At 31.2% G+C, this 128,399-nt stretch overlaps 14 protein-coding genes, 1 long non-coding RNA gene and 1 pseudogene across 30 annotated transcripts; 8 read left to right on the top strand and 8 right to left on the bottom strand.

Moving 5' to 3' along the window:
* Positions 1 to 4,882: 4,882 nt before the first annotated feature.
* On the top strand, positions 4,883 to 8,830 carry LOC107917800 (uncharacterized). 3 transcript variants are annotated; one of them, XM_016847119.2, is made up of 7 exons: positions 4,883 to 5,898; positions 6,219 to 6,314; positions 6,811 to 6,936; positions 7,016 to 7,105; positions 7,499 to 8,179; positions 8,260 to 8,352; positions 8,500 to 8,830. In XM_016847119.2, exons 1-7 carry the CDS (start codon positions 5,128 to 5,130, stop codon positions 8,542 to 8,544), a joined length of 1,902 nt encoding a protein of 633 aa, XP_016702608.1. In that variant the 5' UTR covers positions 4,883 to 5,127; the 3' UTR covers positions 8,545 to 8,830. The 3 variants fall into 3 exon arrangements, with proteins under 3 accessions (XP_016702608.1, XP_040930861.1, XP_016702609.1); XM_016847120.2 differs by lacking the exon at positions 6,811 to 6,936 and having other exon boundaries at positions 4,919 to 5,898; XM_041074927.1 differs by lacking the exons at positions 6,811 to 6,936; positions 7,016 to 7,105 and having other exon boundaries at positions 4,917 to 5,898.
* Positions 8,831 to 13,361: 4,531 nt separating this feature from the next.
* On the top strand, positions 13,362 to 15,563 carry LOC107918084 (multiprotein-bridging factor 1a). Its single transcript, XM_016847590.2, has 4 exons — positions 13,362 to 13,654; positions 13,832 to 13,915; positions 15,067 to 15,149; positions 15,254 to 15,563. Exons 1-4 carry the CDS (start codon positions 13,513 to 13,515, stop codon positions 15,371 to 15,373), a joined length of 429 nt encoding a protein of 142 aa, XP_016703079.1. The 5' UTR covers positions 13,362 to 13,512; the 3' UTR covers positions 15,374 to 15,563.
* A 6,881-nt stretch (positions 15,564 to 22,444) lies between these two features.
* LOC107917927 (tubby-like F-box protein 7) lies at positions 22,445 to 25,341 on the bottom strand. Its single transcript, XM_016847343.2, has 4 exons — positions 24,817 to 25,341; positions 23,951 to 24,038; positions 23,489 to 23,618; positions 22,445 to 23,215 (listed from the first exon to the last, which is right to left on the bottom strand). Exons 1-4 carry the CDS (start codon positions 25,192 to 25,194, stop codon positions 22,642 to 22,644), a joined length of 1,170 nt encoding a protein of 389 aa, XP_016702832.1. The 5' UTR covers positions 25,195 to 25,341; the 3' UTR covers positions 22,445 to 22,641.
* A 931-nt stretch (positions 25,342 to 26,272) lies between these two features.
* On the bottom strand, positions 26,273 to 30,920 carry LOC107917100 (axial regulator YABBY 5). 6 transcript variants are annotated; one of them, XM_016846483.2, is made up of 9 exons: positions 30,720 to 30,920; positions 30,423 to 30,510; positions 29,879 to 29,967; positions 28,707 to 28,826; positions 27,375 to 27,498; positions 27,241 to 27,289; positions 27,074 to 27,149; positions 26,886 to 26,954; positions 26,273 to 26,459 (listed from the first exon to the last, which is right to left on the bottom strand). In XM_016846483.2, exons 3-9 carry the CDS (start codon positions 29,951 to 29,953, stop codon positions 26,424 to 26,426), a joined length of 549 nt encoding a protein of 182 aa, XP_016701972.1. In that variant the 5' UTR covers positions 29,954 to 29,967; positions 30,423 to 30,510; positions 30,720 to 30,920; the 3' UTR covers positions 26,273 to 26,423. The 6 variants fall into 6 exon arrangements, with proteins under 6 accessions (XP_016701972.1, XP_016701970.1, XP_040930832.1 ...); XM_016846481.2 differs by having other exon boundaries at positions 29,879 to 30,003; positions 30,720 to 30,916; XM_041074898.1 differs by lacking the exon at positions 30,720 to 30,920 and having other exon boundaries at positions 30,423 to 30,639.
* A 17,644-nt stretch (positions 30,921 to 48,564) lies between these two features.
* Positions 48,565 to 50,920, bottom strand: LOC107916924 (uncharacterized). 5 transcript variants are annotated; one of them, XR_001689640.2, is made up of 4 exons: positions 50,704 to 50,920; positions 50,496 to 50,629; positions 49,026 to 49,247; positions 48,565 to 48,937 (listed from the first exon to the last, which is right to left on the bottom strand). It is a non-coding gene; the product is annotated as an uncharacterized lncRNA (long non-coding RNA). The 5 variants fall into 5 exon arrangements; XR_005899842.1 differs by having other exon boundaries at positions 49,026 to 49,135; positions 50,704 to 50,919; XR_005899846.1 differs by having other exon boundaries at positions 48,565 to 49,247; positions 50,704 to 50,917.
* A 329-nt stretch (positions 50,921 to 51,249) lies between these two features.
* LOC107917782 (alpha-1,3/1,6-mannosyltransferase ALG2) lies at positions 51,250 to 53,988 on the top strand. 2 transcript variants are annotated; one of them, XM_041074880.1, is made up of 9 exons: positions 51,250 to 51,351; positions 51,428 to 51,526; positions 51,840 to 51,956; positions 52,244 to 52,437; positions 52,519 to 52,624; positions 52,726 to 52,873; positions 53,021 to 53,160; positions 53,265 to 53,431; positions 53,511 to 53,988. In XM_041074880.1, the coding sequence occupies exons 2-9, from the start codon at positions 51,448 to 51,450 to the stop codon at positions 53,802 to 53,804; spliced, it is 1,245 nt and encodes a 414-aa protein (XP_040930814.1). In that variant the 5' UTR covers positions 51,250 to 51,351; positions 51,428 to 51,447; the 3' UTR covers positions 53,805 to 53,988. The 2 variants fall into 2 exon arrangements, with proteins under 2 accessions (XP_040930814.1, XP_040930810.1); XM_041074876.1 differs by having other exon boundaries at positions 51,337 to 51,351; positions 51,419 to 51,526.
* Positions 53,989 to 58,670: 4,682 nt separating this feature from the next.
* Positions 58,671 to 60,366, top strand: LOC107917784 (pathogen-related protein). Of its 2 annotated transcripts, none has more exons than XM_041074884.1 (4): positions 58,671 to 58,856; positions 58,996 to 59,128; positions 59,231 to 59,529; positions 60,080 to 60,234. In XM_041074884.1, exons 1-4 carry the CDS (start codon positions 58,722 to 58,724, stop codon positions 60,083 to 60,085), a joined length of 573 nt encoding a protein of 190 aa, XP_040930818.1. In that variant the 5' UTR covers positions 58,671 to 58,721; the 3' UTR covers positions 60,086 to 60,234. The 2 variants fall into 2 exon arrangements, with proteins under 2 accessions (XP_040930818.1, XP_016702588.1); XM_016847099.2 differs by having other exon boundaries at positions 58,673 to 58,856; positions 60,095 to 60,366.
* A 7,797-nt stretch (positions 60,367 to 68,163) lies between these two features.
* Positions 68,164 to 70,122, top strand: LOC107917783 (pathogen-related protein). Its single transcript, XM_016847096.2, has 4 exons — positions 68,164 to 68,372; positions 68,511 to 68,643; positions 68,746 to 69,044; positions 69,802 to 70,122. Exons 1-4 carry the CDS (start codon positions 68,238 to 68,240, stop codon positions 69,946 to 69,948), a joined length of 714 nt encoding a protein of 237 aa, XP_016702585.2. The 5' UTR covers positions 68,164 to 68,237; the 3' UTR covers positions 69,949 to 70,122.
* A 756-nt stretch (positions 70,123 to 70,878) lies between these two features.
* LOC107917781 (anaphase-promoting complex subunit 6) lies at positions 70,879 to 79,086 on the bottom strand. Its single transcript, XM_016847094.2, has 16 exons — positions 78,731 to 79,086; positions 78,305 to 78,439; positions 78,002 to 78,075; positions 77,180 to 77,219; positions 77,049 to 77,094; positions 76,758 to 76,837; positions 76,464 to 76,645; positions 75,201 to 75,326; positions 75,024 to 75,098; positions 74,183 to 74,308; positions 73,658 to 73,727; positions 72,718 to 72,800; positions 72,182 to 72,295; positions 71,853 to 71,952; positions 71,319 to 71,354; positions 70,879 to 71,110 (listed from the first exon to the last, which is right to left on the bottom strand). The coding sequence occupies exons 1-16, from the start codon at positions 78,974 to 78,976 to the stop codon at positions 71,006 to 71,008; spliced, it is 1,638 nt and encodes a 545-aa protein (XP_016702583.1). The 5' UTR covers positions 78,977 to 79,086; the 3' UTR covers positions 70,879 to 71,005.
* A 1,117-nt stretch (positions 79,087 to 80,203) lies between these two features.
* Positions 80,204 to 82,098, bottom strand: LOC107916781 (thioredoxin-like protein 4B). Its single transcript, XM_016846152.2, has 3 exons — positions 81,710 to 82,098; positions 81,331 to 81,397; positions 80,204 to 80,574 (listed from the first exon to the last, which is right to left on the bottom strand). The coding sequence occupies exons 1-3, from the start codon at positions 81,997 to 81,999 to the stop codon at positions 80,476 to 80,478; spliced, it is 456 nt and encodes a 151-aa protein (XP_016701641.1). The 5' UTR covers positions 82,000 to 82,098; the 3' UTR covers positions 80,204 to 80,475.
* Positions 82,099 to 85,868: 3,770 nt separating this feature from the next.
* LOC121204637 (uncharacterized) lies at positions 85,869 to 87,558 on the top strand. The gene is made up of 2 exons (XM_041074869.1): positions 85,869 to 86,280; positions 87,332 to 87,558. The coding sequence occupies exons 1-2, from the start codon at positions 85,972 to 85,974 to the stop codon at positions 87,350 to 87,352; spliced, it is 330 nt and encodes a 109-aa protein (XP_040930803.1). The 5' UTR covers positions 85,869 to 85,971; the 3' UTR covers positions 87,353 to 87,558.
* Positions 87,559 to 92,466: 4,908 nt separating this feature from the next.
* On the top strand, positions 92,467 to 95,109 carry LOC121203317 (tubulin alpha-1 chain-like; annotated as a pseudogene).
* A 9,164-nt stretch (positions 95,110 to 104,273) lies between these two features.
* Positions 104,274 to 105,421, bottom strand: LOC107917628 (cytochrome b561 and DOMON domain-containing protein At5g48750). The gene is made up of 3 exons (XM_041077712.1): positions 104,767 to 105,421; positions 104,546 to 104,672; positions 104,274 to 104,451 (listed from the first exon to the last, which is right to left on the bottom strand). Exons 1-3 carry the CDS (start codon positions 105,419 to 105,421, stop codon positions 104,274 to 104,276), a joined length of 960 nt encoding a protein of 319 aa, XP_040933646.1.
* Positions 105,422 to 105,881: 460 nt separating this feature from the next.
* Positions 105,882 to 109,180, bottom strand: LOC107916587 (APO protein 1, chloroplastic). Its single transcript, XM_041074861.1, has 5 exons — positions 109,003 to 109,180; positions 108,038 to 108,093; positions 107,791 to 107,864; positions 107,073 to 107,440; positions 105,882 to 106,961 (listed from the first exon to the last, which is right to left on the bottom strand). Exons 2-5 carry the CDS (start codon positions 108,087 to 108,089, stop codon positions 106,121 to 106,123), a joined length of 1,335 nt encoding a protein of 444 aa, XP_040930795.1. The 5' UTR covers positions 108,090 to 108,093; positions 109,003 to 109,180; the 3' UTR covers positions 105,882 to 106,120.
* Positions 109,181 to 111,165: 1,985 nt separating this feature from the next.
* LOC107917910 (uncharacterized) lies at positions 111,166 to 115,123 on the bottom strand. Of its 2 annotated transcripts, none has more exons than XM_016847321.2 (7): positions 113,920 to 115,123; positions 113,173 to 113,412; positions 112,892 to 112,981; positions 112,389 to 112,538; positions 112,117 to 112,241; positions 111,777 to 111,906; positions 111,166 to 111,601 (listed from the first exon to the last, which is right to left on the bottom strand). In XM_016847321.2, exons 1-7 carry the CDS (start codon positions 114,469 to 114,471, stop codon positions 111,476 to 111,478), a joined length of 1,413 nt encoding a protein of 470 aa, XP_016702810.1. In that variant the 5' UTR covers positions 114,472 to 115,123; the 3' UTR covers positions 111,166 to 111,475. The 2 variants fall into 2 exon arrangements, with proteins under 2 accessions (XP_016702810.1, XP_016702811.1); XM_016847322.2 differs by having other exon boundaries at positions 113,173 to 113,409.
* Positions 115,124 to 122,715: 7,592 nt separating this feature from the next.
* Positions 122,716 to 126,767, top strand: LOC107917889 (probable 2,3-bisphosphoglycerate-independent phosphoglycerate mutase). 2 transcript variants are annotated; one of them, XM_016847275.2, is made up of 6 exons: positions 122,716 to 122,940; positions 123,394 to 123,818; positions 124,366 to 124,511; positions 124,916 to 125,192; positions 125,350 to 125,622; positions 125,983 to 126,767. In XM_016847275.2, the coding sequence occupies exons 2-6, from the start codon at positions 123,510 to 123,512 to the stop codon at positions 126,463 to 126,465; spliced, it is 1,488 nt and encodes a 495-aa protein (XP_016702764.1). In that variant the 5' UTR covers positions 122,716 to 122,940; positions 123,394 to 123,509; the 3' UTR covers positions 126,466 to 126,767. The 2 variants fall into 2 exon arrangements, with proteins under 2 accessions (XP_016702764.1, XP_016702766.1); XM_016847277.2 differs by having other exon boundaries at positions 122,728 to 122,940; positions 123,467 to 123,818.
* Positions 126,768 to 128,399: the final 1,632 nt, after the last annotated feature.

Raw genomic sequence — 128,399 nt, 5'->3', positions numbered from 1 at the left:
AACTATGATCGAAAACCAGACTGGCAAGAAAATCAAGCGGCTTAGGACGGACAATGGAGGGGAATATAAAAGTGATCCGTTCTTCGATGTGTGCCAAGAGTATGGTATTGTTCGACACTTCACAGTTAGGGATACACCACAACATAATGGAGTGGCAGAGCGTATGAATCGAACATTGCTGGAGAAAGTTCGATGTATGTTGTCCAATGCTGGGTTGGGCAAGCAATTTTGGGCTGAGGCTGTGACATACGCTGGCCATCTTGTTAATCGTTTGCCATCATCTGCATTAGAAAGAAAAACTCCTATGGAGGTCTGGTCTGGAAAACCGACTACAGATTATGATTCCTTACATGTGTTTGGAACCACTGCATATTACCATGTGAAGGAGTCAAAGTTAGATCCGAGGGCAAAGAAAGCTCTCTTTATGGGAATCACTTCTGGAGTGAAGGGATTTCGTCTTTGGTGCTTAAGCACAAAGAAAATGATCTGTAGCAGAGATGTTACCTTTGATGAATCTGCCACATTGAAAAAGGTAGCAGATAAAGATATTCAGACGAGCAATACTCCACAGCAGGTGGAGTGTACTCCAAAACAGGTGGAGTTTGAGCAGATGGGGATTTGCCCAGTTAATAAGTCTAATTCTCCAGCCACAATGGAGGAATTAGAGGTTGAAGAGGTTCTGACCCAAGAACCACTAAGTACACCAGAACCAGTTGCAGTTGCAAGGCCACGGAGAGAAATTCGTAAACCTGCTCGATTTACTGATATGGTGGCCTACGCCCTTCCCGTTGTTGATGATATTCCTATCACTTATCAAGAAGCAATGCAAAGCTTAGAAAGTGATAAATGGAAAAGCGCCATGGATGAAGAAATGCAGTCTCTCCGGAAGAACAATACTTGGGAGTTGGCGCAATTACCGAAAGGTAAAAGGGCAATGGGATGCAAGTGGGTATTCGCAAAGAAAGATGGATCTCCTAGCAAGAAGGATATTCGCTACAAGGCAAGATTGGTAGCTAAAGGCTACGCTCAGAAGGAGGGAATTGACTACAATGATGTATTTTCCCCTGTTGTGAAGCATTCCTCCATTAGAATTTTGTTGGCCTTGGTAGCACAGTTGAATTTGGAGCTAGCTCAACTTGATGTTAAGACGGCTTTCTTGCATGGTGAGTTAGAAGAGGAGATCTATATGACTCAGCCAGAAGGATACACAGATGCTGGTGGTAGAAATTGGGTTTGTAAGCTTAACAAATCGCTATATGGATTGAAGCAATCCCCTAGGTAGTGGTACAAGCGATTTGATAGCTTTATGAGAAGGCAGAAGTACACAAGAAGCAAATATGACAATTGTGTATATTTGCAGAAGCTGCATGACGGATCTTTCATTTATCTACTCTTGTATGTTGATGATATGTTAATCGCTTCGAAGAGCCAAAATGAGATAGATAAGCTGAAGGCTCAGTTGAATCAAGAGTTCGAGATGAAAGATCTAGGTGATGCCAAGAAGATTCTCGGCATGGAGATAAGTAGAGATAGACCGAGAGACAAGCTCTGTTTAAATCAGAAGCAATATCTGAAAAAGGTATTACAATGTTTTGGTGTAAATGAAAACACAAAACATGTAAGTACCCCACTTGCTTCTCATTTGAAACTTAGTGCTCAATTATCTCCGAAGACTGAAGATGAAAGAGAATATATGGCGAAAGTCCCATATGCTAATGCAGTTGGGAGTTTGATGTATGCGATGGTGTGTACGAGGCCTGACATTTCACAAGCTGTTGGAGTTGTGAGCAGGTATATGCATGATCCTGGAAAAGGACATTGGCAAGCTGTGAAATGGATTCTACGGTATCTTCGAAAAACCGTAGATGTTGGTTTAATTTTTGAACAGGATGAAGCACTTGGTCAGTTTGTAGTTGGATATGTTAATTCCGACTTTGATGGTGATTTAGATAAACGTCGTTCAACTACGGGGTATCTGTTTACTCTTGCGAAAGCCCCAGTGAGTTGGAAGTCTACCTTACAGTCTACAGTAGCTGTGTCTACTACAGAGGCAGAATATATGGCAGTTACAGAAGCTGTTAAGGAGGCTATTTGGCTTAATGGATTGTTGAAAGACTTAGGAGTTGTTCAAAGTCACATAAGTTTATATTGTGACAGTCAGAGCGCTATTCATTTAGCGAAAAATCAAGTCTATCATTCAAAAACGAAGCATATCGACGTAAGATATCACTTTGTGCGGGAAGTCTTTGAAAAAGGAAAAATTCTACTTCAGAAGATTCCGACAGCAGATAATCCCGCAGATATGATGACCAAGGTGGTAACAACAATCAAGTTTAATCATTGTTTGAACTTGATTAACATCCTGAGAATTTGAGCACCTTCAGGTGTATGGCGCTCGAGAGTGCATTTGTAGGCACTACAAAAGATAGCTTTATCGAATTTGGGGAGTTGAAGGAAGTGTGTGAAGATGTGATTATCCTAATCAAATCTTCAAGGTGGAGATTGTTAACATTAATGGGAGACAACATTAATGGCAAACAATACAAAGTGGTGCAAGTTTAGCACCCTAAAGTTGACTTTGAAAAAGTGGCATGGGATAATTTTTTTTTGGTCCTTGAGATAATGGGCTATTTATTGTTTGGTCCTTAAACCTCAACTATAAATAGGCCTTCTCATTTCTCATTTCAATTCATCCCAACCAATCTTTCTCTCTTAGTTTTCTCTCTTCTCCCATTTGAGAATTCTTAAGGAATTCTATTTGTTTGTAATACTTTGGAGATAGTAAAGTTATCATCTGGTGTTAGTGCCCGAGGACGTAGGTATAATTTACCGAACCTCGTTAAATCTCTTGTGTTCTTTCTTGTCCTATTTTTCTTTCAATATTTGAGGGTATAATAGTAGTATTTAATTGTGCTATTAAATTACTATAGAAGGGATATTCTGTCTAAGGAAAGACTTGGTATTTAAGAGATCCATGTGATCCACCTCTCTTCCCTGGGAATTGAACTTTGTGTGATTTTTTAGTACAATAATTTACACGCTTCCGACCCTATTGGAACAACAGGTCGAGCGAGGGTGAACCTGGTTTTTAACTTTTTTTATACAAGTTGGACTTATGCAAAATTTTAGGCTTATTTTTTGGACCAAACCTATCAAACGGTTTTAAAATTTATCAAGGCCGGACCTATTAACTGTTCTAAACACAACCTGTTAAATTACAACAGTTTTTTTATGTTACTAAATTATGCCAGTTAAGTACAAATTATATCGAATAAAAATACAAAAATTACATTTAAAATCACTTGTTGTAAGCTTATAATAATTGCATATCATGATTGTCATAAAGTCAAAAGAAAGAAAGATATACAAAATAAGAATCGTTTACTTGGTGGTATCAGAAAATTACTTGAAATGCATTCGACAATAATAACATCCTAACGCTACTATCATCACACTGCACCAACAATTAACTTTGGTCAGTAATAACAATACTAAAATTCGAAAAAAATCATTAAACATTGGTGATTTACAAAACTAGTCTCCAACACTAAGGCCTAGTTTATGAATGTTTCTCCAAAAATCGATATATGTTGGATTGGCCCAACATTCTCTAAAACTTCCTAAAAACACTAAGGCCTAGTTAAGTATGTGTGCATTTAACATATAGCGTAAACTACAAAAATAGTCGTCCAGTTATGTATTTCGTTCTACTTTAGTTACCGACTATTAATTTTTATGATTTAGTTATCAAAACTTTTCAAAATATAAACCTTACAAGGGTTTTCTATTGGTCTAATAACAAATTTAATTATCTAATATTTACACATTCTATCAATTTGATCACAAATATAAAAAAATTCAACAAATTTAGCCTTCAATGTATATAAAATTTAACATTTTTGTTTGAATTCTAAAAAATTCAATAAATAGTCCTCAACATTTACACAATTTCAATTTAGTACTAATTCTAAATTTAAAACAATAATTAGGTGACCATAATAGAATGAAAGATATAATCGGGTGATAAATTTTATACTTTACCCTAACATAGATTAAGAATGAATTCTTTTTAATAAAAATAATCCACATTTTAATAAACTAGATCATGACAAGTGACAAATAGCAAATGTATTTTTAAAAAATTGATATAAATAATAAACTAGGTTTTGATTGAATAGAAAAGTACAAATATTTAAAAAAAAATAGAAGATTTAATTCAAATCTTATTATGCGTGCACATTTTTTTATATAAAATATATAAAATGATAAAAATATCTTCAAAATTATACTATTTATTTTTTAAAATAAAAGCATTTTTGTCGATATCAAGTTGAATTGTGATTAGTTAATTATTGTCAGATATCCAATATTATAAAAAAAAGTAGAAAGATTTCTCCAGTCCCTCTCAATTTTAAAATTGAGCAAACTGGTTCTTCTAAAAAAAATCAAAGTAAATTGATCATTGTCAATTTTGAAAATAAGTAACTAAGGACAATTAATCATGACATTAATGTTTTTCATCAATTGTATATGGTTTTGATTAGTATAATAATAAATTTAGCCTTAAAGTTTACACATTCTGTCAATTTGGTATTAATTTAACAAATTTATCTCGCAATATTTGAGTAAATTTATAAGGTTGAATTTATTTAAATTTTAAAATTAAGACCAAAACGATAAAAGTATGTAAATATCGAAGTTTAAATTTGTTATTATACTAATTAAAATTATGTATAATTGATAGAAGACATTAATATCTTAATTAATTATATTTAATTACTCACTTTAAAAATTAACAAAGATTAGATTAGTTCAATATTTTTTTTTTGAGAGAAATCAATTTCCTTAAATTTGAAATTGAGAGAAGCTGGATAAGTGATTTTAGCAAAGGAAACCCTATATTCCAATTATTTTTCTAAGGGAAAAGGAAAAGGGAAACTATGTGTCTTTTAAAGCTTACTTCACGTTGGGCGTTCAGCGTTCTCCTCTTCCCCATGTTTTCCCCTTCTCTGGCATCACTTTCTCGCCCTCCAACTAAAATTATTTAATAAGTCATTCAAGTTGAAGAATCTTCTCCCATAAGATTCCATAAACAAAGGAAAACCCGAAAGAATCCTTGTCCTAATAATGAACCCGTATGATGAGAAAAGGCTAAGAGACGAAGTCATCTACTTACACTATCTCTGGGAACAAGGTCCCCCTCAGACCACTAATCAAACCCTTCAGAAAAGACCCAGACCTTCAACCCAAAACCCCATCAACAGAAGAAAGTTTGCTCATTCTGGATCCCACCCTCCACCCAAACCTGACCCTGGGCTCGACTGGTCAGTCCTTCTGAAATCCACATCACCTTCCTCTCCTGGATGGCCAGAACCCAAGTCTAAACCAGACCCCACGGTCAGACCTGTTTCAATTGAAGACCAAGCTAGGGTTGCCAACATGCAAATGCAAAACAAGGTTCTTGACGGTTGCAAAGAGTTTTTCAAGAAAAGGGTTCGTGATGAAGAAAACGATGATGGTGATGATGATGATGGTGATGATGATGATGGTGATGTTGATGAAGAAGAAGAAGAAAATAATGAAGTAGACATGTTTTTTATGAGAATTTTTGTGAATAACAGTGAGTTGAGGGGCTACTATGAGGAGAATCATGAGAAAGGTGAGTTCTTTTGCTTGGTTTGTGGTGGCATTGGTGAAAATTTAGGTAAGAAATTCCAGGGATGTGTTGGACTTGTACAGCATTGTATGTCGATTTCGAAAACAAAGTGTAAGACAGGCCATAGAGCTTTTGGATTGGTTGTTTGTAAAGTTCTTGGTTGGGACATTGATAGGTTGCCTGTGATTTTGTTGAAAGGAGAGCCTTTGAGTCGTATTTTGGCTAATTCAAGGGAATCACAGGTAAACTTCTTATGTTTATTTGCATTTTAATTGCCTAATAATTGTATCAATCATGAAGCTGTATGAGTGTTGGATACATGGTATAGATTGTTTGAATTGAGCAATTTGTAGAATTTACATTGATGATTATTGGTTATAAGAACTGCTATGAATGGTAAGGTTTGGAGTGTTAAGGATTTATGTTGAATTGATGGTCGGTGAGGTGAGTGAGTTTTTTCCCTTATTATTTGCTTAATTAATGAGGAATTTTGTGTAATATGAGTTTAGGAATTGGATGTATAGTGAAATAAGAACTTGTATCTTAATGGTGTTGAGTGCAGAACACTTTGCAAGGAGAAGGTTCCGATAAAAATGTAAAAAATCTTGAAACTGGAAATTCAAGTGGCGAAGTCCGGAAAGATGGCTCTGATTATCTGGTGAGGGTTCATCTCTTTACTTTTTCTGTTAGAGTTTTTATGGACCATTATGTATGTCAGATATGCAAACTTTTGATATTTCAAAAATCAGTTAACAAATTACTTAAATACAAAAGGTACCACTTACTGATATTCCCTTGCCGGTATACTTAGTACCATTGTCTTTATTTCATTCCTAAGAGCACTATAATTCTTGTTCTTAATGTTTTATAAGTATTCAATCTCATGATGTATTTAGAGGAAGGACAATAGATGATTTGAGGATATGCCAATGGTTGTCAAAAAGCCTAGAGTTTCTCCTAGAATATTTTGAAACTAAGCCTTTTCTGTGAAGTACTAAAGCCAACCTCGTTTATTCAATTCGGTCAGAGCCTGCTTTTGTTTGATTTTATCCATGTTGTGGCTTTTTCAAATGTTCCTTATCCTGACATTGTTCGTGCATTAGTTAATTTTGGTTTTGTCAAGCTCAAGGGTTTGCTTACGTTCAATGCTGCAGGATAAGGAGGATGATTTAACAGGTGATGTAGAGTTCATGAATGCTGATGGCAATGGGTCAGTTAAAAAAGAGGTTTTTAGTAATGATCAGAGTAATGGTGAATTGATGGCCTGTAACATGAGTAATGTGAGTGTAGGACTATTTGTTTTATCATTTTTGGAATCTTTAGTAAACATGGATATCTTGTTGTTCTTGTGAGTTGTAGAATTTCTTAGAGGAGGAGGATGCCAATGAAAATGTTGAAAGTCTCGAGATTTCAGATGGTGAACCAAACAAAGGATCGGTTAATGATCTGGTGAGATAATGGTTTTCTAGCAGTGTTTGTATGTCATATAAATCACCTGAAATTACTTTACCAGAACCTCAGCCTTGTTCTTTATATCATACCACAAGGAGCTCTAAAAAGCTTTTCCATGATCCACAAGTTTTTAGAAACTCGTTATTTGGTGAAAGAAAGGCAAATTTGAAAGTATTAAGGTGTTTTCCGGAGAAAAGCGTGAGGAAGTTTACGAGACTAAGTTACCTAATCTTCCCTCAGCTACACATCAATTCTTACAAAGCATTACCTAAGTTTTGCCTTCTGCAAGTTGTTATTTTAGATTCCCTCACTTGCACCCTTGCTTTTGAATGTTAAACTGATGAAAGTCGATAAATGATTTTGGTACCATCAAAATCTAAAATAATGCAGGGATTAGGCTCGTCTCAGGTCACAACCACCGGGTGGTCCTGCATAGAATCCATTGATGTGTCCACTTCAACAACTCCGGAATGGCCCAGCTTTGAGCCTTGTACTGCTTCTATCACTCATGTGATTTCTGCCGAAGAACAGATTAGAATAAACATGGTGCAGTGGCAGCTGAATGTCTTTGATGCTTGCAAACAATTCTTATCTAAAACAGCCGGATCAGACAGCGATGAAGATGATAATGAATTTAATGAAGATGATTTAATGGATGATGATGGGTCTAATGACAGTAATGAGTTCAATTTCTTTCTGAGGCTTTTCACAGAGAACGATGAACTCCGAAGTTATTTCGAGACTTACTGCAGAGATGGGGATTTCTGGTGTTTGGTCTGTCGCGGGATTGGGAAGAAAGATTGGAGGATTTTTAAAGACTGTGTGGGGCTAATTCAGCATTCCACTGCAATATCAAAGACAAAAAGGAAGCAAGCTCATAGAGCTTTCGGGCAGGTTATTTGTAAGGTTCTTAATTGGGATTTTGACCGTCTTCCATCGATCATGTTGAAGAACAAACCTTATAGCCATTCCATCAATCATGCTCTTACATATAAGTCAAAGTCCGAGTCAGCAGGTTCAAAGGAGGATGTTGATGCACATCAAAATAATAGCCTGTTGATGAATAGTGAGGTCAGTAATGCACCCATATTGACCTAAATACTTTCTGGTACCCTCAACTCTTTGCCCTCCGTAAATAGCTTCCATTGCAGAATACCATGAACGAAGTACCCGACAAAGATGCTAATTTAGAAAACAGAGCTTTGAATATTGGAGCAAATGAAGATAAACCAGAAAATCCCATGGTGAGTTGGTATTTTTCGAATGTTTTATGTTATTCTCTTGCTTTACGCCTTTCGGGAAGCAATATGGTTTAACCATGTTGAAATTTTAGAATATTGAAGCTGGCATGGCAGTTGCTTTGTTCTTTGCTAACCATTCATTGTGAACAGAATTCTTCAGGAGAAAATAACACAAATTCTGAAGCAGACCAATGATGACATGGAGAATTCTAGTTTTGAAGATCAGAGTGAAGAAGATGCTCACCATCTCAAGTAGAAGAAATGAATTTATCAAGAAAACATGGTAGGTAGTGAAAGTTTGTGTTAAATTATTGCGCAAGTACCATTAGGATCAACAACTCCATTTAGCATTGCTCTCTCTATGTGATAAGTGGTAGTAGTTGTTTAGGAATCGAATATTAACGAATGGACTTAAAAACGAACTTATTTGGGATCGGTGTTAATTGAAGACTTATAATATAAATCTTTTGAGTTGGCTTTATCTTTTAAAATAAATAATTAAATTTAAATAATTTATTTAATTATGGTATAATGATAAATTTAATCTCTAGTGTTTATCTTATTTGTCACTTTCGTCTTATTTTTTCACTTTGGTTCTCTTTCTTTGAACGGAAAAATTACTTCATAGTTGTTGTTGATAATTATTTTTATTTTTTTTAATGAAAGTTTTTGAAATTTTTGAAAATTTTTATTAATCATTATGTGCTTTTCTAAAACCAGTTTCCAATGGCGTTGTACGTGCTTATTTTTATTACATTAAATAATGTATTTTTAATTTTTCAAAAGATATATTTTTAATAATTAAATGATTAATTAATTTTGAAAAATAATTTAGAGAAAAAAATAACATTTTTAAAGTAATACAAATAAAAACAATCGATAGGATAAAATAAAGAAAGTATAAAATGAATTTATAAAATTATTTACCATATAATTGATCATTTCCTTTTTTTTTTATATTGCATTTTCATTTTTTATATTGAGAAATGGTTTAATATTAATAACCAAACTAATAATTTTTAACAAAAGGGAAAATAATATAAAATAAAAAAGATAAGATATTTAATTAACACCAAGTAAAAAATAAATTATATTATTAAATTTATAATAATATAATTATACTTAATATTGATATTATATTATTTGTTTGTTCATGTGCTCTTTGAAACAATCAATTGAAATACATTGGCGGAGTTATGATGTTTAACTTTGTGGTACGCAAGGGAAGGATATGAGGAAAGTAATGAGAGTGCTAAGAGTAGGCATGGCTCTTTTTATATTCCAATTTTTACTTCTCAAATTTAGCTTGTCCAAGAAGATTTTTTATTTGTTTTTATCAAGAAAGATATTTTTAATATTATTTGTAATATTATAAAAATATTGGAGGGGTTTTCTTTTATATTTAGGAGGGCCTAGAAAGTGGGAAATTGAAAAATATTAGACCTTGACGGCTATAGCTCGCTGAATCTCTTAGTGGAAAATCATAAAAGAAAATAATGTTGTAAAGTGAAAAAATATAATATTAATTTTTTTCTAATGATAATCTCACTTATTATTTTATATATCATAATTTTTGTATATGATTTCGTTTTTTTTTTTATCATATAACTCGTCTTCTAATAAAATATTGTAACACCTTTAGATAATACGGTAATAAATACCTTAGCCCATAGTTTATTCACAATATTTTACAAATAAATTATTTATAATAATAAGATATCACTCACTGAAAAAAATAAATTGTGTAAATTATAATAAAAGTGTAATTGAAGATGAATATAAAATGTTATTTGATATTTCTTGGGTTTTATCCATTTTTATTTTTTTATTTTTTTAATATAATAATATTTAATTTCTCATAAAAATATTTAATGTATATGGGACCACCACATATGTTGCAAATTATTGTTGGTTTAAATAAGAAACATTTAAATTGCTAAAATTAAATAGTTTAAATTATAATTAAAATGTAATTGAAGATGGATATAAATATATATTAATTAAAAAAAGTGTCCTAATAAAATACTTATTTTAAGTTTGAATAAGGGGTAAAAGAATAATTCTATTTTTGTCAAATTTCGTTATAGTCCTTATATTATGCTTAAGTTATGAATTTAGCTCACATACTATAATTTGGTCAATTTTAGTTATTGTACTTTTTGAATTGATAAATTTTAATTTTGAACTTTTCGAATTTTAAATTTTTTATCCTAACCCGATGAATAATAGTTGAATCCATTTAATTTTGGTTTACTATTAATCTTTTATAAATTAACTAATTGAGGGGAAAACAAAGTATAAGATAATTAACCATACTAATAATCTTTCATAAAAAACTATATTAAAATGATAATTATTTGGTACATTTAATTTTGAATAATAATTGGAAACTATATCTTAAGAATTCATTTTGAATATATTTAAAAAAAATATTTCTAAAACAAAAAAAAAAGAATTGAAATTAGAATTCAATTTAATTTGTATGTACACATTAATAATAAATAAAATTAATTATAATTTTAATATATTGTTCAAATTTTAAATTTAATGTCAAAACATTAATTTTAATTTTATTAGTTTTAATATTAAAAATGATTATTTTAATAATTAAAAAATAAATTATAATTAGATCAAATATAATCAATATCAAAATTTATGAACTTAATGCAAAATCAATTTACATAGTAAGTTATTATAATAGTTTTCCAAGTTTATAATATTGAAAAGGGGTGAAGAAATATGGGAACACATCAAATTTTGTCAAAGCCCAATACCAAAGCTCGATTAAATCGGTTCGTATGATCTTTCACATGCTATTATTTGATACATTTCATATATATACACATATTATACCATTTCATATCATGATTCAATTGAAATATCATTAATCAAGTTCATGTTTTATAATTCCCATTAATTGAACTCAGACTCAAGATGGATACATGGATTGTCCAACCAACACATCAATCTGGCACCTCAAAGTATCATCAGAAAGTCCGAAATAATTTGCGCTCAGTGCTATCATATCATACTTGCACTTAATGCATCATCGGAAAGCCTGAAGTAATTAACGCTCAGCACTATTTATATCATACTGGCACCTAGTGCATCATCGAAAAGATCGAAGTTTAAACTCGTACACAATCTAATCCTATGGCATGCCAATTATATTTGACTTTTCCCGAACAATTAATAAGGTAACCAATGTTCAATAACATATCATTACATATTTAATATCATAATTTCATATAATTTCCATCATCAATTCATATTACGAATCATTTAACATGTTCATATCATTCTTATTTTTACTATGTTCCAAATCAAGTCAATCTCCGACATTCAATTTCATCAAACACAATCAATTCATGAGACAAGTAATGATCTTATCTTAATAACTAATATGCAACAATCATGTATATATATGTTGAAATTAAATCATAAAAGTACAAATTGAATTTGTCACTTGTCTACGACTCTCATATTTCCCTCGCGAGGCTCCTCGTCGTCTTTACTCTTTAGCTACGTTCAATAATGCAATTATAAAATAATGTCAGTTCACATCCCAATCACATTAAAATACATAGGCAACATATTTTGTAATTTAATCAATTTAGTCTTTATACTCGCTATACACATATTTTTTCATATTTAACATCGGATCAAAATCCGATTTCACAACCTTTCATTAGAGATCCTATACTTTTCATTTACAACATAATTTCATGAGTTTTCAATTTAGTCTCTAATATTTCAAAGTTATCTAACAAGTTTAACTTAATTTCTAACTTAATTCTTATCATAAGTTAAGTTTATTAGCTACCAATTTCTTCAAAACGATCAATTTTATTTTAATGGCAACTTGATAAACATCTAACAATTGATCAAATTAACATATGAAATAGCTAGATTAAACTCCCATGATCAAGAATTTATAAAAATCAAAGAAAAAGGCTTGGTTACCTTTGAAAATTAATGGTTCAAGGTATCTATCGGAGCAAGCACAGTAACTAATTATTCGTATTATGGAGGCCCATTAAGGGGGTAGATGTTGGCCACAAGTTTTAAAGTTGTTCCATACCCAGGGCGAAGATCAAATCCTCGACCACTAGTTAAGACAAGAAAAACTCTTACCATCTCACTTACTTCTCGTATTTAGTTGAAACTTCATCTTTCATTCCACTAAGTTGCCATATATACTTAGTTTAGTATTTAATTAAACTAGTTAATGATAATTACTTAGTTAATCTTATTTTATATTTTATATTTTTTAATTGTAATTTCATTAAATAAACCATCATTTCCCACTAACTTATAAAACAACAACGATTTAGTAACTATTTTGGTCCTCTAAATTATTGCTAACTAGGTCCCCAAGTATTTTTTAAATTAAAATTTAATACGGGTTAAATTTTTACAATTTAGTCTCTGAGCTTTAATTAATAATTTTCTCGGTTAAATTATTTAACCAATCTTTAATATATTTTCATATTATCTCCATAAATCTTTCTATTTTACTTTTACGAACTCGATTTATGAAGATGAGATTTTAAAAATGCATTTTTCGACACTGGAAAAAGTCGGTTAATTACAAAGTACATAATATGTGTCTTTAATTATTCATATTAATCTATAATGAATAATTTTTTATTATGATTTTGTCTAAAAAATGATTATTTAAATGTCAATTTAGTTTGCTTAATTATTATGATTTTATATAAATATTATCGGTAGATGTTAATTCTATAATATAGTATAAAATAAAGAGAAAATAATTTAACTAACATTTAAAGAGTAAAGATTAAAGCGTTCTAAAAAAAGAAATAGGGTAAAATATTAAATTAAAATTTTCATTATGACTTCAATTATTCAAATAAATATTTTTTTTTTAAAAATCTTACCTATAAAACAAATCTATCTGAATTTTTGGACATAAGCCCAAATCAGAACTCAAGCCCAACAATGTTTTTAACTTTAGTGATTATCTGCCACGTCATCTAATAATAGTTAATAGTAAATGGGGATAATACCTCGTATAAATAGACAAAGCCCCTTTGCTTTTTTGCTGCATTTCTGACCAAGGAAGAAAAATTCTCTTCCTTTTTTTATTCCTTCCTTTTTCCTTTCATCCAATCGACCAAATTCAGAGCTTACAAAAGAAAAATGGCCGGAATCGGACCTTTAACGCAAGACTGGGAGCCCGTCGTTATTCGGAAAAAACCCCCAAACGCCGCCACCAAGAAGGATGAGAAAGTCGTTAACGCCGCCCGTCGAGCCGGTGCCGAGATCGAATCCGTCAAGAAATGTAATTTTTTCCTTTTCAGTTTTTTAACTCTTTTTTCTTTTGGGAAAACTGCGTTTAGTCAGATCATCGGACTAAATACCTAACTTAGATGACAATTTATTATATCGATTAGGGTTTTTGTTTTTAGTGAAAATAGAGAATAATAAAAATCTAATTTTGTTGATGGGAATTTTGCAGCGAATGCTGGGGCGAACAAGGCAGCATCGAGTAGCACTACTTTGAATACAAGGAAACTTGATGAGGAAACTGAAAATCTTGCTCGTAAGAAATATTTTATTCCCTTTCATTTAAATTTCTATTTACCCTATTATAACTAAGTTATATCTGAATTATAAATGAATTTTTTTATGTATGATATTCCCAATTTATTTCTCAAAAGAGAATGATAATTTTAAATTTGAATGTATTGTTTTTTTAAATAAATGATAATTTTAAATTTGAATGTATTGTTTTTTTAAATAACGATAATAAAATCATTTGTCTATAAATCTGTGTGTTCTGATGGATTTTAATATTTGTATGCTACTAAAGTAATTGTTGATATAAATTTTAAAGTATGTTTCAGAATATGTAATCCTCTTTAACTAGTAGTTTTGTCTTACTAGTCTAAGCTATTAAAAAATAAGAAAAAACTTTGCATATCATTGGGGATAGAGAGGTTTTATGAATTTATTTTTATTAATAAGTATACTTGTGTGCCCTTTGATTTTTGCTTTTTGCTTTCTTTCGTGTGTTTAGGAACCGATATGAGCTTTTAATGCATCTATGCATGCTTTGTAAATTGTCTTGATTAGCTTCTCTTTCTTTTGTGAATTTATTTTTATTAATAAGTATACTTATGTGTCTTTTGATTTCCGTTTTCTTTGGTAAGTTTAGGAACGGATATGAGTTTCTAATGCATCTATGTGTACCTTGTTAAGGTGTCTCGACTAGCCTTTCTTTGTCTTGTGAATTTAATTTTATTAATGAGTATACTTGTGTATCATTTGGTTTCCTCTTTCTTTCGAGTTTAGGAACTGATGCAAGTTTTTAATGCATCTATGTATGCATTGTTAAGATGTTTCGATTGCTTTGGAAGATCAATTATGCTTTTATGATTTTATCTACAATTGTTTTTCGTGATTTTCAATTTTACAACAACCTTGGTGAATTACCTGATTACATGTTTTTGTAGTTTCCTTCAATCTCTTATATAACAAGTGAGATGCTTTTTTATTTACATAATTGGCTATTATGATATGATCCTAATCCTGGCCTCCGATCAATTTGTTTAGCTTATATGATTACTGTATGTGTTCCTCTCCGCCCTACTTGCTCCATATGTTTTCATCAGTTTTAAACTTTTGTACACCTTTGGTTTTTAATCAGTGTTTCTATTATGATTTTTGATCTGTGCTTGAATTGATGAACAGATGAAAGAGTGCCAACTGAACTGAAGAAAGCCATCATGCATGCTCGAATGGAGAAGAAACTCACCCAGTCTCAACTTGCTCAGGTCTCTCTCATGTATCTATGTATATGCATGATGTGCACTCCCCGAGAGTGTTATGAGTCTCTATTGTTAAGTTCTTTCGTTAAATCTTTCTTGTCATCTTACAGATGATCAATGAAAAGCCCCAGATTATACAAGAGTACGAATCCGGAAAAGCTATTCCTAACCAACAGATTATAGGTAAACTCGAGAGGGCACTCGGTGCAAAGCTGCGAGGGAAGAAGTGAGGAGGGTCTTATCGTTAATCAAACAGAAGTTGAATATGGGGTCCAGTTCTTGAGTCCTAAAAAATGGTGATGTAAATAAATGCACTCTACAGTTACTATGGCTCGCATGTAATAACAGCGTCTTCGATGTTATCTGAAGACTATGACTATGACTGATGAAATGAAGTGTGTTCTTGACTGTTGCAAGGGATTCTCTGTGCTATTTATATTTTGCTTTTGTGAATTTAGAGTAAGACACACTCCTTTGATGAACAGATGATGGTTTCTACAATTAGAAACACCAATAAATTTGTTTTGGCGTAAACTTGTTGCAATTGGAATTTTGTGCTCGGAATCTAGGGATCATGTCTTAAAAACCAACAAAATGTTGTAGAGAACTTCATGAAACTTGCTTCGTGCTTCATACTTTAAAGTGTGAAGGTTTACTTTGGAATTCCAACACTTCATTTCTTTTAAAAAAAAAGAAGAAGTTATTTGGACTCTTTATTTGTATTCAACACACTTTTGGGTTGTTTGTATGTGATATTCTTCTCAAACTTAGATTCTAAATGGATCTTTAAGTTATTAAGTTATGCAAATCGAGTCTTTAAAGTATTACTCTCGTATTAATTAAGTCTTTCTATTAGTCTTATCAGCTTTAGTATTAAATTTTAATTTGAGTATGATGTGAAACAAATTTAAAATATATATGTAGTGTTTAGTACTTTTTTATGCATGATGTCACTAGAATATGCTTTTCTCGAAACTTTTTTTTTTTGAAAAAAAATGGGGATCAACTTTTAAAACGAATTATGGAGTCGCCATCAATCTTTTTTTGAGGTGTAATCAAATCACCTCAAGATTGATCATTTTAATAAAATATTTGATTTATTAAAATAAAAATTTTAGGCTTACGAAAATTGAGAAAAAAGAGCTCGAGAGTCAGTTACGCATGAGAAAGGGTTAGCACTCTCGCAACGCCCAAAATTGATACCGTATTGATCAATTATCGTCCTAATGTTGAAAATTTGAAAAAGATTTTGAAATACAATTCCTTCGAAAACGTTTAGATATCTTGAATTGGACATTGAGATTCTCTCGTTCAGTATAAAATATCATATCCAGTACAGCAAGATACAACACTTCGAACCCTCGATACAAGATCATCCTCTGATTTCCAAAACTCATGCATTTGAAATTTTAAAAGGATATTTAGCTATTTGGTCATACGGTAAATCAAAACCCAATACGATTGGGCACGATTTATCGAATTTTCAAATACGAAATATTGGCTTATTTTCGAAATTTTTTGAATAATAATATCAAGTGCAAGAGGTGTATTTTTTACTTCGAAACCATGATATGCGAATGCAATTGCCACGTAAATAAGATCGAATGCACTAATAACACAATTTGTGATGGTCACCTAATAAACATTATTTACAAACTAACATGAGAATCAAAGACAAATGAATTAAAAGACATATATAACAAATTTAAAACAAAGCAAATCGAAATAGAGGGTAAAAACAATTTGAAAACGATAATAAATGAGTTCAAAATAATAATGTGAGGAAAGAATCTGAAAATCAATAATATACAAAATGATTTTTTTTCAAAAAAAATATATGACAAAATCTAAAATAAGTAATGTATATACATATATAAAAAAGCGAAATAAATCACATTACGCCCTGCAATTTGTATTTGAATTCCTTTTGTATCCGCTTGCTCAGTTAATTCAATAGCCTTTTTCATTGCCTTTCGAAATGAAACTCGATTCTTTAATTGTCCGGCTATAAATTCGGCAAGAATATTAGGGTGCCCATAAGGATTTCCAATTCTTGTAATGGCAATGTTGAGTTTTCGGTTCATACAATTAAGTTCTTTTTGCACATTCATCTGTAGTTCTTCGAGTTTTCGTGGCTTATCTTCAATTAATAATTTAGGAAATCCCATATAGATTATCACCTAAATTAGATCCAGTCTTTTTTGAATCTCTATACGTGCAATTCCCTCGACATGAAGAAAAGTTCAAAATAAACAATAAATACATTTAAAATAAATAATTTGTATAAGAGTTGGAAATAGATATTATGTAAAAATCTGAAATAAATAAATAAAATAGAAATTTGTAAAAAAATGGAAATAAAATAAATGAATAAATACAAAAAGGAAAAAATATAATAATAATAATAATAATAATAATAATAATAATAATAATAATAATAATAATAATAATAATAATAATAATAATAATAATAATAATACAAGTTTTAAAATCATATAAGAGCACATAAATAAATGAATAACAACACGATATAAATAAATAAATAAAATGTTAATAACAAGAGTAAAAAAAACATATATAAGAAAAATAACAATAAAAATAATATTAATATATAAATAGAAATAGAAATATAATAATAGTAGAAATATAAATTGATAAATAAAAATTAGATAAATAATAATAATATTAGAATAAAAAATGAATATAAATAGAAACATAATAATAATAGCAATAATATATTAAATTAGTTAGTTTGATAATAAAATAGCGAAAATAAAAAAAGATTAAATTGAACCTTGAAGCAAAATTTTGGGGTAAATAAAAAATAAATAAAAGGAAATGGACCAATTTGAACGTGCGAATAACAAGGAGGGACCAAAAGGGAAATAATCTCCACCCTCCAAAACGCACAGCTTCAAGGAAGACTAAAATGTAGTCAAAACAAATTTTAGGGCCAAAATTAAGAATAACGAAAACTTAATCGCAAAACAATAAAAAAATGGAAGGACTAAAAGCAATTAGACGAATTTAGAAAAAACAAAAAAATTGAAATGAAATTGACAAAATTCCCACGTAATTGAAAGAGAAAAGAAAATAATTCAATTCCAATTGAAATGGAAAAAGAGAGAATAATCCAATTCCAAATTAAAGTGGGAATCCAAAAGTAATCCATCCCCTTTCAAAGAACAAATAATCCAATTCCAAATTAAAGTGAGAATCTAAAAGTAATCCATCCCCTTTCAAAGAACAAAATACCCCTATTTATATACATGGGGTTTACTAAAAATAGCCTAAATAATTTAATAATAAAATAAAAATCATATTTTCCTATTTTTAGCCTTTTACCAAGTCAACAAATTTTGATAACTCCTTGACTTTCTCTGTAAAGGCCTAATTTTCAGTGGTGTCGGAAATGGTGATTTGAGATCACTAAATCCGACAAATAAGATTGAACAATATAGTAATTTAATATTTATGAGTCAAGTAAGAATTTAGAAGAATTTGTGAAATGGTGAAATTAGTGAATTAAAAGAATTTATTAGGTCAAACGGGTCAAAAACGAGGTATCGAGACATCGAATTTGAAAATCAAGCTATAAATATTTTTATAAATATTTATGAAGTTTCATTTAGCTAGTATTAAAGTTTGGTTAATAAATTTTAACGATTAGGTAGTCAATTAAATAAAAAAGACTAAATTGTAATAAAAATAAATTTTGCTAAAATGATTAAATAGCTCAAGTGTTAAAAGAAGGAAGATTTAAAGGGAAATTAAGCCTAAAAGTGAATAAGCTGGATGGCAAAGGCAAGAAAATCAGCAGAAAAATAAGGGAAATAAGGGCAAAATTGGAAATTTTACAACTTTAACATATAAAATAAGAACAAAATTGAAGAATCTAGAGATCTCTTCATATTTTATCAGCCAAAACGCCATAGAAGGTCTGGAGAAAGCTGGTTTTTCATATTTTTACATCATATCAAGAAAACGAACTAAATCGTGGAAAGGAGAAAATTCAAGAATAGTCCCTGAATTTCTACGACTTTTGCAAATTAGTCCAGGTAAGTTCATATGGCAAAGTTCAATGTTTTGTTATGAAAATCTTATAATTGTTAAAGTATTTTATTGTTGATGAATACTATCAATTTGCATTAACTAATAAATAATGTGTAACTAAAAGTACAAATTAGTAGGAACAATGGATTTGAGTGCTTCTATTCTGTGACCCTGATGAATTGACGAAAACTATGTGATAAGTGCGCCCGTTTAAGACCATAGCTGGGCTATGGCATCGGTGCAATGTGATAATGTGACTCCGTATAAGACCATAGCTGGGCTATGACATCGGTATAATGTGATAATGTAATTTCGTATAAGACCATGTCTGGGATATGGCTTCGGTATGATATGTGAACCGTGTAAGACCATGGCAAGGCTATGGCTTCGGTGTGTGATGCGTAACAATGTGAAAGTCCATAGTTTACTATGGCAATGTGATAATGAAGCACTCAATTCTCTTATTGTTCCCTAATTTGACAATGAAGTAAATGAGAAATGGACCTAAGGGAGTTAAATTGTGAGTAGCCATATGGAAATTATTCCAATGAGTTATTAATGAAATTGTGATTTGGAGGATGAAATAGTTAAACTAATAGATATATGATTGTGTACAATATTTGATAAGATTTGTGTTTTTATGCCTATGAGCTTAATAAGCTTCAATAAGCTTACTTGTGCGTGTTTGATAATTTCTTTTGTAGATTGAATTAAAGAGAAGTTGGTAGATCGGATCAACACAACAAGGCACACTATTCAGATCAATTCCGGTAGTTTTTGTTTTATGTTTAAAGATTTATATGGCATGTATAGAGTTTGAATGAATTGAAGTAAAGATGTTATAAACTAGTTAACAATATTTGTACTAAAACAGTTTTTGGTAAGTAGCAGTAGTTTGACTTTAAAAATTCACCATAAATTGTAGAAATTGAGTTAAGGGCTGAGAAAAAAATGAGATTAAAACCTAATGAGTCTAGTTTCATATAGAGGAAACGGTGCATGCAATTGGATTTTATGTTATGAGATATTTAAATTGTTGTGAGACAGAGTCTGAATGACTTTGAGCTCCCTTGTTCTAATTTGTAAATATCATTAAAAATTGCAAAAATATAATTATGAGTCATACTGTATATGTATGAATTCCTCATTGGGTATATTTTTAAGAGAAACAAACGGTATGGTTATTTGAATTCTGTACAGGGAAAAATTTGGTTTGTAGTGCATAGGGGTCAAAGTAGCCAAACCCTGAAACATGGGAGAATTTAACTAATAAACTGTACTAATTGGACCAACCAAAAATGATATAAAAAAATTGGTAAGTAGATATATGAGTCTAAATTCGGGGAAAATTTACGGATTTTGATTTCGAGTTTTATAACTCGAGATATGATTTTTTTAGCAACTATGACGCAGTTGGACAGCTTGTCTGAAAAGTATGATATAAATTATCTGAATTTGGTTAAGTGCTCAAATAAGTTTAGTAGTGCCTTATGCTCGACTCCGGTGACGGCCTCGGGTACGGGGCGTTACATTCTCCATCTTTTTGATTTGGCCACAATTTAATGATTGTCTTTCAATTTGGCCCTTTTTTAACTTGTTTCCGACCGATTGCACCATTTGGCTTAAGTTATTATTTTTTTGGGGCCCAGGCCAAAATTTACCTATTACAGCTTTGAAATGTGATAATTATTCTTCGAAGGTATTGATTAAAATTTCATGGAAGTTGTATTCTCACATTTAGTTCACCAATTGTTTTCCTAGAAATATAATAATAATTAATGAATTTATCCTTATTAAATAAAGATAATATTCATAAATTTAATTTATAATAAATTTTAATCTTAAATATTTGAATTAAATATTTAATAATAAAATTTAAATTAATAATCTATAAATTATTTTTAAATTTATAATTTTAATTGAAAACAAAATTATTTAAAATTTGTCTTGCATATATTTTCTAAACAATAATAATGCATATAATTTTAATAAAAGCTAACCCATAAAAATATAAAACTTGTGAAAAATTCGTTGAAGTAATAGAAAAAATCAAGAGAAAGAATGTAATAGTTTTTTTTTCTTTTACTATTATTAAACCCTAAATCAATATAAAATAGGGTTACTTTTGTCTTAATATTTTTTTTAACTTTCCAATTTACTATGTTTATGGAAAAGTAATTTTTAAGAGAAAGTTAAAAGTTCAAGTAAAGTAAATAAAACTTCACAAACCAACGTATATTTTACAAAATGATAACATCCGCACTCAAATCAATAGGAAAAATTTTCATTTTCACAACCCGATCTTCAGGTCGTCTTTCAGAACCTAATGCCCTTTACGATAGGTGCTAACAGCTTTCTACTAGTTAAAGTAGCTTAGCTCGAACCCTTCTCATGGGATTGGCTTACCTCACTTTCAAGCATCCATTGGATCAAAGATCATCCATTGGATCAAAGATCTTTCTTCCTTCCCTCACCCGTCCCTCGTCTCACGTGCTCTAATCCTCTGAGCTATAAGCCACCTCGTCTATCATATGAAACCTCACTATAAATCAAATTTTGAACACATTCATATGGATTACAAGAATAACTTTTTTGGTTAAGAATAGAGACCATGTCATTAAAATTTAATAGGGTTATTTTTTCATTTTCCTAACATGTTAGATTCAAGTTGTCCAAGCAATTTAAGTACAAATGTTTAGATTCAAGTTGTCCAAGCAATTTAGGTACAAATGTTTAAATGGCTAGACTAATAAATTAACCAAATAACCTGATTGATATGATATTGATACTTTAAAAACCTAAATAGAATGCTTTAAAATTTGAGAATATTTGAGAATCGAGAACTAGTTAGTTGTAATTAATAATAATTTTGAAGTACTATGATATATTTCTGTCACTAAATTTCTTTTAAAGAAAATTCGGTTCTCATATCCAGCCTTTTCCTCAGAAGATTTCAACAGAAACCCATCAATTTTGGAAACCTAAAGCTTCTAACTTGTCAACAAACATGGCGGCCCGAATGCAATGTTCCAACCATTCGAGTGTAAATAAAATACCAAAAGGAAGAGTTAACAATACCAAACAAGAAGTACTAATCACATGCTTTTGTCGATACTTTCCCTATGAACACCATTCCCAAAGAAATGCTTTTTTCCAATTCAATTCCCAAACCCTGCCCTCAAATTTGAAGGCATGAGAAACCACACAAGGTACTCGCATGTTGATGCAACTAAAAATCCAAAGACATGTTTAAACCAATAATTTCAGCAAATGTTATTAGATACAAAGAGAAAACATGTACATGATTTTGATTTTGTCTCACCAAGCCAAGGCTCTCCAAACGTTTTTCAAGTGACATTTAAGTAGAAAAAAAATATTATATTAAAACATGTAGCACAACTTGTTACTATATATATGTATATGATAGTACATAAACATAGTAAAATCATTCACAAGCCAATTTTGTACCAAAGCTTGTAAGGCAGATGGCAAAAGCAAGAAAAGCCGATAAGGGCTGCCTATAATCCATGGTGAATGTATCATCCCCTACTTTACCAAACTGGAGAACGGTTTCCTCCTCTTCTTTCCCTCCCAGTTGGCTCTCTTCAACAGTTGCAGCCAGCTGAAAGTTTTTCACGGATGCTACAGTTACCCGACCGTGGAAATTTAAGCACCAGCACTGTAAATGTTCGTGCCATCTTGGAGCTTTGTTTCTCAAAATTGTATGACCGGATGAGGCATGCTCGGGCATTTTCATCTTGATGTCATCTAAATACTTCTCATCAGCCATATCTTCCTGCATACGGCACTGTATTGAGCAAACCATCCTCCTAGGACCTCTCGATTTCAACAGATTGAACTTGTAAGACACTTGTCCAACCTCAAAATTGCCAGCAGGAACTTGGGGGCAGATTTGCTTACTTGCAAATCTGCGACTTGCTCTGCTGCTCGAGGGCTTAGCACCACTGTGCGGTGGCTGACTATCATAGATTTTAAAGTTGGTACCTAGAAAATCCGAACTGCAAAGATTTTAAATTTGTGCGTCAGCTTAACTTTTTAATCTGAACCATAAAGCATTCTATTTTTGTTGCATCAAGACAAGTAATAGCATCATAAATATTGTTCCACAAAGATCCTTGAAAAATTTTCACTGCCACTAACCGTATGCAATATATTCAAAGAGGAGATCCTGTAATCAGAGTTCTAGAAAGAGACATCACAAAATACCTCTACTAAACTTCATGAATGCCATTTGGCCAAAAAAAAAAAAAAAGGAATCATGAGTGCCGTACCTTAACTTCCCGACATAGGCATTACTGCCTTGAGATAGTTCATTTGGATCAAGGGATATAATATACTCAATATGAGCACCATGTCGATATCTTCGTGCTGCCAATAGAAACTTCCCCTTCTCGGTGAATGCTGACAAACATCAGGAAAAGATTAAAATAAGGTAGATTTCAACCACTAACAACTAGCATCATCCAGTTGCACGTTGACTACAAAAAGGGAGAACTACTAATAAGATTAGCTAACATGGGCATGCTCTCAATTACTAAAATTGAATAACAAAGAGGTCTTAGTATATAAACAAAAGGTAACAAGAGAAAAAAATATATTGCATGTAAATTAAGGAGCTTTGACAAAGTGAATTATGTCCCTTTTAACCCATTTTTCAGCATGTATTACAGCATATCAGACTAATTTACACGTCTTATCATGTTTTGCTTGTGAAAAGAGAAAAAAGTACTTACATGGTGAAAGAGCAAGATAAAGGAAGAATGTTGAGTTTTTTTTGTTTCGCTTTATAATACACTGGTTAGGAAACTCCCGTGGACCAGGCTGCATTAGCGAAAGGGAACAAAACCATCAGCCCCAAAACTTACGAACTTGTTCATCAATTGACAACTGTAAATCCTAAATGCATTTCATATTCATAACCAGTAACCATAAAGCAGCTCAAATTCTGAAAACTCCACTTCAAACCAATAGCAATAAGCTAATACATTTAAATATCGCAAAAGGCAAAAATTCAACACTCATTTCTTTTTTTCTCCAATTTGCGAGACTTTTGAATAAGCTATTTTCTGATTATTGCAAGTGCCCAGAAAACAATTCTAACCCTCAAATGATAATTTCCTTATATATCACAAGAAAAAAAAAAGTGTCATTTCTATTAGAAGTAAACCATGCTATGCTAAAAATTGACCATGCATGAAGTTTAACTTCCAATCACCAATAAATGTTCAAAAAATGTCATTTGATTCAACTTTTGAAACTCTATACCCAGCACATTTCCCCCCCAAATAACCCAATATACAGATAAGAAGCACAAAATAATTTCCTAAATTACATACCAAGATCAAAATGCATCGAACAATAGCAATAATCAGTAAAGGACATTACCATAACTAGAACCCAAACAAATGAACAAAAATAAAGACTAATTCTACATCAATTCCCCACAAATCATTCCAATTCGCAGACATTTAAAGTCTAAAAAAGTTAAAGTACCCTAAATTACGAATATTTGAAACCTTAATGATACTTACATACACTATCAGATTACGGAATTATATCTCAATTTCAATTTCAATAAAAATAAAAATAAATAAATTACCTGCTTAAGACAAGAAGGAAAAGTGATTTTGCCGCTATTTTGAGAAGAAGCCTTAACGATCTCTCTCGTAACTTCTCTCCACTTCTTACATACGCAAGCGCTCGAAACCACGTTTTTCCTGTCAGGCCACATTTCTTCACTCGCTTCCACACGCTCCATGATCTCAACTAACAATTCCGGCAGCAACGTCGACCATGAATCCCCTCCATCCTCCGCCGACGGCGGCGGCGAAGACGGTGATGGCGTAGAAGAAGACTCCAGCTGATTCTCCCTGGTTGAGACTGTTGTTAACGCCGCCGTTCTGGCAGACAGTCTCAATGATCTCGAGAACCTACGTGAAAGGCACGAGGTTTTCCTCATCGGAGACGAACACGACATCGTTTCAAAGACTCTGTTGTTTGTATATTTTTCTTTTTACACTTTTGAGAGAAGAGACTCAGAAAGGGGGATTTTATGTGAAAAAAAAAGGGTACAAAAAACGGAAAAAATAAATGGAGGATAAATAAGATGACGGTTGCAAGAATAACAGCGCGGTGAGCGAAACCGAAGAGGGACAAATAAGATAGGGAGACAATGTGACTTGGCAAAATATGATTGGCATTGATCAGGTTGGTGAGATTTGGGATTTGTTTTAATTTTTGACTCGGTCCCTTTGAATCGATAATCCTAAAATGTTTGTTTTATGCCCTGTCAGTGTTTTGAATTTTGAGTATGTTGAGTTGTCATTTGTTTTTTTTGTTTGATTTTTTTAATTTCATCCATAAATAAAATTTCTTTTCAAAATTTAAAATTTAAAAAATTACTGTATTAATCAATTTGTTAATAAATTTTATTTTCAAAAAAAAGAAAAAAAACAATATTTTTGTTAAAACAGTGGTACATTTGTTTCAATTGTAAATTTAATCTGATTCTCCCAATTTCACTTTAGAATTTAAATGTCAACTTCTATAGTTTTTTTATTAAAATAATATGCAAATTTTTTAAAATTTAAAAGTTAGAAATTTTATTAGGAGGACCGAAATTAAATTATAAATTTTACTGTAATAAAAAGTAATTTCATCATTTTAATAATTTATATATTTATAATTTTTAAAAGATTAAATTAAATTTTATCATTTGTAAGGAATCAAAGTGTAATTTTATTTTTACTAATTTAAAATTTTAAAAGTTTTAAAGTATCTAAATAAAATTTTTTCCATTTTAAGAGGGCCAGGGCTTTGCAAACCACCCTAGTTACACCCCTGAATTGAGTCTTTACTCGATGTGGATGAACACTATTGTCAATACAGGAAGACATAGATTCAAGTGCGTTAAAGTATATTATCTCCTATTTATAAGTTAAAGAAAGGATATGATATAAACCTAGAATTTAGATTACGTATAATTTTTATGAGAGAAAAATGAAATGTATGCATCAAAACTCTTATACATATAATAACATCAATCATGACATAGATTAATAAAGCAAAGTGCATTTAAACAAACAAATTATGAGTTGATACAGCTCTCATAACGAAAGCCTTTTATTTCAACAACATACATATTTATAGGTATAATATATATATATATATATTATAACATTTTAGTAATTATCAATAGCCATTTATTCACTTAAGCAGCTGATGGAATGGCTCAGTTGAGTCCTGCATTATAAAATTCAAAGGAAAACAAAAATAGTGAATCAACACAAAAATTGCAGTAGCCCATGCATGTTCAACAAAATTTAATGATGTTGGTTTTAGCTATGGCTTATTTAATGGATCTAATTGAATTCCAAATAAATGTGCATGTAGAATTATGGTTTTGGTCCCTCCACCATCCTTATATTTAAGTCATGCAAATTAATAGTAGTTACGGAGTCGAAAAACGGATATAACTAATGAATCAAATCGTGAGATACATTTTAAAAAAACTCGTTTCAACATGATGAGTTGGAGATAATGTTTTTAAGAAAAGATTTATATTGGTGTCCATTAATTTCTCCTTCCCATAATTTTCCCCAATAAGTGAAACAAAAGAAAAGATAATTATATAGTTTGCATTGCTTCTAAATGGAAGTTAGTACTTACATCATTCAGCTTAGGTTGATTGTCAGTCTCCAGCATCAGTCCAAAATGAATGTGAGGGAAGCGAGCCCACTGTAGTTGACAACCCCAAATCACACAAACACAAAACTCTCTGTCAGTGATATCAGGATTGTTCAAATTAGATTATGCTTTTTTATTTTTTTTATGATGAAAGCTAATGTTGAGCTTACATTCTTAGCAGCAGTGCTAAATGCCTCCCTGTGAGTGATATCAGGATTGTTCAGCTTGATCCTTTGTATCTCCTCTCTATAAACATACCCCCATTTTCACAGGTTATTAGTATAGAGCAAAAAAATAAAATCAACATAACTAATGATCAAATTACGGTCACTATTACTTGATGAACTGATTGTACAATGAAGGAGCCCTATGCCTCTTGTCAGGAGCTGGGAAAAAAGTCCATGAAATGTACATTTTAAAATTAAAATGAAACACAAATTAAACACAAAATAATAATGCAAGGATACTCACGTCGATTAACAATCCTTTCTTGAGTGGTAGTGTTTATAGTTGTTGCTCGCTTTGGTAACTTGTTCTTGCACCTGGAGGAAGACCCTAAGTCAATTCTGTACTCCGATGATGTGTAATTAGGCACCTAAAAACCATTAATAAACTAACATCAATTAACTATGTTCTGGATTTAAATTGCAGTCACAACGCATTTTCGATTATCTCGTCTAAATGCGGTTATTAAATAACGAACGCTATCAACATTAATCAAAAGTATGGATGGGAAAATTAAAAATGATAAAATAATATCATAACATACAAAGTATATAATCACTATAGTTAATCATATTAAGATGCCTTTTATATTTGTTTTATGATAAAAGGAAGATTAATTCTTTTAAAATTTATGCGACCCGAACTAAATCAATGTATGGAGTATCCTATGGCACTAATGAAGCAATTTTCTCTATTAATCAATGCAAAAAGTATATTATTATAATGTTGATTAATAGCTTTGAATGACCTTAATCACATTTCAAAGTTTTTATTAGGTTCCACTTAAAGCATTAGATTGGGATCTATCTCTTTGATTGGATAAGCATGATCAATGGTTTTGTAAAGTTTTCTGTCTGCAAAAACTTAGCATTATCCATTTGCTTTTTCTCAAATACATATTCTTCAGAAACCTTTTTTAGATTTTAGTTTCCCCATAAAATGAGCTAAAAAGAAAGAAAGAACAAAGGAAAAAACAACACTGAAGTGACTAAATCAATAAAAAATAGTTTCATTGTGCTGAATTAAATAACTTTCACCCGCATCCCAGAAGCAACCAAGATTCATGTTAAACAGAATATTTATATATACAGATATATGACATTATATATATATATATAATAGCATCCTTGGGATCTAAAAACTGAGGTGTTTCTATTTGGTACAATAGAAGACAAAACCAAAGAAAAAGGAAAATTTTGTGTAGTGACCAAAGCCTACAAACCCTAAAATTCTTGCCAATCAAAATCGAAGTGAAATTTTTTGAAATTGAGGCTCAATGAAAGAATGGGAAATCCTGAAACTTTGATTTGCCCTAATTAGCTAACTATATCCTGACCTATGAAAAAGAAAATTTAGGAATTGGTTTTAATCATGGGTCCTTAGAGCAGCTCCTAGGGTTTTTTTGAGTGATCTGAGAAAATATGCTTTGTAAATAAACTATTCTTTGGGGCTTTGCAACCCTAGATTTCAAGGCCCCATGGGAAATTACAGAGATTTTCCTTGGAAAGAGATAAAATCCCAGAAACCCTAACTGGATCTACAAGAAAAAATAATGAAGAAAAAGATGATGATCATAACCTGTACATCTTTTCCAGCCCTTGATTGAAAGGAAGCTGCCAGGTTTACTGAACAGAGATTGGTGCACTGCCCACATCTGACTGTTACTGTTTCAAACAAGCTGTTGCATGGAACATTGACCTGCAAAAATCATGTAAAAAATTTTAGCTTATAAAACCCTTTCACATACAAATCATTTGCTTATTAAAACTTGTGGGTGTTTGAAGAACAAGACCTCATATAAAGTTCTAAGATCTTCCAAAGCAAAAAGAAAAAAAATGTTTTTGGAAGTATATAGAGCTTTCCTTTAACTTCGAACTAGTACAATATCTAGGGCTTTGTTTTATTTATATTTTTTCATTTTTTTAGGGTAGTCAATACTCAACACTGCCTGCCCCCTGGACTTTCTCATTGTTCAAAAAACCTCTTTCCTACATGAAAATGGGGGTTTTGAGGAAGACAACTGAGATGGTCCCTTTCATTTTCCATGATCAGTTAAATAAAAACAAAAAAAAGGAGAAGCTTTTGGTCATTACAAAAGAAAAAAAAAACACCCCAAGGCAGGTAGTGTAGTGTATTCTTATAAGGAAAAGGTTAAGATAATCTCAGAGGAAAAAAATATGAAGGAAATGTCATCTTCATTCTATATATCAGCAAATCTATCATCACATGCTTGTTTTCACTACATCTTTCTTTTAAAAAAAATGATTTTAAGATCCATATTTTTTTTAAATAACTTCTCTCAGATCACAGGGTAAGATCTGCAAAAGAAAAGAAAAAAAAATGGAGAATTTATCACTTTTTCTGCAAAAGAATGAGAAAAGAAGTCTTAGGATAGTGACTTGACTTCATTGCATGAAAACCCTAAAATAATTACATATAAGAAAACTCATCAAATAAGATTCTCCTATTAAGCTTATTAACATAGAGAAGAAGAAGATAAAAGGAAAAAAAGACAGTTTTGAAAGTTAGGGTCTTTAATGTAAAATAAAAACTAGAAACTAGGACATTGCTTTTTCATTTAGATATTGAACAATTGAAGACCTAAGCATTCACCTGCAACTATACAAAGCCATTATGCTTGCAGTAAAAGAAACTGACATCATGATGATGATATGAAGTCAGATTAATATATATATATAAACATTAAATAAGAAGGAAAAAAAAACAAGTGCAGGATCAGAATTAAATACCGCAAGAATGATGTTGCAAAGGTTGCAAGGGATGTAGCAGAGTTGTTCTGGTGCAGAATTGTGGGAGCTTGACATTTTTTTTATTTTCCCTGATACCAAACAGGTTTTTACTTTTTTTCTTTTTCCTTTTGAATTAAGTTTAAGACGAAGACAAAGAAAAAGAACAAAAAAAAAAAACTTGAGTAAGAATTACCCGAAGTACATGTATAATTATATTATCAAACAACACAAACAATTATATTGAACAAGAAAAGAAGAAAAAAAAGGGAAATTAATTGAAGAAACTATGATGAACAAAGAAGGTAAAGGCAGACTGAGGAAAACGTGGGATTTGTAGTGCCATGACAAGCAGCACAAAAAAAGAGTACACTCTCTCTCTCTTTCACTAATATTTTCAAACACATCACAGTCACTCACTCACAAACACTCACTCTGAAGAAAAAGAAATGGAGAATGGGGCCATGGGCGAGAAAGCAGACAAAACAATATGGGGTTGAGGTTGGGGTTAGGGTTAGAAAATAAGGAAAGGGTAGAATCAACTTACAATTCAAAGCTGTTCCCTGGTTTTTTTTAAACTAAAAACAAACAATAAACCCTTCACTTTTCTTCTTCTTCTTCTTCTTCTTCTGAAACTACAATGGAAATATAACATATTATATATAATGAATGAAAGGATATAAATTTCTTGGATTAAAAATTATGGGGTTTCTTTTGGGGGGGTTGAATTCAAAGACATATTCACAAACACATGCAAATGTTGTAATATTTAGGGGACATGGTTACTTTATTCGAGAATATAAAAGTGTTTCAAAGTGTCCTATACAAGGTATTGATAGAATACCAGATGGACCCTGTTTATAGTTGGCTATGAAATAAACACTAAGCCTGCACCATGGGTTTTAGATCTTTTATTTGTTCTTTTTTTCTTTTCTTTTTTTCTGGGAATCAAAGAAACTATATCTTCTTAGTGTAACTTTGCCAACTCCAAACATCAGTCACCATGGAAACAGCTAGTTCCATATTTATTGGTCTTCACCTAAAGGATTTGTGAGCTCGAATCTTATCAATATATATCTCGTTATTGTAGATTGTTGGTAAAAGTACTGTTTAGGTCCCTATTTTATAGTATTGAATGCATTTTGATCCCTGCATTTTTAAAAAAAGTACTGTATAGGTACGTATCATTCCAAGGTTCATGGTTAGCCCTGCTATGAATATTATTTTCAGGGTTTGAAGGTTTTTTTTATCTAATTAATATAAAAAATAAATAATTAATGAAATGAGATAATAGGGGCATTATTTACAAAATTAGGTAAATTAAACAATAAAAAATGGTGTCGCCGGACTAATCGGCTGTACCAACCTCACCTGCCACCAATCATTACATTGATGATTAGTTTTGAAAAAATAACAATTTTTTTTGGTGCCGCCAAAGCAATCGGCAGCACCAATATGCATCATGTAAACAATATGTCCTTGAAAAGTATGAATATAAGCTGAAAAAAATATTTTTTTAATGATGCCGTCAACATATCAAGCGGTACCGGAATAAATTAATATATAATTTCTTCTTCTTCTTTTTATTTTTTAAAAGATTAAAAAAGCATGAAACGTAAAAAAAAAATCAACCAGGATCTGTGACTGATCGGTCACGTCAGTGTTGTGGCAGCACCTACCTGATGGCCTGCCACCGACGTGACCAGTTAGTCATGGGTTCAGCTTTAAATTTGATTTCCAGCCATTTTAATCTTTTAAAAAAGAAATTATACATTCATTTATTCTGATGCCATATTCGTACTTTTCAAGTGCGTAATTTTTACATGATACATACCACTGCCATCGATTACTCAAGCAGCACCAAAATTAATTTACAAAACTAATCGTGAGTGTAATGATTGGTGGCAGGTGAGGTTGGTGCCACCGATTGGTCAGGCGGCACCATTTTTTACTGTTTAATTTGCCTAATTTTGTAAATAATGTCTCTATTATCCCATTTCAATAATTATTTATTTTTTATTTTTTTAGGTAAAAAATCCAAGTTTGAGTTTGAGATCTATACTTGGATTTTACCATTGCACCTAACACCTATTGGTATTTAAAGGTTCTATATCTTTAAAAAAATGAGCAAAATGATAAAATTTTAAATTAATTGAGAAGGATTATTAATTTTATGACTTGATGAATTTTAACTAAATGACATGGTATTAATTTAAAAAATGACACAACATGTTTATCGACATATTGTTAAATTTATATATATATGTATAAAAGCATTCACCTAAGTTTTTTTTTCTCAATTTGGCATTTAAATTTTATTTTAATGTTCAATTTGATATCTAAACCAAACAATTCAATGAAATTTAAAATGTGTCCTCTAATAAAAAATACAAATACTTAATTAGGCAAAAAAAAATTAAAACTCAGATACTTATCAAATTGAACATTAAAACTAAACTCAGATACTTTTACAAGATAAAAGAGAAACTCAAATATCAAATATAAAAATCTCATATATCAAACTTAGATATAAATAGTACGTTAATCCTTAAATTAATATTTTGGATTGTTACAAAAGAAAATGATCAATTTATTTGTTTTTTACCTACAAAGATTCTTTTCTTTTTTAAAAAGAAAAAACAAGAATCAAAATGCAAGTGTGGGTTTCTATACAATATTTTTACCCTAAATAGTTGGAATCATATCGAAATTTTCCTGACTACTTAATTACTGCAAATCCAAAATGAATTAACTTTTTAAAAATATATATTATTTCTGATAATTATGGATCAGAATTTGACCAAAAGACTCCAAGAATCATTGAACTGCAAATGTAAATGAGCCAAACAACTTTTGTAAAACCAAATTTCAGAAATGTTGGATAGGGTAAATTCCTTAATTTATTTTAAATAAGGGAGAGAGAAATTAATTAATCAATAAAATAATGTGGGATTTGTTGGTTTGAAGGGCGTGGGTCATTTCCGATCCCAATGTTTATACAGTCAGCGATTCACTGTGAACTGTAAACGAAAGAGGGTTTTAATGTCTAAGACTGGGGAATCATGAGAGAGACGAAAGGCAAACGTATGTATATAAATATATAGTTGTACGCACTTTGGGGGTGCCCGACGCTGATACCAACATCATTAATTTTATTTTGACAAAAATGTACTCTGCAAACATGCTTCAAAGCTTAATTACATTTGTGGAGAAAAGTTGGGGTGTTGGGTTGTTTGTATACATATATATATATTCAACTTTTACTTTCATCATGCTAATTGATTATGTAGGTTTTGTTTAGTTTAGTTATATTTCGATTTTTTAATATCTTTGTTTTGTATTATTTTATAATTGTTTAGATATGTATTTATAATTATATTGTATTTGTATTTTTAAATTATAAAAAGAAAAGGCTTAATTATCTTGACTACCTTGCATAAGCTGTGTTGAGCTAATATACTGTATTGATAGTATAACAGGTGAAGTTAGAAAAATAAATCCTTGGAGGTGAGGTGGAATTAAGTTATGCACTTTGTAGATGGTTTTTTTTTTTAAGAAAGAGAGGAAAAGTTACAAATAAGTGAACGACATGTATCAAGAGAAGGTAGAGAGGAAGATTGAAGCAAATTCGGTAACATTGAGCATAGCGGCAAGTGATCATCTATAAAGTGGAGAAAGAGAAATATGATTGATGATAAGGATAAATAAAGGGAAAATTTATGTATATATGCTAAAAAAAACATTTGAGAAACTAGACTGATTTTTTTAAAATTTACTGATCTACTCTGTTCTTGGAGATAGAAACAGGACGCGTTTTCACTTTGGTAAAAAATATTTTTTTCTTTTTTTTTTTCCTTACAGTTGGAAATTGAAAGTTTGTAGATTTATTTTTGTCCGTGTTTGAGATAGACATGATTATAGTTTTAACGAATGTTTGAATTTGCGGTGGTATCATGGAGCTGGGTGACCTACAAATTTCATCTGTTGCGTGACTATGGAGCCATCACTTAGGAAGCCAAATCACATTGCAACTCGAGGTCCAAGTTGACAGTGATTATACTGTCTCGAGTTGAAGTGTAACTAGGGCTTCAAGTTTACAAAGATTATGTTGTCAAAGGATAAAGCATAACTGGACCATAGTTGACGGTAGTTATGCGGGCACGACAATCAGTTTTTTCTCGTCAGAGGAGCATACTTTATAAAACCCACATGGACGTACGAAGAAGAAAAACACAGTGGCCTTCCAATATAATCAAGTAATTCGTGTTGTCCATGTCTACTAAACGCAGTGGCCCTGTTAATAAAACATGTTACACCCCAATTATGTCACAGGCTATAATAACAGGGTCACTTCATTTGGTGAACATGGATAAAATGAAATACTTGATTATACTAAAAGGTCACTGCGTTTTTCTTCTTAGTACGTTTGTTTGGGTTTTATAAAGCATCTTACTCTGACGAGAAAAAATTGGTTGTCATGTCCGCATAACCACCGTCAACTACGACCCCATTTATGCTCCATCCCTTGACAACATAACATTTATAAACTTGAAACCCTAGTTACACTTCAATCCTAAACCGTATAATCACTGCCAACGGGGACCTTAATTTGCAACATGATCCGGCTTCCCAGGTGATGGCTCCATACTCACATGGCAGATGAAATTTGTAAGTCACCCAGCTCCACAACACCACCGTAAATTCAAACATTTCTTAAAACAATAAGCATGTTTATCTTAAACACGAAAAATAAATAAATTTACAAACTTTTAATTTCCAACCGCAGGAAAAAAAAGAAATTTTTTTACCAAACTGAAAACCCATCGTACAGAGCACATTTCTTTTCTCTATCTAAAAACAACATAGATTGATAAATTTTTAGAAAATCAACCTAGTTTCTCAAATATTTTTTTCCACCATATATACATAAATTTCCCCTAAACAAAAAAAAAACAAGTTCAAAGAATGTTAGAGAAAGAGCTTTAAGAATTAGAATATCGAAGTGTCAAAAGTCTCTTCATGGTTGTGCAAAGCTCATGTTTGTAGTGTTTCAAGAATAAAAGTTACAAAACTAATAATTAATGAGAGTACCAATAAATATTTTGAAGTTACAAAGGCATTAATGGTTCTTTTTATTAAGAAATGATTTTGTAGGTGATACTGAATAAATAAATAAGAACTCACTATGTTTCTAAAAAAAAGGGAGAAACACTCAATATTATAGGAAAATGTTAAGAGGAAGACATCTTAACTACCTTCATATCTGATCCACTAAGTCAAGCTCTCCGGAACATTCCAAGACTGAAGATAACCCAAGAACCTTGTCATATTCTGGATTACTTCCACTCCTACTTTGGTGAAATGGTACATATGAAAAATCTTTCGCAACATATCTTGAAATGTAAAACAATGATTGTTCTTTGATGAGAATTGTTCCTAAACCATGGTTATTTTGACTTATTGCAAAATGAGTTGTTATCAACATAGTTGTTCTCAATGTAGAGATTGTTTTGAACAAGAGTTGTTTTGTGATGATGCTTTTCAATGATTATTCCAGAAAATCAAAATTGTTCTAAATGCAAGTTGTTCCAAATAGTGATTGTTTTAAACATAATTATTTTGAACTTTAGCTATTCTCAACAGGAATTATTCTCAAATAACAACTACATTGGATAACAATTGTCCCAACTAAAACTTTGTTCTGAACATAGATATTTTAGACATAACTATTCTCAAACAATTGTTGTTTTGAACAACAACAATTCTAAACAAGAGTTGTTGTTCCGGAAGAGATATTAAGTGAAATAGAAATGCTACTCGTTCCATGCTTGATAACACAATTTCTTAAAATATAATATTATTTATCTCAAGAAATCAAGAGATAAAATGTTAGTGGTCAAAATTGATTATCTACATGCTTTTATGAGAGCTAAGATGTAATTTCATCATTGTATTAACTTAAATTTTTATAATTTTTTAAAGGGTTAATTAAAATTTATCATTTTTAAGGAGTCAATTATTATTTCAAAAAAGACTTTTAAAATTGTTATTATATGAATAAAAAGTATGCATAAAATTAACAGAAATTAAACTTTTTAAGGATAATAAATTTACTTAATTTCAAAATTAAAATTAACTAATTTTTTTATTAAGAAACTACTATCACCCCAATTTTTTTTTTCTTTTTGTTTAACTACCAAGTCAAATAGTAATAAGATATGATGTTTAAACCTAAGAAACATCAAACTAAACAAGTAAAAGCAAGAAAATATTGTGTGGAGGAATGAATAGTTTGTGTTATCTATCTATCAATGTGATTTAAGAATTAGTTCAGACCCCATGAAAAGAAATCACTTCAAAACCTAATAAGTCTAATCAACATAGAAAAAATAATAACTACAAAATATTCTAATGGCGGCTCACCAAAATAAATGTAATAAATCACTTTCAAAACCCTTATTAATTAGTTAGGTCAAAACCCAGAATGAAGGAAAAAAAAAAAAAGAGGCCATATTTTTCAAAAAGAATAATTCTGACAAATGGTCATATAGGAAGAAAAGACAGCCTAAGACTTGAAAGAAATGGTTAAATGCAATATTATGTATGAACAGTTGTTTTCACTAAAAAATGGTTTAAAAGAAGATAAGCTAATAAAGTGCCTGAAAGCTTTCGATAACAGAGGCTAAGGGCTAGAATTAATGCTATGATAAGCTAATAGCCCCCTTCACTTCAGATGTCTTTCACGCAATTTCTTTGACTGCCATATTCTTAAACTTGCTGCATGCTTAACTCACCTACACAATTAGAAACCCACTATTTATTTATTGCTCCACATTTTCTTAACTTCTGCATATCTGATAAATATTTCTACCTTTTGTAAATTTCAAATTTAATTCATTTATTTTTATTTTTAATATTTTAGTAAAATATAATTATGGCATATTACAATGCATAAATTGGAATTTACTTCGATTCTAGTGGAGTGGGCCAAATAAGAAAGGAATAAAGCAAGATTTAATATTTGAAGTTTTCAATTTTTTAACGTGCGAAACATTTAAAATTTTGAATATGTTTGATAATTATTTTAATTTTTTAATTAATATAAAAATTTTAATAAATCACTGTTTAATAAGATAGATAAGTATATAGCTGCTTCTCATTTAATGTAGAAAAATTAAAACAAATTTTATTTTATTAAAAATTGAAATATAAAACTAATGTATTGCAATATTCAAATTATTATATTTATCTTCTACCCAAAATAACATAAAATATGAGATTAATAAGATTAAAATTTTAAAATAAATAATCTTACTTTTATTAAACAATAGAATCATATTATTTATTAATTTATCAAACAATTTTTAACTATAAATTCAGCACTTATAAAATTTAGTATTAAAATTTTAGTTCTTAATTTTTTTTAATTTATCAAATACACCCTTAGTCTCGGATTTTTTTTCCATATTAGCCTTAAAACTTCGTCATTTTTCTCGATTTGGTTCTTAAATTTGGATTCCATTCAGAAGTGATGATGTGAAACTATGAGATTATTCCACATTATCACTTAAAAAAACAAAAAATAATTAAAACTATAAATATGAAGTGGCACAATTTTAACGTACCACATAATCATACTTTAATAAAATCCAAGATCAAAGACCATATTGCGAAAATTATCAAGTTTTAGAAATATTATACACAAAAAATTTAAGGATCAAAATGAAAAAAATTACTAAGTTCATGAACTAAATATTAATTTATCACAATAAATAAAAATTACATTTATAAGGATTCAAAAACTTGCCTCTGTCGTCCAGGTCAAGTCCTTATATAAAATTTAGATTAAAATAATTTTGGATAAAAGAAAAACAATATTAAGCGAATTTTACCCAAATTTAAAAGGATGTTATAATTAAGTGGTATGAGTGGTTTACACTTCACATGTATGGTGAGGGTAATCGAGCTGGGGATGCAATGGGAAGCTTAGCATTGTCTCAGAACATGGGTGTCCATTCCTTCAACAGTCCCCCAGGCCACATACTACAGATTCTGCATAAACATAGCACGGCCTTCACTCTACCTAGAAGGGTGTTAGTGTAGGCTGTCTTTCTTATTTATCTTCTTTATTATGAAAAAGGATGATGGGAAAAAGTTAGGAGTAAGTTTTTACTAAACATCTGATCTCTTTATGAAAGTTTAAAATTTTCTTCTTGTTTTTTCTTTAGATCAAAGGAATATGATTTGAATTCAAGTTAAACAAAGTATTGACATATAAATCAAGACTGAAATAACATTTAAATAATATTTTTTAAAATGATATTTAAACTATTTTAATTAAAAGTTAAGAAATTAAAATCATCAATTAATGAATATTATATATGCTCGTCAATTTTTTATATAAAAATAGCTTAAATGTTAGAAAAAGCCATCATAAAATATTCACCTTGTTATTCTCATTTTTAATTGTAAATATTTGTAGGTCCAATTCGTATTTGTTGTTTCAATTGTTGAGTTATATTTGATAGAGTTGTTTATTTATATATCTACCTTCTAGAGGTGTTTATTCATTTCTATTTTTATTTCTTTATTTGAGAGAGTTTACTTAAGCTTTTAGGAAGAAAACTTTAAGGGGAAGAGTGATTTTATCTTACCTATTAACAAATGGTGAATTGTAAATGTTTACTTAATGTTAAATTCATTTACCCAATATGATCATATTTTATCTCATGATAACTATTATATCTTTCTTTATGACAAAAGTCAATTACTAACAAGTAGTTATTAAATCTTTTGTCTTAGACAAATGACTCGTGCTCGCATTACTTTTCCATCTATAATGTAATGTTAATGAGAGGGTACCATTAACCTTTTATTGGACTATGAATTGCAATATTGTCAATAAAGTTATGTAATGTAGAAGTTGTATATTCAACGTACCAGCTTTTGATTTTTAGTTATTTAAACTCAAGCTCTCAATACATCCAAAGTATACAAGTCACTCACTCAGGATTGAGGTAAGTAACATTATGAATGTCACAAGTAAATTAATTAATAACCAAATATATAATTAATTCAACTTGGGGTCCTATATGATGTATTGCCAATCCAAGAAATCATATCTACGTCTCTATCTTTTGGGAGTCCACTACTCCAATACGCAAGATAAGATATCTCCTCAATTGTATTTGATAGGCGACATAGTAATCCTTTAATCAATTTGCTTAATTTTGATTCATCAAACTATTGACCTTTTAGATTGCCTACTAATATAAGTTGTCTTATTACATTATAACCAACCACATAATATAACTAATTATTAGTTGCATACATTGGAACAAAAAGATATTCCTGCAGCATTGAAACTTTAAACGTAAAGCAATTATGAACTTTAGGTTCAACCTTTATGTATATATTTTTCAAGAGATCATTTCCAATAATATTTCTCTCATTAATTTGTTCTCAATTTTCCTTCTTTTCAAATCAATACACAATTCCCGTCTATTCGGTGCCACTAATAAATTGCTAAATTTCCATTTGAGTCACATACCGATTTATTCACGTCACTTCTGTAGTTAGTGGGTCAAGTTATCAAGGTCATTCAATTCTCTTCTAAGTTCATTTGTACTCATTTGAAGTTACTTTGTATCCCTGCGTCATATTCCTTCTAGCCAATTATCAATTCAATCTTCAAGTTCTTTTCACTTTTTATAACTCTTCAAAATCTCATAATCTGAACCTAATTATCCAAGTCAGACTCACAATTATATAAATTTAAATGTGTGTACCACATTTCCAAGGTCATGGGGAATAATACAATATATTAGATCAAGTGCGACATAGAATCTACAATATTCCCATCATTAGATCAATTGTTTTTACCACAACTTATTCACATTATTTGGTTCTTAATAATTGTCAATTTCTCAATTGTATTTCCTTTTTCCCTATTTGGATTGAAACTGTTCTCAAAATTTATCACAATTACTAACTTGGTCACCTACACATTTTTGTACCATTGTCCCAACGATCTCTTTCAAGGGTAAGGTTGAATTCTTGAAAGTGTTAGGTTCAAAGGATATTTCAAAAGAATTCCTAGATCTCTATTCGATTTGGACTGAAGTGATGTCTCCTAGTCCTTCCTTTGAGGTCTGACTAACTTTACAGTGCCTGTGGAACCTAAGGTAACCGCTAACGATCTAAGTTCATCTTCCTTTAAACATCCACAATCCTAATGTTAGGTCAACCTCACGATGAGTTATTACCTTGCTCTTCTTTCTACATTTAACATTCATAAACTTTACCACATACGCACTACAAATCCGTAGTTTCCATCCAATCGAAACTCTCAAGTATTCACCAATCATTCATGTACAACATCCTATCAAGCTTTTTAATCTCAGAATCTAATATCAAGTTACACCAAAGATACATATTTACAAAACTAATTAATAACCTTTCCAATATTAAGTTCAATGATATTATAAATGCATACTTAAAGAGTTATCATTCTTTCATTTATTCTAGATTTCCAAAACATAGGGAATAGTTCAATATATGTACATACATACCCATAGTACTTGGTAATCCTATCATTGAACTTCTCAGTTCAAACATTAAATAAGGTCTTGCGAGAATGTCTTCTATTATTTACTCGAGTTTTGTTGGCAAAAAGGGTCATATCCTTAGATACATTCTATCTACACATTACCTATTTAGAATATATATATAATGTAAAGTCTCTAATCCCACTTCTCATTTGCTATAAGTCCAGGTAATCCTCAAGATTTCCTCCTATTTAAAGTTTCGGTTCATCTCCTGAATCCTCTTTCAAGTTCCAATTAAGATCCTCTTCTAGGTCGTCTTTTTCCTTTAAAATAGGTATGGAGTTTATTAAACTTCTAGGTAGCTTTCTAGTATGATATTTGCTTAACCATGGTGTTCGAAGAACTTTGTGCTTCTTACCAAGTCTTTGTAACCCTATACTTGAAGTAACAACTTTCGTCGTTCCATAGAAAGACATAATTGCAACGAATCATTTAACTAAATTTCGGTATGTATATGGTGCCAACTTCTTCCAAAGCTTGTCTAATAGTAATTGTTGTTCAGCATCCTCAAAAGTGCCTTTTAGGGTGAGATACTACATTTCATCTTTTCAAATCAGCTTGTGTCCCTTCCAAATAACTTTTTGCATCATATTATTCACTATAATAAGATGTTGGATGATGAAATTTTTAATACCTCTTGCCCGGTTTGGTCATCGGACTTGAGCTATAGGAGGTTACCGCGCGAACTCAAAACGTTTACATACTTTAAACATACGTGGCAGATTATGCTGTGGACTAATAGGTGGCGGATCGCTCTGACGAATCATACAACTATGCATAAAAATTCTAATGAAGAAGTTGTGGATTATTTCGCGGACACAATTATTTAAAAAATAAACAAACATCTAATTTGGGACATTTCCTGTAGATACTAAAAAATGACAGACTATTCCGCAAACACCTCATATAGTAATGGGTTCCACAGAACTTAAAACGCGAAATGTAACGTAACTGAACTTAAATTTATTGTCATACATCATGGAACTTAAAATAATCACCTTCAAAGTTTAACAAGATTATTTACAATTAACCAAACAACTAAATCTTTTCACTTGGACCGACTCAAATAAATCAATAGATCAAATCAATAAGCTCTAAGCGTTCCAAAATCTACAAGACAAAAGCAATTTGGGTGTAAGTATTTAGAATACTTAATAAGCTCATACAAATTCGATGGTTACTTACCTGGCATAATAATATTATGATAATTTAATACACAAATACAACTTTCCTATTCGCCAGCATAATTCGCCAACGAGGTGAGAACATGTATTTCATTAATTATACATAGTATACTAAATAAGAAATACGATACAATGACTTTCTTCTTATCCAAATTCAATCTCAAACCTAGACTTCCATTGTAGAAATTAATTCTTTCATATTCCCTCATTTCTTAATTTGCAAATTTCATATTTCACATGATTTATATTACTCAATAAACATTGTAAAAGAACTCAAAACACATTGTATGCTTCATATCAGAGGCTCATTCGAGCTAATCACATGCAGAGGTGTCAAGTTACCCGTCTGAGCTAAACATTTATTGACACAACGAAAGTGTATCCAGGGCTATATATATACATATAAGGTTACTAGTCTAGGTCAAACATTTAAAACAACATCAGATTACAAGTCCAGGCTAAATCTGTGCCACATGTAACTTCAAATCTGCAACAAATGCTGGATCTTGAAATCATTAGAAAATAACATGTAACTATGTGTATGAGTCTTTTACTAAATTCATCGGGATGTTCTATAATTTCATTCACATTCTCTCAAATACAATTCAATATATTTTTTTCCATATATATATATATATTGCAACCAAACTACTTACCAAATTTTCAATTATACAATTTAAGAAGAAAAAGGGAAAGAAAGTTAAATAGTTTTCGTATTGTATGAACTTACCTAGTAGAATGATCACTCGCCACAATAAAGTCTACTCAACAACTTTTCCTTTCCTGCGATCTTCTTTTGGTATATTCAAATCTCGATTTATAACATAATTTTAATTCAATTTTTATTAACCAACATCATTCATTAGCTTATGAAACACATAAGTCAATTCATTTCCATCACTCCAACTTCCCTTTAAACCTACCACCTAAACAATCAAGCCCTTTATAACAACGTTTTATAGAAATTTTAAGTTGATTTCGAAATGTCTCTATTTTAGTTGTTATTTGGAACTAACATTTTCTAATTATACCAAGTAATCATTTATCATAGCTTTTTATCTAGTCTAAACATTTAATACCACAAATTACAAGTATTCAACAATTGTAATCTTAAGAAATCTTTAATAGTTTTGGAAATAAACAACATCATTAGTTAGATTGAAGCACGACAAATTCAAAAGCATCAAATTCAAGCAAAACAGACTTGAATTAGTTTACCATGCAAGAACACAAAGCTTGATCAAGTTTTCCTAGCTTAACAAGGAATAAAAACGGTGATGGAGAGGATGATAAAGAGAATGATGAACTGTCTCTTTCCATCCACAATGCTACGGTATATATATATGTGTGTGTGTGTGTCTAATCTAATTATTAATTAAGATTAGCATCAATACAGGTAAAGTTAAATCAACACCTGTCCAATGATTAACTATGAAAATAGTTGAATTATCAATTTGGTCCCTAATCGATTATCACATTACCACTAGTAAAAGGAACCCATAATGGTTAACTTTTGCCACCATTACGATTTCGTCACTATACTAAATAAATTATCCAATTACTCAAATTAACAGACCATAATTTCATATAACACTATAATTGGCTCATAGATATTAAATATTAAAATTTATTGACTCCATCACCGATAAAAGGGGTTTCGAAACCACCATTTTTAGTGCCACTAAAAATGGGTTGTTCCAAAATCACTCAATCTCATCCTATAATCTTGGACTTCTCTCATCAATTTATCTATACTTTCACGTTGTTCTTGTGTAGTAATTACCTCAAGTACATGTATCACCAATTCCATAACTGTGTGGTAATGACAGAAACATTCTCAGAGGTTCAGTTCATCACAAACACACTCTCATAATTTCCTTTGCTCATAAGGCAATTCATGAAAATTTTGACACCATATAGTTGAGAATTTGGTAACAACATCCCTTCCTGAGATTACATTATCTTTAAGGATCTCTACTATCATCTTTACTAAAAGCACTAAGAAATGATATTCATAATGCCTATCATCAATCATATCTTGTCCTCGAGGGACCAATCATCGTAATTTTTATACTAGTATTTCAATCTATATGAACAATTACAAACAGACTCAGTATCCAACAACACTTTTATGACATGTACCTCTGAACTTAATACAAGGTTTGGTTTAGTCCAAGAATCGACTAAACTCTAGCAATAATACCACTAAATATAACACTCCACACCCGACTATCGTTGGATCTGAGTGCGAGATGTGACAACACATTACTAGAACAGCTCGAACATTGTTCATCAACAATTAAATTAAGAAAGAAACTTTTAAACATTTTTTTTTAAAATTAGAAAATAATTTATAAATTATTTATAGATCTTTAAATTCGATTTAAATACTTTTGTCTGATATCACATTTAATTAATAATAATCCATACTAAATAATATTTGTACTTGACTTTGTATTTACTCAATCATTAACACAACCCGAATTCCGACCTCAAAATATCGTGGTGTTACACTATATAAATATGTGTTGAACTTAAACTCCAATACTAACTAATTGAGTCCAGTTTGTAACATTTAATATCCTAAATATACATAAATAAGTTTAGGTAGCCATAGCTTTCCTTCAGTTAAGGGTCCCCAAGGATACCTAACCAACAAACCATAAGATCTTAAGTGATAAACCGATGAAAAGTGATGTTTCATACACCCCTCCAACAATTATGTAACTCCCATCTCTCTTCCTCACGGTTCATAATTTAATCATGTCGTTGATGCATCGATTTGTTGTCTTCAGTTTTGAGAAAACAAGACAAAAACCAATGGAATCCCTACATACATACATACATACATACATATACATGCATACATATACTTATATATAAATATATATATAAATATATTTGGGTACTTCTTGTTTGACTTGATATTGCAAATCTTGTTTGGTTTCTGTACCTATTACATGTACGACCAAGTTTATCATGGGGAGCTTTCTTATTACTATTATTGGCCAAAAAGATGAAGTAATTTCATACTCGAAACTAATTAACCACTCATTATTATGACAATCTCTATGTTTCTATCATCTTTTTTTCTGTATTGTTGTTATCAAAACATAGTTTTTAATGAGAATCGATTTGATTTGATTGATTGTTTCGGTTATTCCATCCGATTGATTGTTTATTAGCTTTGGTTTTAGCTTTGTTTTTGAGTCTAGTAGGGTAAAAGTATCATGAAGGCTCCCTGTATTAAAAGTTAGATTGCATTTTATTCCATCTACTAAAAAATGAACAAATTAGTCATTGTAATTAGATTCAAAAGCAAATAGGTCTTTTTATACAAAATTTCATCCAGTTTTATTGTTAAAATGTATATTTAGCATCCCACGTGTTATTTTCTAGTTATTCTGTTAGCCACGTTATTTTTTAATAAGTATAAATTAATGAAATTTTCAAAAAAAATGATCAATTTGTACTTTGATTTAACGGACATGAACTAAATTATCTTTTTTTAATAGTGGGTTTTTTTTAACAGAGGGGACAAAATACAATCTAACTCCTAATATAAGAACTCCATAATAATTTTACAAAATTGACAAATGAAAAACACAATTTTAATGTCAGGAGGCATAAATAAACAAATGAAATGGAGGAAATATTACAGTCTGGACAAAAATCAAACAAATTATTATAAAATTGAAATATTACACTTTGGATAAATGAATATGAACCACAATAGTTGAGTGTTAGCTGGAGAAAAATAGCAAACAAAATATTACAAGATTGAAGGTATAATTGATAGTCGAAAAAAAGCAAAATGTGGGAGTAATGATAGTGATAGAACAGTGGAGATTTCTGGTATTTGAATGGAAGCTAATATCCAGCAGTAAAACCCCAAAGAAGCACAGGGTCTAGTGGCTGTCATTGCTAAAAGTTATAAAAGAGTTTGGTCAGGTTTTGTCGAGGGCTCCGTTATCCCATTGAAATTAGCTTTTGTAAGAAAATGTTTTTCATTAAAGGAAAAAACATGATATTCTTTTAATTAAATGTCTTCTCTTCTAATGAAGATAAGATATTTCAGGAGAAGCAAAATGAAAAAAGAACTGTCCTTTTAAGTAAAGATTGATTTCCTCTCAAGAAAGCTTTTCTCATTAAATCCAAAGCAATGTTAGAAAAAAGTTATTTTCCTTTTTATTTATGGTGAAATACAGAAAAGAAGGTAAAGTTCTAATAGTAATTTCAAACCTAGATCACAATTAGGGTGGTGAACATCTTGATCATCATGTCAACACACAGAGTTCAAAACTTTTGTTTATTTGTTTATAAATGAGAGTGCATTTCGTTACATGGTTATTATAAATGTCATTAGAATAAGAACATAGATAAAATTAAGGTTAATGTAACATTTGGTAATTGAGTTTATTTTCAATGTTTAATTTGGTATCCAGATCAAAACAACATCATGTGGCTCAATAAATGTTTGACATATATACTCTAGTAGAAAAATATAGGTACAAAATTGAACATTGAAACTAAATTCACGTATCAAATTAAGACAAAAAAAAACAAGTGTCAAATTGAAAAAAAAATGTACCAAAGAATACATTGAAGTCAAACTTAAATACCAAATTGGACATTAAAGCCAAATATAAGTATTAAATTAGTAATTCACTTTTATCAAATTCACTTAAAATCCAAATTAAACACTAAAAAATTAATGTCGCTACTCATAAATATCAAAACGTATAATTTTTACCAAGTAAATAAACAACATTGGACCCCCCCAAAAAAAATACATATAGCACATTGAAAAAAAAAAGCTTGAACTCTTGTATATGAAAAAATAAACAAAATGATTACACACTTATAATCCAATCTAAAAGAATATGTTCAGTTAAATGAAGACCCTCATTCCTGTCAAAGTCATCTTAGTAATATAATTGGCTTCAAAATTCATTTCACAAGGAATATACTCGAGCTTCCATTGACCAATGTCTAACAAGTTTTGTTGAATGTGCCGGATAAATGCTGAAGAAGATGTTTTGGAAAATGATGCTTGAATAAGTTGAAAAGCTTCATGACTATCTATTCTGATCAACACTTCATCATACTTTCGGCTTTTTATGATGTACTCTTATATTTTTCTAGTTACAGAAACTGTAAAAAAACAAACTCTACATGTTGACAGTTAGTTGTTAGTATTGTTGTAACAAAACAATGGTGCAATAAGTGTTGACACTAACCATAAAAACGATTCTATTCATGGAAGGTGAAACAAAATAGGAATGTAAATATAAATTTGTTTGAAAAGATTACAAATCTGTAAGTGGGAAAACTAAATGGAGAAACCCAATAGGGAGGTAATGGAAAAGAGCATCGAGATGGAGATGGTTAAGATCATTAAAGGATATGACAATGATTGAGGCAATGTTTCACTAAAGTCTAACAAACACACTCAATTGTAATAAAACGACATTCACTTTTGTCGCTATAAATGGTGAGTGCCACTCCTCTTCCTTTTACATGTAATTTTCAGCTTCAATTATTGATGGTCAATTATTAACCCAATTTCACCCTGCTTTAATTAATTGCTTAATTCACTTTCGAAATTGAATAGTTAATCGGTACAATAAAACTTAAAAAGGATTGAATCAAAGTAAAATTTAAAAATTTAATTGAATTGGATAAAAGATTATTTGAATCAAATTTAATTTTTTTGTTATAATTTATAAAATAAATGTTTATTTTTATATTGTTATTTATTTATAATTATTAAATTTTTTTTATTTCGTAATGATTGAATACATTTAATCAATTGAATTAAAGCGTACAACATTTCTTGCTTTATATATAAGAAGAAATGTTTTATATACGTTGTCAAAGAGATTTACGTGAAATATAAGCGAAAAGGACACTTCATATCTATATTTATACTCATGAATTAGGCTTAACGAATACAAATTTCAAACTAAAGTCTAACTCAAAATATTAATTTATTAATGAAAATTTTTATTTCCACTTTTTTTAAAAGAAATATTAGCATTAATATATTATTCTTTATATCGTTGTATTACTTTTTTTTAAAAGAAAATAGTAGCGTTGGCAATAATATTTGTAATTTGTTCAGATTTTAATTAAGTTAGAGATAATTACGAATAGAATGATAGAGATTTTCATCAATAAATAGTAAATGTAATAATAATATAAGTTACATTCTTAAAGAGAGAATCAAATTTCAAACATTAAAAACAACATTATTAAGAAAAATAATGACGAACTTGACTATAGACTGAAAAACAAACAAACAATAATAATAATAAAGATTTTTTTAAAAATACTTTGAGTTTAACTTTAGTTTATTTTTCACTTGTTACCCAAACAAGTGAATATTATACCGAATTTCATTCAAAGACCAATATCTATATCTATTAAATATCTCAATTTATTGAAGTATGCGAATTTGAGTAGCAGATTTACTATCTAAATTGAATTTAGATGATAAATACCCAAAAAGTTCATATATATATATAATTTAATAAATTATAATATTTATATGATCAAATTTTACTATCCATAAATTATTGATTTAATCCTCATGCTTTAATTTAATTAATTTTAATTTTTTTTTACTTTGATCTAATCTGTAATAGTTCAATTCATTAAATCAAAATTTTTTATATGTTCCAATTTAATCATTTTTTACTCTCTATATTTTTCAAAATTTAAGATTTCAATAATAGATAAAATGATAGCCATTAAATCTATTAACTAAATTGACATATTTTTTATGTGTATTTTGATAAATAGTAAGTTGACATAATATTGCGTGCAATATAATATGTTTATCAAATGAAATTCTAGAAATAGCAAAATTTAACGCAAGGAATTTAAAGATTACCACTTGATAAAGACTAAAATTTCAAAATTCATAAAGGACAAAAACTAAATCTATAAAAATTTGACACAAATAAATTGAAATAATTAAAATATATTTTTGGGCCAGGCAAGACTTGGAAATCATTAACAAAGCCTAGTTTGAAATGATCCAGGTTTGGTGACTAGGGTGGCTACTTGGTCCAGTTATAGGTCTAACCCAAACCCAACATCTCACTGAACAGGCCCGTTATTTGATGGACTGCTCATTATCTCAGTGGCAGTTTGCAACCAAATCCGAAGAATTGACCATCTACAACAAATGTAGTAATTAGTTAATTCTGATGCTTAGAACTTGCCGCTCGGAAACAGAACCCGAAAGGACCCGGCCCCGAAAGAACCTGAATACAAAATAAATCCAATCCAGAAAAATAAAGAACTCTGAAATAGCCTAAATTCAACTTGAACCCAAACGAGCATAATTATCACCTCTAGTTGAAACTTGCTGCTGCTAATTCACAGTTTCCACAAAATGCAAGCTATCTAAAGTCTATACCATTTTTCATGCGTTGCTTTCAGATGTAGACATTTGAAAGAACCTGTTTTGATCAGTGATCACCTAATATAAGTGCAATTTTCCAATTGAACTAAGCAAAATAGTCGTTAAACCGTAAAAGCTTCCTGGCATGCATCTCTGGAGGTTATTGGAGCCTAAGAAAATAATAAGTAGACAAAGAATGAGCCTAAGACAAAGGCAGGTTTGCAACAGATAAAAGAATGAGCCAAAAGCTAGAAGGGAAACTGGAGATAACTGCAAGCATATTAGGCTGAACATGAACCTTCTACATGAAAAATTGGAGAAAGGGAAAAATTAAGAGGGACTTCCAGATAAGCCCACAGGTTAGAGAAAACAATAAAAGTGTCTATAATGAATCTCAAACGCCAGCCATTGCAAAGGGTAGGGAAATGGTGCAAACGAGGATATGTTCACTTGGAGAGGAGCCATGAAAGAGAAATAGCCATGCATCTACCTCTAAGGTGCAGTATTAGAAAAAACATTAATCACATATGTCACTAGTAATTGTAAATTTAGTGTTTAAAAGAGGCCAAATATCAGAGAAAGTAATGGTACTGGATATTTTTATGTTGTTCTTTTATTTACTTCTATGCAGCTTGTTCAAAGTCTAATCTCTTTCAACTTTCAACAAAGGTTGCCATCCAATCAGAGTCGTTAGATTCAGTTAACAATCTATGTCACAATAATGTATGGAACTGAGACAGATGAAAATAGAGAATTAGTATCCAAAAATGGATCTATAAATTATACTTCCTAAAGATATCTGCCATTCCATCTCTTTGCTAGGCTCTATATATAGTACTATAAGTCACTAAATCTCCTGGTTCTCACCCAAAATGATTCGTTGTCTTCATCGACATCCGCAATCAACAGGTACCAATATCCTCTATGAGCATTCCTCATCCCTTAATATAACTTCAATTAGCATTTCTGTTGCAGATCGGCTCTTAATCCTAAGCCAATATCCACCTATATGGATATTTACAAATTACAAGAGAAAATTCCCTTACCTTTGGTCACAAATCCGTTCCAAGACTCAAAATTTCACCAATTTTTGGCTCTTAACACTATTCCTATGCATAAGGGATCGAATATTGCAAGTATATACAGTTTAAATTTTAAAAAATACAATATTTAGGGCAAACCATAGTCAAATTATCCTTAGTATATGCCTAGTCAAATTATCCTTAGTATATGCCAAACCAAAAATTCTTATTACCCAAAAGCACCTATTATCATGAGTACAAAATTTGCCCCTTATTTCTCCATATTATAATTAGAATAAGGGGAAAAAAATCCAGTATTAATGTAATGAAGTGGATAACATTATCATCACCATTTGCTACAGAATTTACTTTTTTTTATATCAAAATAAAAAAAACCTGAGATTATTCGATGGGTTTATTAGCCGCATCGGCGGAGCTTAAAATTTTCGGTTGCTGATGAATTCGTTGTTGTTGTTGAGCCTGTTTTTGCTCTATCTCTCGCCATTTGTTAATTCCGATGGTAAAAAGAACTGTTGCAAAAGCAAATAAATTATATAGTAAATTTAGGTAAAAAATTAAAAAGAGATTGAATGAAGTTATTTACATCCGGCGCCGACGAAAATGAGGAGGCGCAGGACCTTAGGTCCGGGCGGACCCGCCGCTTCTTCTCCCGTCATTTCACTCTCTTTCCTTTGCCGAGGCGCTGAGATTTCAGCTGCTTTGGTAACTGATTCAGTGGTCACTGGTCAGCTTAGCAGAGAACTTCGATATCTGATTGAGAGAAAAAATTGATGGGTTTATGAGCAAATAGTGAAGAGAGGCAAGGGCATAGCGGGAATTACATATAATCATTGCGATTGGTCAAATTCTGTACAAAGTCCTTGTACTATACGTCTTTAACAGATTTAATCCTTCTACTTTAAATTCATTATTTTAAACTGGTATTTTTCTCACTTAGATACTTTGTTTTTTTTTTGTCAAAAGTAGTAGTTAAACTATTAATTTGATCTCATTTTACCCTCAAAATTATATCAATCAATAAGAACATGACACATGGTATGTTCTTATAGGACATCATGCACTTTTTTGGTACAATGAGACAAAATTGATAGTGTAAATACTTCTTTTGACCCCCCAAAAAAACATTTAGGTACTTAAATGAAAAAAAAAAGACATAGTTTGGGGCCAATTTGTAGTTAAGCCTCTGCTAAAAACACAGTTTGAAGGCGTTATATACAAATTGACCCTTGAGGTATGAACCCCCCTCTCTCAGCCCCTTTTTCAATTTTTAAATTTTTATTAAAACGGTATTTCTTAAGGGATTGAAGGAAGGGTAAAGCAAATTGAAATGGAGGGGAAGAAACCCATCGATTACAACTCCAACTCTAAGTTGAACATAGCCATCATACACCCAGATCTTGGCATAGGTAATCCCTTTTTCTATTACTATTTCTTTTTTAATTTTCGGTTGTTTGTTTTAGTTTATTTATTGATTTTCGTGTTTATGAAAAAATAAAACTTTGAATCTAGATATCAAAAGAAAATATAATTCTTTAGTTTTGTTTTGGAGGATGATTAGGTTTTCAAGTTCTAACTTTTGACTGGAAAAGGCTTGATCTTTGTTATTTGAATTTGTGGATTGAGATTATTAGGTTACATAGCAAGTTCTATCTATTTATTTATTTACAAATTAAAAAATGGATTTTTTTTTTTTGCTGTTTATCTGTTATTACCTAAAAGGTGGAGCTGAGAGATTGATTGTTGATGCGGCTGTTGAATTGGCATCCCATGGGCACAATGTTCATATTTTCACAGCTCATCATGATAAAAATCGATGCTTTGAGGAAACCCGTGCCGGTAAATTTCATTTTCCATATGTTATTTTCATTAATTTTAGCTACTTATTTGGTGAATTTAAGAATAATCAGATAGAAAAAGGACTTTTTTTTAGTGCATATAGCTTAGTAAAACTAATGAAAGTGAGTATACTGCTCGATTATAGCAGAGCCAGAATGTTGAATTCTACTCGGTTTTTGTCTCATGTGATGATATGCTGCAAACTGGGAAAATGTTTGAAATTTGTTTGTTCTTAGTAATTCATTGATCTAACTGAAATCAATTTAAACCGCCTCTCAGAAATCCAGGTATCTTTCCAGTTACTGTGTACGGCGACTTCCTGCCTCGACATATTTTCTATCGCCTTCATGCTGTATGTGCATATCTTCGCTGCCTTTTTGTTGCACTTTGTGTGCTGTTCATGTGGCCTTCGTTCGATGTTATACTAGCAGACCAGGTCTCCGTTGTCGTCCCGTTGTTGAAGCTTAAACGATCAACCAAGGTATATAATATCAACTTTAGTCGATTGTTTTCTAGAATATCTGTTGTGTTCTCTCTCACACGGTGTTCGTTTTCTTTTCAGGTTGTATTCTATTGTCATTTTCCGGATCTTTTACTTGCTCAACATACAACTTTGTTGCGGAGGATATATCGAAAACCTATCGATATTATAGAAGAACTCACAACAGGTTGGTTAGTATACTGGTTGTTTCTTTGTACAGATAAGGATATGGAATATAATGTTCATCGTGATTCGGTTTTCTGCTATGTTTTGGAAATTGGAATTCAGGAATGGCAGATATGATACTTGTTAATAGCCGATTTACTGCATCTACCTTTGCAAAAACATTTAAGCATCTCCATGCACGAGGAATTAGGCCAGCCGTTCTTCACCCTGCAGTTAATGTGAACCAGTTCGACAAGCCCCATTCTTTTAAGTAACCAACATGCTTGTACACCCATTGGTCTCCTTTTTTTTTTGTCCCGGGAAATTGTTTAAACCATTATCTAACGTTTCTTTGATTAGGTGAAACTTCCTGCCATAAGCGCGTTTCTGAATGATATATTTTTGTTCCTTTGATTAGGTTGAATTTTCTCTCCATCAATCGGTTTGAAAGGAAAAAGAACATAGAATTAGCAGTTTCTGCTTTTGCAATGCTTCGCACCCTTGACGGAAATGTTGATCGAGGTTCGAACTTTGCTGATGCAGACTTGACAATTGCCGGCAAGTTCCTTCCCGTTTTAACACGAGTATTACCATTATTTTATGCTGACACTGATAAGGATTTTTTATGCGGATGGAATTTCTTCATCGTGTTATTCTTTTAGGTGGATTTGATAAACGCCTACGGGAAAATGTTGAGTACTTGGATGAGCTCAAAAGCTTAGCGGAGAGGAATGGAGTGGCGGGTCAGGTTAATTTTGTCACATCGTGCTCGACAGCTGAAAGGAATTCTCTGCTCTCTGAATGCCTCTGTGTCCTTTATACGCCAACAGTATGTTGCCTTCTACCATTTTCAAGAATCGTTAACATCGATGAAAGAATAACTTACAAAAATTTTCAATTCGATGCAGGATGAACACTTCGGCATCGTTCCGTTAGAGGCGATGGCAGCACATAAACCTGTCATAGCATGCAACAGCGGTGGTCCAGTGGAAACAATTAAGAATGGGGAAACCGGATTTCTTTGTGATCCATCTCCGAAGGACTTTGCTTTGGCTATGACTAAATTCATGCAAGACCCAGAGATGGCAAAGAGAATGGGAGAACAGGCTAGGCAGCATGTCAATGAATCATTCTCAACAACGACATTCGGCCAGCGTTTGAATCAGTTTCTTCTCGATGTTGCTAGAACTAAGCAGGACTAGAAGTCGGGAATCGACATTGACAATGATCTTTTGCAGCATGCTTATGCAGACACACTTAAGATACTATATACACACATACACTTAAGATGCTCGTTATGTTACTCGGATTATTTATTTTTTTCCGAAGAGTATCACGAATCGAATCAAAATTAATGAAGAAAACTATGGGGATTTGTTGATCTAACTTAATAGTCCTTTTCTGGTTGGAATATACTATGATCCAATAGAGTTGTTGCAGGCCTTCTGAGACCATGTAACAGCTTCTGTTTATTACATCAACACCACTGGCCTTACCTCAATATCTATAAAACAGCTTCTGTTTTGTACGAAAATTTTCACATTTTTTGTAACCAAACCATTTTTCAAATGTAAATAAAACTTGGGATGTAGGATATCTATGTATAAGCTTTTATATTAAGAGTTGGATTGTATTTTGCTCCATCTACTTGAAAAATGGGTAAATTAGTTTTTGTACATTAAATCAAAGAATAAATTAGTCTTTCTATTAAAATTTTCATCTATTTTTACTATTAAAATTTGGTCCATGAAAGTTAGAATGAGGCAGACATGGACGTCATGTGTAACTGTTTAGTTATTCAGTCCACAATGCCAGTTTTCAACAGTAACAATGGATGAAATTTTTAATAAAAAATGACGAGTTTGCTCTTTTTTAAATAAAAGAAGTAAAATACAATTTTATCTCAATGTCTCCATGATACTTTTACCACTTTAATATCCTTTAATTAATATCTCCAACCTTGTCTCTCAAACTTGGATGTAGTTAGGAGGAAGCCTCAGCCTCTTAAAATGAAAACCATTTAATCCTTTTAAAAAATTTAAATTAAAAAAATAAAATTACACTTTAATCTTCATAAAAAATGATAAAATTTTAATTTAATTTTTAAAAAAATTATAAAGATATAAACTATTCAAATGATAAAATTATATTTTTATCATCATAAAAATTACAAGCTCAACTACAAGTCATATACATTCAACGACTTATTTTCCCCATGAAAATTGGATCTTAGCTTTTGTTAATGTGATTAAAAAGCCTTAGCCGTCTTAGAATTTGGAATAGGCTTGAAGATGACTTTGCAGAGACATCATATGCATAAACATCCAAATTCAATGTGTAAGTTCATACTCAACTGGATTTTAAAAGTTTACCCTAATAAAAGATTCTGTTGCCAACCATGAAAACCCAATTAAAACACAATAAAATTTGAGCAATTCGATGGTTCATTGATTGTAGCCTTAAATCTCCCTGTAAAAAGGTTAAAATCTATCATAGGTCCCTTTACTCTTCATAAATTTAGTATTTAGTCCATATATTTTTATTTTCAAAATTTAATCCATTTACTTTTCAAATTTCAAAAATCGGATCTAGTTGTTAACATTGTTAATTTTTTTGTTAAATTTTTTAGTTTGACATTATGAAATTAAAAGAATACTCACTTAGTAGCAATGTAACTTAAAAAATAGCGTTGTAATGAGTCTAAATTTAAGAAAATAACTTTAGCATTGTTAATAGTTGGACATGTTTTTTTGAAATTTGAAAAGTTAAAGAAACTATAAATTTCTAAAGTTAAAATACAATATCAAAATTAACTAATAATTTAGCAATCAATTTTCATCAAATAAACCCTAAGACCAAAATTAAATCACATTCATAAGGTTGTATTTGACAAATTAAACGCAACATTAAAAAATTATAATTAACACTAAATTTATTCTATTAAAAAAATTACGAAAAATTCATACCTAATAAAATTAGCAAATAACTTTTATCAAATCAACCTTAAAACTTGAATTAAACACTAAAAAGTTAACATTGTTATCTATAGACATCAAAATATATAATTTTTGTCTAATATAGGTATCAAATTGGTCCCCCTCAAAAAAAAAAACAAATACCGCATTAAAAAAAGTGGCAAACTTGGGTACCAAATGATATATTAAGCCTTCTTATTAATAATTTTCAACTTTTGTACAATTATAAATACAAGTATGAGAAACCACCAAATAGACCAAACTAAAGTCAACAAACTGTGACTAATTGAACTAAAACACCTATATATGATGAGACTCTGAAACCTACATATATGATTACACATGATAAGTCTTGAACTTGGGTACTCAGAATCTAAAGCCTCTGTCTTTATCAATTGAACCAAGGCGTTATTAGCTGAATTAATTTTTTTAATTAACTTTTTCCGCTTAAAAGATATAGTATTATTTTTATGGCTTAATGATAAATTTGGCCACTAATATTTATATATTTTGTCAAAATGGTCCTAATTGTATTTTGTAGTCTTTTTTTTATCATCAACTTTTGATTTTTTTTTGCAAACTCTTTTTCTAATAGATTTGATGAAAATATTGTTAAAAAAATTAATGGGGATGATGTTGAATATTTTTAATAAAATGTGATTTATTACTTAAGTAACCCAATAAGATAATTACATGTGAAAAATAATAAAATAAATAAATCATACATGAAATTAAAATAAACTCTTAATTAAAGAAAATAAACGTAACTATCTAAAAAATATTTCAAAATAAATGCATACATTTGTTTACTGATAGGTTTCAAAAAAATAATTAATAAATCAAATCGAAAATATTGAATGTTTGAAACCTTTTTTTAGATAATTACATTTATTTTTTTAACTTCATGAATTATTTATTTTATTTTTTTCCACGTGTAATTATTTTATTGGGTTATCTAAGTAATGAATTACATCTCATTAAAAATATTGCGCATATGAAATTCCACATCATCCTGTTAACTTTTTTTAACAGTACTTTCATCAAATCTATTAAAAAAACAATTTGAAAAAAAAACAAAGGCTGATAGTAAAAAAAAGTTAAAAAATACAATTAAGACCATTTTGATAATATATGTAAACGTTAGTAACTAAATTTATTATTAAACTTATTTTTATTAATAATTTCTGTATATATAGAACCCAATAGTATTCCAACACGTAAATACCAAAATTTTCAAAGTTTGTCTTGAAAAAGGGTTTGAATACTATTAAAGAGTGGGTCCAATACTCCAAATAATTGATGAGGGGTGAAAGTTTCATTCATCGTTCGACAAGTCCTTAACCTATTTTTGTAGTTAAATAACCCCTTAAATTATAATTTTTACTCATAAAAATCTTTCATTTTAATATTAAAGTAAATATATTTTAAATTTCAAGCTTTTATCTTAATTTTTTATTGATGCAATAAAAATTATATACACTTTAACATCAACATAAAATCTTAAAAAGTAATCAAAGTTTTCGAAAGAGTGGTTAAGAATATCATGTATATAAGCACTCTCAAGAAATTTTAAAATTTTATTTTTTATTTAATAAGCTATTCACATCAACATAAAATGTGAATTAGTTTATATTTTTTTAAATAGCTTTACTTTGAGTAAAATATATTTACTTTAATATTAAAATGAAGGGCTTTATGAGTAAAAACTATAAGTTAAGGGGTTATTTAACTACAAAAATAGGTTAAGAACTTGTTTAAAAATAATATATTGAATTGAAGGGGAATAAAAAGAAAATAATAAATAATGAGGGCTAACAAAGAAATTAGCCATATTTTAAGTTTGGTGCCGACAGTGGCGACACCCTAATCCCTTCCTTTCAGCTGTCATTCTAAATAGAATAATTGCATAACAAGTCCCTAAATACATTATATTATTACATTTCAGTCCTGTGCCGCAATTTAACAGACAGCAACAGTAATTTTTGATTGGACATGGGGTGGTCATGCCTCTGCCATAGGCGGCACCACCTCAAATGTACCATTTTGGTACATAGTTTTTCATTTGTATTATTTTGAAATTTTTTATTTTTTTGTCCTAATTTAGGAAAAAGCCCTTTTTATTGATTCCAAATACAGCCAACCGCATTAATTGAGATTTTTAATTAATTTGCATTATATGCGCTGTAACCTTAAACATTTGTACACATCCGTCCTAGAATATGTCACGTGGCTGCATTATAATCTAAGGCCTTTTTATGATTAATTCTTTTTTCGGAATATCTCTCTGACATACCAAGGCGGCTAATATGATAAAATACGCTCTAAATTTTAATTCTGTATGGTGGGTGAGATGAATGACAAATTTCATTTATGGTGGAATCTTTATTATTTAATTTGATTCATTATTTATTTTTATTGAAATAATTTTTAAATTTAATATTTGATTTATTTTGATTGATATATATATGCAAACGACTATAAGGTTTTTCTGCATGGATGAGCAGTGATGTATGTCATAGGTACGCAAGCAAATCATAAAGGATATTAATGCAAACGACCAACCGTATGGCTTACAATGAATTCCACCGTCTAACTCTTGTTAATTACTTGTTTATCCCTTTGGATTATTGTAATTTCTAAATCTTACAAATTTTAGTATATCCACATAATGAATTATACTTATAAATATAGTTACTCTAATTATATATTTTCTTTGATATTTTAAAATAATTTTTAAGGTTCGATTTTGAGAGTAGGAGTGTAATTGAGTTGAGTTGAATTTAATTAATAGTAAGTTTGAATTCGATTTAAAATTTAAAGTTCAATATTTGATTTAAATTTAATCAACTATGAAACTTTAAGCTTAAACTCAGTTCATAATTGAGTTACGCGAGCTCAATTAAACTTATTCATTTATGTACTTAAACTCTTTTTATAATTATAATTTTGTAATATAAAAAATATTAAAATAAAAAAATAGCTAGCCGTTTGAACTAAGTAACTCAAAAAATTTATAAGACGCACATGTATCTCGCCTTTATTTGGAAGTAATTATTGCCTTATTTTTTTCTATAAAAAGGACCAGTTGGAGCAGTTTTAAATGCAAATCATCAAAACTTGTAAAGCTCTGAAAGAGTGTAGAAAATGGCGACAGTTCCAGCAGGAAGAGATAAGTACAGGTCATTCCTAGATGATGAATCAGATAATGTTCAATGGCGACATGGTGGCCCTCCTACATACGATGTGGTCAATCAGCTCTTCGAACAAGGCCGTACCAAGGTTTTATTATTTTCATCTCTTACATACTTCGATTCCTATTTCTTGATTCTTGAAAAAATGTTCAAGAATCCGAGAAAGAAAATACGCACCAATCATTGAATCAAATGTTCGTATGATAATTAGAAGAGAAAGTTTGCAGGAATGGGAAAAAGGATCACTTGAAGAAATAGTGCAAAATGCTATAAAGACATGGGAGATGGAACTCTCCCACAAGGTTCGATTACAAGATTTCAAGTCCATCAACCATGAAAAATTCAACCTCATCGTTAATGGTATCTAACCTATATACACACTGCATAATATCTTTGATAATTACTGATATGATTAGTGATAGTGAAAGTGAACTAAAGCTTGGGAAACATTGCTGATTGAAGGAAGAGAAGGATTAAAAGGAGAAGAAGCACTAAAGATGGGGAGTTACAATGCATTATTGAAGAATTCACTTCCAAAAGAGTTTCAATATTACAAAGCAGATGAAGAGAGCTTTGAATCGTCACATGAAGCATTTCGTTCAGCTTTTCCACGTGGTTTTGCATGGGAAGTCATCCATGTTTATTCTGGACCTCCTTTGATTTCTTTCAAGTTCAGGCATTGGGGTATTTTTGAGGGTCCGTTTAAAGGACATGCCCCTACTGGTGAAAAGGTTGAATTTTATGGGATAGCAACCGTTAAGGTATGTTTCAAGTCTTTATTTGAGTAGGTCCAAACAAAAAAAAAAAATTGGTCCATAATTGAACATTTTCAAAGATATTTGGTGTTAATTTGAAATGAACATCAATGGGGAAGTTTGATTCTTTAGAATAAATATGATAGTTTTTTTAACTTATTTTTAAATGGAAATTAATGGAAAAGCGAGGTGAAAATTAGAGATTTTTTTTTTCAATTTTAGAAGGCATTGGATTGTGAACAAGGTATGATGAAAAAAGCACATGAATTGAGGTACACATATAGTGCCCCATTTTTTTTATATACATATAAATTGAAAAATTGCCCCATTAAATATTCATTGTAGAGGTTATGATTTAAAATAAGTGGGTTCTGTTGTCACATATGAAATTATTCTAGCTTGGAAGGATTATAGAATTTGTTGCTTTGGTTACCTTTCCTTATCACAAAAAATAAAAAAAAATAAAAAAGCAATATGGGTATAAAAACATGGTTTTTATTGTATATATATATAAGGTAAATTATGTTATGGTAAGGTGTGGTGGTGATGATTTTAGGTATAAAATGAACAGGTTGATGAAGGATTGAAGGTAGAAGAAGTGGAGGTATACTATGACCCAGCTCAGCTATTTGGTGGCCTATTGAAAGGTGCCCCCATCTCCATTTCTTCTTCACCAACTCATCATGCTTCTGCCTGCCCTTTCCATTCCCCTTCTTAATTTATCTATCTCTATTTGCATTTCAGTACCTTAAATCTTGTTTTTTATTGTATTTATTTTATTTTATTTTATTTTATTTGTACGATGAATGAATCTTTTATATAATCCTTCAAAATTTGTGATTATCTCTTTTTCCAAATATAATTTACCTCCCACTATCACTACCCCTTAAATATATACTTTTGCTCCATCTAATGGCCATTTTCTCTTTAATGGATGTCCTCAATTGTCACCTTCATCCCATCTATATTTTCTATAACAATTAAAGCAAATAAATTGCTTAGAACTTTTCTTTTTATTTATTTATTTTGTGGTATGACTAAGAGATCGATTACCATTTACAAAAACACAGAATTAATATAACTTTATAATATATAGTAAAAAAAATAACTTTATACGAATTCAAAGTGCTTATTCAAGTAGAAAATAACTATTGCATAATTCTAGATGCAAGTAAGAAACAAAACAAAAATTAACATTGTTGATACACGATATCAACAAAGCTGAATTAGGAGAAATCTGGTCAAGGAGCAAAGAAGAAGAAGCCGAAAACCCCACAAAATGGAGTCCCCTTTAAAGAGGCTTTTTAGAATTGTATTTTAAGACGGTTTTCAGGTTCTTTTTACTGTCATTGTATAAGAAAACATGCTTTTATCAGTATGGATATAGCATCAATGGTGTATAAATATTACATTTAAATATACAAATAATATTACAAGAAAAACAATTATATGAAACTTTGAAACCTTTTTTCAGTGGAAATCAATTTTGTGATCAATGCCATGTCGACATTCGTTAGCAAGAGCCACATTTAATATTTCAGTGTAAAATGGGTCATCCGGTTTCAGCCATAAAGCCAGCCACGACATAATTTCTATCACCTTAAATGCTCTATGTGCATACCTTCGCTGCATCTTTGTTGCACTTGTGATCCAACTCCAAAGGACTTTGCTTTGGCTATGGCTAAACTCATTCAAGACCCAGAGATGGCAAAGAGAAAGGGGGAACAGGCTAGACAGCATGTCAATGAATCAATCCTACGACGATATTTGGCCAGCGTTTCAATCAGTTTCTTCTCGATGTTGTTAGAACTAAGCGGGACTAAAAGTCGGGAATCGACATAGACGATGATCTTTTGCAGCATAATTCTGCAGACACACTTAAGATACTATATACACATATACACTTAAGATGCTCAGCCGATACAACTAAATCTAATTGAATTTGTTTTCGTTATGTTACTCGGATTATTAATTTCTTTTCTGAAGAGTATGAGATATGACCCTACATGGATCGAATCAAAATTAACGAAGAAAACCATGAGGATTTGTTGATCCAACATTATAGTCCTTTTCAGGTTGATGAATCAACGAGAGAAGAAGAGGGTGGAATTTAGCATGAATCCAATAGAGTTTGCAGGCCTTCTAAGACCATGTAGATCAATTTCAATAAAACAAACCAACACAGTTCCAATTATTACATCAACACCACCTACAGCTTCTTGTTTTATATGAAAATCTTTTAATCTTTAGTAACCAAACCAATTTTCAAATGTATATTTGAACAACACAGTTCCAATTATTACATCAACACCACCGGTTTTACCTCACTGTCTGTCTTTAAGACAGCTTCTTGTTTTATACGAAAATTTTGATATCTTTGGTAACCAAACCAATTTTCAAATGTATATTTGAAGTACTGACAAATTGAAAATGAAACTAAAGCTCTCAGATTAATTTCAATGAGATTGAAAACAAAAACAGCCATGAAATTAATTACTATAGGTTAAATGTTTCTTCTATCATTGCAAAAAAACAATAAAAATCGCGTTTCACCGATGATAAACGAGGATCCATAGAAGCCCTATGAGTCAATATATAACTGTCACTGTAACCTTGATATTATGAAAAAGTTAGTGTTTAGTGTATGATTCATGTGAAGGTAATTTAACTAATTGTTGTTTAAGTCTGAAGATTATTTAATTGATTCGAGTAATTAACTTTAAAAGGCAGTATTTAGAAGGTTTGAAGTTTGAGTAATTAACTTTAAAAGGCAGTATTTAGAAGGTTTGAAGTTTGAACCCAGTAACTGTAACCACTTACATCAGTGTAAAATTTAAGTGATTTTATTTTTTTCCATAATTTTTTATATGATTACTATTTTAACAATTTAATCGTTAAATTTATCGAAATATATGTATGTTCATGTATGTAAATTTTTTAATAGATTCAATATCTTAACCATATCGATGATCTAAAATATTATATATATATTAATATATATTTAACAGTTGAAAGTTTTCTATATAAAACGGATAGTTATAAATTTTTAGTTTATATCAAACTTGATATGCATGATCTACATTAATAAAACATTAAATATGACGGTCAAATTATTAAAATATTAATCATATAAAAAATTATAGAAGGGTGTAAATGCATCTCTTCTCATATATATATTAGTTTTTTTTTTATCGTTTATAATGCATCATATATATATTAGTTTTTTTTTATCGTTTATAATGCATAGATTAAGTTGTAACTTGTATGTATCAAATTTTATATTTTATATTTATTTGTTAGAGATACGGTTACGAAATATGGTAGTTGGAATCTGAATTTATTTCGGCTTTGGTTAGTTGATGACATTGTTAAGAGGATCGTGGGGTCCCTCCTCCAAATCCAGTAGCAAGGGTTGATAAAGTCGTATGGGCCAATTTTTCCACAAGATCTTTCACTCTCAAAAGTGCCCACTGGAAGCTTTATGAGACGACATGGAATTCAAAGGATGGGGTATGGCAAATTCCTTGGAAGTTTCAAGGACCACAAAGAGTGGAATTCTTTATTTGGATGACTCTTACAGATCGTCTACTCACCAATGAAGAAAGCATGAAAAGAGGTCTAGGAGATAACAGTGCATGTGGGATTTGTAGTCATAACATTGAAGACGCTCTACACGTTATCAGAGATTGTTACACAGCTAAAGTAATCTGGACTCAAGTAGTTCCAGTAAAGACAATTCTTTTCCAGAGACTTGAAGGAGTGGTTCGTGGCGAATTTGCATAATTATCTGAAGATCTCGATGGGTGAGGTGAACTGGTCATTTTCTTTGGCTTAATCGCCTGAAACATTTGGAAAAACTGCAATCTTCATGTGTTTCAAGGCATCCTTTGGAGCGCTGATGAAGTGATCAAAGGCTCCTTTTGTCGAGTCAAACAGTTTGCCTCTGCTCGGAAATCCAAAATAGACAAAAGGTATATAACGTTCTCTTCTTTAGTATTGACAGGTAATTGGATCCAGATGTACACGGATGGAGCCATTAAAGCAGATTCATGATTCACATATGCAGGACAAGTTATATGAGATCGAACTGGGAAGCTGACTTTAGGCCTTATTCGGTATCTAGGGACATGTTTAGTCTTGAAAGTTAAGTTATAGGCCATCTTTGATGGATTGACCCTTATCTTAAAACGGGGTCACGACAGAATATTGATTAATATAGATAGTATGGAGGCAGTTTAGACTATTTAAGATAAACACTCAAAAGACTCAAAATTTGCTCTAATCAAACGAATTCACCAACTATTGACAAAGGCACAATCAATGGCAAATACAACAAATTAATCTTGAGAGAGAAAAAATAAAGTTACAGACTATCTAGTGAAAATGACTTGTAACAATAAAAATAATATTAAATTATTTGAACAACCCCCTGCGCAACCCATGACACTAGTGGGGTATTAGATTAGGTTTAGCCCTTCCTTGTTATGATTTTCTTTTTTATATATAATTTTTTTAAAAATAATAGTTTATATTTTTATAATTTTAAAAGATTAAATCAAATTTTTATTATTTTTAAGGGGTTAAAATATAATTTTACCATTTCTAAGTTAAAATTTTATAAATTATAAGTAACTTAAATGAAAAAAATTTTACATCTTATATAGATCAAAAGAAAATCCGAATTAATCTTTGAGACATATTCAAAATCTTAATCATTTATGTATCTTTTTACTTATTTGCGATCAAATGGTTGCGTCCTATTAGTATCCAAGGTTAGAAATTTTATTCTCTTAATTTCTATTAAAAAAGAAAAAAATACAAATAATAATTATAAATATTAAAAAACTGAAAAAAAAGTTACGCCTAAAGAAAAAGAGTTTATAGACATAAATTTAATAATAAATTAAAATAGTGTGACTAGCTAACCTACTATTCTAATTATTTAATTATCCAAACTATTGAAAATATATTTTTATATTCTATTTGTGAGTATATATAATAAAGTCAATAAGTAACCCATAATTAAAAAAAACGTTTTACCAAAAATAATAATTAGGAATTAATGAAAATAGTCATCCTCACCTTCATATCTCCACAAACGCTGGTATGGAAAATTGGAAGGTAAAGATGGTCTTTGGTATACTTTCATCCCTTTGAATCTTTTTGGTCTAAATCCAACGTAACCGACAACTTATTTCACATTATTTTATGTAAATTAACCACAACCATGAAAACCCAATTAAAAGACCAAGAAGGAAATTTTGAGTTGAGCATTGATTGTAGGCTTAAATCTCCCTGTAAACAATTAATTACAAGCTAATAAAAGGTAGGGACAGTTTTAGTTGATAATATTATTATCACTTCCAAAATAATAAAAATATTGTGTAAAAATTTAATTTTTATGGGTATTGTTGTCAATGTAAGAGGATGTGGGTTTAAATATATTGAAGTGTATTATTCTCCTATTTATGAGTTGAGGAGAGACTATGAGTAATTCTATATATTGTGTGAAAAAAAACAGATATAATTAGAATCTATAATAAAATTAATAAAAAATATAATTTTTTTTATAAAAGAATGAACCTCTTTTGATTGGTAACGTGTGCATATCAAAGACATTAGCAAAAGATTTTTACAGCTTCATTGGATTTTGATTAATCTTTTCTTTAGTTGTTATCTAGCACTATAAGTTTGTCTGACTTATCTCCCAATGCATTGAATTTTCAAGATTATAATTTAATACAATATTTGACAATTAGGAATTGGGATTAAGAAACAATTATGTATTTTATTCATTTATTTTTTTTAAATATAAATTAAGAATTCGTGACAATTTTTTTTTGTGCAATTAAAAATTTCTTCCTCAATTCATCAAATAATTCTTTTTTATTTAATTTTTTTCTACTAAATCTTAAATTAAATGTGTCATTGTACTTGAAAAGTTCTGTTGTTAATTCTTGTTTCAACTTTGACATTATTAATTAATGAGTTCATAGTTTATATATTTGAGGATAAAAATGTCAAAGTTTAGGTTGAAAAATGATTTAGAAGCTTACTATTTCAATCAAAGGTAATTTATGATATTGGTTCATGTCGTATACGATTTCGAAAGTCATTAAGGATAGAGATTTGGAATATGTTGGAGATGTTATAAGAGAAGTTACAATAACAGTTACGATTGTACCTATAACTGCTTAGGATTCATAACTTACATTTGAACTAAAACAATTGGATCATGAATTTGTTGATCTTGTGGACGTGTGAGTTGGCTCGTCTATGAATTTCAGACTTGTGGAGAAACAAATCATTAAAGATTGGGTCAATCTAGATCATGCAAATCAAATCCCTCATTTTATAGAATTTTTTTCAAATGATTTGAAGATCTCTGATTTATCTTAGACTTTATTAAGATATCTATAATTATTACACATGCTACTTTTGTGAGGATGATGATTGTAATTGATTTGAATATTAACAAGTTTTTTTCAATTGTATATTTTCTTTGAAATAAAAACTTAAAAAAAATTTCAAATTATTTTAGAAGTATTTTTCCTTTTAACTATATGTGATTTGTAATATATAATTAGAGTATATAGTCAGATATGAATCTCAGTTCTGTGGTCTTAACATTCAAATTTAAGAATTTTATAATAAAATTTGCACATCTTTAACTTTGGGATTTTGTTAACTAATCCTGAGTAAATTATGTGTAATTTAAGTTAATTTATTATTTAATTCAATATTTTTACTAATTAATTTTAATAGTATATAATTATAAATTGTAATTTTTAAATTAAATGAATTTTTATTTTTGACTATTATGCTCTACAAGGTCATAGTTGGGGAGCTGGCATGGATTCCGATCTTCCCTAGTTAAGCTTTTTAAAACTTTCAAAATTTTAAATTAATAAAGGTAAAATTACACTTTGACTCCCCTTAAAATATACAAATTTGATTTAATCTTTTAAAATTCATAAAAATTTAAACTATTAAAAATGATAAAATTGTATTTTTACTATTGTAAAAATTACGATTTAATTTCACTTCTTAAAAAAAAAAATTTGACCTCGCTCATTATACTTTACATTTTAATTTTATGACAAGATGAATGAGAAATTTCAATTATGGAATCTTGATTTCTTAAAGAAATTATTTTATTTGATAAATTAAAATGGTCAAAAATTTGGAAATTTGAATAAGAAATGATTGACACCTAAAGTTTCCCTTTCATCCAAGTCAAGAGATGGGGGAATTGAAAATTTCTTGAATATGTTAACATGAGAAAAAGGATTAATTAGAAAAATCTATATAATTTCTTGGGTTTAAAATATGAATAAAGTAATTTTCATTAGTTTTAGATGACTGATGAGCAGTCATTCTGTATGTCATGGCTACGCAAGAAAATCAGTAATGATACTTTTAATGAAAACGACCAACCATGGACCATGGTACTTACATTCAATCACACCGCCCACCTACTTTATCTTCTCCGATAAATTAAACTATATTCTACAAATAAATTAATAATTAAAATTAATTATATAGAATGTCATTTATTAATGACCAAGTATTCTCTTATATAATTAATAAATTATCAATAATTCATCTTTATCGTGTGTTGACTTGATAATTAGAATGTTCATTACCTCAAAAATGATTTGAGTTCAAATTGTGTTAATCACATTACTACTAACACTTTGCTCTTATTTTATAGTTCACAAAAAAAAAAAGTAATACATATTTTTTAATCAATAAAATGAATTTTTCCTTATTGATTATTAATTATTTTTTTTTATTTTTTATATCTAAAAAAGATGAATTTTTCAATTGATATATGTAAGCTTATTAACTTATTTTTTTAAAAATTTAACGAATAATTATTATTATTATTATTTTTATCTTCTCCTTAACTTTTTATTCTTTATATACAAATATATATATTTAATTAACTTATTTATATTAATTTTAAGATGAATACATTATTTTCTTCTTATCTTATGTTTTTTTCAAATAATTACTTTAATGAAAAATTATTTCATACGCTCTACAAGCATATTTGTATTATAGGGTATAATAAAAAAATTATAAATTTAGATATGTAATCTAATATCACACCATCAACGCACTTGTAAAATTTAAAAACTCTTTCTTTCCTTTTATATATAATTTAGTCAATTTATTTTTCATTGAAATATTCTAAATAATAGTAACTAATTAATTTTTCTAAACATAATATATCAAATTATCTCAATATTAATAATAATTGAATTAAATATAACTTTAAAAGTAATTTAATTTAATTTTATAGCACTTCACTATAATTTTAAAATAATTAAATTTCTTTAACCAAAAAAAATTAAATTTCAATTATTTTGAAATTAAAAATAAAGAAAAGCAAATAAAACAATAAATAAATAATTGTCTCTTTATTTTAAATTTTAGTAAGGGTCTAGTAAAATTTTCTTCAAACTTAAGAGGAGGTTTTACGCCCAAACTCGTTAATTTGTGTAATTAAGATAAGGGCAAAAACTAACCTAATCAAAACGAGTGAACCTTATAATTCCATCTTTTAAAACATTTATTATAGGTTTGGTTTTTGGAAGCAATTAATACCCTGTAATTATTGCCATATTTTGTCCTATAAAAAAGGACCAGTTGTAGCTCTTTGCAACACAAATTATCCAAAATTTGGAAACCTCTGAAAGAGTGTAGAAATGGCGACAGTTCCAGCAGCAAAAGATAAGTACAGGTCATTCCTGGACGATGAAGCAGATAACGTTCAATGGCGACATGGTGGCCCTCCTACATACGATGCTGTCAATCAGCTCTTCGAACAAGGCCGTACGAAGGTTGTTTTGTTTATTTTCATCTCTCACAAACTTCCGTTTCTATTTCTTTATTTTTGAAAAATGTTCTTTCGAGAAAGAAAGCAAGCACCAATCATTGAATCAAATGTTGGTCTGATCCGAAAAAAAAAAACTTTGCAGGAATGGGAAGAAGGATCACTTGAAGAAATAGTGCAAAATGCTATAAAGACATGGGAGATGGAACTCTCCCACAAGGTTCGATTGCAAGACTTCAAGTCCATCAACCATGAAAAATTCAACCTCATCGTTAATGGTATCTAACCTATATACACACTGCATAATATCTTTGATAATTACTGATATGATTAGTGATAGTGAAAGTGAACTAAAACTTGGGAAACATTGGTGATTGAAGGAAGAGAAGGATTAAAAGGAGAAGAAGCACTAAAGATGGGCAGTTACAATGCATTATTGCAGAACTCACTGCCAAAAGAGTTTCAATATTACAAAGCAGATGAAGAGAGCTTTGAATCATCGCATGAAGCATTTCGTTCAGCTTTTCCTCGTGGATTTGCATGGGAAGTCATCCATGTTTACTCTGGACCTCCTTTGATTGCTTTCAAGTTCAGGCATTGGGGTATTTTTGAGGGTCCTTTTAAAGGACATGCCCCTACTGGAGAAACGGTTGAATTCTATGGGATAGCTACTGTTAAGGTATATATATATATTTTTTAAATATTTGTTTCGTCATAAATTATTTATGGTTAAATTTTCAATTGGGGCCTATGAAGCTTTGAGTGAATCTTTTAAAGTGGTCATGAAATATCAAACCTGTTTAAATAAGGACTTTTCAAGCAATTGTACCACCTGCGGAAGTCCTCATTTGTGCAAGTTTGGTTCTTAATTTTTTAATCTTATTTCATTCGGGGACTTCAAAAGTTTATACTCAAATTAAGCACTTAACCTTTCTTTAAAAATAGTCTATATTTAATATAATATGAAATAAGCACTAATGGCAAGGTTTGATTCTCTAAAAATAATGGGAAAAAAATAATTGACAGAGAAAGTAGTGCCCCATTAACTATTAATTGGAGAGGTTATAATTTAAAATAAGTGGGTTCTGTTGTCACATATGAAAAGATTCAAGCTTGGAAGGATTATAGAATTTGTTGCTTTGGTTTTTTCCCTTTCCTTATCACCAAAAAAAACAACCCCCTTTTCTAAAGCATTAAACTTTATGTTAATTACTTGCACCAAAATTACAAACTTGATTTTTAGTTCAAAGCTAATGACCCATTAATATAAAGGTTAAGGATTCTCTAACTTAAAAGCCAGTATCTATTACTCATTATTTTATATATATGTATATGAATATGGGTATGAAAATATGGTTTTTTATTGTTTATATATATAAGATAGATTATGCTATGGTAGGATGTGGTGGTGATGATTTTAGGTATAAAATGAACAGGTTGACGAAGGATTGAAGGTAGAAGAAGTGGAGGTATACTATGACCCAGCTCAGCTATTTGGCGGCCTATTGAAAGGTGCCCCCATCTCCATTTCTTCTTCACCAACTCATCATGCCTCTGCCTGCCCTTTCCATTCCTCTTCTTAATTTTACCTATCTTTATTTCCATTCCAATATTTCAAACTTCATATTACTTATGGTGGTTTTACTGTACATAAATATTAATCTTTTTTAAGTTTATGTTTGTCTCTCCTTACAATTTCAAAGTTCAAACATAAATTATATCTCTAAATGAATAATATACTTTACCATTGCACTCCATATTTATTTATGTATTTACTTCGACACTTTTACTATTTTATTTTTATAACTATTTCGATTGTCATCTTCTATAATAATTAAAGCAAATAAATTGTCACAACTTTTCTTAGTTTTATTTTATTTTATGGTATGACTAAAGGATTACCATTCACGGGAACAAGTAGATAAATTGTCGTATACAAGAGAATATCAAAAGCTTATCGTATACAACAATTATTACAACTATAAAAATATATGATGAATTTAAAAGATTAAATTTAATCCATATTCTATTAAAAAATTAAATAAATTCAAATTTTAACAAAATTAATATTTATTATTTAAAAAATGCTTTTTATTGTTTAACAAAATTAATATCTTTAAAATATTTATAGTTTTGTAAATATAACATTTTGTTTAAAATTAACCTGCAAATAACTCTCATCAGTTTTTAACAATATTAACTCCATTAGTATTTAACCTTATTTGATTATATATAAAAACTAAATTCATCAATTTAATTAATAATAAAACAAAATTGATCCAATCCCTAAACCTATCAAACACTTCTATCTACAAATAGCTTGGACTTTTTAAAAAATTAATGTATGAAATGATTTTGTTATACTTATTGGCCACTTGAAAGTTGGGCAAAAGAAAAAAAAACAATGAATAGTGCTATGAAATCCCTTTTTCTCATTAAGAAAAGAAGCCTAAAAGTAAACACATTCAAGTAGAAAATAACTATTGCATGATTGTAGATGCAAACAAGAAACAAAACAAAAATTAGCATGCTTTTATCAGCATAGATATAGTAATAGTATCAATGTTGTATAAATATTACATTTAACAATACAAACAATATTACAGGAAAAACAATGATATGAAACTTTGCAACCTTTTTTCAGTGAAAATCAATTTTGGGATCAATGCCATGTCGACATTCGTCTGCAAGAGCAATATTTAACATTTCAGTGCAAAACGGATCATCCGGTTTCAGCCATAAAGCCTGTCATGGAAACAATTAAGTACAAATTCAGAGATTTGGGACCAGAATTAAGTTAAATGCATTGAAGCTCTTCTTCAACAATAGTAATTTCTTTGTTCAAATGTTTAAATACCGAACATCATTGAATCAGGCTAAAGGAGATGCAGCATGGAGAAGGTCTTGACACATTTCAAATAAAAGCTATGAAAATAGATCTTTGATTACTGACCTTATGATAGTATGTAATTGCAGAAGTAAAATTATCCTGCAAAAAGGTTAAAAACAAAATCATATACAACGAAAATTCTATCACAAACAGAGACTAAGCAGATACAGTACTGTGAAGTTGACATGCGGTCTGAATTGTTTGTTAATAATCCACGACCCTTTACCACTTGCATCGACATTAATTATCAAGATTCAAAAGAAGGGAGGGGGGGGGATTGCTCGCTTTGACACTCCTTACAGTTCTCCAAGTAGATAGCATATCACAGTAGAGTTCTTCCATGATCATTTCAATTTTGAAAACATAACTTCTCTTGAATTTATATCATGAGCACCATTCACCACCCACACTGATATGTATAGGTAAAGACTTCATTTCCTCCTAGTTTATCAAGTTCCGAAGCAAGTAATCTCGGCTTATTACAAATTTCAAAACAGACTTTTCTTGTACAGTCTAGAAAATCAACCATAAAGCAATATTCGATTATTAATGCATCTGTTATGAAATATAACTTCTATTAAATTTGTATGGACTAACCTGCAAATGGTACGTGTATGCAAGACCTGCATAAGTGCTCAAGCTTTTTGTTGAGAACGTTAGAGCCTTCTCATAGAATGTGATTGCTTCACGAAACATCCTGATACGCCATATTCCCATATTAGTCTCAAAGATTGAGCTCAACACTAGTTTTTTTGCTAACTAATACCACCAAAATTAGACCAGTATCTATAACTCTTTCTTGCAAAAGATTTGAAAACATCAGAATATAGAAATGTTTCGGAAAAAGCATGGACATTACTGTGGAGTTAATAGGGAACAGAAAGTTTTAAGATAGCATGGAGTTCTAAAAAGTTAAAATAACATACTTTAGTTTCCGATAAGCATGGGCAAGATTAACCACAGTAGGTTCCCACATTTCACTTAATGGGTTTGGAATAAGAGCCAATGTTTTCTCAAACCACCAAACAGCTTGATTATACCTGCAAGGTTTTCAAAGAAGGAAAATGCTGTTATAATAATTAAAACTAGATATATAACTTCAAAAGAACTTAACCTTCTGAAAGGAATACAAACACATGATATATTTACATATATGAAATGGAATCTTTACCAAAAAATGGCATACAATGAAATGAGAATTTAAATCATAAAAACATGGTGCATAAGATAACTGCATACCAGGTAAACAAGTAATAGAATATTATGTTTGGAAGAAAAAAAAAAAACTTACTAGTTAGTATTAATCTGTTGACCAAGTTCAATGGAATAATAATAGTAATAATAAATTCTAGATTGTTCCCTGGTTCTCATTTTCAAACATAGAAGTATCAACCTACTAAACTTAAAAACAAGTTTCAACAAGTTTAAAATCCAACTCTAAAATAAGGTGCATTATCCTTACTCTTTCATATGATATGCAACAACTCCAAGCTCATTATGTACAAGTGGATCTGCAGGACAAATTGCCTTTGCCTGCATGATAAACTGAAAAGCAATGCCCTTGTTAAAATTTTTAATCATGCCAGAAAATAATGATTTCTGAAGATACTAGGAAAAGATAATTGAAATGAAACAAAGACAAAAGAGATGATTATAAGCGAAGAAAACTTAGTAAAACAGCACAATCCACGACCAAAAACAAAAAACACAATGATCAATAATTTATAAAGAACTTTTTCTTTAACCTTGTCAATCATTATACTGATCTCTTTTGCAGCCAAACAATTGACCACCAATTTTGCTTGATTTAAGAAATAAAGGAGAGATTATCATTCATATAGAGTCTGCTTCAGTTTCCAAACTTATTCATGAAAATCCAAGTTTTGATGTTTAGGTATTTTATAGTTCTGCAGAATAAGTTATAACAGCAATCTCTCCTAATCTTGGGGAAGATGGCACAATGCACGCTTCCAAGGCAATTTTCAAGTAATAGAAAATAATATCAATATTGATACTAGCTGTTATATACGTACTTGCTTCACTATGAAACATTATAGTCCTCCCCACCACAAGACTATATTTCCTAGAGTTGTCCTTATGCCCACCTCCTTAGTTTGTTAGAAAATATACCCTAACGTATTTCTAACAAACCATGTAATATGCCATTTCTACATATTCTCTTTCCAAAAATAATTTAACAGTAACCACTCTCTAGTGGTTAATTTATTCTGCAAAATAAAATATCTTCAGATGCCTAGAGAGTACCGAAGAGTCCATAAAACAACCCTCATATACAAACTAGGAAGTTTGAAGTCCATAAAACAACTCTCTAGATAATTCTTTAACCCTCACCAAGCTCAGTCAAAATCATAATGTGACAAGTTTAATAAATCACAAATCACCTGCTCAGCAAGCTTGAAGCTGTGAGTCCGCATGTACTCCATTCCAATATACAAAGTTGGTAAATGGCACCTGGAATAAGAGAACATCAAGATTCAACCTGTAAAAGGACAATCCATAAATAATAAGATGACTTCAACTAAGCTTACATGCAATGCAAAATGGGGGAGATTTTGGATAATGACAACCAAGAACGAACAAGAATGCATAACTTTTTTTATTTTAACAGGAGCACTGTGTACAGTGTCAGATAGCTAGTTTTAGAAAAAGGAGAAAAACCATAAAACTTGCAATCTCCAGCCTATCAGGAAAAAGAAACTCTGAAAGCAGTAATATCAATCGAATATAGTGATCAGATACAGGGAGACACCATTTCAAAAGAAAATAGATTTGATGAAAATGGGTGCCAATAAAGTTTCAAGGAAATAAAGCTACAAAAGATAAAGAACTACAGAAAATATATATCCTTTTAGCTTCTCCATAAAGCAACATCTAGATTGAAGAAAAAACATATAATACAAAATTACCCTGGAAACAGGCGAGCACCAGTCCTATAAGCTGACATTGCTTGATCGCCCTCTTCGCGAACAGCATAAGCATTTCCAAAACCTATCCATGCAGGAGCAAATGTTCCATCTAAACTTGTCGACTTGCTGCAGAGTGGAGCAACATCAGTCAATTCAATTGATATGGGAGCCTAATAAGATCAAAATTAAAATATTTTTGACAAGCTGTAGAGATAAATCTCAAAACTAAAGGTGTAATTCATATTGAAACTGAATTATCGAACCACATCAAATCTCCGAGGAAAAAAGTGACAGATAACCCATGAAAATTTGAATGGACAATGGGCAAAGCTAATATTAACAAACAAAATCCTAATAAGATCAAAACTAAACATATTTTACTAGCGGCACAGACAAATGTAGAGATTAAAGGTATATTTTACTAAAATATGAATCATCAAACAACCTAGCATCAAATCTCCAAGAAAACAAAGAATATTACGAACCAGTAAAATTGGAAAAGGAAGGTGGGCAAAGTTCACAGAAATTAACAAACATAATCAATGGCCAACCCATGAGAGTTTTTCTCCTACAATAATTTCCAAATTATCATGCTAGAGATATCTCTAAATTAACTGAACAGGGACACAATGTTTAACCCTTTCAAAGCACACATGAATTCAAGATGCAATACCATCATCAAAACATCTTATGAAGTTTATATCGATAGATGCTTTTCTTTCTATCAAATGCAAGATTTTGTTAGTATCAAACAAGGTGATGTTTCATAACATAAATATAAAAAGTTACTCACTTAGGCATCCATTACATTGGTAAATTAGTAACGCTTTGAAATATTTACCTGAAATAACGGCGTGATTGATCATATTTCTTGATACAATAGTAGTAACAGCCTACCGCAAACCATGACAAAGCCCTATAATAAAGTACAAATCAGGTGAACAATGTAATACACTATAGAAAGTCTTCATAAAGGAGAAGAAAAAGAAATTTATGCTCAACTAAAACTATTTCTCACTTTTGAGGATAATCCTTAACTAAATTGCAAGCCATGAGGTAAAGTTCATTTGAATTCCCAAGCTCCATTGCCGCTGCTAAATGCACCAAGGTACATTTCAGGTGGAAAGGATCCTTTTCAAGCAATCTGCCATGCAAAATGTAAAGCTTACATTATATAAAGCACCCTGGGCAGAGTTTAGAATCACCTTCAATTTGTATGAAAAAGATGTGTACTTATGTCCTGGATTATTATGCCATACACTGGCAGTGGAGTTCTTTAACTCCATAAGCAGGGTTAAAAGGCTACCACATCTCATTTATTTACCTTTTTATTTTTAAATATAACCTAAGGACATATGACAGTTTTTTAAATTATACTTGTTGAGTTCAACAACACCACTGCCAATGTATTTGATAACGACCAGTATATTTTCATGAAACCTAATGAAAATGCCTCATTTTTTAATACATGTCATTGCTTAATTGTGACAAATGTCTTCCATTTATCAAATCATAAAACATTACAATTTAATTACTTTTTTAGCATATTTATATCATTTATAAAAAATAAGAAAAGGTTACATTTAATAAGTTTTTTAGTTACCTATTATATAATTTCCACAAAATTGCCAAAAACATTATCATTCCCCATAAGTATTTGCTTCAACTTTTTGTGTAATTTTGAATAAATACCAAAAATATTACAAATTTTATTTCACTTTTTCTTCTAATTCTCGTTACAAAATATCTAGGTTTATGTATATGCATATTTAACTTTTCACACTATTTTCTTGTAATCTTGACAGATTTTCCTTTTTTAAAGTCCTCTTTTATTTTATCATTTCTCAGGTTTGTAGTTTTAACAAATTATGGAAAAAATTCTACTTTTTAGTAAGTTTTTTATAAAATTTGTATGCTCTATATTCAACTACTAAATTTTTACATTCTTGAAGAAATATGATTCCTTTTTCAATTTTTGACACTTAGAAAATGAAAATAGATAAGAGAGAGCAGCTACAAAGAAAATGAAAATAGATAAGAGAGAGCAGCTACAAGATTTTTTTCTTTCTTTCTTTTAATTGTAAAATTTTAATAATTTGTAATAAATTGAAACATGAAAAAAGAGTAAAAAACTGATCAGATTTTGTTTGTCTCCATAGAACTATAACCCCTGCATAGAATATAATGAAAATATGCATCTATCTTATCATAAAAAGTTCTAAACACGTGGCAGACCAGGGAAATTACTAGTTAAATAAAATTAAGTGTGATTTTGACTTACGTAGAAGTTAGTTCAAAGCATTTTTGATATTCTCCGCATTGATGGTAGTATTCAGCTTTACATGCCAAAAGATCAGTGTTGTCTTTCAAAGTACACATCAAGGATTGGCTAGAAAGGTCAGTTTTAGAACTTTCCTTTTCAAGCTCTTTAAATTTCGCTTCTACAACATTTTCCTTGTCATACTGCATTTAAGAAAAAGAGTTGGCATAAGATAGACCAAAGAAAATGAACAAGTAGCAAACGAAATCTGAAATGCTTATATTCCAAGCAGAGATAATTCAGGCTGCATATTACCTTTTTGATCAAGCAAGAATAGAAAGAAGAGAGCCATCCATCTTCAGGACCAAATTGTAAAGATGAAAGTAGACTGGTTTCTGTAATCCAGAAGCAAAAGAAAAGACAAAAGTTGAAAATTATTGCTTCTTCTAAACCATGACAACATTTATGCTGAACAATGCATAAGAGTCCAACAAAAATGAAAATCAGAAAACCAAAGTTTTGAGAATTGAGAGTAGCAAACTTCAAGCATCTATTCAATGTAATAATGACCGAAAGGGAACCAAAAAAAAGGTTTCTGAACCTTACCTTCCTCACACGTAAGCATGTGATTTTCAACTAGACACTCCAAAGCCTGAAGAGTTACAGAAAATATGATCATGAAATAAATCATCAAGAATGAAACAGCTATAACAGCGAGCATAATATCCCATAAGTACCTCATAACATAAAGGATCAGCTTTGATAGCAGCTTTGTACCTAAAAAAACACAATCAAGTAGATAATCTATAAGCATTTTCAACCAATATAGACATTCTTTTCAACAAAACCAAGAGAAAAAAAAAAAAAAAACAAAGATCCCTATAAAGAAACAAGGGTACTTAGAGAAAGAGAGCAAGAGTTTGGCCAGAAAGAAATTCTAAAAATATAGCTCTGTTTATTACAATAGCAGAAAAAAATTGACGCATAAGAATATGAAAACCACCATTATAACAGTAGAAAAGAGAACTAAACCAAGAAGCTAGAAGCCCAAACTCCAAAATAAGGATTAACTCTTTATTTAGCAGCAAACCTACAAGACATCATTATCTATCTATAAAAAGATTCCAGGTCTAAACATTTTCTTTTACCACCTATTCTTATGCCTTCAAGGGTGCATAAAACCTATCCAAGGAATCTCAAATGCACAAAATCAGGGTGTCTATGTTGCAAACACAGCAATTGCCTCAAAGTTATTAGTTACCAATTCAAATCACAGGCTGTAACTTCAATTTAAAATTTTTGCGGTATGTAATCTAATTAAGATTCTTTACATAGATATAAGAGTTATACCATGTGCTACATACATATCATGCATCCTTTACTCTTTCAATTAATTATCAGGAAAGTGCTATCACAAAATCCATAACTTGTACAGGTAAAAGAAAACAAAACATGAACCTTCAATCCTTTTATTTTCCTCAATGAAATGAGCACTAACTGCTCATGAAAAAAGAAAACAATTTAGCTCAGGATGCTTGAATGCATTTACATGTACATACCATTGTCGAGCCTGAGCACGATTTTCTAAAGCTTCATACGCCTTTCCTCTTAAAAAGCATATTGCTGAAGATATCTGTCAGAAAATGTATGAGTCGTGTTCCTCCAATTAACACTTTATGCAAATAGAAAATTCGCTAACTATTTATAGAGGTTATAATCAATACCATTAAAACTAAAATACTAGAAAGGAATATAACCGATTCCATCACAGCCCAAATGATTTTTCAGGACTCCCGAACAGCCCACTTGAAAGGAAAATAGAATCGAAACAACAAAAAAAGGCAATAAATTAAGATTTTTACATTCATTTCACGATCTTCCCCATCTTTGTCCAGGTACATATCACTATTATCCTTTGTTTCATAAGCGTCCCCGTGTTCATCAAGCTTCTCATCTCCTAACATGAAAAGACACTGGTCCCACTCCTTGAGCTCCTCCTGATCAAATCAATCCAATCCAAAAATATTATTAGAAAAAACACCTTCAACTAAAACCCTACAGTACAACCTAAACCCTCAATCAACCAAAAAATTATTTTTTTCCAGAAATCTCTAAATCGTAAATCAACAAAAGATAACCAAAAGAAGAAAATTGTATTACTGAAATCAGACAGTGATATTCATCATTAAAAAATAATTCAAAGAAAACCTAACATGGCAGAAAATAATGTTAATTAGGGAGAAAAAAAAAAGAACAAGTCTTTTAGGGTAATTGTGAAATGAGTTTACGAGGCACTTGGCTGCGAGGTAGCGGAAACGGAGATCGCGAAAGACAATTTTAGAGGCATTAAGGAGATGATAAGCACGACGGAAATGGCGACCGAGGAAGAGAGCTTGAGCTTGCATGTAGATATCGGCGGGGTCATTGGTAATAGCGGCGACTTTGTCGGCGAAAAAAATGGCGGATGAATAAAGATGCTTGCTAACGCAGTCTCGAACTACGCCGCGAAGTCTCTCTATTTCCTCTTCTCTCATGTCTCCGATGAAAATGGTGGGTTCTTTTCTTTCTCCCAGGAAAATTTTGAAAGGGTTTTCCCAGAGTCAGAGATGGTGTGGAAAAAAAGAGGGAGGAAATGAGCGGGAGTTTGGATTTTGTTGTTGAAACATTTTCACGTTTTTGTTGGCCCAAATGACGGTTGAGCCCGGTTTAGGTGCTGGCTTGGATCAATTAATTATTTTTAGACCAAACGGATCGTATAAATTAATTCAAGGGTAAACTACACTTGTAGTCACCCAACTATTGATAAATTTTCTTTTTGGTCACTCAATTATGAAAAGTACAAAATGGTTACTCAATTATTCCATTTTTTTCTAGTCACCAGCCTGATGAGAGTATGACGCGGTAGCTTTTAAAATTGGTATAATAGTAACTTTAACCCTCAACATTTATATATAATGTCAATCTAGTCTTAATTCTAAAAAATTTAACTCTCAATGTTAACAACATTATGTAATTTAGTCTTCTTTTTTTCAATTTTGTTTTTCTTTATAGCCCTTTCACCTAAAAAGCTAAAAATATTATCTACTAAATTTGATTAGAAATATACCAAAAATAGAAACACTCAAAAATCTAATATAATAATTTTCATTTTTTCTAGTTCTTTTAAAATTAACCCTCAATGTCATGAATAAAAGTAAAACTGTAAAAGAAAGACCAAATTACATGATGTGTAAATATTGAGGGCTAATTTTTTGGAATCAAGTCTAAATATAAATGTTAGGGTTAAAATTACTATTATGTTAATTTTAAAAGTTGCCAAGTTATCTTTTTTTGTTAGTAATTTAATAGTTGGGAACTAAAAAAGAAAATTTCAAATAGTTGGATGACCAAGAAATAAAAAGGTGAATAGTTCTAAATTTTTATAATAAGGTGACCAAAAAAATTACTAATAGTTGAGTGACTACCAATATAGTTTATCCTTAATTTTATTGGGTTAAGTCCACCAAATGTCCTCAAATTATAACTTAGGTTTTATATTTGCTATCTAAATTTTAAAATATTTTAATTAAGTCTTCCAAATATTGATATTGTGTCAAGTCATTTTTTCAACTTAGCCGTTACTTTAGCCGTATATGATGTTGCATTTATAATTTGGATCTAACATGAGTAGATACCTGTTTTAAAAATACTCTGAACTGACATTTAATGTCTAAATTAGCATTGATATAATTCTAATATTTTAGAAACTTGACTGAATATGCTGAATATAAACCAAAATTCTCATTATAAGATGGAGCTTTACAAAATCTTCAATTCGTCATACATCATATAGAAAGAAGTTTAGACACGTAATGGTTTTTGTACATTGATCAAAACTTGAATGCCTAAGACCTTAAGACTTTCTTTCAATTGATACCTCTCTCTCTGGATGGAGCACAATGTTTCATTCCCTCATTTGAACTGAAATCACTCATCAGCCGATCCGAAAATACACTCCAAAGTTTCAAATGATCCAGGTGAAGACCCCCAAAAGTCATACATCCTTGTATAGCAATTGATATTTTGGTATTCGTTCTGGGGGTAGAGGGCAATTAACAATCGATTTGCCTTTCATGGCTCCCCTAAATATTGCCTGCAAGGTCGAAGTCAAAAGATTAGCTCAAAGCTGATATGTCAATATCAATGTAGAAGTCACAAGGGTATGTATCAGAAACACAGAATTTATTACCAACATTATTACTTCTACAGGAAATGCCTGTCCATGAAAACTACCATGAGGGAACAATTGCTTAGCACAAACCACAAAGAAGACAATTTAACAAAGAGAAGATCATACTTGGAACTACTACAGATATGGCAATTCTGTATCTTTGAAAAAAAGTTAGGGAACAACATTGCAGAGATACGGCATGAGAGATCTCTTATTATTACTTTTTCTTAATACCAGCAAGGCATGGGAGGTCTTTTTCTTCCAGCCACCACAGTTTCAACAACGTTTTTATTTTTTTTTTCTTGGCTCTGTTCTGGAAAAAAGTGGTCTTATCACAGTGTCCAACTAAAGAATTAGTGTTTTTTCTGCCATATCCGGCCGAGTCTAGTACATACAAAAGCATGTCCATGTTGGACAATGACACAACACTGGGTCACAAGGGCTTCAACCATGTCCCGTTCTTCCTAGACCAAGATATATCACTTCCAATAGCTATTGTTCATTCCAGCCATTGCCCCGTGAGGGATGAATTACTAGTAGTGTCAGCTCGGATTAGCAATTTCGCAAAATAGAAAGTGAAAACAACAATGTTTACATGAATAAACTACATCACTCACAATGTAACGACTAAGGAGATTGATAGATCAAGAAATTGTGAAGGCACCATATACAGCATACCTCTACAACATCTATGAAGTCTTGCTTTTCATGAAATGCTCCCACCCATTTTGTGTGATCCGCGGTCCTGAATCATAATAAAACAACATTAACCCAATTGCAGAAGAACCATAATACCCAAACTGAAGTCTCTAAATACTTATAATTTATTGCAGAGATCATTTTTTGTTTTTGTTTGAAAACAAGAGATATCAATACAATTCATAAAACCCCAATTCCAAACATAATTAAAGCCCTAAACATATTTGACTAATCATGCTCTGTCGGGTCGGCAACTTAAGAAAAAGCAAATAAGCAGCAAAATAACAACAGAATTCAATTCATTTAACCGAATTAAATTAAAATTGAAAACGAAGAAATAAGGATAAAAATTAGATACCCAGAATCCATCTTCATATGATGAGCATTGAAGAAGAAAATAGTCGAAGGAATCAAGGTGATATCGAAATACTTGACGTAAACCTGAACATCCTCGGAATCAACGTCAACTAAAGCTACCGTGGCGAATTTGGAAACCTCATGCGCTGTCTTGGCAAGGATGTCGTCTAACTGAAGACAGACGGCGTCGTCGGCACGGCCGAATCGGAGGACGAGGACCTTGTCGATGGTGTCTCGGATGATCGTGTCTACTTCTTTCTTCCTCGTCAATGTCGGTAACAGGTAACTCATCTTTGGCTCCTATTCTTTCTTTCAAGAAAAGAGAGGTTTTTATTTATTTATTTTTAGAGGGTCGAAAAAAGTTTTTATTTATTTATCAGGAGTATAACTTGGGTTACAATGTAATTTTCTTTGGAATTTAGAATTTAATTTTTTTTATTTTTAAATTTTAAAATTGAAGAATTATTAATATGATTGTTGGTGTAACATTTCAAATTAAAAAATAATCATTCAATAATAATGTAACTAAAAATAATAATGTTGTAATAAATATGAATTTAACAAAATAATTTTAGTAATATTAACAACTAGACCTGAATTCTAAAATTTAAAAAGTAGAGGGACTGAATTCTTAAAATTATAATGACTAAATTTCAAATTTAAAAAGAGTACAAAGATTTATTGTATATTTATCCTATATTTTTATATTTTATATGTATTTTTTTCCTCTATGACCGCAATTAATTTTGAGGTGTTTTTCATTAAAAATAGCTTTCAAAAAATAATTTCTGAAAAATAGATTGTTTTCTTTGAAAAACTGTTTTTCTTTTTGTGTCAATTTTTTGTGTCAAGATGATTGTGCGAAAATATTTTTTATTGTTTAACAAACTTTCCTAAAATTCTACTTTGGAACTTGTTTTGAATGCAACAAACACAACATAAATTATATTTGCTACAAAATATTATATATAGAAATATTTTTCTTTGACTATCAAATTTTATTTTATAATAAGATAATATTTTCTTTGGTAAAATTTTAGACATATACTTCAGGTTAAACCAGACCTAAACAAATATAAAATTTACCTAAGCCAGCCCAACCAATGAACCCCTCTAATAATATAGATTTAGCAATGATCAATTTCTAATTAAAACTTAATTTGGTTACATATATTATACATGCATGAGAGTGGATAGCGACGCATTAGAGTTGAAATAGTAAATGAAATTAAGCAATATTTAAACAAATACTCTTATTTATATTATTAAAATATTTATATTTTATATTATACAACATTTATTATTAAATATTTATAAATTATAATATATATTTATTGTTGAAATATAATGTGAGAGCCCAATTTTTAGTGGTATCGAAAAATATGGTTTATGGATCTCATTTCTGTAAACTGAGTTCATAAATATTAAACGAAGACAAGATAAAAATATATTGAAGTTTGATCCATGAAGTTTGTTGAATTAATAGTTAATCAAGGATAAAAGACTAAATTGTAAAATCTAATCATTATAGAATTTTAATTAATAAAACATTAGAGAGACTTGAATGGCAATTAATCAAATATCCAAATTTGATTTTAAGCGTTAGTGGATGAGGATGACATGTGTAATAAAACGATTAGTAATTCATTAAATAAAGCTAATTAAATAAATTAAACATAAAACATGTTATAAGCTCATGTGTTTGATACTTGATCTTCATTATTTGCCTTTTTTTTTAGTACAAAAGGAATTTGAAACAAAAGTGTTCTACATAGAGAAATTAAAATTAATTAATTTGCTAAACTTTTATTTTGTAGAATAGCATCATACGTCGTCGGAGGTAATTGAGCAAAAACAACCAACTCCATTTTGCAACTTCTAACCTCCTTAGCTACAACATTAACATCCATCCAATTACATATCTCTGATCTATTCAATGGCTTCCCCCTCTTCCATTTCTTACTATTAAATCCACCGCCATTATACTATCACTTTCAATAACTAATCGACGTACCCATTTCTTCCATGCTAGTCGAATGCCATCCATAATCGCATGTAGTTCAACTTCTAACACCCAGACAGCCCCCAACTTTAAACCATAACCAAACACCCAATCCCCATTATGGTCCCTTACTATGCCATTGGCACAAGTGGATCTAGATCTTACATCCACTTCACCATCCGTATTAAGTTTTAAGCACCATACCTATGGAGATTCTCACCTTTTGACTTCCACATCACATGAAACAGGGCAAAGCCTAATAGCCACCCTTACCCATAACAAACTCAAACTAATGCATACATCTGTGTTTAGATTTTACTCATTAAAGACAATCATATTTTTACTTTTCCATAGTCTCCATACAATATTAGTAAAGATTAACTTCCAGTCATTATTTGGCCTTTTTGTCACATTGAATGATTTGAATGAATGAAAATTCATTATTTGATGAAACATATATTATATTTTATTGATATTAGAAATTGTCACATGTAATATGAAGGAAAAAGTTAAGTTTTATATTTTGAGAAAAATATAATAGGGCAATATATATTTTTTAATGATTAGAAGTTACTACTTGAATAGACAATTTAATTAAGATATTTAAGGAGATACTTTTTAGATTAATTTAATTAATAAATTAATTTTCTTAATTATGTTATGTACAAATTAATTGTATCTATCAATTAAAAATATTATATTATATTTAAATTTTTAAAATTAAGTAATATTATGGAAATAAATATATATTATTTTATAAAAGATATTTTTATTTTAAAAAAATTTAATTTTTAAACAATGCTTTTACATACCGTATAAAATTTTCAAAATACTGTATGAATAATGTGTAAATTTTTAAAAATAATATTCCAAGGAAAAGGTATTTTTTTAAAATATTGTTTAAAAATATTTAATTCTATTGTTTAAAATTTATAATACTACGTATTATGTTACTAATCAAATTTTGTTTTAAAAAATTTAAATTCTATTATTAAATTTTAACTCAATATTTAGAAAATTAGATTAATTATAGTACCCAAAATACTCCTATTTTTTTAGGGTTTCCATCTTTAACCTAATTATCAAGTTAATTTAATTGAAAATTTTAAAATACAACTATTATTTATGAAGTTTAACATATTCTTGAAAAGGTTATAATTATTTTTAAACATGTTATATAATTTTTAATTGAACATCTTATACAGGTACGTAGTTTGATATGTTTAGATAATTGAACAAAAGTTGAAAATGATGATGTCCATAGGGTAGCATGCAATCTTTTAGTGATATAAACCACTTTACAGGCTAACATAAAAGTTGCAATTATCATGTCTATTATATTTGGAACACATGTCCCAACTCCCAACAGTATATACATACATATACATGGCTCATATTATTACTGTAATAAAAAACTAATTGAAAAACATATGTATGTATGTATGTATGTATGTAATGTATGCTGCCCTTACACCATGCACATAATATTCCCATCCATCTCATCTGCAGTAACTTTCAAAATATTCCCCAATTAATGCTCAAACTTCAAACTTCAAAATAGCTTTGTTCTAATTAACAATATAAAAGGCTTATTCTAAACTTATTAGCCAAGAAAGAATATAAAAACGGTCATCTCAACATTTTTTAAAAATTTGTTCAAAAAACACATACCAATTTTCTTTTTATAATTATAAAATTTAAAGAAGATAATGAATGCTATAAGATTCAAAGTTTCAAATCTTGATTTATGTGTCATTTTAGATAATACACACCAATGAATAATACAATGTATGTACTATTGGACATAATTTTAATGTATAGTATCATTAAAAACTGTGACCTATGGGGGGTCTCAAGGAAGATGGTAACCCATTGCCATGCAATCTATAAAACAACGAGGTTCCATTGAATCAACCCTTTTATTTTTCAGCTGTAAAAATCAACTTTAACCAATCCACCTTCTCATCATCACAAATAATGAGGGTTAAAATCAAATCTTAAAAGTATAAAATTTTGTTCAAAAAGAGCCTAAATTAAATAACTCGTGGTTAAAAGGACTAAAAGAAATATTATACCCCTTAATTAAGGGACTAAGATTGATGCTTTCCCCTCTAACTACACCCCAATATATATAAAAGTACAAATGAGAGTGTAACTTAGAAAGCTAAATCCAAAATATATGACTTATATATATATATTAAAAAAAGTTAACTCCTTTCATCATTCCTTTCTCTTCCTGTCAACACATTTCTTGCATAGCAATGTCTGATTCTTCTCCTTGTTCTTCGTCACCACCTTCCTCACCAGGAAGTTCAGCTTTAGCCAGCCCCAGCATTCAAATGGTTTCAAAATCGGTATCTGAACGACTCCTTGGCAAATTCTTCGATGCATCACAATACGATTTCGATTACGAGCAGAGCTGTTTGTGGTCTTCTCCGGTAAGAAGAAGTGTGTACTTGACATCCCCTGGTAATATAGTTATTTGCTCTCAAGATGAACTCATCTTCTCCCAACTCAAACACGCAAAGAAAGCTTGCAAATGGAGATTTCGCAGCATCGCTTGCTTCAGTGTAAGCACATTGCTCCTCTTTGCTAGCTCACTACATATCTAAAATATTTTTTTCCCCTCTTCGTATTATTTAGAGATTGCATGTTTACTATTAATGTTAGATAGATTTTGTTACCCATTCATGCAAATAGATATATGTGAGTTTCTAAGTATGGGGGTAATAGATTTGAATCGATCTTGAGCTATAAGAAGCTCTAGTTGATTTAGAGTTTAAGGATCAAACCTTGGGTTAAACTTGATCATGTTTCATTTTTAAAAATCAAATTGCTCAGGGTTAGTTTGACATACTTGATTTCAAACTAGATTATTTATGCTTAAGTTCAAGTTTAAGTTGAGTTTGATTAGATTCACAAGTTACTTGAATTTGACTTACTTGATAACTCAAGCTCAAATCAAGAAAGTAATATTCTTTTACAAGTTAAAAAGATTTTGCTACCAATTCATGCAAATACATATATTTGAATTCCGAGTATGGGTGTAGTAGATTTAAGTTGAATTAAGCTCAAGCCATAAGAAGCTCAAGTTGATTCAAAGTGTAAGGATCAAATCTTGGATTAAGTTACACTTTTAATGCTTGATTTTCATAAAATTAAATTAAGTTGGATTAAATTCATTTATCAAATAAAAAATTAATTTGACATATTTGATTTCAAATTAAATTATTTATACTCGAGCTCTAATTCAAGTTGAACTTGGTTAGTCTTACAAGTTATTTGTAGTCAAATGTTAAAATGTTTTTGAATTCAGCTTACTCAATAACTCAAGCTCGAAACAAGAAAACAAATTAATTTGAAGTTATTTTCTAAATCCGAAAGAGTAATTATGATTTTTTTTACTTATATATATATATACACACTTGGATCATATCTATTAAATTTTGCATTTGCTCAATAATAACATATGTATGGCTTTGATGATGTCCATCTAGTTTCAATGTTTATCATCATAGATCATGAGGTTAAATATATATTTATGATTTTATTGAATGTGCAAACTAATATGAACCCATGAACTGATATTGAGATGGGGTTATTGGTTGTTAAAATTTGCAGGCCCTTTGGTGTTGCTCTTGAAGAAAGCAAAACCTTGTAATTTGCCTAATTCTCTACCATTATAAACCCTAAAACATCACAAAGATCCCATTACTGTCTCAGTCAAAAAAGGGCATAAGCACGTGACTGCTTGCATGTAAAACTACGTTTCATAATTATCTTTTGTGTGCCATCCCTCTGTCTACTATAATATACTCTGTTAATTTATATAACTTTATTTTGATTTATCATTTTCAGCAATTCCCATGTTTCTTTCTTGAGATTCTAAAAGAATGTTTTCTTAATTGTAGAGAAGAATTTTGAAATGGTAACAACGACTCATCAGTGGTAGACAATATATATTCTGCAATCTGCAGATATTGTAAGCAAAAGAAGTTTTTTTCTGATATTCTTTTGCTTTTGAAATTTAATGAGAAAATTTACTGCAAACAAAACATTCTTTTCTGTCTTCTCTTTTCTTTTTTGGTCTGTAATAAACTTGAATTTGATTCCCTCCTTTTCTTTTCTTTTTTTGATTATTTAGGGAATATTTAATTGATAATTTTTTTTAATTAGGATGATGATTGAAAAAAAATATAAATGGTTTAAAGTAGAAAAAGCTTACTTTAAGTTCAAAAAATAAATATATATTAACTTTGCTGACATTGAATCTAAGTAATTAATTAATTTTTATATTATTTTAATTTTTAATATTTTTTAAATTTAAAAAATTAATTAATTGTTAACATCCACGTGGCAATTCATGTGTATGCCACATCAATAAGTTGATAGATGTTAACTTTTTTATCCATTTTAAGATAATTTGACAAATTTAAAAATTAAAAGAGACGGAAAAAATTAAATAAATGACTAAAATAATTCTTTTTGTAAAATCACATAACTAAATAAATTATTAAATTATGAAAGAAGGCCATCAACCTACTAAATGAGAGAAAAAAAATTACTGCTATTTTGTAGGAGTATTAATTTTTATTACTCTTTTAATATGTTATGATAGATGATAAACTAGTTTGAGCACTCATGTAATGCATGGGCTATATATATATATATATATATATTAATTAAAATAATATTAATTATTTTAAATTTTAAAAAAAATATTAAATTGTTAATATAAATAATATATAAACTTTTTAAATTGTATTCCGAATATAATTATTTGTATAATATTTTAAATGCATTTCATATTTTTTTTTAAATTTAAATTAGTTTTTTTGAAAAAAACTATTTTATTTATAAATATAAATAGTTTTAAATAATTTAAAAATATCATGTTAATAGTTTTAAATTTCAATACATTTTTAACTAAAAAATTTTAGTATATTTTTAACATATTTTAATAACTTTTTAAACATTTAACTAAAACTTCTAATAATTTTTAAAAAGTTTTAAACATGTCTGTTAAAAATTTTAATGTACAAAATATATTTTTTAAAATTTAAATATATTAATTAAAAATATTTTCAAAATATTGATAATGTTAAAGTAACTTTTTTAAACAAATATAACTTTTGAATTTATTAAAGTGTTTATGGAAAAATGTTAAAGTAATCTACAAAATTGTTTTTTCAAATAACATTGTCTATGTGTTAAAAACATTTAACTTTTTTTTACAGTTTTTTAAACATAAAAAAAAGAAAATTTTTAAAAAAAATTACTTTGAAATGTTTATTGCAAGCTTAATTTATTTTCATATATTTTTTAAATTTTATTTTGTAAAATTGTTCAATTTTAATTATAAATTGGACTCATAAGTATTTTTATTGAAAAAAACTCGTAAATAATTTAGTCAACAGTAATAAATAATTTAACATATCATAACTTAAATTATAGTTTCCATATATTTACACTATTAGCATTAGTGGTGATTTGCATTTTTAAAAAATTGTCGAGAAAGCAAGAAGTTGAAGAGGAAAGTTTATAGTACAATTTCTCGAGCTATAACGTGACCGTCCTTATCATCTTGCATCATAATTAGTAGCGCAATTAATTTACCTTTCTAATACATTTTAAAATTAATGCATGATGTGTTGAACTATACTAAAGATACTAGAGTTACAATAAAGAGAACGATAGAGAAATTCAATATTCTTTATTCATAGCACTAATACATGCATTTATAGAGTGGCTGTACAGTTTTAACAAATTAACTGCTACTAACAACTAACTAACTTTCTTTCAACTACTCTAACATTCTCCTGGTTATTTCCTCTCTTGAAGATCATTGCTATCAATAGTATTGATTGGAGTGACTTGCAGCGCATGTCGAAACTCAGCAAACTGTTTAGACGGGATAGGCTTTGTCAGGACATCAGCAACTTGATTGGTTGATGGAACATAGTTTACTTGAAGAGTTCCATCAAGAACTTTCTCTCAAACGAAATGATGGTCAATTTCAACATGCTTGACTCTTGCATAATGAGTCGGATTTACAGACATGGACACAGTAGAAGTGTTATCACACCAGATCACTGGTGTCTGTTCTAAGTCAACTCCAATTTCTTCCAGAAGCTGTTTAACCCATAGCACTTCAGACACACAGTTGGCGAGACTGCGATATTCTGCTTCTAAGGATGATCTGGACACCACAGCCTGCTTCTTGGAGCACCAGGCTATTGGATTCTCCCCAAGGTAAAGAACATACCCTGTAGTGGACCTGCTGTCTTCAACCGAGGACGCCCAGTCTGCATCTAAGTAACCAACAAGCTTGCATTGCCCTTGAGAGTAACGCAATCCATACTCTAATGTTCCAATTAAGTAGCGCAAAACGCGTTTAACTACTCTCCAATGATTATCACTAGGAGAGTTCATATACTGACTTAGCTTATTCACACAGAACGACAAATCTGGCCTTGTAATACACAAATATTGCAGCATTCCTACAGTACTTCTATAGAGATGACCATCTGGAAAAGCCTGACTCTTATCAGAGGCCACTAGTTTAGGCATGCACACCATGGGTGTTGGTGTTGCAGCAACACCTATCATACCTACTTTAGTTAAAATCTCCTAAACATATTTTCTTTGACTGAGATACAGCCCTTGAGACGTAGTGTGAACTTCTATGCCGAGAAAGAAATTGAGCCTACCCATATCTTTAAGTGCAAACTTGCTATGAAGTTGCCTTACCACATTATCTATAGCTGCATCGGAGCTTCCAGTGATGACTATATCATCCACATAAGCCATAAGCAACAGTTAACTATCAGAAGAAGTACGTATGAAGAGTGAGGGATCAGCTTTTGAAGCATGAAACCCGAGCATGTCAGTCAAATACTGCTTGAGTGTATGGAACCATGCACGAGGGGCTTGACGCAGTCCATATAGCGCTTTGTTTAGATGACAGACCAGCTTCTGGCCAGCTGAATCAAACACCTCAAATCCAGGAGGTTGATCCATGAAAATTTCCTCAGTCAGCTCCCCATTTAGAAACGCGTTATTAACGTTGACATGTCTCAATTGCCATTTCTTCATTACTGCAACAGCAAGAACAGATCTAATAGTAACAGCTCGAACCACCGGACTAAACGTATCTCGAAAATCAATGCCTGCATGCTGTGAGAATCCCTTGGCAACCAGTCGAGCTTTGTAGCGATCAAGAGTACCATCTATTTTCTTTTTTACTTTAAATAACCATTTACAGCCTATGGTTCGACGATGTGAAGGAAGGGAACACAAAGTCCAAGTATTATTGCGCTCAAATGCCTGAAGTTCAGCATGAACAACATCAACCCAACACTTATGCGCTATGGCTGCATGTATGTCAACAGGAATATCAGAACAAGGCACAGTGCTTAGATAGGCCTTTGGCTTAAATATGCCTACTTTGCTGCGATTAGTCATTGCATGAGAGTTGTGAAAAACAACAGGTGGGGCACTAGCTGGTGGTTGAGTAAAAACTGGTGAGCTGGATGCATTGGTGGAGGGTTGTATAGGGACAGTAGAGCTAGAAAGCGGTAGGTGAGATGTTTGACTATTAGAGTTACTGTGACTCGATGTAGGGGTGTTGGGTAAGCTTGGGACAGGTAGATTGACACAGGGTGATTGACGTTGTTTAGAAGTGTCAGGTGACAAGACAAGTAATTTGGAGCTATATTGAGGGTATGGCATGGATGAAGAATGATTGGTGGGGATATTTGCAAAGGGAAACACAGACTCATGAAAGGTGACATGTCGAGATATATAAACACGGCCATTACTAACTTGACACCTATACCCTTTATGAAGAGGAGAGTAACCCAAGAAGGTATAAGGGGTAGAACGAAACAAAAGCTTATGACTGTTATAGGGCCTGAGATTTGGAAAGCAAAGGCAGCCAAATGTTCTAAGAAACAAGTAGTTGGGTTTGGTTTGAAACAGCTTCTCATATGGAGAGACAAAGGCCAAAGGAGCTGTAGGTAATCGGTTAATAAGATAAACAGCACAGCTGAAGGCATCATTCCAGTAGGTAATGGGCATGGACGCATGTGCTAGCATGGAAAGACTTGTTTCAACGATCTGACGATGCTTACGTTCAATCAAGCCATTTTGAGCTGAGGTGTAGGGACATGTAAAGCGCTGTCCCTTAAAAAGAGCTTACAAGGTCCATATCATGCTTTAATTCAACCACACACATAGGCAAGCATGCACATTCATAAATTGCATCATTTAATTAATAACATAATCAAGACTATCTACATTAAATGACTTTATACAATAGAGACCTTCAAATAACATAGGTCAGTATTTTAAACCAATTCCTAGCAACTTAATAACAATTAAACAAGTCTCCATACATGCCAAAGACTTAAAATACTTTAAAACATTTATATATCGATCAATAGTTTGATAGTGTGATTTAACCTTCGACGACCTCCAACTCGAGCTAACATCTGCTACACTATAGGAAAAGGAAAGGAAGGGAGTAAGCATTATAGCTTAGTAAGTAAGTATGTAAATATTAATAAACAATACATTATCATACTTTAAACAAAGTCACAATATGTTCCCGGAATATTACCATCATAAACACACATACTTTCACGATTACAATCATAAACAGGTTCAAAATAAGCTGTCTAGCAGAGTACCAGCAGCTAAATTATTTATTTCTAGAGCTACAGAACTCCAAATTACAAACCGTTACACCATGTTTGGTTGGGTGTATTGGCTATGCCAATACACCCCTAATCGGTGGGCCCCACTTATTACGCCTCTAATCCGTTGTTTGGTTCAATGTATTGCGATTACGGGGCTAAACCATTACTCACCTAATCGGTGAAATCCACCAATTTCTAATCCTTCCGTTTTGCTCAGTTTAGATGCTGCTTCAGTTTACCCTCCCTGTTTTACCCTCTCAGTCTTCTTCTTTTCAGCCCCCTCTCTGAACATGTATTTAACACCCATTTCCCCATTTCCCGTTTCCCCTCTTCCCCAAATCAAAATCCCTAACCCCGTGCCCGACTGCCCTCCTCCCTTTTTTTCTCAATTCAAAAATCAACCTTCACCTCCGGCACCAATCCACCTCCACCGATCCACCTCCGGTCCTTCACGAATCCACCCATTTCCAGAATCAGAGGTTAGAGCGAAGCTACAAACGTCTTCTACCTTTGAATTTCAAAGGTATATTAACAATGTTTTTTTCTGCTGGAAGCATTCTGTGTGCCAATGCCTTAAGAACAAAAAAACACTCTATATCTTTCGTTGTTTTTCTGATTTATTTTTGTTGGGTCTCATTCAATAGCCTATATCAGTTACAGATGAAAAAATTACCGAGATGGTATTGTTTCCAACGATTAACGAGGCATGTCGTGTTTTGGATGAGGGTGTCGTTGCTCGAGCATCAGCCCTTGATGTTGCATCTGTACTCGGAATGAGCTTCCCATCCTACTGGTAACTACTTCGCCACCAATTTTTGTCTCTGCAACTTGAACTCAAGAATAGTCTCTAAAGTTTGGAGAATTTAATGGTTCCCTTGTTAACTACTATAGGATCTACTATTAAGAATCAGTATTTGCTAATAGATTGCCTGCCAAATTCAGTCACTATTTTCTATAAGAAAATGAATTTGGTTTCTTGCATTATCTATGTTATAGTTAGTTACATGATCTCTTATTTTCACCATGTCTTATAAAACAATAGCTTTGGTTGCAGTGGTGGTATCATGTTCCGGGCAGATACAGTTGGGTCGAAGCATATCTATTTGAGCCTCAAGAAATGGTCAGAAAGGTACGGTAGCTACTTTAAACCATCGAATGCAATATTTTCAGGGTGTCTTTGTGTAGTGAAATGAGTGGTAGACTTGGTAAACTTGCATGTGTTACAAAATTGAATCTAGAGATCTGTTTCCCAGTCTTGACTTGAGCAACTTACTGCCAATCTTCCTCCAAAGTAGTTTCCTAATCAATTTGGCTTTATGTTTAATAATGAGAGTTTGCTATTGGTTTTTCTTGTTAGAGATCTGTGTGTTTGTTATAGTTGGTTATAGGTAAAATGTAGGGACGAATTGAAAGAGAGTAGAATAAGTGTACTTCAGGTTATTATTGTTGGATTGAGAGAAAACTAATAGCTGACAAGGTCTATGAATCTTATGGTACAAAGGCAATGTGTTTGGCTTCAGCATATATGGAGTATATAACTGGGCTTCATTTTGACTGTCCTTATGGTAATTGATATTTTCTTTGATTGCAGGATGATTCCTTGCAAAGACTAAGCATGGGGTGGCAGCTTTCGCTGGTGTGAATTGAAGGCTTATGAGGGGATTCTTGCACCATATGACAAGACAAGAGAATGGTTATTCCTGATGCTCTCAAGTTTTGCAGTAGTTGGTTTCTTTTGTGGAATTTAGAATTTCGTTTTCTTACTTGCTTCTTGTGGTCTTCAGATGAAATTAACTCCAGGGCATCAGATGAAATTAACTTCAGATGAAATTACACTAATCTCAATAGGCTGGTCTCTCAGGTACAATAAATGATAGCTTTAATTTGATTGTTTGCATTGTATGTGTATACTTATGATGTTTGGATCGTTTACAGGTTATTTCTTCCTTGACTGCATCTTTGAGATTTGATGGTGCTTTGAATGTGGATGTGAATGAGTTTCAGACCAATTTAGTCCCATACCCTAGAATCCATTTCATGTTGTCTTCATATGCACCAGTGATTTCCGCGGAAAAGGCTTACCATGAGCAACTATCAGTAGCAGAAATCACAAGCAGTGCATTTGAACCAGCTTCAATGATGGCCAAATGTGATCCACGCCATGGGAAATACATGGCTTGTTGCTTGATGTACAGAGGAGATGTGGTGCCTAAAGATGTGAATGCTGCACTGGCAACAATCAAGACCAAAATGACCATCCAGTTTGTTAATTGGTGTCCCATAGGGTTCAAGTGTGGCATCAACTACCAGCCTCCAACTGTGGTACCTGGTGGGGATTTGGCCAAGGTTCAAAGGGTAGTTTGCATGATTTCAAATTCTACTAGTGTTGCTAAAGTGTTCACAAGGATTGATCATAAGTTTGATCTGATGTATGCAAAGCGTACATTTGTGCATTGGTATGTCGGTAAAGGTATGGAGGAAGGTGAGTTTTCTGAAGCTAGAGAAGACTTGGCTGCTCTTGAGAAAGATTATGAAGAAGTGGGCTTGGAATCTGGTGAAGGGGATGAGTACTAGGCTAGAATATAGAGTAAAATCTGCCAATGGACTTATTGGTCAGCTAATAAAAATGGGTTATTTTGTTTGCCTTCTCTATTGTATCAAACTTCAAAACATATTTTAATGGATCTTTGCTTAATTTCATATGCTCTAACTTACAGTAATTTCATATGCTTCAAAAAGTAATTTCATATGCTCTAACTTACAGTAATTTCTTTTTGCAATTTATTAATTTAAGCATTTTTGAGATAAATTTTAAAATTACTAGATAAATCCTCTTCCCATGCTTCGGAAAATTAGTCATATTTTGACTAAGATATTTATATTGGAATATAATGATTTGATTAAATTATATATTTTTACTAAATTATATTTTTAATAATAATTATTTTAAATTATATTTTATAGTATTATATATTATGATTTTAGTAAATTCATTTAAGAATATTTAATATTAAGAATTTTATTAAATTATATATTTTTGTTAAATTATATTTAATAATAATTATTTTAAATTATATTTTATAGTATTATATATTATAATTTTATTAAATTCATATAAGAATATTTAATATTAAGAATTTTATTAAATTATATATTTTTATTAAATTATATTTAATAATAATTATGTTAAATTATCTTTTAAATTATTTATTGTTAATAATAATTTACCAAAACAAATTTCTGCTAATTATTAAGAATTTTATTAAATTATATATTTTAATTAAAATATATTTAATAAAAATTATGTTTAAATATGATTAAATTATTTATTATTGATAATAATAATCTTATTAAAATTTAAATAACAATAACAATAATCATTTACCAAAACAAATTTATGCTAAGGGTATTCTAGTCATTTTAGTTTTTTCCATTATGCTATTACACCTCTATTCCATTCAACCAAACACAAGATTACTATTACGCCTCTATTCTATTACATTCAACCAAACAGTTGATTTGCTATTACACCTCTAATCCAATACACCTCTAATCCCAATACACCTCTAATCCAATACACCTCTAATCCAATACAGCGAACCAAACGCACCCTTAATTTTTATTGAAACTAGATTCACATATATTCTTACCATAAAATTTTTAGAATTTTTTGTCCAGCCAATTACTAAATTTTATTCATTGAAGTTACCCCTATTTCACTGCTCAACTGTTCTGACCACTCTTCACTACGAATCAATTTTATCCTTGTATAGAATTCAAAGGATGTTCTCGTTTATTTCATTTGAAACTAGACTCACTAAGGATTTCATGAATATAAATTATATCCCATAATTATTTTTTTAAAATTTTTAATGATTTTTCCAAGTCAGAACAGGGGATCACGTAGTCATTCTGAACCAGTCTCTCAAAAACTTAAATATCTCATAATATAGAATTCCTTTGCTTGCTCTGTTTTTGTTATATGAAAATAGACTCATTAAGCTCTAATTTGATATCTCATTTAGTCTCTGATTCAATTTCTACTATTTTTGGTAAATTTTTAGATTTACGTCACTGCAATTATCCAGAACAGTTTTATTGTCAATTTTGATCTTTCACACTTCAATTGTATTCATCACTTTCCCATAACAATCTTTCTAATTTCCAATCACATATCAGCATATTGCTCATAAGTTACACACGTATACACTTACACTTATCATCACAAAGTCATACACAATTTTATTTAATCAATTTCCCAGTTGAACGCTTCGGAATAATAACAGATACGCGATGGTATCGCACACAACCCACCTTTAAAATAGAAGCTCTCTTGTACACATAGTGGCCTTCACTTGGCACCACTCATGTGACCTAGCTCGATTGTACACATAATTTTGGCTCTCTTGTACACATGGTGAACACTTAGTATCACCCATGTAACCTAGCCAGTTTATCTCGTGGCTCTCTTGTCTACATGGTGTACATATAGTATTACCCATGCGACCTAGCTACATCATAATGTCTCGTAGATCTCTTGTACACATGATGTGCACTCAGCACCATACATGTGACCTAGCTACATACCATCTGTATCATCCAATCTTTCCGAAGGTTCAACCGGGATTCCTCTCTCTTTCTAATACTTGATTCCATACTTCTAATAGTCAATTATTGTAACACCCCTTACCCGAGACCGTTTCCGGAGTCGAGCACGAGGCATTACTTAGCTTATCTTACCAATTCGGAGCATAAAAACTAGGTTTGAAAATTTATTTCACTATTTACAGCAAATCTGTCCAATCGCGCAGCAGTTGCTAAATTAATTATAACTTGAGCTACAGAACTCTAAATTTAAATCCGTAAATTTTTCCTGAAACTAGACTCATATATCTACTCACCATAAAATTTTTAGAATTTTTGGTTCAGCAAATTAGTACAGTTTATTAGTTAAAGTCTCCCCTGTTTCACCACCTGACTGCCCTGACCTCTAGTCACTAAAAATAAGTTTTCTCACTGTAGGATTTTCATATGAAGTTCTTACTTGTTTCTACAGAAAATAGACTCATTAAGAAATCTAAGCATGTAAATTTCAACTCATAACCATTTTTTGTACAATTTGTAATTATTTTCTAAACTCAGAACAGGGGACTCCAAAAACAATTCTGACCCTATCTTACTAAAATTCACATATCTTAAAATATAAATTTCCTTTTTCTACACCGTTATTTTTCCATGAAAATAGACTCAACAAGCTTTAATTCCATATATCATTCACCCTCTAATTCATTTTATACTATCTTGGGTGATTTTTCAAATTCACGTCACTGTGCTGCCTGAATTCTGTTTCTTTGCAAAATTTTATCCTTTCATGATTTCCATGCATAATTTATCACCTAATCTTTCATAACAACAAACACCTTCATCCTTAACCATTTTTAATGACCATACATCATCAAATACTTACACATCACTCATTAGCAAAATCATCATTACAAACATACAAAATAACTAAATCCCTATACATGCCATAACTCAAACGTGTTTCGATATAAAATACCGAGCAGTTGTAGTTGATAGTGTGGACGATCTCCGACTTCTTTAGGATCCTTGAAGTAGCTTTGCAATACTATAAGAGAAAGAGAAATAAAAGAAGTAAGCATAAAGCTTAGTAAGTTTACTAGCAAATAAATAACAATATTTAACTTAAATAATTAAACTCAATGTCTAAATCTCTAGTTTACTCTTTAGTTAATCTCATACTAGTTCTCTTACTTGTTTACTTAGAATACTTGTGTGCATAACTTACTCAATCCTTGCTGCATCGTTGAACATCAATTGATAGTATAATAAGTTCTTAAGTCTTACAACTTACCTGAGCTTGCCATTTATGCTTTAAACTGAACTTTCATGAACATGATTCGTTTACAAGCCCGTTGAGCTACATTGGAATAATAAGGATACTCGGGTCTCTTCTGATAATAACATGCCAAAGCCATGTCCCAGACATGGTCTTACATGGGATGTTCTCGTGATGGTGCCCATGTCATGTCCCAGACATGGTCTTATAGGGGACCTCTCATCTCGGTGCCAACGCCATGTCCCAGACATGGTCTTACATGGGACCTCTCGTCTCGGTGCCCATGCCATGTCCCAGACATGGTCTTACAGGGGACCTCTCATGCTCTTAAGGATGCCAATTCCATGTCCCAGACATGGTCTTACATGGGATCTCTTTACCCAAATGTCATGACATTCGTATCCAGTACCATCCTTATGTATCAACGGGACTTTTAAATTTTAATTCTTTATCATTCCATGCTTGGATCATCATCAAATAAATTCATAAAATAAATTCATAATTGCTGGAAATTAACAGCATTAATAATAAATATTGAAATATTGCATTTATTTACCGTAAACTTACCTCGGTACCAATTATAGCCAAATTCACCAACTTAGTCTTCAACTTTATTCTTCCCTTTGTCTAACCTCGAGTTTCATACTTCTTGATCTAAAATAGTAAATTTAACTTATTTAATAATCACATTCATCAAAACAGCCCTCGACTCTAACTTTTTCAAAATTACAATTTTGCCCCTAAACTTTTACATAATTACATTTTTGCCCCAAGGCTCGGAAATTAAACTTCATCTCTTATTCTTATGTTTTATAACATTCTGAACATTTTTCCCTTCTATGGCAACATCAAATTCCCACTCTAACATGTACTTATGAATATTAGGTATTTTTACCGATTATGTCGTTTTACTCGTTTTCACTTAAAATCGCTTAGCAAAAGTTGTTTAACATAATTTCTAGCTTCATATTCTATCATAAAACATCAAAATAAACACTTTTCACCTATGGGTATTTTTCCAAATATAAACCCTAGGTTAAATTATTGCTAGAATAAGCTAAATTAAGCTACCGGGATCTCAAAAACGTAAAGAACATTAAAAACGGGGCTTGGGATCACTTACTATGGAGCTTGGAAGCTTGAAAACCCTAACTATGGCTTCCCCCCTTGCTGATTTCGTTCATATGAAGAAGATGATGATTTTTGCCATCTTTTTCCCTTTTAATTCATTTTAATTACTAGATTACCAAATTGCCCCTAACTTAAAAATTTTCTATTTCACTTATCTCATGTCCATTTTTGTCTACCAAGTTACTAATGGTATAATTACCATATAAGGACCTCCAATTTAAAGTTTCATAACAATTGGACACCTCTAACATGTAGAACTCAACTTTTGCACTTTTTACAATTTAGTCCTTTTGACTAAATTGAGTGCCCAAACGTCGAAATTTTCGAACGAAATTTTCAAAAAAATCATTTTGTGAAATTGTAGACCATAAAAATATAAGAAAAATAAAATTTTTCTCATCGGATTTGTGGTTCCGAAACCACTGTTCCGATAACCTCAAATTTGGGCCATTACAGATTCAAAAATCAGCTACAATACATAAAATATGCTGAAATACAAAAACATAATAAAGATAATGTATTATTTACATACAAACTTACATACTTTCTCATTTTCATGTCGAATTAATATTGAACATTTAAATCATCATAATTATACTTACTTTCAACACCTCGACAATCATAGTAAATATATCAATTTTACATTGAAACATGCATAAATTAATGCTTATTATACATATGAACTTACCTCGATACTAAAACGGCCATTTTACCAACTTTCCTGATTTTCGATTTTTCTCCCATTCTAGATTCAAATCTCATTTTTCGGGATCTAAAACATCATATTTTGCTTATTTAATTAATGTACTATTCAAAACAGTCCTTAACTCAAACTTTGGAAAAATTACAATTTTGCCGTTGAACTTTTGCATATTTACACTTTTTCCCCTAGACTCGAGAATTAAAATTCATCCCTTATTCTTATGTTTTATGACATGGTGATCATTTTTCCCTTCTATGAAAACATCAAATTCTCACTCTAACACATAGTTATGAACAATAATAACTTTTACCGATTAAGCCGTTTTACTCATTTTTGCTTAAAACCGCTTAGCAAAAGTTGTTTAACATAATTTCAGCCTTCATATTCTACCATAAAACATCAAAATAAACACATTTCACCTATGGGTATTTTTTCAAATATGAACCCTAGCTTAAATTATTGCTAGAATAAGCTTAATCAAGTTACTGGGATTCCAAAATCGTAAAGAACTTGAAAAAAGGGGCTAGAACAGACTTACTATTGAGCTTGGAAAGCTTGAAAACCCTAGCCATGGCTTCCCCCATTCTAATTTCGGCCTCCATGAAAAAGATGAGTCAATTTTGGCTTTATTTTCCCTTTTTATTTCTTTTAATTACCAAATGACTAAAATGCCCTTAAGGCCTTTCTTTAAAATTTTGTCCTATTTATGCCCATTTTTGTCCAAACTAAATATAATGGTCTAATTACTATTTAAGGATCTCCTCTTTAAACCCCCATTTCAATCAAGTACTTATGAATTAGAACACATATTTTGCAACTTTTGCAATTTAGTCCTAAAAGTCCAATTAAGCACTTTATCAGTAAAATTACTTAACGATATTTTTACACAATATTTTAATCAATAAATAAACCTTAAAACTTAATCGGAATAAATTTTCAACTTCAAATTCTTGGTTTTAAAACCATCGTTCCGTTTAGGCCCTAAATCGGGCTGTTACAGCAACTTCTGCAAATAAGCCTTAATAGGCAAATCAAACATGCAATCTATAAAATTTCTTATCAATACTCTAAGACATGTATCTAATTGCTTGGTAAACCATAAAAATTAATCGAAATAAACTTTTCTATCTCAAATTTGTGGTTTCGCAACCACTATTCCATTTAGGCCCTATTTCGAGATGTTACACGAAGAGACACCCCAAGCACTCTTTCAGCCTGTTTATGAAATTGAGGAAAAATAGTAAGAACCTCAGATTTCCTATGCAAAAAAATAGACCCACGTGTACCGAGTGTAAACATCTGTGAAGGCTACATAATACCGAAACCCATTTGAGGTTATCGAAGCTGGTCCTTGACATTTGCTACTACTAGCTGCAGAGGGGCAGAATATGCAGATACTGAATTGGAGAAGGGAAGCTTATGTTCCTTGCCAAGGTGACACGCAACACATGCAAAATCTTCTTTATTGACATCAATTAGCATATTACAACTTTGTAAAGCTTTGAGCAGAACACTCTTACAAGGGTGTCCTAACCTAGAGTGCCACACACTTAGAGGAGCACGGATACTAGCAGTGAAGCAATGAGCATTGGATGGAACTTGATCACGTTCTGCAGCAGCTTTTAAATGCAACTTGTAAAACCCATGATGCACCGAGCCATGAAGGAGCACCTCTTTGGTTTTCAAGTCCTGCATTTGACATTGTGTAGGCAGGAACTCAAACATGACCTGATTATCTCGTGTAAATTTAGACACAGAGAGCAGGTTTTTGGTTATTCCAGGGGCAAATAATAGAGATTTCATATACAATGGCCGTGATCTAGTAAGCAAAGAGGATTGACCAGAACATAGTATAGGTAGGGTATTACCATTGCCAGCATAGACATTACCTGGTCCACTTTGAGAAGAACTTTCTCCAAGATTAGAGGCCGAGTGAGTAAGATGATGAGTGGCCCCAGAGTCAGGATACCAAGTGTTGTCACCGACTATTTCAGCTGTGCCAAGATAAGCATTAGACGGTGGGGCAATAGAAGGAGATGCATTAGCAGGTTGTAAAGGATTGCTCATAAACGAATTTGTTCAAGATGGTGGAGGTGCTACTTGATAAGACCAGCCTGGTGAAGGTGGCCAAGGTGCAGGCATCATAGAAGGCATCATAGGCACAGAGGGCTGCATCTAGGGAGATGAGCCAGGACAATAAACACACATATTCGCTTGCGGTGGAGGCCTGTAGCCTGTGCTTTTGTATGAAGCATCAAACCGATGGTAACAACGGTCAACAAGGTGTCCTAGTTTCCTACACAACTGGCACTAAACACGACCACCAGAAAAACGACCACGCCCGCAAACTTGAGTAGTGGAAGGTCGATATGATAAAGGACGACTGTTGCTATCTGAGTCTGATACTTGCTAAGAGACTAAATTGGCTGAGGCAGGTACCTCAGTCATTATAGCTTGCTGTCGAGCTTCAGTATCTATTAACATGGTGGTGACATTCTGAACACTGTAGGAAAGTTGGCTAGCCACTATAATTGAGATGACAGACTCATACTCTGAGGGTAGCCCATTGAGGATTGCAGTGACATGTTCACGGTCACTGATAATCTCTCCACAGCTGGCAAGATTGTCACAATAGGACTTAATTTTCATCAAGAACTCTTTCATAGGAAGATCCCCCTTGCGTTGTGAATGTAGCGCTCGATGATAAAACATCAGTCGAGATGTAGTTTTACTTCCATAGAGAGACACAATGGCATTCCAAATTTGAGCACTTGTATCAAAGCCAATAAGGTGAGGTAAAACAGATTGACTCACCGAGGACAAAAGCCAAGAAGCAATGGCGACATCTTGCTGTTCAAATGAGTGAACTCAACATTTTCTTGAGACACACCATCCTCTCCTGGAACTGCTTGAGATGGCGGAACAGTGTTGATATCAAGAAACCGTTGAAGCTTGTAAGTTTTAATAGCCAAGAGAACCTGCTACCGCCATAAAAGATAGTTGGAATCATCAAGGAGAACACTGATTCGCTTGGTGGAGAAGAACCGACTGTCAACAATACCATCAGCAAAACCGGACATTGTCATGGGATCAGCAGACTGGACTGCAAACAGACTCGACGGGAGACTCATGAATCTACCAACCCAGATGAACCTGGCTCACTGATACCATGTTGAACTATACTAAAGATACTAGAGTTACAGTAAAGAGAACGATAAGGAATTTCAAGATTGTTTATTCATAGTACTAATACATGCATTTATAGAGTGGCTGTACAGTTTTAACAAACTAACTGCTACTAAAAACTAACTTTCTTTCAACTACTCTAACATGATGGAGATTTTATAGTCTAAAATTAATTGATTGTAAATCATTCATCTGTTTTTTATTAATTAATAACTACATGTGTAATTAGATGTGTCAATTTTATATAATGATAAATGATAAAAATTATATAAAAAAATTTCTTTTTTAATAATACGGGGAAGGAAATGAAGTTGCTTAGGATCAAACCTAAGCTCTCGTATTTATAGCATAATGCTCTTAATAATTTATAAGAGCTTGCTCTTTTTTTTTTCAAATATATTATTTTTATAAATTTATATGTCAAAATTTGTTTATACTTTGTTGTATGAAATGAAAATATTTTTTGAATTAAATTATTTCATAAGCATATAAAAGTCTTTAACATGTAATTTAAAAAAAAATTAGTGAATTATCATTTTTGAAAAAAAATTTAATTAGGATTATATAAAATAAATTTTAAAATAATTTATCATGAAATATTTGAGATATTAGGTTTTCTCGTTTTCATTAAAGACTAGTCTTTAATATCATGTGTTTATATATTTATTTATTTTTGTATAATATTAATGACTAGTTTTTTTTTTGTATTTTTGTTGAAAGATGTTAAATTATTTATTTTCAAAATTAATAGAGACTAAAACAATATTTGCACTAATTTATTTTTTATTTGAATTATAAAATCCGACAGTAACTTAAAAAAAAAACCAAATAAATTCCAAAACCTTTAAACTTCCAAGTTCCAACAAATAGTTACAAATGCTTCAAAGCATATAATAAACCATACACTTATGTAGCCAAAAAAATGATCTTAAAGAATAACTAAAATGGAACACAAAAACCTCAAAAAGAAACAAAGGTGAAAGCTTAAAGTGTTTCCTCGGCGGCTATTTCACGTCGCACGGTGTTCCTCCTCCAACAACCGACTCCTTCTAAAATAAGAGCAATGGTTCCCAGCAATGAGATTGCAGCAATGTATGTCACTTGAGGCCAAGTCTTGATCATCAAATGTACCATATGAAACCCCAAGAATACATTCGCAATGCTTAAGCCAATGGTACCATATCCCAATGAGCAATGAAAAATATTGAAGTAGACTCTCTTCTTAATTCTTATCTTCTTTATGTGGCCTGCAATACCCAACGATCCCTTGAATTGCACCGAGACCAAGAAGGGTAATCCCTATATATTGATGGATTCCTCTTCCAATTCTTGCTCCAAGTGCCCCAAGCCAAAGCAAAACACCAATGATCCCACCAGCTAAACCTATCAAAAAAGCCGAGCATTGAAAAAAAACATGAGCACGAAACCAAGCAGTGCCTGGCCATTGCTTCCCATGCCTTGCTATTAAAGCTCCAACAGGCATTAGAAAACCCCATCCTAATGTGCATAAAATTCCATGAACTATCTTCCATTGGTTTCTTGAACCTGTTTTTGTCTACAACAAGCTTGCCTGCGAGAAAATCCAAGGTCCCCATTGAACCCATATTGGGACCAGACAAAGGGTGCATCCTAGGGAAATTTCCAGCTAAGGGTCCTTCTTGCCAAAGGTGGTTCACGGTTGTAGTGTTTGCAGGCAATGCCAAAGTTGCAAACATGATCATCTCGTTACCTTCAGGAATCGAGGAAACTCCATTAACGGGGAAACTAAGGTCACCCTTTTGAAGCTGAGTTGCATAGCTTGTTATAGATGAAGTATAAGCTACCATAGTTCCATCATCTTTTTGAAAGGCAACCAAAGCTTGTGAACCCACCATGCCTTTCGAGTGAGGATTAATAGCCCATGACATCCATCTTGTTTTTTGATCAACACTGTTTCGCCTCAAGGCAACATCGACGGTTTGAGTCAATGAATGGAAATTCCAATGAAGTAAGCAATTCAAGGAGGGTAAGTCGATGCAAGAGTCAAAGGTTTTGCCTCCACGAAATCGGTTGTTGTCGCAAGGTTCAGCGGCGGCGAAGGTGCACAAGAAAAAGAGAAAAAGGAAGGCAAAGGAGAAGGATTTAGAAGCCATCGGAGATAATGTATGAATTGAGACGAAGGGTTCTGTAGTTAATTGCTCTAACTCTTCGGGTTTATTTAAGCGTTCATAGTCGGTGGAGTAATTCTCTTCTTTTTGAGAAAAGAACTAATTTATTTAAAAAAATTATATTGATTATAATAATTTCCTAATATAATTTAAACTCTTCAATTATTTTTACTTTAAATAGGATCAAATTGAATATCAATTTTTTTTGGTGAATTATAATAACAAGACAAAACCCAAACGACATACGTAATTAGTGTAACTCAAACCCAAACTACATTTACGGCGGTGAATACTCGTAACCATCAAGCCATCACATAGGTTCATTGAATCATTCTTTGAGTTTAATTAGGTTCCTTAAACCATTAAAATTTGCCTCTATCAATTACAACACTGACAATCTGGTGTTGAAAATGGAGTAATTCAATAACCCAAATGGGCAAATCCATTGAATTGCAAATTTTTGGGGACCAGAGCACAAATTTTACCATTTTATTAGCTTTACAAATTTTAGGGGAGTTGAAAGACAATTTTACTAAACCGAGGCCAAGGTCCTGCCTCTAAAAATGAAGTAATGAATATGGCTTCTTCATCTTTGGTTAGGTACATTGGAATAAGAATATGAACAAATTATACAAAGTTAAAAGATACAACGCACCAAAAATGGATTATCAATAAATCTGAAGATCATGCAACTAAGCTGGCCTCCTCACTTTCAGGGACTATAATGTCAAGCCTCATCATAGGTTTATATCTGCGAGGTACTTGAGCTCCAGCTTGCATGCAAAGTTCAACCACAGCAGGAGCCTTGCCATAATATCTCTTCAATGCACTTCTCATGGGAGGTCCCTTTGGGTCTTGAACATGCCACACATAATTTGGTGGGAAAACTTCACTGACCGTGGCATCCTGCCAACCATGCTTCCCGTCCCTCCACTGGTGCTTAAATTCTCCGCAAAGTTTAGCATTGTGACCCCATGGCCCTACATGGACTTCCGAGCAATATCCACATGCCTTCACCGTGTACTTCTTCATCAACTTCGTAACACCTGTTTGAACTGTCTCATGTGCATTCATTGTTTCCTGTGCAATGATGGGTACATCTTCGGGTGAGGGCGGTGGAAATCGCTCGCAAGCTCCACATGTGTCGAGATCTATAATTGAGGAAGAGGATGGATCCACTGCACGCCATGGCTTAGGCTCCTCAACGTATCCGCCACGATCGATTATTTTCTTTCCAATCATTCTGATGGGATTGGTTCTTCGTCGTGAAGGGTACTCTGGGATGTCCACACCGGCTTGGATGCATAGCTCTACAACAGCAGGAATCCTGTCATAGTCGAACCGTGTTTCATGCTTGATGCGCCGGCCAAAAGGATCATAAAGGTGATATGATTCTATGGGGATAAGAATGTCATTGATAGAACCTTTCACCCATGAATGTAAACCACGGCGCTTTGAGCTACTTGGACCTTTGCAATCCTGAATATTATGACCACTATGAGCCACATGAACTTCAGAGCACTCACTGCGTAGAACTAAAATAAGTGAATATTTGAAGATACCAACACCATTCAAAACATGCAGAGCTCAAAACAAGACAATAGAAACATCGAAACTAAAACTATAATACGAGTACCTGCAACCGTAAACAGGAATGACATACAAAAGCTGTGCAAGACCTTTAATCAAAAGTTTCCATGCATCTAACACCTCGTATGCGACAGGAATAAGTTCAGGAACAAGTAATCCATTTTTAGGAGGCTGAAGTGGCTTCTCTATACCCCTCTCAGCAAGTTTCTTATCCTTCCTCGCAGCTTTCTGGATCTCTTTGAAAGGAATAGGATAGGGTTTCTTCTTTTTCTTAGGCAGTACTGGTGGAAGATCCATATTTTGGGGATATTCCCCTGGCTTCTTGCCGGCAGGGTACTGTTTAGGCCTCTGACAGGCATATGGAAAAGTTCCTGAAACAAGTGCCCTACCTTTCTGAACTGATTTGCTCCCAAACTGCATATAGAAGGGAACAAATATTACTCTAGAATACCGGCATCAGTGAGAAAAGAAATTGAAGCATTCTTGAGAATTCTTGCCTATCATCTATGGTTAAGTATCATCAACAAAATGTTATGTCTCATGTAACATAACCACAAGATAGGGAAGAATGTCATAAAAATGTAAATGTAGAGCATCTATTTGACGTATGGACTAATTTGTTTGCCACTAACTTGATTGTTTACGGAATTTGAAAGTATTCATACAAAATAAAGGAATCCACAAATAGAGGAAATCACTTTCAAGATCACATATAGAGGAAATCAAATAAGAAAGAAATAGGAATTGACAGAAAGAATGTTCACCTTCAAATAAAAAGGACACGGACTCAGAGATGATAATTGAGACCTCTGAAATTCCACGATTTCTAAACATGCACCTGCAAAGTGGAGGTCATACAAGTACATAAACTTTTCTTATATTTCCTTTCAGATATGTTTTGTGGTGTCTAATTTGCATTACATTGATGTAATTCAGTATTAATTGTGAAGTTAAGTTTGTTCTTTCATATTGGAGTCAGAAGGAAACAAAAGGGGAAGATAAGTGACTCACTCCTCTGAGATGGATTCCATAATGATGATGCTGTCGATAGTGTCTGGAGCATTGATCTGAGGAAAAAAGGCAAACCAAAGAAATGGGGGAAAATGTCAATGAATGGGAAAAACATGAATATTTTCTGCATGAAGAAAATCAAAGATGCAAAAAGAAAGACGCCTAAAATCAATAATTTATCAATGTTATTATGAAAATCATTTCAGAACCCATTCTCTCTTTCAGAAATAAAAACAGGGCTGGCCAATGTAATGGGAATCGATAGCTTTTGCACCATTCAGCTCCATCAAAATTTAACCCTTCCATTAACAGGAAGCCAGTGGAAAAGAAAACAATCATTGACCTTTTCAATTTATTTATGATTTTACCCTCAAAAATCTTTTATTTTCTTCCATTTTCCATCTCTTGGACTGAAAAGAAAAAAAATCCTTCTTTTCCTTCTCTTTTCCCTCCACTCCATTATCATCCCTCCAAACATTATTTATTTACTCTACTTACCTATCCCTAACAATTGCAGTAACTAATGCAGTGATTTTACAATCAATACAAATCATCATGTTAGCTAACACCATATCTCCCATTTTTCTCCATTAAAGAGGTAAAAATGGAAACTTTGTCAATCCAATGGTTAAATTTCGTAATCACTTTCCTACTTTGTTGGTTAATCAATTGGACTAACAAATTTTCAATCTTTATTACCCTTTCACATCTTCCCAACAAAGCAGAACCTTCTCTGAAAGTATCTTACTAAACTACCATTCTAAGAAAGAAAATCAAAGGGGAAAATACTCTGAAAGTATTAAACCAAAACCAATTCAATGGAAATAAAAATAAATAAGTGGTTCTATAAAAAAGCCAGATAGATAATAAACAAAAATATGAACTCCATGATTAAACAAGAATAAAAGAAAACCCAAATCCGAGAAAGTTAGCTGAAAAGAAAGATTAGTAAGAGAAAAGCTTACCTAGAAGTTTGAAGCTGCTACTGTCTATCAGTAAGGTAGCCTTACAAAATATCACCTCAAAAAAGAAGGGAAAAAAAATCAGCTCAAATTTCTGGGTTCCTGCAAAAACCCCCACAACCAATTTCCAATTTTCAAGCAACAGTAGGACGGGTGGGCTTTGAAATTGGGCTTTGAAGAGCAAAACTTGAGCTTTTCCAGTTGCTGGAGAATCTTTTTGTTTGGGTTAAAAAAAGGATTAATATAACTTTCACTCCCCGAACTTAGTAATTAAATTCACTTTCGTACTTGTATCTTTTTTTTTTCTCTTTGCTACCTGAATTTGGAAACTAAGTATATTTTGGTCCCTAAACTTGGATTCCATCAAGATTTCTCATGATGCAACACTATGAGATTGTACCCTGTCATCACATAAAATTATTTTAAAATAAAATGCCACCTTATGAAACTTTTACATTTTTCAAGTTTAGAGCTGAAATGAACTTAGTTGCCAAGTTCATTGCTTTGGCTTTAACAGTTTTGTTAGTTTAATTCAACATTGTGAACAATTTTCTCAATGATTTTCTTTACAGCATGTAATGGAAACATCAAAGACATGAAAGCAAAGTAAGAAAACCATATTGGGAATGTGAAAAAGGTGACTAAAAGATTAAATTGAAACCCGACCAATTTGATCATAGAACTGGAAGAAAAGTAAGAAAATTCATGAGGAATTCAGTATAGCCCCCTATAGAAATATTGACATGTTCATGTTTGTATGAATCCTTACAATGGAAACTAAATTCCTCTAATGAAGAATTAAGGCCATTGATTTTCCTTGATTTTGCATCCTTCAACACCATATCCATACCATCTACCAACAATTTGATTAAACAACATTTTAACACATCAGATATAGTTTGTGAGTTTGGATTGTTTCTGATATCAAATTCATGTTGTTGATCACCATTGACAACATGATCCCTTTCTTGAATTCTCAGTTCTTCCATGGCTAAAAAATGGGTTTCACCAAGGGACTTGGGGGGAAGGGGGACTATGAATCAACTGTATTATGAATTTTATTAGGGAATGATGATGCTGACTAGGTTACAACTGATATTTCCTTGGGATGCCAAAAGCTTCGATCTTATTGGACATTTATGATTGCTTCACCAGAAATTAATGTTGTAGGTGAAAAGGGTGGGGATAAAACTGTAGTATGACACATTTCAAAGCTTTTTTTCGTGCAATATTTGTAAAATATACTCAGCTGTCAAGCTTGACCAAGGGCTTGGAGATGGTGAATCAGTCGTGTATGCATATTGCAAGTTAGCTATTAATATTAGGGTAAATTACAGTACAGATCACCCAACTATGATTTTCTTTTTCTTTTTTGGTCACCCAATTATGAAAAATTACAAAATGATCATCTAACCATTCAATTCTCTTTTATGGCCAATAGTTGGCTAATGTAGAAATGGAAACACCCAAAAATCCAGATAGTTGAGCAATTAAAAAAGACAATTGAATAATTAACTGTTTTATAACTTTTCATACTTGAGTGATAAAAAAAAAATCATACTTGGGTGACTACCAATATAGATTACCCTTAATTTTATAGCTGCGATGGATGATTTGGCCTGGCTATGTTCTGGCACACTTACCAAGCAGTCAAGGTTCTCTCTACCCAGCATTGATCTGCTACAGTGGATTCTTACACCGTTTTACTGAAGTTAAGGTCGTCGATTATATCATTTTATTTTGATATGTATTAATGTCGTTGTAGATTGATGAACCATTTTTGTTTGGAACAATGTTAAGTGAATACAAGAAACAAACAAGTGGGCAAAAAAATCTTGCATCTCGAAAGAAGGTATGGTACCAGCCAATACGAAACAAGACAAATCTATACGTGCTCATATACTGTAGGAATCATACAAAAATTGAAACGAGACTAATAATATCGTACCAATTGTCTTCAAAATTGGTAAATTGATTGATACTGGTGGTCCTAATATGGGACCAAGAAAAGGAATTGTTGGCATAGGTCTATTTTTATAAAACCAGACCTAACCAGACCAAATTGTGAGCCTCAATCTTTCCCAACTGAAAATATCCATGTTTCCCTTTAAAACCGGCAGTCTTTGATCATCACTGATGTTCGATACATATTAAGATATGACCATGTCCGAAACCCGAGTCCAAGTGACATAAATACATAGACCCAAGAATTTGTTTAAGCATAGAAATTATTACAAAGACTTGTTTTAACTGAAACATAAGCCAAAATTGTTGACCTGACATGTAAAAAAAATCAGGAAAAAGAAGAATGATAAAAGATTAGAAACAAAAAGAAGAAAAGAACAGGAATCTCCAAAGCTGGATCAGAGATTAATGTAGTTAACACAAGTAGCATTTGGGTATTCACATGTGGTATTGTTTATTTATCTGCAATTATCTCTATACACTTTAACAGCAGGTGTTGGACATCAAACAATCAGAACTCGATAACGTTGTTTATCTGAACGGAAAAGGATGGGCGGCCAACACTGGAAAGAGGCGTGTCTACTCCTACTACCATCCCTGACTTCCCGACATTTCCGTTCCACTTAGAGCGCCCAAACTGCATGATTGGTAGACAGGAAACGAGTATAAGACACCTCCAAAAACTTCAATGAGGATGAAGGTTCAAATCTCAAGAAAAGGTTAAGGATTCCCAGTTTTCATATTTTTACAAATCTGACAAACTTGGCATATGAAATGAGCTTTGAAGAAGATGTTGCAATGGGATAACTTACTGATATTGATGCAAATGCGGAAGGATGTGGCACCAGAGCACAACCACAAATCAGATTGAGATCCTCCTTCACCGTGTGAATAACTTCCGTCCGCAACCCCGGATTACTTCCACCAAACGTTGGAAACAAGCTGATCACAGATGTAGAAACTAACTAGTGAATACCATGTAGGATGCAAATGAAAAACACAAACTTAAGAGAGCATTCATGTGAATATAAACGGATTCAAAGGCAGTGTATGAAACATAAAAACATTCCTTAACATGACTTATTGCAGGAAGGGGCTTTCATTTACAATCTCTAAACCTGTGCATATCAAGGCAAATTAGTAGAATCTTACCTAAATTGAACGGACGGCCTCATCATGAGCCCTGATTGCTTCCAAGCCAGCGCTTGTGAAAGACCCAGTGTAAATGATTTGTCAGGCCATTGCACCATTGGGGTAATACGCGTTCCCCACTTATTCTGAAAAAGTATTAAAACAATAAATTCAGCACTCATAAAAGGCAGCAAAAAGGGAATAATAAATCCTAAAGCCGGAGTTGTTTAACAAAATCCTGAATAATTACTTTTTTGCTGCCTCTTAAGACTAGTAAACACTCAGGAACTGACCTTGCAAGAGAAGCTATATCTCATTTCTCCTGGATATTGGCCCTGTGCCTGAAGAAGTCCCCCACAAATAGGTAAGAAAGCACTTGTCGTCAGCCCTTCACCAGATACATATGTAAACTGTCCATTTGGAAATTGCAAATCTACAAATGACTGCATAAAAGAAGGAAGAGTCGAGAAAGAGGAGAGTGGTTGTGTTAGAAAAATCACCCCAAGAATACGAAGAGCTGATGTCCTGTTGCTTATTCAGCTAATCAGCACAGTCCACTATTTACTATGAAGATTATGTTAGGAAAGAAAATAAGACTTGAGTGCTTGATTTAAAAAAAAAAAAAGGTCTTTAGTTTGCAGGAAGTGTACAGGGAGAACATTCCTTACATGAAATGCAATTTAAAGCAACAATCTAATCTAGAAAAACTAGGGAAAACACAGGTATTTTGGAAATTCGGATTGTTGAAACAGAAGCATAAGCACTGCATAAATGGATTCAACCACTACCAACTTACACAAGCTAAAGGATTAAGACAGAGCATTGACATTAATAGCCACCTCCTATGCTTTGACCATATTGCTGGACAAAGAGAATGCATTCCGTTCTGCAATTGAAGAACTTATCAGCAAAGAACAAAATATAACACTAGGAGAAACATAAAAACATAATGCTCAAGTCATACTATTTGCTTTCAGGTTTCAATATACTCACTACCTATCATAGAACATAAATGCTTCTATTTACTATATGTAAAATACAGCTAGCGACAATTATTCCATGAATTTATTGCCATACCTTCCTATCATAGCCGTACCAAAGTAAATGTTGCTTTGATAGATGAACTGGTAAAAGAAGTGTTGTGTCCCTAACAAAGAGCACTGGTCCGAGCTGGAGAAGGAATAAAGAGTTGTCACTCCCTGATGTGGAGCTGCCATTTGATGCCTCTACTCTCCATAGGTCTCCCCTTGCAACCAAAGAACTTTCTAAATCTCGTGTTCTACTCTCATATGTCGAGGTAATATTTATGGTCCCCTGCTGCCAACAAAAGATTAACCATAGGGAAAAAAAATCAATAACAACATATATTCAAAAGTTATTATCCCATCAATTCTATTCATATGAAAGGGAGAAATATATTCATAACTTATCATAGCTAACATTATGCGAAATAGACGCCTTTATCAAAAGCAGCTTAGAACATGTAGAACTTCAAAAAGAACTATCGTAGATAGCCGCATGCCACATGGTATACGTGCAAAACTGATAATAGATGCCTACTAAATTTCACAAACAAACAGCCAAATACTACTAAATACCAGTCTACTATCAGCTATAAACCATGTTGCAACCAAAGAACAAATTAGCCTATGCATCAATATGTAATTTAGATAATTTCCCGTCTTGTTTCTAACTATTAAAATTGCCACTTATATCATTTCAAACACAAATAGTACCTCTTCAAGAATTTATTTAACAAAAATTAAATTCATAATTCAAGCTCCTAACTATCGTCAAAGATTCTCATTTTATTTGTTTGTTTACCTGAGGTCTCCCAAGCAATCCAGCAGACTTCAAATTAAAACCTGAAAGCTCTTCATCCACCAGACCCTCTGAACCACTCTCATTTTCGAGGAACGCGAAATCCTTTGACCGATCTGAAAACCCGACCAAACCCTCCATATCATTGCCACCCGCCTCAGCCTTCTGCACTTTCAAGATCATATCACCTCTAACAGGCAAAACAGCACTCTCCTCAGTACGAAAGGGGATTGGCAAGCTCCTGAAGAACTGCTGCACCAACCCATTTAAGCCGGCACTGAAATCAGCCCCGACTTGACCAATCCTGTTCCCGATATCACCGATGTCGAACATGGTTGACTTGTCAATGGGAAGCCCGAAATCCTTATTGACAAAGGATTGGGAAGGGAACTCGAGGTCGAAAAGCTTGGATCTTGGAGGGTTTGGCCATGGGAACGAAGGTGGGGTGATATGGGATTGGATTAAGCCAGTAAAACCTTGAGCTAGCCGATCTGCAAGGTCCTGGCCATGGCGTTGGACCTCTTCCCAGGCTTCAAATGACCTTTCTACGGACATTAAGTAGCCAATCTAAATAAGAAAAAGACTAAGACCTGGTTCTTTTGAAGAGCCAAAAAAGGGATAAGAAATTGACCCAAAAAGCTTAAAAGGTTCGAAGTTAAGAAATATTGAAACTTTAATCTTGAAGCTTAAAGAAATGGTAGCCTTTGAATGTGTTAAACTAAATCCAAGGATTCCTTCGAAAATTAAACTTTCTTATCAACCCAGCTAATGAAAAACATTCAAATATAAAACTTTTTAAATCTTTTTTATTTTTTTACTAAACTCAGCTAGAGTATAGCTGAAATTTCTAGGTAAAAGCTTTAAAATTATAAAATTAAGAGGAAAAAGGCAGCGGATTACCTATTCAAGCCTTAATAATTTAGTCTATTCTTGAAAGTTCTATAAAAACCAAATTTTTTTCCAAAAGAAAACTTTAAAATTTGTATCTTTTGAGCTTCAAATAAGAACAAAAAGTGAAATTAGGGTTCTAAAATCAATTGGGTTTTGAGAGGAAAAAAAAGGGGGGCTTCTTTAATTTCTTTACAAATTTGAAATTTAAGAGAGGATCCAATGAAATTTAGCAAAAGCAAAGCGAAAATAGAGAGCGTAATCTGCAAAAAGAGAACAAAAAGGAAAAAAACCTAGAAAAATTTGCAACAAGCTTAAGGCTTTAAGAAGATGAAGGTAAAGATTTTCCATTTTTATTATTTTTAATATTTTATAGGTTAAATTGTTTTACTAGTCCCTATAATTTATAAAAAATGTGCATTTAATCCTTATGCTTTAATTTAGCTTTTTTAATCCTACACTTTTCAAAATTTAAAATTTCACTCATCATCAAACAATAATTATTAAATTTATTTTATTAAATTTATTAAATTATTTTTTTTACTTTCAAAATCTGATGTGTCAAACATATTATCATACCTATAATGCAATATGAGATTGTTATTTATACATATTACTCATTAAAAATTCAGTTAATAGATTAACAAGCTCATTTATATCAAAACTAAAATTTCAAAATTTGAAATGTATAAAGACTTAGAATGATCTAATTGAAGAATATGAATTAAATCTACAACTGTACACAAAGTACAAGTCTAGTAATTAAATTTAACTTCTACTCGTTGGGTCAAGATTGAAATTTCAAATTTAGAAAAAATATAGAGATTAAAATTGATCAAATTAAAGAATAAAAATTAAATTTACAACTTCTGCAAAGTAGAGGGACTAATAGTATAATTTATCCAGGGGAGAAAATGTCTGCAAAGAGAGGCTGAGGGCAGATGATAGGCACGCAGATTAAAGTTTAGGTTTTGCCTTTGGTTAGCTTCCACGTTGATGGATACATGTGGCTACTGCTTATCCGGATAGTGTTCTTTTTTTTTTTTTTCTTTTAAGGGAAAGTAAGGATATTATTCTATCGGGCTAACTTGTGACGTCACGGTCCACGTCTGAGATCCGAGAACGAGAACGGCATTTATGGGAGTTGTCTTTTCTTTAATATTGAAAATAATTTTTTTAATCTACTAATAAAATTTCGACACGTGAAAATGATCAAAAATTATTTCATTCCACAGATTGATGAGATTAAAAATAGTAATATAGTCTGAAATTGGTTAAATATTGTGTTCCGATTTAAGTGTAACAGAAAGTGAAAAGACAAAAATGATTATTAGGATATTAAATTATAATTTTTTTAAATAATAGTAATTAAAAAATATTAAATTATAACAATATTTTAAAATAAAATGAAATAATAACTACTAAATAAATATATAAATTAAATTTGTCTATAGGCAAGGAGTTTTGTTAAAATTTTAGATTCATTTGTTAGGCTTGGGCTTGACTCCACTCAAAAAAATAGGTTTAAAATTTTGCTTGAGTCTGGCCAGTTTAGCTGAATTAGATTTTTTATATTATTTTTTATATAAAAATTTTTAAAATATTAAAATAAATATTTCTCAACAAATTAAAAATATATTTAAAAAATATTTATACTTAAATAACACTAAGATATATGTAACATAACAAACAAATGTCTCTAAAGTAGTAACAAAATTAACAATAAAATAATAGTTATATAATGTCCAAATAATAACAATAAAATAATAGTAACATAATAGTGAAACGATAACAAAACAGTGAAAAAAATAAGAAAATAGCAACAAAATAACATGAAAATAGCTTTTTTTTGTCTTTTTACTAATTCAGGCCTAACCCGAGTTAAAAAAGCATTACCTGAGGCCCTACTTGTTTTTTAAACGAGCCTTATTTTTTGTCCAAGCGAATTTTTCAGACTTGGACATGTCTAATATAAACAATATATTTAAATTCATTATACAATTATAAATTTAAATTTTTTAAGGGTTTAAAGTTTAGGGTTTGAGTTTAGGATTAAAAGTTTGAGGTTTTATTTTCAGACCTGGATTTGAAGTTCGAGTTCAATGTTCAAAGTTTAAGGTAAAAAGATAACAAAATTATATTTCAATGACATAAAAAAATTATTAAAATATCATAAAATAATTTAAAAAATAAATAATATGATGGAAATAGTTCATAAAATAATTTCTCCGAATATAAACAAATCAACATCCAATTTAAAGAATATTATAAGAAAATGAATAGGTTGTTTTATTTTATATTTTTACCAAAAAGCTAGATACAATAAGTTCAATAAGTTATGAGAAAATGAATTTAAAAAAAAAAAAAAACAAGTTAAACAAAAGAGGAAAAGGAACCCAATGTTTATCTTAACCTTTTCTTGTTGATAAATTTTGAGTGCATTAAAAAAAAATGTGGAAAACGGAAATTACACTTAAAGTCGTGATTTATCTTTTCATCGTCTGTAGACTTGAGTTACTAGAACTCGTTAAATGTGGTAGCACCCATATAAATTGCTTACATAGTGACTAAAATTAACAAATGCATAAACTCATTACATCATTATTACATTAAAACGAAAGACTAAAGAAAAATAGCTACAACACATCTAAGCTCCAAACAACGAAGAAAGTAATTATTTTTACTATCCAAAGCAAAACATTAAATATGCTTTCGAGGTTTACTTAACCCTGAAATAACATACAATTAATATTTAAAAGACTCTTCTTTACGATTATTTTATCAATAAAGGCCCATTTCTAACTTTGTTTATGGAAATAGGTTAATTTTTTTTGTTATTTATTGAAAAGGGTTGAAAACTATAAAATGCGTCCATGTCAGTGTATTTTGTGCTGACATGACAAAATCACTCTATCAAATATGCGATTTGCTGAAATTTTCCCTTAAAACGCTCTTATGCGGACGCATTTTGTAATTTTCGGCCATTTCCGATAAATAATAAAAAAATTAGCCCATTTCCATAAATAAAGTTAGAAATGAGCCTTTATTGATAAAATGGTGCCTCTACTTTATGAGTTCTACAATGAAAGAATAAAAAATCTTAAGAAAGGATGATAAAAGAAAGAAAAAAAAAAAGGGAAAAGAATAAAATCTCATACTTGGGAGTCAAAATCAAAATAATCAAAGAACAGGAAGGAAAAAAGAGTAAGAAAAGCTCAACTTTTGAATTACAACTATATATTCAAGCAATTATAAATACAAATCGATACATTGAATCGGTACCCAACAATGGGTAAAAGAACATACTTTAGATTCAAGTTAATGTGATAATCAATGTCATAAATCAGATAAAAAAGTTATTTGGATTTTAGTTAGTCGCTTCATGGTATTTAAAGTTGTTTCATGGAAAAAATGAATTGTAGAAGAAAAAAGGAATGAAAGTTTTCTATTATTGTAGGTAATGCAAATAGAGAATGCCATACAACATCTATTTTCACAATCTAATAACTTAAATGAAAACTTTTAAATAATTCAAAGATTATTTTATAAAATTTTAAAATTAAGTAACAAAAGATAAACTTACTAATAATTTAATAACCTTCAATATTTAATTACTTTATTTCATTCACCTATAATTAAATTACATTAATGTGAGATGAATTGTATTTTGATTAATTCATTTGGTTTCAACTAGTACAACTAAAAATACTTGACTATCAACAAAATACTAAGCATTCCACTACCTCATCCTTCTCCAGGTCCTGATCGGATTATCTAAGGAGCTACCTCGACTGGCTCTTTTTCTTTTAAAAGCGATTATGAGAAGATCCGAGAAGGCACTTTCAACTTAAAAGAGCAGCTCTGGGAAATACCATGGAAGTTTCATGGCCCTAATCAGATTCGTTTTTTCATCTGGCTAGCTCTACAATAACATCTCTTAACAAATGCTGAGACGGTAAGATGAGGCTTCGAGAATAGTAGTGCATGTGGCATTTGTGGACATGATGTTGAGGATGTTTTGCATATACTCAGAGATTGTAATGTTGCCAAAGGCATTTGGGATAAGCTTATCCCATAGCGAGATCATTCTGCTTTTTATTCTGAATCTCTTCTTGACTGGATGAGGAACAATCTTCAGAGCCATTCTTCTTCATAGGGTGGAATCGTTTGGCCATGTCTCTTTGGGATTATCGTGTGGTGTATTTGGAAAAATTGAAACCTGTTCATGTTCCAAGGTATTACATGGGGTGTTGACAAAATTATTAAAATCTTTTACAGTTGGGCGAGAAACTATTCCTCTACCTCAGTGAATCATCTCATACAGTACGAAGTCATCTTCATCATTGGCCCTTACCTAATAGTTGGGCGAGTTTGAGCATAGATGGCTCGGTGAGGTTTGATGAAGGCTTCGTTGCAGATCGTGGCTATGTGAGAGATCATAAGGGTGAATGGATTATTGGGTTCGCCAAATACTTGAGCAATTGCACCGTTTTAGAGGCAGAGCTTTAGGGGATACTTGATGGGCTAAATCTTATTCTGGATAGGCGTTTCAAGAAAATCATAATCCAAACTGATAGTATTGAAGCTATTAATGTCATCTTGGAGGATTCTTTAGAGAACTCTAGCTCTGCTTTGGTTAGGAAAATTCATCTTATCTTGAGGAAGATGGAGCAGTGGAAAATTCAATTTATTCCTCGCGAGGAAAATTAATTGCTGACAGTCTAGCTAAGTCAGTTCATACTAAGAGCCTTGTTTTAAGATTGTTTGAAGAGCCTTCTTTGAGGGTTTAAGTTTTCTCCTTTGTATCTTTTTATTCACAAAAAAATTAAAAATACTTTACTATTCTTTTTTTAATAATGATTTCATATATTCCACTAAAATTATAAAAAAAATTGGGTAAATTATAAGAATAGTCATTCAACTATGCATTTGGTTCTTTGGTCACTCAATTATCAAATTCTCTCAACTTAACTACTAAACTTTTTGAAATTAAATACTTTAGTTATTCTCCTATTAATTCTCATCAACTTAGTAACGGAAGTTTAACATGGCTTTTTTTTTCATAGGTTATATCTATTTTTGGAGTTTAACATGGCTTGAACTTGACAATTATTCTCACATTAAGGCTTAAGTTTTTTTTTTGTTCAAGCTATTCCTTAAAACCCCAAAGTTTAGGCCTTGATATGGGAACAATTGCTAAGTTCAGCCCCCAATATAGGAACAATTGCTAAATTTAAGGGCTAATCTGGACAAAAAAAGTTCAAGCCCTAATGTGGGAATAGTTGCCCAGTCCAGGCCACAAACAATAATTTAACCCTTTTTTATTAACCTACTAACAAATTTACCTCTCTAATGTTTACACATTCTATTAAATTAATCTTATATCTAAAAAATTCAATAAACTTAACAATCAATATTTACAAAATTTATGATTTTAGTTATTGAAAATTTAGAATGTCTATTGATGCTTTCTTCCTTTAATCGCAAATTTAAGGTACTTGAAAATTTGGGTTAGCTTTCTTTTTAGGTAATAATTCATATTTGATGTTTTTTTTCCACTTTGTTTTTCTTATATTTCTGTATTTACAAGACTTCAGTTTTATCTGGATATGAAGTAAATTTTTTTAGATTGGTTTCTATTTTATTGTAGTTATACAACCATTTGAATATCAGTTGCTTTGATAGCAAATGGGGAGTCTCTTTTTTCACCACTATTGTTAGTTGTAATTTTGAATTGAGATTTAGGGTGAGTTTGGATGACTGTTGCGTTTATTTATGCTTAGTATAAAAATAACGATAGTGATGAGATTAGATATTGTAATGATATTATAACGTGAGATAAAAATAAGTTAAATGCATTATACCGTAATTTACCACCTATCCAAACGTGTACTTAATTATAAATTTTAGGAATAAGAATAGTGAAAATTGGAGTAAATTTCCATCTTCGTTAATCTGATATTAAATTTTTGATTTATTGTATTTTGGATTTTAGGGTTTTGGTGAGAGTTGTTGAGAATTGTTTATTTTAAAGGGGAAACCTAACTATTGGCCTAACATCCATCAACAACATCTAACGACATTCATCGGTGAGTTTAAGGCAAACCCAGATTTGCTTGAAGGAAAAATTTTAGGTCATTTGATATATTTTTTCTCCTTTTTTGTGTTTTTAAAATTTTAATAATTATGTTTTGATTTTTATTTATAATTCTTAGATTTTTAAGTCATTTTTATATTTTTATCAAAAAATGATTTTTTAAAATATTTTTTTATGATTAGAACTAAAATGATAAATTTTGTAAATTTTGATGGTTAAATTTATTGAACTTTTTAGATTTAAGATCAAATTGATAAAATATGTAAATATTGAAGGATTAAATTTGTTATCAGGCCAATAAATCCACACTTTAGACTTCTGCTATTAAGTTAATGACAACTTACGAGAGAATAATTAAAAAAATTAATTTCAAAAAAGTTAAATAATTAAATTAAAAAAATTAATAATTAGATGACAAAAATAGTCACAAGTACATAATTAGGTGACTATTCTTATAATTTATCCAAATAAGTTAATTGCATACCATAAGTGATTGATCTCATAAAAATTTTAAAATAAAGCTTAAAGTATATTTTAAATTTCTTTACTATTTGTAGGTTTGGAGTTTAATCATTTTGTTTTTATTTTAAGAAATTTAATCTATTTATTATTTTATTTAAAAATATAATTTTAATTTTTAGAAGGATTAAAATTCTTTTGTTAAATCATTTATTTTGTTAAATAGTTATTAAACCTGATCATAGGCCAAGTCGGGTTCGGTTGATGTAAAATTTTAGACCCGTTTTCTAGGCCTAATTCTGATTGACTTGAAAAATGAGCTTAAAAATTTGTTCAAACTCGACTTAGATTAAAAATGTTAAACTTAAGCCCGACATGACCCGACAATATTAATTTTTTAGATTATTTTTATTTATTAAATTTAAAAATATAATACATCAATTACACTAAAAAATTAAAATAAATATTTTCTAACAAATTGAAAATATATTAAAAAAAGTCTTTGTACTTAAATAACATAAAGATAGTAGTAACTTAACAAACAAATACATCTAAGATAGTAGCAAAATTAATAATAAAATAAGATTTATACAATATCCGAACAATAATAATAAAATAGTAGCAATATAATAGCAAAATGACACACAACAACGAAATGGAAAAAAAAAGTTTAGGTTGATTCAGGTTGAGTCAGGTTTAGACAAAAAAATCTTACCCGAGATTCGACTTATTTAGAAAACAAGCCTTATTTTTTTGTTTAAACTCATTTTTCGGGTCTATATTTTTGCTAAAAACCTCTTATTTTTCGAGGAGATATTTGGGCTTGAATGAATGACCCGACCCATGTTCAGATCTAATGACTACCAAATTAGTATTTTTTTATTTCAAATTATTACACTAACAAATTTAATAACATTAATAAATAAACCTAAAATTTAAAATCTACAATTAAAAAATATGGGGACTAAAAACATATATTGATCAAAATAAAATGTAACAAAACTACATAACATTTCAATTTAATTATCAAATTCAACTTAATACAATAATTAAGAAGAAAGTAGTAAAGAAGAAGACAACTCAATTAATTTTGTAATGTTATTTGAATCGGATCAAATTAATAGATTAAAATAATTAGATTAATAATTTTTTAAATTACAAGTTCAAAGAAAGAGATTAAACTAATTGATTTGGTAGGGACAAAATTGAATCGAATAATAATTTAATTGATCGATTTTGTTTTTATATATATTTATATTGTATAATTTTTTTAATACTAATAAAATTGATTGGTTTCACCGCGGGTCCCCAAAAACTCCATGTTGCTAAAAGAGAATATATTTAAATACCTGGCTTCTTGCTTTTTTATTTTTTTTTGGGTTCGAATGGTTTCTTGCTTTTCCACCACCATCTAAATAAAATTGCAGATTCTCTAGTAAATAATTTAGACAAATAATTAAAAGAAAAAAAGTAAACCCATATTTGCATAGGATTTTGGACCTTCACCTCCTCTCTTCTTATCGTTATTTTCAGCTGAAAAAGGCTTTACATTAATCAGCCTTGAAGTTTATTTTCTACAGGTAATAATAAATTTTCCTTTTTTTCTTTTCTGCTTATTGGGTTTTCTTTTAATTCAATCCTTAACTGGTTCATGTTGATTTTTTTTTTTGCGTATCTTCTTAGATTTTCTTCTGAATTTTGTTTGATCTAAGCTTATAATGGGGAGATACCCATATTCTATTTAGTCTTAAATTTTATGATTTCACTTCCTATAGAAAAATTAATGCATGTTTTTGTCTTTCAATATAGGAAGCAGGTAAGCATGTGAGTTCAAACTATTTGGTAGATTTTTAATTAAATAGATTGAATTGCCAGGATTTATACTTTGCAATATATATATATAGTTTTCTATTTGGTCAATGTTCTAACTGAAATTTATGCCAATGAAAAACTCCTATATCTTTGACCAAGTCAATTTCTTTATTTCTCTTTAGGATTTTAGTGTGCTTAATTTTTTTTTTATGCTATTGAAGCATTGGATCATCTTTGCATGCTGCGGGAACAGGCTGCTTTGCTAACTTTGTTACTTGATTCACCATTCTAAAGTAAGGTATTGTTCAGTAAGGCCTAAAGTTAAATATACGTAAGTATGGGCAGTCCTGCAGAGCCAAAGAGAAGAGTGGCATTTGTGCTGATTGATGGATTAGGAGATGTATCAATACCAAGGTTTGGGAATAAGACTCCTCTGCAGGCTGCTGATGTTCCAACCTTGGATGCCATAGCATCAGCTGGGGTTAACGGCCTTATGGACCCTGTGGAAGTAGGTTTGGGTTGTGGGAGTGATACAGCTCACCTCTCGTTGTTGGGCTATGACCCGAGAGTCTATTACCGAGGGCGTGGTGCATTTGAGTCCATGGGGGCTGGGTTGGCAATGTCACCTGGAGATATTGCATTCAAGGTGTGTAACCTGCTCTAGCTCTCATTTCGTTCTTTTTCCTTTGTTTCTCGTCTGCACTAGTTCTTACACTGTTTGCTGATACTATTTCTGTAGTGGACCGTCTATTGAGCATGGCTTATGTTGATATCTTGATAATATCCAAACAGATTTATGATTCTTAAATATAACATATTAGCTGTGAGTTCAATGTAGATATTAATTTGATATGAATGAGGAAAATTTTGGTCATTAGCTGTTTTTTCATTTTAGTTTAATGTTAAACTTAGGTTAACAATCGTGCCTGAGATGGTTCTATACAATTTTTTACTTTTAAACCTTACATATTCTTTTACCTTCCTGAAAAATGATTAAACTTAGCGCCTTTCTCCTTACCAGATATGATCTAGCTTCTCACTTGATCACTTACTTGAGGGGAACGATTTTCTTAAAGATCTTCCTGCTGTTTTTAACAACAAGTTAACATTTTGTAATTCCATAATTTTCTTCATAACTTGATATTTTATTGTAAATGGTTACCTAATCCAACATTTCAATTATCTGTCTCCAGTCAAATTTTGCGACCTTGGATGAGAAAACTGGCATAGTTACAAGTAGGAGAGCTGACAGGCATTTTGAAGAAGAGGGGCCTATCCTTTGTGTTGCCCTGGATAGAGTGAAGCTCCCATCTTTTCCTGAGTATGAAGTAAGAGTCAGGTACTGATGTTTTTAATTGCTGTAGTTGCCAGTTTATGTAGTTATATTCGTGCACTTAGGCTTAGTTTAGCAATGCTTCTTAAAAGTGCTTTTGGGGAGAAGCTAAAATTTTCAGCTTCTCAAAAAAGTGCTTTTGGGCCAAATTTTGGCTTGGGAGAAGCACTTTTTCTCTCAAAAAGTAACTTGTTTAGGAGTGCTTTTATCTCAAAAGTGCTTTTTGTCCCAAAAGTGCGTCTTAGAAGCAATAATAGACACACCCTTAGTTCTGCAGGATATAGAAAATTCCAGCTTAATCAACAATGTTTTTACTTTAACATTGTCATTTTGGTTATGCACTCTCTTGAGAATTGATTTGGAGCAAAGTTTCTGTTGTAACATATCTAAGATGCTGAGATCTCTCACAGGTATGCAACAGAGCACCGATGTGGAGTTGTTGTTAAAGGACCAAGACTGAGTGGAAACATATCAGGAACTGACCCATTGAAGGACAACCGCTTACTTCTGGAAGCCAAGGCTTTAGATGATACTGATGAAGCAAGACACACAGCTGCAGTTGTTAATGAGTTATCCAGGGAGATATCAAAGATTTTGGTTTCTCACCCTTTAAATGCAAAAAGGCTAGCAGAAGGGAAAAGCGTTGCTAACGTTGTCCTTTTAAGAGGCTGTGGTATCCGAATTGAGGTGTGTTGTCCTGAAATTTCCCAATTATATATGCATTTTACTACTTTTGAATGTGGAGAAAAAAATGTTTTTATTTTCTGGTCTTCTATTTGATGTACTTCTTGCATTTCTATTGTAAGATACCAATAAATGCTACTACCTCTTCCATGCTTTATAGGTTCCACAATTCGAGAAGAAACATGGCTTGTGGCCTTGCATGGTGGCTCCCACAAAAATTATTGCAGGATTGGGCCTATCACTTGATATTGATATCCTAGAAGCTCCTGGAGCAACTGGAGACTATCGAACACTTTTGACTTCAAAGGCAACTGCCATAGCTAAGGCACTCTCTACCCCTCTACAAACATCTCCTAGTGTCTTTGTACCAGGGGAGGATGAGCACAAGCCTGGGAGATCAGATGGTTATGATTTTGGATTTCTCCACATTAAGGTAATGACCTTATCAACCCATTAGTCTTTTGCCTTTGTTAGTATTTCCAGTATTTAGCAAATGCTTGTTGATGACCACCTTTTGGGGCCAGAATCAGCATGTTTCAATTTCCCCATTTTATTTCCTAGATTTGCATACTCTTATGTTTAATCCTACCTTAAGACAGTCTTGTTTGTGAAAAAGCTGATTAAGGATCTTTTATGCAATATTGCCTGGGAAAAAATCATTTAACTTTTTGAATATTTTATCTTGGGTACTGATTTAAATATTTTATTTTGTTTTTATATTTGCCTTCAGCACAATGTACAATATTCTCCATATCATTAAGTGATGCAACTTCATTCTGTTACAAAATTTCAGGCAATAGATGATGCAGGTCACGATAAGGCGAGTGTTTTCAAAGTAAAAGGCTTGGAAGCTGTAGATCGAGCTCTAGCACAGCTGGCTAAGCTCCTGTGGCAGGCAGAATCAACTGGGAACTTCCAATATTTTATTTGTGTCACCGGTGACCATTCTACACCTGTTGAATATGGAGATCACAGTTACGAACCTGTTCCATTTACAATTTGCCGGTTGAAAGATTTTGTGGGTGCAGTTGGTGGGGAGTCTAGTGTTTTGGAAACTTCCCTTGATCCATTTCCTCTTCCTACTGTTAAGGCAGGTGAAGACCTAAATGAAGCCATTGGTTTAGAAAAAGGGAGAAAATGCAAGCAAGTTCAAGCATTTTGTGGTGATTCAGTTTTTGAGTTTAACGAGATTGCAGCTGCGAGGGGCTGTCTTGGGCGGTTTCCAGGTGGAGAGATGATGGGAATCATTAGGAAATTTCTTAAATTAAATGCATAGCTTTCATGTTCAGATGTTAAGAGCTCTTTCCCAGACAACCTCTTAAGTTTCTGAATAAGGTGTTTCTGATCTAAAAAAATAACCATGACAGTATGTCTTTGAATCATCAAAATTTTGAATGCTTCTTATGAGTTGTAACATCAAGGGGATAACCCTCTTACATAACTTAGTCATGTGTTTGAGTGGAGGCTAATCCACTGCTGACTCAGTCATGTGGTGGAGTGGAGGCTAATTCTCTGTTGCCATAACTCAGTCATGATTGTCCTATTAATAAAAACAATAGTTTGAGTGAGGATGTTCAATTCCTTGTTGCACACTATAAGGGTAAAATGCAATGTACTATGATAATTTCTAACTTTCTATATGTCCCAATTTAATTCCTAGCCAAATATTAGCTGAACTTTTAGTCTTTCTGTGAATTGACTCTTCCATGACAGGATCCATGCTAGCACTTATGAGTCATGTGAATAGCATTTCAGTTCCTTTTATACTTGTAGGTCCTTTATCTGTCTCTGCTTGCTGCTTCCCTTTCTAATGAGCGTCCTCTCCCCTTAGTCAATACTTCACTAAGGTTTTCCAAGGAAAAATGCTCTGAGATTGGACCTTTTTATTTTGCAAGAAGAGCAGCTACTACAGATGATGCTATTTCAGCCTAAGGTTCTGCCATGCCATATTGGCCTAGATAATGCACCTAATGGAGGCTCATACTCGGAGATGGACACCTGCTAAAGGCATCAGGTAGAGGTAGAAACCCAGTTTACTGATGGGCATGGGAGACTGCTTTGTAATATGATGATTTTTAGAGATAGCAGCTATTCATGATTTGTAAGACACTTTTCTTTTCCTTGATTAAAATTTATAATTTTCCTATGCTGAGCATAATAAGATAATATTTATGTTCTTTTGACTGTTATATGCTGAAGCAGAGTGCATCCATCCGCTGACATGTTTATTGAACCTCACAGTCTCTTGAAGAACAATGATCTTGTTTCATCCGGTACCATGGATCCATAAGAATTTCCCAATTCTTATAGTGTCTACTATTTATGTATAAAGTTTGTCATGTAAACAATCATGATGAAAGCATATAGTAATGCTAGCATTATGTGTAATATATTAGCAAAAGCGAGTCAATAGAAAGAGTGGATAACAAAGCAATTTTAAAGCTAATTCTGTTTTGACATCTCTTGCAACATTTTAATTTTCTCTCTACTCTACTTTTAAAGTTGGGTTCACCATTTGTCAAACTTTTCCAGCTACTTTTTTGAACTTCCAATGAAAAGTAACCCCTAAAAAATAACTTTGAATCATTCTAGAAATGTGCCTGAAACTAGATTAGGAATCAAACTTTAGGGCATGCTATATATATGTTTTATCCTAGTTATTTGCAACCCTTAGGATTCACCATTTGTTGAACTTTTCCAGCTACTTTTTTGAACTTCAAATGAAAAGTTACCCTAAAGATGTGGTAATTTTTTCACCTAAACTTCTGCAACTATTTGTATTTGGTTTAAGTAACTTCTGTACTTTAACCTTGTTGACACCATTTTTGATGAAAACGGGGTCGACTTAGGTTTTGATGAAAACGAAAAAAAACGGGAGTCGCCACCAATCCTTTTTGGGGTGTGATTGGGTCACCTTGGAAAGAGGTTGTTTTTAATAAATAATTTGATCTTATTAAAACAACGGTTTTGGTCTACGAAATTTAGGAAACGGGTTCGGGAGTCGGTTACGTACGAGGAAGGGTTAGCACCCTCGTAACGCCCAGAAATTGGTACCTAGTTGATTATCTAATGTCTTGATGTCGAAAATTGAGAACTTGAAAGAATTAAAAAAAAATACGATCCTAGCATTAAAGTTTTGGAAAAAGAAGTATATTTCACGTTAATCGAGAAAGAGAATCATATCCAGTAAGTTAGAATACAATGTCTCAA

The sequence above is a fragment of the Gossypium hirsutum genome, chromosome A01 (genome assembly GCF_007990345.1).
Source record: "Gossypium hirsutum isolate 1008001.06 chromosome A01, Gossypium_hirsutum_v2.1, whole genome shotgun sequence".
In the NCBI taxonomy this organism is placed as follows: domain Eukaryota; kingdom Viridiplantae; phylum Streptophyta; class Magnoliopsida; order Malvales; family Malvaceae; genus Gossypium; species Gossypium hirsutum.
This window is presented reverse-complemented; position numbering and strand designations above follow the sequence as displayed.

Bases quoted from the DNA above. Each gene is read 5' to 3' on its own strand.
- LOC107917800 (XM_016847119.2), top strand. From the start codon at position 5,128: ATGAACCCGTATGATGAGAAAAGGCTAAGAGACGAAGTCATCTACTTA. The intron at 7,106-7,498 runs GTGAGATAATGG...AAAATAATGCAG, and splicing joins AAGGATCGGTTAATGATCTG to GGATTAGGCTCGTCTCAGGT. The intron at 8,180-8,259 runs GTCAGTAATGCA...CTTCCATTGCAG, and splicing joins GCCTGTTGATGAATAGTGAG to AATACCATGAACGAAGTACC.
- LOC107918084 (XM_016847590.2), top strand. From the start codon at position 13,513: ATGGCCGGAATCGGACCTTTAACGCAAGACTGGGAGCCCGTCGTTATT. The intron at 13,655-13,831 runs GTAATTTTTTCC...GGAATTTTGCAG, and splicing joins GATCGAATCCGTCAAGAAAT to CGAATGCTGGGGCGAACAAG. The intron at 13,916-15,066 runs GTAAGAAATATT...ATTGATGAACAG, and splicing joins GGAAACTGAAAATCTTGCTC to ATGAAAGAGTGCCAACTGAA.
- LOC107917927 (XM_016847343.2), bottom strand. From the start codon at position 25,194: ATGTCGTGTTCGTCTCCGATGAGGAAAACCTCGTGCCTTTCACGTAGG. The intron at 24,039-24,816 runs GTAATTTATTTA...TCGCTAATGCAG, and splicing joins TTCCTTCTTGTCTTAAGCAG to CCTGGTCCACGGGAGTTTCC. The intron at 23,216-23,488 runs GTACGGCACTCA...AAATCTTTGCAG, and splicing joins GCCTATGTCGGGAAGTTAAG to TTCGGATTTTCTAGGTACCA.
- LOC107917100 (XM_016846483.2), bottom strand. From the start codon at position 29,953: ATGTCAAGCTCCCACAATTCTGCACCAGAACAACTCTGCTACATCCCT. The intron at 26,955-27,073 runs GTAAGCTCAACA...TGTCAACTACAG, and splicing joins TTAGCACTGCTGCTAAGAAT to TGGGCTCGCTTCCCTCACAT. The intron at 26,460-26,885 runs GTAAGTACTAAC...TTTATAATGCAG, and splicing joins ATCAACCTAAGCTGAATGAT to GACTCAACTGAGCCATTCCA.
- LOC107917782 (XM_041074880.1), top strand. From the start codon at position 51,448: ATGGAGGGGAAGAAACCCATCGATTACAACTCCAACTCTAAGTTGAAC. The intron at 51,527-51,839 runs GTAATCCCTTTT...ATTACCTAAAAG, and splicing joins ACACCCAGATCTTGGCATAG to GTGGAGCTGAGAGATTGATT. The intron at 53,432-53,510 runs GTATGTTGCCTT...AATTCGATGCAG, and splicing joins GTGTCCTTTATACGCCAACA to GATGAACACTTCGGCATCGT.
- LOC107917784 (XM_016847099.2), top strand. From the start codon at position 58,722: ATGGCGACAGTTCCAGCAGGAAGAGATAAGTACAGGTCATTCCTAGAT. The intron at 59,129-59,230 runs GTATCTAACCTA...TGCTGATTGAAG, and splicing joins ATTCAACCTCATCGTTAATG to GAAGAGAAGGATTAAAAGGA. The intron at 59,530-60,094 runs GTATGTTTCAAG...TAAAATGAACAG, and splicing joins ATGGGATAGCAACCGTTAAG to GTTGATGAAGGATTGAAGGT.
- LOC107917783 (XM_016847096.2), top strand. From the start codon at position 68,238: ATGGCGACAGTTCCAGCAGCAAAAGATAAGTACAGGTCATTCCTGGAC. The intron at 68,373-68,510 runs GTTGTTTTGTTT...AAAACTTTGCAG, and splicing joins TCGAACAAGGCCGTACGAAG to GAATGGGAAGAAGGATCACT. The intron at 69,045-69,801 runs GTATATATATAT...TAAAATGAACAG, and splicing joins ATGGGATAGCTACTGTTAAG to GTTGACGAAGGATTGAAGGT.
- LOC107917781 (XM_016847094.2), bottom strand. From the start codon at position 78,976: ATGAGAGAAGAGGAAATAGAGAGACTTCGCGGCGTAGTTCGAGACTGC. The intron at 78,440-78,730 runs GTAAACTCATTT...TGATTTGATCAG, and splicing joins ACCTCGCAGCCAAGTGCCTC to GAGGAGCTCAAGGAGTGGGA. The intron at 71,355-71,852 runs GTTAGTCCATAC...ACCTTTTTGCAG, and splicing joins CATACACGTACCATTTGCAG to GATAATTTTACTTCTGCAAT.
- LOC107916781 (XM_016846152.2), bottom strand. From the start codon at position 81,999: ATGAGTTACCTGTTACCGACATTGACGAGGAAGAAAGAAGTAGACACG. The intron at 81,398-81,709 runs GTATCTAATTTT...ATTATGATTCAG, and splicing joins CATATGAAGATGGATTCTGG to GACCGCGGATCACACAAAAT. The intron at 80,575-81,330 runs GTATGCTGTATA...TCGACCTTGCAG, and splicing joins ACTTCATAGATGTTGTAGAG to GCAATATTTAGGGGAGCCAT.
- LOC121204637 (XM_041074869.1), top strand. From the start codon at position 85,972: ATGTCTGATTCTTCTCCTTGTTCTTCGTCACCACCTTCCTCACCAGGA. The intron at 86,281-87,331 runs GTAAGCACATTG...TAAAATTTGCAG, and splicing joins GCAGCATCGCTTGCTTCAGT to GCCCTTTGGTGTTGCTCTTG.
- LOC107917628 (XM_041077712.1), bottom strand. From the start codon at position 105,421: ATGGCTTCTAAATCCTTCTCCTTTGCCTTCCTTTTTCTCTTTTTCTTG. The intron at 104,673-104,766 runs GTTGGAGCTTTA...CTTTTTTGATAG, and splicing joins GATGGGGTTTTCTAATGCCT to GTTTAGCTGGTGGGATCATT. The intron at 104,452-104,545 runs GTATTGCAGGCC...CATTGGCTTAAG, and splicing joins GCAATTCAAGGGATCGTTGG to CATTGCGAATGTATTCTTGG.
- LOC107916587 (XM_041074861.1), bottom strand. From the start codon at position 108,089: ATGCTCCAGACACTATCGACAGCATCATCATTATGGAATCCATCTCAG. The intron at 107,441-107,790 runs GTGAACATTCTT...TTCTATATGCAG, and splicing joins CGTGTCCTTTTTATTTGAAG to TTTGGGAGCAAATCAGTTCA. The intron at 106,962-107,072 runs GTACTCGTATTA...AGTTCTACGCAG, and splicing joins ATTCCTGTTTACGGTTGCAG to TGAGTGCTCTGAAGTTCATG.
- LOC107917910 (XM_016847321.2), bottom strand. From the start codon at position 114,471: ATGTCCGTAGAAAGGTCATTTGAAGCCTGGGAAGAGGTCCAACGCCAT. The intron at 113,413-113,919 runs GTAAACAAACAA...TTTTGTTGGCAG, and splicing joins GATTGCTTGGGAGACCTCAG to CAGGGGACCATAAATATTAC. The intron at 111,907-112,116 runs GTAAGATTCTAC...ATCTGTGATCAG, and splicing joins AGGCCGTCCGTTCAATTTAG to CTTGTTTCCAACGTTTGGTG.
- LOC107917889 (XM_016847275.2), top strand. From the start codon at position 123,510: ATGGGCAGTCCTGCAGAGCCAAAGAGAAGAGTGGCATTTGTGCTGATT. The intron at 123,819-124,365 runs GTGTGTAACCTG...ATCTGTCTCCAG, and splicing joins CTGGAGATATTGCATTCAAG to TCAAATTTTGCGACCTTGGA. The intron at 125,623-125,982 runs GTAATGACCTTA...ACAAAATTTCAG, and splicing joins TTGGATTTCTCCACATTAAG to GCAATAGATGATGCAGGTCA.